The following is a 143,364-nucleotide window of genomic DNA, read 5'->3' on the forward strand; positions in this document are numbered from 1 at the left end:
CTTCCCCGGGTGGTGGCTGCCCTTCGGCCCCCCGACTGAGGACCTTGCCCGCCCAGGTGGGCACTCTTGTGCCAGGGCCCGCTGGGCCTCCTGCCCTGATCCTGCCCGTGGTGCGCTGGCCTGGCTCCGCGAGGAGCTGCCGCTGCCCACCCACGAGCCGCCGGAGCTCCGCGCTCCTAATCAGGAAGATATGTTTCTGGAATAAAAACCACATCAGCATTTTCATTTTCAAGTTCAGACAAGGCTTCCCCCCCTCCCCCCCCCCCCCATTTTCCCTCCTCGCGGGCGGGCGAGGCTAATCCCTTGCTGACAAGGCTTCACGCCCAGCCGGGCGCGGGACTCCTCTCCCGCGGCCTCCTCTCCACATTTCAACAACGCCACAACCCGTAATTACCAACGCAACCAAACACAAAGATCCCCACACCGAGGTGAAGCCTGGCCTTGCCACAAGTCCCGGCAAAGCCAGGTGGAGGGGTGACTGCCCTCCCAGCGGACCCGGGCGGACGCTCCCCTTCCCAGGACATGCTGGCTGGGGGGGGGGGGGCAAGGGGCAAGGGATGCTGGGACTGGACCAAAGCTGAGTGGACTAGAACAGAAAACGGGGAGAGAAGAGAGGAGGGGTGCGGAGGTGACAGACAGCTGTAGCTCGGGGGAACCTCTTACAACCAAGCCCGGGAGTCCGGGAAGAGAGGTTTGCCTTTGCCATGGTGACAGTAAATATTAGCGCTCCCTCCCCCCTCTGCTTCAGAGCATGTTCAAATTAAAAGTCCCTGCTCTGATTACAGAGGAAGGGGAGGGAGGAGGGAGACGGAGGGACGCAGTACACACATTGGTGCTGGGCACCGGGTCAGAGCCCCAAAGCTGAGTCAGAATCGCCCAGGTGAGGAAAAGGTGAGGGGTGGCTGGTGTTGAAAGGGAGAGGCTGGGCGTCTGTGGGTCTCAGAGTCCTCAAACCTGACAGGAGGCTGCTCCAGGCATCGCTGGATGCTTGTCACCGGGCCTTGCCCACAGGGGCTGACAGCTCCACATTGCCCCCCCCCCCAGGCCCCCTGGTGGGGGTAGGGCACACTGCCACGCGGAAGCCATGGTTAAGGTAACTGGGTATGCGGTCCTTCAGCAGTGTTCTGTATGGAGGAGGGAGAGGGAAATGGAAGCAAAGGAGGGATGGGAGGGCGGGAGAGATGGAAGAATGGCACCAGAGATGCAGATGGCCGGGAGGCAGCCACTGCATAAGTTGCCTTGGGGAGGAAGCCACTTAAGGATTGTGGGGAGAGGCTCGCTCACCGGCTGCCAGGCGAGGGGTGTGTGTGTGTGTGTGTGTGTGCATGTGCGCACGCATGTGCCAGTGAAGGGACGAGGTGGAGCGTTTCCTGCTGGTAAGATCAATCACAAGTCCAACGTCAAACTGAATCTTCTATTTGTTTCGTGTCCATTTCAACAGTTCAGCTCTTTCACGAAAATGTCAATCGTAGGGGTTGAGTTGCTCATGCCTGAGCTTCCCCCCTCCCCCATTTCCTCTCAACAACTGCAGGAACTGTAGGGATGTCACACTGTTCACTGCTGTCATCCATGACTTTATGGCTCATTTTCCTGAGCAATCTAGTTGGAGACTTACCAGCTGTATTGCTGCAAAGAACTTCATTCTCTCCATCTTGGTCTGATTGTTTCTGATTTCTGCTTTTGTTGAACCCTTTTTCTTCCTTTTACTTCATTTGCTCCTTTTTATCAAGGGGTTTTATGTACTATTTCCTTAAGCACAGCTGTTTCTCAAAGTGTTCATGTATCACTTTCCTTATTTAGATAAACACTTTTCCAGTGTGCTTTGTTTCTTTGACCTGCATAGGTAAAAAACCTGCTGGCTTTAAAATTTCTGAATACACCTCCCCATTAATTCCATTGTGGACAGAATTTATTTCTGCATGTGAAATTACTTATTCTGTATCATTTCAAGCATAAAAAAGTGTATAGTTCAGAGTGAAGTAAAACAATACATATTCTGGAAGAAAAAATAAACTAAGCACACGGATCTTCAAGATGGCTCCTGGCGGGTCCTCCTTTGTCTCCATGTTTTGTTATGAGAGTGTGCAAGTGCCACCTGGGGCGGTGTCCACCTCTCCACACTCCCAGGACACTGCAAAGCGCAGGCCGGAGGGCGGATGAGGGGTCGCAGGTGTCCAAGTCTGGGAGTTTTAAGATGCGTGAGGCTTGCTGGGAGGGAAGAGCTGTGCCAGTTACCAGTGGGGTGGAGAAAAGGGGTACACCGGTGGAGAAACGAGCCCCTGCTCACAGCCCTAATGGAGAGGGTAGGGCTGGGTATCGAGGGTGCATGTGGTCAAAGTGGTTTATCTGCACGCGTGAAAATACGAGACTTGCTGACCTTTTTAGGAAAAGGGGAGGGGCCTGTAATTCTAGCTGCTCAGGAGGCGGGGTATTGCTGAGATCTGAGGACTGCAGTTCAAAGCCAGTCCAGGCAGGAATGTCAGAGGTTTTCGTCAGAGGTTTTCAATGAACTACCCAAAAGCCAGAAGTAGAGCTATGCTCAAGCAATAGAGTTCTAACCCCGGGGGTGGGGGTGGGAAGCTCAGAATCAGTGCATAGGCCCTGAGTTCAAAGCCCATGACTGGCACTCGTGCACGCGCGTGTGCGCGCACATGCACACACACACACACACACACACGGGGCAGGGGGAGAGGAGTAACCGGGAGTAATAGAGGGTGGGTGTGGTGGCGTACACTGTATGCATGTGCAGAAATGTCACAGTGAACTCCTTCCATTGTACAGCTATGTATGATAGTAAAGTCAGTTCAAAACGCAACGACCCGTGTGGTCTGAGAGTGCTGATGGTGCGCACAGGGTGACGGCCGGTCGTACAGCCACTCTTTGGACGGCTCGAGTGGACACCTCCACCCAGCCTGGCCCGGCCCGGCCTGCTCCTCACGGGCCCAGCGTCACTGCAGGCTCCTGACCCTTCTCAGGTGAGCGGCCGCTCCTCCCCCCCCCCCCCCCCCCCCACCTGCGCTGAGCCAGCTGTCCCGCACGGCCACATGGCCCAAGCGCTTAGACCGTGTGTTGAAAAAGGTGTTTGCAACAGGTCATGAAGAGCAGTGGCGGGCTACTCAGGAGGCTGAGCTCTGAGGATCACAGTTCAAAGCCAGCCTGGGCAGGAAAGTCTGTGACATCTCTGATGAACCACTAAAAAGCTGGAAATAGACTTGTAGTTCAAGTGGTAGAGTACTTGAGCAAAAGAGCAAAAGAGCTCAGAGACAGCACCCAGGTCCTGGGTTCAAGCCCAGGGACTGCCCCCCTCCCCTGCAAAAAGTGGATGCTGCCCACGCGGAGCCGAGCCCGCGCTCTGCTGAGTGCACAGCCATGGATTCTCCCAGGTTCCTGGTCTCCCGCTCCTGCCCTCTGCAGGAGCCCCAGCAGCTGGCTGCCATTTGCTGGTGTCTTCTGAGAGCGAGGCAGCATATTTAAATGGAGGACTTAACGGTGAGACTTAATCGGCCTTCACTCCTGTTTGGTTAAGTTGTTGCTCCGATGCTGAGCTCACCGGTGAGATGGAACTCTAGTTTTCCTCCTTCTGCTCAGCAGGCTGCAGGCCCTGCTGTTCTAGGACACACTCCAGCTCCACAGGTGGGCGAGAGGCACCTGACCCCTCCCAGACCGCCCCCAGGGGAGCCTCCTGGCAGTGGCAAACCATTAGGCAGCTCCCAGAGCTGTTTCTCTTGGCTAGAGCCCATCCACATTGGCTCCCAGCCTGGATGCCCTTCCAGCCCGCACCTACTTGCAAGCTGGGGCTTGGGCTCCTCCAGGAAGCCTTTCCTGAACACCTCCTCCAGGAAGCCTCTCCTGAATACCCTGGGCTCTCTTGGCACTTTGGGCCCTGTTGGCATCTTTACTGATCTGAACTTCAGCAAGGCTAGAATACCATGAGCTGGCTTGCTAGGGCTGACCTAACAAGACAGCACAGTGGTGGCTCCAGGCATGTCTCCCAGTTCTGGGGGATGGACATCTGAGGCCCAGGTGTGGGCAGGCATCTCTCCTGGGCCAGTGGCTGGGTGCCCTCCCGCTCCTCCCTCCCCTGGCCACCCCACCGCCCTGGATCTCAGATTTCCTGGGAGGACCCCAGTCACCTGGGTGAGGAGCATCTAACTGCCAGTCATGGCACCCCGAGGGAGTAGGGGACCCAAACGTACAGCTGGAGGGGTAGAACCCAGTCCTCACCCCATTGGGCTGCCAGCCCCGGTCAAGGGCCCTGGGCTTGAATGAGCAGTCAGTACTGGATCCTCCCTGGTGATGGGGGGGCAGCCACTTCCGCGCCCCTTCCCCCTGCCGCCACACTGGAGCCCCACGCAGGATGTGCTACCCGAAGCTGCTCGCTCGACACTTCGGGATCCTTACAGGATCACACTGCGATGGCCCACCGTGTCTGTGAGCTTGACGGAGTGCCTTTGGCTGTCTGGGCAGGTGTTGGTGAGGAGATGTGCATGGGAACTGGCAGAGTAGCGTGCACCCAATGTGGGTGGCCTTGTGGTGGTTCCCCTGGTTGGGGGGGGGGCTCCTGCCGGCTGCCTGGAGCCTTTTCCACCTCCAGATTACACTGGAGCACCGGCTCCTCCTAGATGGGGGCTCCCTCCCCCCCTCCATCTCCTGGCAGCTCACTCCTTATGGGATCCGCCAGTCGCTGGCAAGGCAAGGTCTTCTGTGGTTAATCAGGGTGAGATTCCCATGGACTTTCCTGCCCCGGCTGGCTTCGAACCCCTCCTGAGTAGCTAGGATTACAGGTGTGAGCCAGTGGTGCCTGTCTTTCTTAAGAACTTAAGTGTTTGTAAGACCTTCAGGGAGAATGGCCGTCTGGAGGGTGCTTCTCTCCTGGCCGCTGGGCACCAGCCCCCTGGCGCACGCACGTCAGTCTCCTGCTCCTGTTCCTGCTCTTTCCTTTCCTCCTCCACCTCTCGGGTTCAGGTCTGCAGCCTCCTACTGCTCAGACGGCTTGGGCACTGCCACCTTTTTCTTCCAAGTGATGATCTTCCTCTAACAAACTTCTCTATGTGCTGCTTTCCTTAGCACTTGATGATGTGCTCTAATTTCCTTTTCTTCCTTTGACCCAAGTTATTAAGATTTCTGTAAGCACGGATCTCCCTAGCTCTTTGATACTGATATGTACCTTAGTTTGACCATGGCCAGAAAACACGTGTATGACTTGACTTTAATCCTCTGATTAGGGGGTGGAGGGGCTGGGAAGGTGGCTCAGGGGTCAAGTGCTGGCCTACCATGCGTGAAGCCTTGGGTTCGATTCCTCAGTACCACATACACACAAAAAGCCAGAAGTGGCGCTGTGGTTCAAGGGGTAGCAGTGATAGCCTTGAGCAAAAGCAGCTCAGGGACAGCGTCCAGGCTGTGAGTTCAGGCCCCGGGACTAGCAAAAGAGAATTATTATTACAAAATTTTGACTTGGGACACAGAGCAATGAGCAATTTTGGTTAAGTGGAAACAGGGCCTGAACACAGGACCTGGTGGGTTTTTACCCTCCCTCCCCCCCTTCGGTCCCATGGATTCTGCCTCCACACACTGGCCTGTCCCTGCTCTGCCCCCGTCTCTGGCTTACGTTCACATGGGAGACCTCCCAGACTGCGCTCCGTCCTTTCACCCCAAGACGCTTCCACACCGGCAGAGCACCCCTGGCCCTCAGCACTGCACAGCGAGCAGGTCCTGGCCACAGCTACAGGCTCAGGCACTTGGAAGGCAGAGGAAGGGCGACTGCAGTCCAAGGCCAGCTGGGGCCACAGTGCAAGACTCCATCTAAACACCAAATGGCTTCGTGTGCCCTCAAGCATGAGGTCCTGAGCTCCAGCCCCAGCACCGACAAGAGCAAAGAGGGAGCTGGTTAAAGATTCAGATACACTGTAGAAGATAAGCCAAAATTCTATTGGTAAAATGGCACACAGTACTTTACCTAAAACCCCAAGTAAGTTGTACAAAAATGCATGAGAGGAAAACAGCCATATTGTAGGCTGACATTTTGCAGATGGAGCTTCTGACTTTGCATGTGCAGGCCGACACAGCTGAAATGATCAGAACCTTGGACAGCACCAAGGCCCGCTGTCCCTCACATGAGTTACCAGGCCTTGCATTTAAGACCTGTTCTAGCTCTACTGTTTCACAGGTAAAGGGCTTCCTTCACAGGGAGGACTACGTGCAAACATTTAGAGCTTTCTTCCTGGCGTCTAGGATGAAAGTCAAAGGACAGTGAAAACCCACATCCCACCTTTCCAAACGACACACTTGGTGGTTCTGTGCGGAGCCAGGAGGCACACAGACAGACCCGCTGCACAGCCCTGGGGCTGTGCAAACCCATGGCTCTCAAGTCTTGCCCATTGTTGAACCAGCACAAAAGAGCCATTCTGCCGACACTGGGATTCATTTCCAAGCACAAGCTTTTCTTCTGCGCCTGCCACAATGAGGCAGGCTAAAGGCTTTGCCAGTTTGCTCTTGGAAACAATACGCTCAACAAAACTCGCTGGGACCATTCTGGCTCTTTACAAATTTTGCAAGGCTGGCCTGCTTTCTTCCCTTCTAAAGGCTGACTGAGGGGCGGTTTAATCCTCTGCAGCATGTAAAACACGGCTCTCGACGCCGCAGGCCCACTGCGGACACAGCGGGCTGTGTGTCCAGGCTCTCGACGCCCTGGGGAACCAGAGGGAGCCACAATGCAGCCATCAGCGTGTTTCCACCGCACGGGCCCCACTTCCCCGCCGGGACACACAGCCACGCCCAGGCCCCTCTCACAAGGACTTACTTGTGTTTGTTATTACACGGCGCACAGCGACATGTCTGACTCCAATGGTGTGCACACATCCATTGAGGGGAAGAAAGAATGCCCACTGCAGACTCCTTCCAAGGAGAAAGGGACCCTGCTGTTTGCTTTTGGGCAGTCCTCGATGGAGAGGACAGGGTTTAACTCTTTGTGCCCCAGAAGGGAACGTCTTCTACGTGCATTTTAATGTAACAATGACTTCTCTACAGACCAAACTTCACAAGGCAGTCACACACAGACTGACCACGGGGGCAGCACCTGGTGTTTCTTTCGCTACAGCCTACCGGAGATGACCCATGCAAAGCCGCTGCCCCACCCCCACAGCTCACCTGATGCTATTCTTGAAGCACTACAAATGGCGACAAAGAAACTCAGAAGCACTGCATTTTGGAGTAATCATTTTTTGTGGGTGTGTACTAGTCCTGGGGCTTGAACTCAGGGCCTGGGCTCTGTCCCTGAGCTTTTGTGCTCAAGGCTAGCACTCTACTGCTTGAGCCACACTCAACTTCCAGCATTTTGTTAATCAACTGGAGATCAGAGTCTCATGGACTTTGCTGCCCAGGCTGGCTTCAAACTGTCATCTTCAGATCTCAGTCCCCCAAGTGGCAAGGTTTACAGCTGTGAGTCACTATTTTTGTAAAATGTTTGGTTGCGGTTTCACTGGTTTTTATTTTGGAAGGTTCAGTGGCATGAACTCTATGGGCATTTTAGTCTAGAACATGGTTGTCCAAGAAGATAGATGTGCTAAGCACTCCGTGCATGATTTATTAATGATCTGAAGGTTGGAGTTGTGTGCCCAGTCCAGTGCCATCTCTGACACAGTAAAACTGCATCTGCAGCTGCAGCAGAGCTGGGAGATGGGGCTGTTCCGCCGACCAAGATTCAAGGGCCCTTCACTGCCTTGCCACCACACCCGGTCCCAGAGAACCCTTCCTCCCTCTGCTGGAAGGCAGGCCCCCGAGCCCTCTCACCCATTCCCAGTCCCTGCTACATTCTAGAGCCGGGCTCAGTGACAACAAAGTGCCTAAGAAGGAGGCTCTCGAATTAATTACCTGGAAATGAGTCTTGTCAATGTTCCGGCAAAGAGAAGGGAGAAAGGGATTGTGAGAATCAATCAAAGTGAGAAAGGGCTTTCACAGTCCCCAGAGTTCAGAAACCTTGCTGAGCAGAGGGGACTCAAAGGAGTGGAGCTCACAGAATCCAGGCAACTGTTCCTGTCTTTGCCAAACAGGGGCTGTGCCCTCAGAGACGTTTATTATTTGCTGCACAGTGAATACAATGATTAGCACAGAAGCACACATCTACGGCAGGCGGGGGAAGCGGGGACACCCTTGCGGAGGAAGGGGAACGCGGGGACTTGTACCTACGACACTCAGTCCCAAATCCGTACTTCTACTTCAAACACGGCACGTTTGCGTACTAGACCATGAAACATCCACAAGCCAGGTTCTGAAACTTCACGTGCCTGGACAGAGAGGCCACTCACTGAGGAGAAAACAGAAACAGAACCACAGATCGCATTACAAATGGGAATCTGTGCACACCATCAGATGCAGGGAAGCAAGCGCAGAGCTCCAGCGGCGTCTGGGCACTGGGGAGCGCGCATCATGCCGGGCATCGGTTCTTTTAACCGTGGAGCACATTAGCTACCTTGTAAAGAGAACATGATTTCCTTCAGGAACTTGGTTTTGGACTACACAAACATTTTGCAACTTTTCCCCCTTTTTGTCCAGCAGGGGTTTGAAATTTTAACTTGCAAGCAAGCGAACAGTAGCATAAATAAAGCCTGCACAGGAAGTCGCCTGCAGTCCTCCACTCGGTGCTGTAACCGTGGTAGCCATGCAGCGGGACGCGTCCTCCTGGACCTGCAGGGCTGGGGAGGACAGCCCTCGGGACACTTACCGGTGGGGGGGCGTCACCAGTAGACTTCAGAATCAGCTTCCCCCCCTGCTTTTCCACTTCAAACCCCATTTTCTTCAGTAGGGACGTGTCGGCGAGGCCCTGGTCCTCCATCTTGGCAATCAGATCCTGGTTGCGGCTGTTGTCTTCGGTGAGGTTTCGGACAGCATACACCACCCACTGCATCAGAACTGAGCCAGGGTGAAGGAACTGACAACGTGCGATTACACAAGACAGAGAGGAGCAGCCGGAGCACCGCCCATCAGTGATTGCGGATGATGCATGCTATGAACACGCACCGGAGTGGAAAGCGCTCTACATACGGTCTCTGGGAGCTCAGGAGCAGAGAGACCAGGGGCCGAGGCTCATGACACGAGGCTGCACTGGGTTAGTTATATCGAGAACCAGGGAAAGACCCCAGAGAGGTGAGATCAGGCTGGGGCAGGAGAGCTTCCTTCTTGACTTAGCCCAGTCCCAGCAGGACCGGCTCCTGCGAGGCCCACACGCATTCCCCTTGTCCAGTGCTACAGACAAAGCCCGCACCTGCCCTGCTTCTAGTACCCTTGCTGCTCTCCCTCCTGCGCACTGAGAGTCCTGTACACCGGCCCCAACCAGCGGGGTGTCTGTCGGGGCAGGTGGGCTGGGCTGTGGAGGACAGCATGGTGTCTGTAGGGGCGGGGCAGGCGGGCTGGGCTGTGGAGGACAGTGGGGTGTCTGTAGGGGTGGGGTGGGCTGTGGAGGACAGCGGGGTGTCTGTAGGGGTGGGGTGGGCTGTGGAGGATAGCGGGGTGTCTGTAGGGGTGGGGCAGGTGGGCTGGGCTGTGGAGGACAGCAGGGTGTCTGTAGGGGTGGGGCGGGCGGGCTGGGCTGTGGAGGACAGCGGGGTGTCTGTAGGGGTGGGGGAGGCGGGCTGGGCTGTGGAGGACAGCGGGGTGTCTGTAGGGGTGAGGTAGGGCAGGCGGGCTGGGCTGTGGAGGACAGCGGGGTGTCTGTAGGGGTGTCTGTAGGGGTGGGGCAGGTGGGCTGGGCTGTGGAGGACAGCAGGGTGTCTGTAGGGGTGTCTGTAGGGGTGGGGCAGGTGGGCTGGGCTGTGGAGGACAGCGGGGTGTCTGTAGGGGTGGGGCTGGGCTGGGCTGTGGAGGACAGCGGGGTGTCTGTAGGGGTGGGGCAGGCGGGCTGGGCTGTGGAGGACAGCGGGGTGTCTGTAGGGGTGGGGTGGGCTGTGGAGGACAGCGGGGTGTCTGTAGGGGTGGGGCTGGGCTGGGCTGTGGAGGACAGCGGGGTGTCTGTAGGGGTGGGGCTGGGCTGGGCTGTGGAGGACAGCGGGGTGTCTGTAGGGGTGTCTGTAGGGGTAGGGCAGGTGGGCTGGGCTGTGGAGGACAGCGGGGTGTCTGTAGGGGTGGGGCAGGCGGGCTGGGCTGTGGAGGACAGCGGGGTGTCTGTAGGGGTGTCTGTAGGGGTGGGGCAGGTGGGCTGGGCTGTGGAGGACAGCGGGGTGTCTGTAGGGGTGGGGCTGGGCTGGGCTGTGGAGGACAGCGCGGTGTCTGGCAGGGCTGGGCTGGGCTGCGGAGGACAGCGCGGTGTCTGGCAGGGCAGGCGGGCTGTGGAGGACAGGCCTACACTGGGGTTCAGGGAAGATGACAGAGAACCCAAGCTGGAATAAACACTTCCCTAAAGACAGAGACCTCCCTGCCACGACCGATACAGGCGAGTCCTTTTCCTCAGAGTTCCCACACTCCGCTCAGTATCCCAACTCCAGAACTGGGCACTTGGCTCCTCCAAAGGTGTCGGACCCCTTGGCCAGTCAGCCTCTGCGCCTGCACTGGAGCGTGGCTGGCTCTGAGGTTCCTACCCTCCCCACTTCCGCCCCCCCCAAAACAATGGCACAGCTCCCACACCTCACCCGAGCAGCCAGAGGTGTCATGGAGCTGCTGGCTCTGCCTCTGCTCTGACTGGTTCACAGAAAATAATAAAAACAGAACTTGCTCCCTACAGGCTGCAGACAGCGAAAGCGGAGGAGCTGCAGGTTCAGCTTTGTTTGGCTGTACTGGGGCTCGAACTCAGGATCTAACGCTTGCTGGCCAAGTTCTCCACCATTTGAGTCTTTCAGTCCATCTCTCAGGCCAGATCTTTTTTTTTTTTTTTTTGTAAACCACAACCCACTAAATGAATGAGAACGTTTTTTGGTAGTATGGGAGTGTGAACTAAGGGCCTCACGCTCACTAGGCTGACGTGAACTAAGGGCCTCACGCTCACTAGGCTGACGTGAACTAAGGGCCTCACGCTCACTAGGCTGATGGGAACTAAGGGCCTCATGCTCACTAGGCTGACGGGACACTCAGGGCCTCATGCTCACTAGGCTGATGGGAACTAAGGGCCTCATGCTCACTAGGCTGACAGGACACTCAGGGCCTCATGCTCACTAGGCTGATGACACTCCAGATCTTGATCTTGGCCTTGAACCAGGATCCTCCCACCACTGCACGCTGTTCCCAGACCGTCATGCCCGGGTCTGCTTCTGATCACTGCGTTACCAGCGGCTGGGCCAGCTCCCAGCACAGGGCTGGGCTCGCGTCTGTGGGCCTGGGGCCTGCACACAGCCTGGCACAGACAAGAGGCCCCGCTGGCACTGCTGAGTGGCCCGCCCGCTGGTCTTGGAGGGTTTCTTGCTGAAACCACCGTGGTGTGGGTGTAGGGTTCCAGAGGCACAGCGCAGGCCTGGCCCCACCTGGGGTGTGGGTCCGTCCTTGGCTGCGCCTGACGGGGCCCAGCCGACCTCTGTCAAGCCTCCCCCTCCTTTATGAGGCTTTTTCTTCCCCGAGGCCGAATCGCTACACCCCATAAAGCCTACGTTCAGGTCTCCCTCGCTCCTCACTCCCTGAACCTCTACTTGGTGCCAGCACAAAAACAAAAACAACTCCCGGTGTCCGACACTTCCAGCACCAGTGCATTTCTGAAAAGCCAAATTATGTGTGGCAGCTGCTTTCGCACCAGGACAACACAATCATCACACGATTCATGTTCTCGCCGTGGAGGAGGGAACGGAAGCTGGTGAGAACCGTCTGGAAGAGACCGCCGCTGAGGCTGGGCTCGGTGGGCGCCTGGTTCTGCACAAGACTCCAGAACCAGAACGACTTCTACTTCCTGAAAGGCCCTGGCTGTCCACACAGAGGTAACCGAAAGCCAACAGACTCCCACAACCCGCGGAGAGCGCCCGGAGCCCACGCCAGCGGCGGTGCCACCGCACTCCCTGGAGGGAGCATCTTCCCGCCCTGCGGCCACGCCCGCCCGCCAGGCCTCGGCCACCAGGCTCGGCAGCACGGCCGGCAGCACGGCCCTTACCCTCTGTCCGCCTGGCAGCACAAGGCATTCTCCGCAGCACGACTGACAACTGGCACCATGCACGCAGTCCTGCGTCTGAACCCCAGCCAGAGCTGCAGCACCTGCTACAGGCTCCCGTCCGGGAGTCCCCTCGCTAACCGTGCTCACCACTCTCCGCGCGCCTGTGTGCTCCTCACGGGCGGGTGGAACCAGCCCACCGCCCAGGGCCAAGCTCAACCCCCGACTGCTGCAACTCTGCACTCTAGCTTCCTACCTGCCCACCTGCCCTCTGTCCTACAGCGTGGGAAATGTGGGAGGGATGTGGAAGGCCAGGGTGCTACCACAAGGGGCGTGAGCCACACCCGCAGGCTGCTCTGCCCCTGTGGTGGACGCACCTGGCCAGGCAGCGGATGGCGGGAGAGGGCAGGCGCCCCCACGGTGCAGCTCCAGCCCGGGTGCGCACGGGAAGGCGGCTGCGGTCCCCAAGGCCCACGCTGCCAGCGGCTGCGGCCCCCTGGCCCACACTGCCGGCGGCTGCGGCCCCCCTGGCCCACGCGGCCGGCGGGGAGCTCTGTTGGCACGTCCTGACGGTTACTGTCAGCTCCCCCCGACGTGCTCAGCAGCTCACACCTCTGAAGCGAGGCGCACACAGGGGACTCGAGCGGCAGGGTGGAGAGGAGGGGCTGTGCACTGGCCAAAGCCCGCCACCGCAGCCTCACCCTCCCACGCCAGCAAGCCCTGGACCCAAGACACACACGCGACAGGCAGGCATCCCGACGTCTCCCCAAATGTATCCAATAGCAGCGGTGCGCCCGCCCGCGCCAGTGCCGTCACTCACGCGTGTGCCTGACACTCACTCACGTTCTCCCCAAGGAGAACCCAACAAGGAGCCCCTCCAGCCCGCGGGCAGACAGGAAGAGTGCCCGTTGCCCTGTGCGAGCACCAACAGCTGGGGTGCGACCCCCCCCCCCCCGGAACAAACACTGCTCAGGGTCCTCTGGCTTGCTCTCATTTCAAACATCGAGACGGGCACACTGTCCAGAGTTTAAGTATAAAATTCAGTTTTTACAGTTGTTAATATACATACATGTGCGCGCGCGCACACACACATGCACACACACACGCATGCGCGCGCGCACACACACACATGCGCGCGCGCACACACACACACACACACACACACACACACACAAAGGTTTTTTGCCTTTACTCGGTGTTCAGGCCCTATTTCTTTCTTTTTACTCTTTATTTGTGGTAAGGAAGTTCCCGCCCAAGACCAATATGGTTCAGATCACTGTGGTGCCCCACGCACTTGGGAATTCCACTGGTGTCTGGAGTCCAGGCTGGCCTCAAACTTGCGATCTTCCTGCCTTAGCTTCCTGAGTGGGAGAGCTTATGTTAACCTTTGAACTGATATGTAAGAACAAACAATTGGTACAAACTTGTGAAGCATGCACCCCGTGGCTCACACTGCATGAGGCTGGATGCGGGCGAACGCCTCCTGGTCTCCCACCCTGAGTGCACCTCCACCTCCATCTCCCCATGGGCACATCACAGGGCTTCTCGCTCCACCCCTCTGGCTCTACCTCCGCCACTCCATACCCAGGCACCCAAGAGCAAAAGCAAAGAGCAAGAAAAGGTACCTTTCCACCAAGTGTGGGTTGAAAAGAGAAGCTCTGGGAAGTGCGGCCCTCCAGACCTGGTGCCGGCTCTGGAGTATGTATGGGCTCCGTGCGGGCTGAGAGGCTGGGCTGCCAGTGCAGACCGAGCACTCTCCAGGGCCACAGGGAGATTAAAGGCACTTCCAGTGATGTGCACACTGCCCTCTTGTTCCCTCTGAAGAGACAGGGAGCAAGAAAGAGCTGGGGAGGAAACTAAACATCTTCAGACGTCTCTAATCCTCCCAGCACTCGAGGAGCTGGACTGTATGCTTAGCTTTGCTCTTGCAGGTTGCCATAGCTACCACAAATAGAAGCCGCCTCAAAAGCCGGCGACCAGCGCAGAGCAGCCCGGGCTCGGGCTGCCCCTCCACAGCCGAGCGCTGGGGGCCACGACCTGGGTCCCGGGGGCTATGGTGGCAGTGAGCACTGTGCTCCACGCAGCAGAGTCAAGCTGGGACAGGGTGCGGGCGGTGGGGCACAGGGTGTGGACAAAGAGGCCCACCAGCCTGTGGCCTTGTGAGTAGCAGTTAGATGACAAGGGTGCAGGACAGAAAAAAACCCAAAGCAACTTCACTAGCCAGCAAAAGAGAGAAGTCCATTTTCAAATACAACCACACTGGGCGGCTCATGCCTGTGATCCCAGCTGCTAGGAAGACAGAAATAGGGAACCATGCTTCAAGGCCAGCCCAGGTGAAAGGTAATGATCATTATGATCAATCATCTGGGTGTAGTGATGCGCACTCGTCAGCCCTACCAGCAGGGCCAGGCTGGTCTGGACCAAACCAAGAACAAATGAAAAATAACTCAAGCAAAAGGGTCCGGGGCATGGCTCAAGGGGCGTGGCAGAAACGCGCAGCCTCCCCAGCAGAAGCCTTCAATTCCAGCCCCGGTAACGCTCCAGAGGAAAATAAAAGTCCCATCAAGTGAGTGAAGTGTCAGTGGAGCCACTGCTGCTGGGGCTCATACGTGGAGTCCCACCTCCTCAGGAGGCTGAGACTGGAGGATCACAGTCCAAAGCAAAGCCACGATATGCCATCTCCCAGTGACCAAACAGACAAGCTGTACTGGAGGCATTACTGAAGTAGTAGAGCACCAACTGTGAGAGAAAGAAGTGAGAAGCCCTGAGTTCAAGCCCTGGTCACGATATGTGCGCGTGCGCGCGTGCACACGCGCACACACACACACACACACACACACGAAACCATCACAAAGTTGAGAGAGCGCTCACCTGGCCTCAGGCACACATTCCCACCTAGTCATCAAGACCAGCAGCAAAGACAGCCCTGGAGAGCACAGGCCCAGGATGCTACCTGAAACAGCGAAGGCTGCTAAGAACAAGAAGCAGGTTCTAACCATTCCACAGCTTCCTCCCCCTCCTTCCGTTCCTTGCGATTCAAGGCCTCACCCCAAGGCGCTCTCATCGAGCCATGCCTCCAGACCTATTTGCTCTGGCTATCTTGAGATCAGGTCTGGAACACTCCTCTCCAACAGTTGGCAACACAGAGGGATGTTAGGCAGATACCACTCTGTCTAGCTTTTAATTGGTTGACATGGGGTCTCATGAATATTTTGTCCAGGGTGGTCTTGAGCTATGAATCCTCCCAATTTCAGCCACTCAAGTAGCTAGGGTAATGGGTGTGAGCCACCATGCCCTGTTGCATATAGTTTTTCGTGTATTTTAGCGGCAGGGTAAGAGCGGTACTCACTGAAGTGTCCACAGGTGCAGTCTCCTGAGCCTGCTTCCCAGCGCAGAGCAGAGCGGCGGGGCGCAGCGTTGGAGAAGCAGAGCCAGCTGCTGTGCCAACCTCTGCCAGCCTCTCCCTGAGCACAGAAGCCACCAATACATACTGCTGAATGAACACATAAATGGGGGCTGGGCACGGTTACGCATGACTGTACCCCCAACTACTAGGGAGAAATGCAAGTCTGAGGCCAGCCCAGATGAAGGCAGTGAGACTCCCAGCTCAAAAACAAAGAACAACAGAATGCAAATAAAGTAAAATACCGCTTCCTTTGTAGGGGCAGCAGGAGGAGGAGAAAAGGGATGAGCACAAAGGCGCAATGCCTATGTGCCTCTGATCCTGTAAAACGGCATTCACCGAGACGAACCCCAGGGAGTGGAACAAAAAAGAAGTGACAGGGGCAGGAGAGAGCAAGGGACGGTCCACGTACGTATGAACACAGCACACTGAGACAAAACCAACGGGAGAGGGCCTGAAGGGGTAACAGGGAAGCTGGACGGATGTATAGGAACGTCACAACGAAACCCCAATTACTATGTGAGAAAACAAATGGGTGGTTCTGAAGACACTGTGGTAGCTCACATGGTAGAGGCTTGCACAGCAAGCGTGACCCTGGGTTCAATCTCCAGCACCACAAAATAGACAAATAAATGAACTACTAAAAGTACTGGGTGGACCAGGCACCAGTGCTCGCGTCTGTCATTCTAGCTACTCAGGAGGTTGAGATCTGAGGATCACAGTTTGAAGCCAGCCTGGGCAGGAAAGTCCATGCGATTCATCTCCAGTAAACTACTCAAAAAAAGCTAGACGTGGTGCTGTGGTTCAAGTGGCAGAGTACTATCCTTGAGCACAAAGAGGCTCAGGGACAGCTCCCAAGCCGAGTTCAAGCCCCAGAACTGGCAAAAAAGATAAAAAATTTAAAAAATTAAAAACATTTAAATGAAAAAATAAAATATATGCAGAGATTTTATGCACTTTTCAGGATACGTGTGTGTATGTCCCATAGGAACAATCCGCACGGAGCCTGCTTCTAGAGTACTTGTTTCAAGGCAGGCTGAGGCTCCCTGCGCAGCTGGGAGGAGGATGGAGACCGAGGGCAGCACCAGGCAGCACCACTGGGTCGTCACAAACCACACAAACATCTGCACAGGCTGATCAACATCAGAGTTCAGAGATTTTAGAGCATGAACAGGAGCCGTTCTAAAGCGTCCAAGAAGCGCTTTACTGAAAACGAGAGACGCCAACTTCCATCAGGCGAAGGGGGAGGACATCCCCATGCCGAGGGCCGCGGGTCACCGGGGCCCGGCGGCCTGCTCGGGCGGCCGGCGCTCAGGGGTGGGAGGGTGCCCTGAGGCCCCGGCGGAGGCGAGGGGAGGCCCTCCCAGACCTCAGCGGGCCCCGCAGGCCGCTGCTCTTCTCCATGACAGCCCTGCTCTGCTCCTCACTGTAACACCACTGCTGCCGCCACGGTCACTGTCCCCTGCGCTCACACTTGCTGTCACCAGCGCTGTCCTGGTCTCCTCTCTGAGTGGGTCGGCACGGTGCAGACGTCTCGTTCAGAACTCAGCCGTGGAGAGCTACAGCCACCCCAGGGCTGCACAGGGCTGGGCAGACTGCAATGCCCACCACAAACCACCATCTGGCCTCCTTCTTCCCGCTCCAAGTTGTTGGTGTGCCAGCATCTCATTTCCCTCAGTGCCATGGACCTCAAGCGTCTCAGGGAACACCACGTGTGGCGTGCCCCGGCTTACAGGCTACAGGCTGTCGTGTGCCCAGAGCATTCAACAAACCAGAGCTCAAGTCACGCGCACGCACCCAGCAACTTACCAAGTAATGGCTAACAGCCAACACTGAAAGCAGGGGAAGAAAACATGAACTGAAAGGGGCGGGGAAGGAAATGATTGCTGGATTTGTAAATTAGAGGTCACACCACGAAAACTGGAGAAGAATGTGTGCGCTTCACATCCACTGGCAGCCAGGCGCTTTGCGGGGCTCTGGTGTGAGGGACGGGGGCGTCCGGGAGGCGGTGCCGAGGCCCTCAGAACGGGACAGCCCCATGCCACGCCTGTGCGACTCCAGACGCTGCGGGCACGCCCACCGGGCATCCCAGGCACCCTCTGCGTGAGGGTGAGGTCCGTTTCTCCCCCATCTCACGGGCCTCCTCCCGAAGCCTGAACATCTGTCCACCTAAGGGAAGTCCCCGCCAGGCAGCAGGGTGGGCAGGGCGGAGGAACCTCACCGCGGCCCTCAGTCTGGACATAGCTGGGCTCCGGGCTTTGACCTTCAGTCCCAGAGGCAGAGCCAAGAGAGAAGAGAACTGCGGCAGGCCGGCCAGCTGGCGGTGAGGTCATGGCCTCATGCGGTGCCAGACAGTGAGCACATGCCTGCCCACCCAGACCCCCCTGCGGCCGCGGGGGCGGCGCGCGCAGGTGCCTCGGGCTCGGCTCCCGGGGCACTGGGGCTAATTCGGAACATCCCCTGTTCTGGAAGCACTTTAGCAACCACTTCAAGGCGGCGCGGCGGGGCGGGCACTGCCTCCCTGTCGTGCTGCAGGTTTCAGGACCACAGACAACCACTTCTAACTCAGCCCACACCAAAGGCAGCGGGCCACAAGTACTTCCATTTGTCACTGGGGCAGCACTCCAAAGGAGACTGCACGCAGCACGCGGAGCAGCGCGCCCATCGGGTGTGCAGCCTGCCAGGGTCCGCCCGGGCCCTCACCCGACTCCTGGAGGGCGCAGGCTTCTCAGGCCAGGCCTCCTGCCCCCGCTGACTGGCTCGGGCACACGCCAGAACAGCATCCTCCTGATCCGTTGACAAGGGTGGCTCCCCACTGCCTGTCAGCTCTGGGCTGGGCGCTGTTCACGAGTACATGCCAGTGATGAAGGGCAGGCGCTGCCGACAGTGCGGACAGTGGTTCAGTGTGCGGACAGTGGTTCAGTGTGTGCTGATAGTGACTCAGTACATGACCATAGGGACGCGGTACATGCAGAGATTCCGCTCAGCATGCCGCTAGTGACTCAGTGTACACCCAGAGTGACTCAGTGAACACCCAGAGTGACTCAGTGAACACCCAGAGTGACTCAGTGTACACCGATAGTGACTCAGTGAACACCCAGAGTGACTCAGTGTATGCTGCTAGTGACTCAGTGTACACCGATAGTGACTCAGTGAACACCCAGAGTGACTCAGTGTATGCCGCTAGTGACTCAGTGTACACCCAGAGTGACTCAGTGAACACCCAGAGTGACTCAGTGAACACAGATAGTGACTCAGTGAACACCCAGAGTGACTCAGTGAATACCCAGAGTGACTCAGTGAACACCCAGTGACTCAGTGAACACCCAGAGTGACTCAGTGAACACCCAGAGTGACTCAGTGAACACCCAGAGTGACTCAGTGAATACCCAGAGTGACTCAGTGAATACCCAGAGTGACTCAGTGAACACCCAGAGTGACTCAGTGTATGCCGCTAGTGACTCAGTGAACACCCAGAGTGACTCAGTGAATACCCACAGCAAATCAGTGTAGGCTGATAGTGCTTCAGTGGAGAGAGTGGCAGCTTCATGTGTTTCAGGACAGAACTTCGGAAAGAACAAGCGGCAACCCTTATAGCCCAGCGAGGCCCCGGGTGGCAGCATGCTGTCTGAGCTTTGCTCCTGGTGACCAGGAACCAGAGGCAAGCAGAGCCTGCGGAAGCACAAGGCCGTCGGCCCCGTGGATTCTTGTTGGAGAAACAGCCTCAGCCGGGTCTCTGTGCCTGGCACACTGCTACTCCCAGGCCACGCAAAGCTTGGCAAGAGGAATTCATTTACATCTCTCTCAGATATGCCAAGCCCAAAATTGCAATTTTCACCGTATTTGAATAAAACAGGAAAACTAATAATAGTAATAGCACAGCCACAGAAATATCCAACCTTTACAAAACCCGTGTGACTATCCTCATCCAACAGATGAGGAAATGACAAAATCAAGACCGAGGAGGCCCAGGCCCTGCAGTGGGAAGCGACGGGCCTGGGGCCCAGAGGCAGACACGGGCTTAGCCCGCCTTCCTTCCCACAGAGCCACAGGGCTTCTCAGCATGTGCCTGGCCTCGGGGAGGGGGAGAGCCCGCTGCAGGTTGGGGAGGGGGAGAGAGGTAGGGGGCGGGGGGGGGGAGGCAGGGCAGTCCTCCTGTCATTCTGGCCGCAGGATTTCAGCTTGGCTAGGCATCAGGGAGGAACAGCAGAATGCACAACTCTTCCAACAGGTCTCTCCTACCAAAGACGCCACAGGACAAATTCACATTGCAGACACCATTGGAGCCACTTGCTGCCAAGTGTCTCTGTCAGCAGCCAACGAACCGTTCAGAATGAAATGAAAATGCAGAAGAGAAAAAGCAATCTCATTGACATTACAGGACATTAGGTTGGCCTAGCACTGATGACAGTTCAGAATTAATAAAGGACGGCCAGGGGTCAGAACCAGTTCTGAGCGCAAAAGGATTAAGACGCCCAGTGTGGGCATTCTGGTGGGTTTCAGAGCAGACGCGGCAGGGAGCTCAAGGCCTGCGCCCTTCTGGGTGCGAGCACCCTCTCTATGTGGCTCATCCTCCGGACCGTGGGCCACCATGGTCTTCCCCTCTCAGCAGCACTGGAAGGCAGCAGTCCCAGGCTGGGAGGGCCGGGGGCTGAGCAGGCCCGGATGCACAGGAGCTAGTGGCTCGTATTAGGGGCCATCGGGACAGGGTTCCATGCAGTCTCCGAGAGCTAGAGGACACAACTCAGAACCCTGCACCTGCCAGGCCTGTGCTCTTTCACGGAGCTAAATCCCAGGCCCAAATTCTGTAACCATTACTTTGACAAAGAAGTCTCTCTGAAAATATTGGAAAGTACTAAAAAGTAGTTTGCTTTTGGGGAGAAATTTGTTCAATTATTTTGAGGTACAAAGAAAGCCTTGAAGGTGTTGCTCACATATTGGAATGCCTCCGCAGAGCTTAACTGTGACTAGTCCTTCACGGAAGAAACAGGAAGACACTGCACCTGAGGCTGGAAACAAAGTCAAGGCTGAAGGGTGTGGAGCACAGCAGGCGCGGTTCAAGTCCAGCTCTGTCATTTTACAAGTCGTGGGATGCCAGGCGCTTCTCTGCCTGGAGGCCGGGGCCCGTCCGGTTTCCGGATGGCAGGGGCTCCTCACAGACAACGACTCCACACCCTTACCATCTCACACCTGCCCAACAGCACAGACTGTGGGGCAGAGCGGTGAGCTTCAAGGGGCACTGCCGGCCTTGCTAACCCCGACAGGGCCATCTGCCTTGACCTTCCCTGCTACACAATAGCAAAAACGCAAGCACAGGGCGACCGTGCTAGAAAACAAAGATTTATCAGAATGCTCCGCAGACTCCCAGCAGGCACCTGGGATTAACGTCTGGGGTAAAGGTGCCACTCAACATCTCTTTCGAAATTAGTATTGTGAATGCAATGGAGCATCCTCCACAGTTTGGGTGGTTTTGGGTTCTTCATTGTTGGGCGGCCACGGCTGCCTGATCCTTTCCCATCTCTTCAACCTTTGAGACTCAAACAGCTGATCTCCATCCTGCCCTCGCCACGCTGGGCCAACACTCTACTCTCCTAAGTGGGAAGAGACCCTTTGCATCTTTTGGTGACTGGATTCTTCCGGTTAGCTTCATGTCCACAACGTTCCTCCATCCCTAAAATGTGGCAGAACCATTCACTTTCTTCATGCTAAGTAACAGTCCATGGCATATATGGGCTGCATCGTCCTTACAAATCCATCTTCTGCAGGACCCTGAGTTGCTTTGTGCTGGGGTACTGGGGATGCTGTCATTACAAACTTGGGCCTCCCACTTGCTCATTTTGCTTATGGCTGGCGTTCTACCAATTGAGCCACAGCTCCACTTCTGACTTTTTGTTGGTTAATTGGAGATGGGAGTCTCATGGTCATTTCTGCCTGAGCTGGGTTCGAACCACAATCCTCAGATCTCAGCTTCCAGAGCAGCTAGGCTTACGGGTATGAGCCACCGGCAGCAGGCTTGCTTCCTGGATTTGTCAGAAGTGGTGCCCCACCGTAGTTAGAGGTGTACACCTCTATGCACCTCTGCATGCACTTCACGGTACTTGCTGGCCATTTCACCGTCTTTGGAGAAATGCCTATCCAAGACTTTATCCACTTGGAAATCAGCTTTTTGCTGTTGGTTTTCAGAAGCTCATGCTATATACTCTGGGTATCAATACCTTTTCACGCAAGTGACTTTCACATACTTCTCCTATTACACGCATTGTCTCTTTCTGTCTGGTGTTGGTGGCTGTCCAAATGAATAAACCATTGATAAATCTAATGGCCTTCCGTCATGTCTTCTTCTTCTTCTGGTTTCTAGTTTTACTAAGGCCTCTGAGCCTCCAATTTTTCTTTTTGGTGCCACTTTTCTTTATCACTAGTGGCTGGCATTCTACCACTTGAGCCAGGCCCCAGTCCTGCTCCTTGCTATTTTGGAGTTCATGTCCCAAGGACTCCTCTGTCTAGACGATCTTAGAAGCCTGATCCTCCAGATCACAGCCTCGAGTAGCTGGGGTCACAGGGACAGGCCACTGGCACTGGCTTTATCCATCTCTTAAAACCAACTGAGCCAGGAGCCTGTGGCTCACGCCTGTAAACATCCTGGCTACTCAGGAGACTAAGATCTGAGAATTGTGGTTTAAGGCCAGTCCGGACAGGAAAAGTCCGTGAGACTTTTACCTCCAATAAACCACCAGAAAACTGGAAGTGGCGCTGTGGCTCAAGTGGTAGAGCACTGGCCTTGAGCTGAAGAGCTGAGGGACAGCGCTCAGGTCCAGAGTTCAAGCTCCACGACCGACAAAAACAAAATTTAAACTGAATTTGTGATCTAACATAACAGTGCATGCTGGAAACACCCAGGAGCACTTGAGAAAGATGCGTGTTGCAACTGCGTAGTGTGTTCTATCTGCAGCTACGGTGGGCTCACTGCCCCATTACCGTTACAGTTGTCTGTGCAGTTACCATCTTCTCCTGCAGCTGTACTCAGGATGCAGAGGGAACTGAAATCGCCAACCACTCCCGTAAAGCTGTCCCTTTCCTCCTTCAGCTTTACCTGTGTTAATGTGTAGACTCCTTTCATCTCCCTGCTGTTTAATCTGGCATTAGTCTGTTTGATCTGGTATAAGTACCTCCGCTTTCTTGGTTACCACTTGCACTAGTAAGCTTTTTCTATTTCATCATTTCCAACCTATTTGTGTGTAAAGCGCTAAAATAAGTTGCTTGTAGATAGAGCACACAACTGAGTCATGTATTTATCATTATATGAATCTCTTTTTTGTGGAGAATTTAACCCACTTATATTTAGAACAATTACTAATAAGGATGAACTTAAGTAATTTCACTAAGCTTTCTATATAACTTTTCAATATAACTTTATTTTTTCCATATCTGGTGTGTTTAGTTATCTTTTGGGTAGTGAAACATTACATTTATTTTATTTCCTTCCATGTATTCTCTTGTTACCATGGGAATGACATCTGACATTCTAAGGTCACATAGCATAATCTGAACATACAACAGTTTAACTTCAGTACTTGGTAGGTGAAACACTATTTCTCTCTAGCTGCTTTCCATCTCCAGAAGCTTGATTACAATGTGTCTATGTTTAAGTATCTCATCTGAGCTATAGCTCAGATAACTCTTTTCACCAAACCCAGGAAGCTTCTAGACATTCTTTGTTTACTCTGCATGTGCATGTCGGTCTCATGGCCACCGTCTCAAAACTATGTGGTCAGCCTTTTTCTTCTCTTCAAACTCAACACTCTCCACGGTTCTGCTCTCCAGCTTTCCAAGCCTTTCCTCTGTGTCTCAAAGCTGCCCTGGAGTCCTAGTGAGCCTCTTTCAGGTTTATCTGTTTATTTTCCATGTCTACTGATATTTCATTTTGTTCACACATCATTTTCTTACTGTTCTTTACAACTTGTTTTTCATTCTGAGTATACTGAAGATATACATCTTAAAGTTTCATTCCAATAGTCCCTGGCAGGAACATTTCAAAAATAATTTTTGGCGATTTATTTTTTCCTTGGAGTAGCTATGTTTTCCTGTTTTATGCATGCCTTCTTCCTGGCTGCTTTCAATTTCGTCTTTCAGAAGCATGGCTACAATGTGTCTGTGTGTAAGCTTCTCATCTGAGCTGGAACTTGGTGACATACCTACTTCTTTTTCGCCAAACCTCAAGTCTCAGGTATTCTTGTTTGGCTGCTGAAAACTGAACATTTGAACCTACTACCACAGCCACTATTGTTTTTGTTTCAGATTGTTGCAGGCTGTCTGTTGCAAGAGCAGTCTGATTGTGTAAGCAGAGTTCTCCTCGTGTCTTTTCTGAGTTGTCTTCCCTGGGGATACAGAGTTCATACAGTTTTCAAAACCCCAAGTTTTTAATGTCCAGATTCCAAATGGGAATAGGAGAAAAAACTACAGGGAACTGCCCACTTAAATCCCTCATTTCAGCCAGGAAGGCACTCACAGCGAGCAGGGAGCGTAAGAGCCCAGGCCTCAGGTCTTCCCGGCACCTGTGATCACAAGCTGAAGCCAAAGGAGCATGGACCCCGACTGTGTGGAGGACAGTCCTTCTAGCTACTCAAACTTACTCCCACAAGCTGCATGTACACTGCTGCAGGAACACACAGCCAGCTGTATTCAGCAGTCGGTGACTGTACATACTGAGATGGACTGAAATTAACCACACTTCCCATCGAAGCCTTCCCTGGAATCTGCCAGCCTTCACGGAACGCCGAGCTCTAGTGAGTGCAGACTGATGAAGAGGTTTAGGGTGGCGGGGTGGAGGGCACTAAGAGCTACATGGGTGTTTGCTCTCTATCTGCAAGTTGGGCAGATAGATATAATGGTTCCACTTGTCTGTCTACGTACTACCGTTCAAGATGAACACAAACAGGTGTTGTGTTTTCATGTGAGGGCAGTGATGACTGGGGCTGGACATGTGTGGAGGCCCCGAGCAGCACCGGCCAGCAGACCGCACATCGGTGTGGCTTCCACTCTGCCTTCCCAATAGGATGGGACTGGCCAATGTTACCAGCTGCCCAATTCCCGGTGCCCGGTCCTTTTCTGTGTCAGAAACCCACCATGAGGAGGTCACTTCCTTCTTGAAAACAGTCTTCTGGCACATCCCACATCGGCTCACAGCAAACACCATTTTCATTTCTCTCAAAAGTTAGCAGTGTTTTACCTTCTCATAGGCTTTTGCTATCTCTCACTGGGAAGTGCAGCTCTCTTTGGATATGAGAGCTCCCCATTCTGTGACATTCTATGAGAAGGTAATACCAGGCCTTCTTCTAAAAGTGAAGGCAAGGTTCTCTAGTAAAGGCAGGCCCATCTCTCACACCCGACAGTGCGGCTTCCTGCTTCTGTCTCCCGGGGCTTTCACACCATCCAGCTGTGCTCGGCTGACCCTGAGGAAAAGGTCTGTCCAACCCCACCCTGGCGCTCCTGGCAGCTCACAAAACCCAACTGCCCCTGTTGGGGAGCAGTGGGCCAATTTCGCCCCAATGGCCAGGGCTCACAAAGCACATCACAGCAGTGCAGTCGCCAGGGCCCAGTCTCCTCTCTACCTCACAGCTTCCCACACCACACGACAGTCAGTGATGCCAAGGGTGAGCACAGCCAAATCAGCCTTACTTTACTTTACATCTTCTGGCCTTTAACTAACATCCAAGAAAGGAACACTGTCACAAAGCCACAAGGACGAGAAAGCCCAACACACCAGAAGCTTCTCTTTCCTTTTGACCTCGCCACATGCCCAGGAAGTGACCTCCAGGAAGAAGAGCAGATCTGCCGACAGGGGTCCAGGCAATCAGAAGACACAAACCTCAGAGACACCCTGGTCACAGTCACAGGGAGGAGAGTGGCGGAGGCAGGGCTTCCTTCCCCAAGCCCACAGCTCTGCCCCGCACACGCTGTCCAATGACCCACGTCCCAGCATCGGGAGACTGTGACGGGGGCGTGTCTCCCTGACCCACAGGAACGGAGGGGCCTGCTCCGCTCGTCCCAGAGGAGAGTGGAACATCCCCAATGGATGGCTGTGTCTTTATTGAATATGCTGGCTCCTGGTACAGAAGGTGATACTTCCTGCTCACAGTGGTCTTGAAATAAAAGTCACGGAGCTACTATTTAACAGTTCCGAATGGCCATGTGCACTAATGGTGTGACCAGATTCCTCAGTTGCTGTTAAATTTGACTGCGGTCCTTTTAGTCAAGCCCTAACAATTAGTTACCTGGCACATGTTTATGCCAAACTTCAGCTATTCAATCTCTCTCAAGTGTCTTACAAAATGCATATTGTGTGTGCAAAGGTATTTAAATAACACAATGTAAAACAGTTACTAATTACTTTCCTAAATACACATCTAAAAGTCACTGCTCTTTTAAATAAAGGAAGCTAAGGGAAAAAGAAAACTGGCAAATAATTAACCTTGCAAATATAGTTGTACCTTAATAGTACCAGGGATGCCAGTCAGACCAAGTCGGCGCCTGGCTGCCCTCCAAGCCGGTGGCTCAGCAGCTCCTCGAGAAGGGCTAAGGTCATGGAACCGCCATGAACGTGTGCTCCCTGCACAGGGACAGGCCCCAGGTAGAGCATCTGGGACGGCTGATGGGCTTCCAGCGACGGGCCCGCAGGCGTCGAGGCAACCCGGCCAGCCACACAGCGGAAAGCCGGCACGCACGCACGCACGCACGCACGCACGCATGCCCACGTACGCCCACCCGCCGGCCCGCACGCCCGTCGGCCCGCCCGCATGCCCACGTACGCCGGCCCGCCGGCCCGCCGGCCCGCCGGCCCGCCGGCCCGCCGGCCCGCCGGCACGCACGCACGCACGCACGCACGCCCCGCTGCAGCTGCTACCTTCGCTCTCATCTCACACACCAGGATACCGACTTGTGAAAACCAAGGTTAAGAACGACCAGACTCTCTTTACTTCTGCGCTGTTATTCATGCATAGGTAAACCAGGAGACGAGCAAGATACGAACGCATTATCTGAGTAAACCATTTGGCATCTAAAAAGTGCTCCGCTCACCTTCCAACTGCGGCGTCCACAGCCGCTCCCAGAGCTCCCGCTGTGCCGTCTCCAGCGAGGGAAGCAAGCTGGAATACGAGGTATCAAGGGCAGCCCGCACCAGGCAGGGTGCTAGACAAGAATGGCTGCTGTATGTAAATTTAAGCCACAAGTGTTAGTTTCAAACCAGTTATACACGGCGACGCTTAAAGACGAAGTGACCACAGAGATAGAAACTTATGGAAACAGTGTCCTCTGAAAGCCGACAGCTGACAAGCCAGAAGGATGTACAGGAAACTGTGTCCATGCCAGTCTCACATGACTTCCTGTGTGGGGGCAGGGCAGCGGAAGTGGCTACTACAGACTAGAGTACATCCCTCTGACACACGACAGAAGTGACAATCGCCCTGACAAATCATGCCCCCAAGCAGGCAACCAGATGCAGCAGAGCCGGGCGACCGCAGGCTTCTCAGAGCCCCGGACAGACCACACACAGGACCGGAAGGGTCATGTGGCAAAGAGGAGGGATGCGCCTACCAGGCCTCATGTGTATGCATCGGACAAGCCAGGCTACAAGCGATACATGCAACAATCCACAATGTGAGGCTGAGAAGCAAGAGGCTGTAACCGCAACTGTAAAGTCTCACTTCAGACAAGCGTACCAGGCTTCAACTCTGGGCCTCAAGTTTGCTAGACTGGTGCACTACGCCGAGCCGCGCCTCCACCCTCCCTCCGGACCACTAGTCATCCCGAGGATAGGGTCTCACTTCCTGCCAGGAGTGCGCCGGAGTCAAGGCCTCTCTACTTTATACTTCTCATCTTGTGCACCCCTGAAATGGAGTCTCTCAGACAGCACATCTGAGGTGGCTGAAACCACAGGTTCCCAATCTCATCCTCCTCCCTGTAACCCTGATGGCAGATTCCTCTGGACAGACAAAGAAGTGAGCACCCACAGAAATGGTCGAGGGAAGAGACAGAACGGACATTGAGTCTCTGGTCCCAGAGCCAAGCAAATGCCCTCATCACTCCACACCATACTTCCTGTGCACAGATTACAGGGAAACACGCATGGGGCAGAACTGAGGCTGCGGGGCACAGCAGATTCCCTCCGCACTAAGCCATATCTGCTCCACACAGCATTATAGGGGGACAGTTTGGCCAGTATGCCTATTACTCTGAATATCTTCCCATGCAAGGGAATTCTGTCACAAATGAGGTCTTTCACTCAAAAGGTGGGGCAGGGGGAGGAAGTGGAGAGAGAGAAGAAAAGAGAAGAGAAATAAAAAATAAAAAACAAAAAAATTAATTAAAAAAAGATAAACCTAAGAAGCATACAAGCCCATTTGGGCTCTCCCAGCCCTGTCTTCACCCAATCCCCCAATAAAAACAACAGATATAAAACCCACATAAAGGCCAACTGATCAAAACACAGATCAAAAAAAGAAAAAAAGAAAAACATTTCAAATAAAGTTCAGCTGTTCCTATTTGGAAACAACAACAACAAAAAAATCCCACTTGCCACAATAAACTGACAAATAAGAAATTGACTCTGTGGCCTCAGAGCTGGAATTTTCCAATGGCATCGACTACCCTGTCATTACCGCGGGCGACCCAAGAGGGAGTGCGGCGCTGAGCAGCTGGGCTGGCTGGACTCGTGTCCCCAACACAGGAGCTCGCAGGGCAGGGCAGGGGCGGGGCAGGGGCGGGGCAGGGGCAGGGCAGGGGGGGGGGGATGCAGGGGAGGGGAGGGCAAGGGCAGGGGCAGGGCAGGCAGGGGGGGGGGCTGAGGGGCAGGGCAGGGGTGGGGCCGAGGGGCAGGGCAGGGGCAGGGCAGGGGTGGGGCCGAGGGGCAGGGGTGGGGCTGAGGGGCAGGGCAGGGGTGGGGCGGGGCCAGGGGTAGGCAGGGGCAGGGGTGGGGCTGAGGGGCAAGGCAGGGGTGGGGCCAAGGGGCAGGGCAGGGGTGGGGCCAAGGGGCAGGGCAGGGGTGGGGCGGGGCCAGGGGTGGGCAGGGGCAGGGCAGGGGTGGGGCTGAGGGGCGGGGCAGAGACAGGGCAGGACAGGGCAGGGGCGGGGCGGGGGGGGGGGGGGCAGGGGGAGGGGCAGGACTCCTCTGAGCTGTCACCTCTCCCTAGAAGCGGAAACCCAGCTGGTCTCTGCAAGCTGCTTCTTTTCCCCACACGGAGATAGTGTGCGACGTTAGCCTGCTCTAACAGGCCACACAGCCCTTCCTGACCCCCAGGAGCTGAGCAAGTGGACATCTTCTGGCCCACCTGGATGACCTGTTTTGTAGAACCTCAAGGCCCATACTGGCCCACGCAGAGAGAGGCTCATCTGGGGAGGGGAGTGGGAATGATACAGAACATCCAATAATATCTGGTGTGTGGCTAGGTGTGATGGTGCAGGCTTGCAATGCCAGCTATCAGGACATAGAAGGAAGATGGGAAGGTCAAGACCAGTTTAAGGCCAGCCCCAGCGGTTAGCCTATCTCAAAAAACAAAACATATGCTTAGCACAGTGGCTCACGCCTGTCATCCTAGTGACTCAGGAGGCTAAGATCTGAGGATCAAGGCTCAAAGCCAGACCAGGCAAAAAGGTCTGTAAGACTCATCTTCAATTACTACCAAAAAAGCGGAGCAGGGGGCTGAGAATGTAGCTTAGTGGTAGAGTGCTTGCCTAGCATGGATGAAGTCCTGGGTTCGATTCCTTCATGCTACATCAACAGAAAAAGCCAGAAGTGGCACTGTGGCTCAAGTGGTAAAGCTCTAGCCTTGAGCACAGAGAGGTTCAGGGACAGAGCCTAGGCCAGGAGTTCAAGTTCCAAGACCAGCAAAAAAAAAACAAAAAAAGTGGAGCTGTGGCTCAACTGGTAGAGTGCCAGTCTTGAGTGAAAAAGCCAAGCAAGAATATAAGGCTCTAGGTTCAATCCCAAGTACTGGCAAAAATAAATAAATAAAATCACACACAACAAAAGGACTTAGGTGTATGACTCAAGTGGTAGAGTGCCTGCCAAGCATGCCTGAGACCCTGTTTCCAATCCCCAACAAAACAAAAACTTAAAATGGAAAACAACAAAAACCACTTTGCTAAAGAGTGGGTTACGCCAAATGAATGAATGGTTCCACTCTGCCTACCATCTCCCACTGTCCACGCGTGCAATGAATGAATGGTTCCACTCTGCCTACCATCTCCCACCATCCACGCATCTCCAGGGCCGCCCCCCACGTGGGCAATCACAGGCCGTACAGGGCCGGGGCAGGGTCGGGACTGAGTCAGCGCTCCCCAGGGAAGGTCGTAGTTAAATGGCAGCTTTCAGCTTCAACTAAACTGGCTGTACCCAGTCCCTAGTTACTCACTACTGTATTAAATCTATTTCATAGCACAGTGATCTGGTGATAAAAGAAAGACTCAAGGAACGGTGGGCAACACCCTCCAAGGAGCGTGGCCAATCAGGTAAAGGGAGATCCAGCGTTCCCACTTCAGCCACAGAGAGCTATAGGACACAGCCCTTGACAATGAGAAACGTGTGCGCCCGGCGCTAGCCAGCCAGAGTGCCCCACGCCCCCGAGCTCCTGCGGGACCGCATACTCCTGTTTCTATAGCAACCCCACATGGAGCATTTTCAGACTCTGAGAACCGCACTCATACGTCAGGCTCGCCTGCCGGCACGCAGCACAGGGCCCACACTCCTCTGCCCGAGTTCCACTGCCACCTTGAAAATGTAGCACACCACACCTGGAAGGTTTTAGGACTGACAGACCAGCACACTATGACTTTGAGAAAATGGCTCCGTTCTTAGAAAGAAGCAAGCAAGGCGACCAGCCCATTACAGACTGCCTCACACCAGCAAAGAGACTTGTCCCCGCAGCCCGGGTGAGCCCAGGAGTGCGTGCTGGGCCTGCAGGCAAGGACACCCCCGTCCGGGCACGACCAGCGTGACCACGGGCTCACAGGCAGGAAGGATACAGGGGTTGCTGTCATCCATGCTACAGCTGTCCAGAATCAGGGGAATGCCGTCCAACTCGTTCACCTGCAGACAGAGAAGACAAACAGCAGGTCAGGACCAGAGGACGCAGAAAACTTCATGTGGTCTGACAGTTCCACACACCACCTGTATCAGTGCAGAAGTACTGAAAAGCAGAAATGGAAACAAAAGTACCTTTATTTTCCTTTCACCTTTCCTCAGAATGGTTGGGGTGATGGGTAGCCCCATCAAGAAGGATAAAGTAGCTCATCTTCCTAACCCTGCCACAAGGATAAGACTCCAAACAAACCTGGGCTCTAAACCTGAAGAATGAAAAACATGACACTAGGGTGGGACTAATAGCAAACTTCCTCCAGACTCAGTGGTGCCCCGTAACGCTAGCTACCTGGGAGGTGGCAGTGTCAACCGGCAAAAAGGCACAGGTAGGAGTCTCCGGTCTGAGGCCAGTTGCAGGAAAACATGTAAGACCCTATTTAAAAATAACGAATGCCAGGTCTGCTGCTCATGCACTGGCTCATGCCTTTAATTCCACCCATGTGGAAAGCTGAGATTAGGAGGGTTTCATTTTGAGGCCAACCTGGCCAAAATGTTAGTGTTCAATACATAAACTGGGCATGAAAGTACATGTCAGTCATTGTAGCTACACGAGGTGTAAACAGGAGGACCACAGTCCAGGCCCAGTCCAGGCCCACCTGGAAAAAAGATGTCAGACCCTATAGAAAACAATAAAGACAAAAAAGGGCGGCAGCAGGGGGGGGAGGGGGGGAGTAAATGGCTCAAGCAGCTCCTGTTATTGTGAGGCTTACTAAAGCTAAAACCCTAGTACCACGGGAGGGAAAGAAGCAAAGGCAAAGAAAGAAAATGTTTTCTACTTATGATCCAAAATCCAGAAACAACAGTTCCAGTTTTAGACTGACTACATTTTTTAATGGCTGATGAAAATTTTAAAAAATACTTGCAAGATATCACTGATTTAAAATATAGTTATTTGCAAAGCACGAGGACAGATGGAAACCAAAACTAGACTAGAGTACAGCTTGGTGCACAGCACAAGCGCAGCAGGCCCCAGGCCCCAGAGAGCGGATTGCTAGAACAGGCCCCGAAGAACGCGAAGGGCAGACGCAGGAAAAACCTTGCCTAACACTACAGAGATAAACGGTGGCTCTGTCACGTATGACATCATGTGATTTGTGGACTTTGGATCCTGGTATGGATTGGGGGATTTTTTTGGTGTCAGGCCTGAGGCTTTTAGCTACTCTGCTCAAGGCTAGCGCTCTACCACTTGAGCCACAGCTCCATCAGCTATTTGGTGGTTAAGTGGAGTTAAGAGTCTCACGAACTTTCCTGCTGTTGTTAAGACAGTCACTGAGTAGCTAGGGTTACAGGTGTAAGTCACACCTGGCTAGATTTGGTTTGTAAAAGACTATAACACATACCAGAAGCTGAGCATTGATGGCCCTGAGATCTGGGGATTGTGATTTGAAGCCAGCCTGGGTAGGAAAGTCCTGAGAGACTTGTATCTCCAACTGACCACCAAAAAACCCAGAGTGGAGATGTGGCTCAAGTGGTAAAGTACCATCCTTGAGCAAATATAGCTAATTGACTGCACCTAGGCCCTGCATTCAAGCCACAGGACCAGTTCTCACACACACACACATACACACACACACACACACACAAACTAAGACCCAAAGCCCAATGAATGCATGGAAGACTTCACGAAATGGTCCGTATCTGCTCCCTGGTGCGGGCTGCATGCTGTGTGCTGCAGAGCCAGCCGCTTGAGGGAGTGCAGGGCGCTCTAGCGGCGCTGTCACTGCCACCTGAACCTTTAGGATAAGGAACACCCCACCCTGCTCCACAACCTGGAAGGGAATGAGGAAGAAGGGCTCAGAAGTTCGCTTGGCGTTTTACTGTATAAGCCTGGGCTCGCTGCACTACACTAGTCCCGTTGCGCTGTCGTTGATGAAGGTGGTCTGGCGGAGCTTGTGGAGCAGGCTCCTGTGGCGTGTGTCCAGGCGGGGAGGGTCAGGCTCTCACTTGGTGGGTACACCCAGAGCAGCCTGGGCTGGGACACCTCTCCTCCAGGACCCGCCGTGTGCCCACCAGCAGGGTGGGTTCACTAAGGCTCCTTCTGGGGGAGGAGAGCGCTCTACACTGGGGTGGGTCAGGCGAGTGGGGAAGGGGGGAGGCGAGGGAGGCCTTGTGGGGGGCACAGGAGCAAGTTTCCCAGCCCGAGCCCTTCGTGCCAATGCTGGCAGCCTAGATGCCATCAGCGCCTGTGTTGGTTTGGCGGAGGCAGGAGGGCTGAAGGGGCTCACAGGTGCGGTCTCTGGGGTGAGGCGGCCGTGAGCTCTAGGGTGATGACCAAGAGGGGCCCGGGGCCCGGCAGGGGAGCAGAGGGCAGAGCTGCCACTGGCCAGCAGGGCACAAGGCCACACGGGCACAGCTTCCACACCCACCGAGCGGGAGCCACAGGGTCTCCTTCAAAGGGGGCTGTAGCTGCCAGGCAGAGACGGCTCAGCACAAGGTACCATGGGAACAGCAGCAGGAACTGGGGTTCCCAGAAGCCCAGGGACCACTCCATTCTGCATGGGGCTCAGCTGCAGATGGCTTCTCAAACATCAGTGTGTGCGTGCGTGCATGTATTTTATTTTCCCCCAGAGCTGAGGGCTTTGTACTTGCCAGGCAAGTGCTCTTCCATTGAGCTAAATCCCCAACCCCAAACACCAGTGTTTTTGTTAAGTGAGAATCAAGGTGTTTCAAGAAATTATTCAATGTAAGAAAAACACCACCTCATTAACTTAAAAAAAAACCACACAGCATCAAAAGATATGCTAAGTGAGTAAATTTTCTATAATGGAAATGAAATTTCCAGAGCAATCAATACGAGAAAGTTAAAAACTTCTTACAAACCATGTCTATCAGCTGGTCACGGTGGCTCATGTCTGTAATCCCAGCTAGCTATTTAGGAGGCTGAGATCTGAGGATTGTAGTCTGAAGCCAACCCAGGCAGGAAAGTCTGTGAGACTCTGATCTCATTAGCCAGCAAAAAAACGGAAGTGGAGGTGTAGCTCAAATGGCAGAGCGCCAGCCTTGAGCAGAAACAGTCAAGCACAAGGCCCTGAGTTCAAGTACCAGCACACACAAAATCATGGTTATCTTGGAGCTGGAATGAGCGAGGGAGAGCTGGTGATGAACATCTCACATAGCCACAAAAGGACACAGGGGCCTTTCTGCAGGAAGCCAGCGCCTGTTCATAACGCAGGCGCCACCACACCCCAGAACAAGCAGCCTCCAGGAGGGCTGGCGGCACAGTCCATTATCACAGAGCTCGTGTTTATTTCTACAGCTACACGTGCACAGCTAATGTCTGGGGCAGGGGAGAACAATTAAGAAATTAACATGTTTTCTTCTGTTAGCACTCCATAAAACAAGGAAGTTGTTTGTTTCTTTTCCTAACATGTTGGGAACTGATTCGAGAACCGTAAGAAATGAGTCACAAGTTGTAGTTCAAGCGGAGGAGCCAAGCTCAGTCAACACTTTCTCTCCATACGTAATGATGCACAGGTGGCAGAAAGACTTCCGAGACGAGCAAACACAGTATAGACGGAGGACACTTTCTGTCCCACGGGTGCCAGTACCATCAGACCCACACAGGCAAGGAGCACAGCCGGCCCCAGCCCCGGGCAACCAGGCGCTTTCAGAAAGATGTGCCAGGCTGGCAGGAAACAATGCCTCAACTATCCAGGCTGAGTTCACACAGAATAAGGATTAAAAAACCAAAAACCCACAACAAATCCTTAAGAAGGGCAGCAGCACACACCAATGCCCACGCGGGCAGAATCTCCTCTGATCAGGCCTGCAGACGGAGTCACAGACGGGCCAGCGGTGCCTCCTCAGACCTGTAATGCCAGCAACTTAGAAGCAGAGATTAGCAGGGTCTTGGTTTGAGGGCAATCCAGGCAAAAACTTAAAACAATTCCATTACAAAAATAAACCAGCATGATGGTATGTGTTTATAATCCCAGCTATATGAGACACACAAAGAATGAGCACCCTGGTCAGAGCTGACACAAACCAAAGGGAGAGCCTACCTAAAAACCAAAGCAAAAAGCGTTGGAGTGTGTCTCGAGTGGTAGAGCTCCTGCCTAGCAAGACCCTAGTTAGCCCTCAAAAAAGGCCCACGTGGGCCTGCAGATGCTTGGTGAGTTTCCACCCAGGGACAGTGCCACCGGGGCACACTGCCAGCCAGTCTAGTCTGCTTCTGGGGACCCTCAGGTGCCATCACCCTCCACACAGAGCATGAGGGCTGGCGCCACCTTGGCACACGTGGGTGAGGGTCACGGGAGGAAGCACGCAGGCTGGACGCAGCACACCAGCATAGCAAAGGGCAGATGTTTGCACATGCTTTCCAGATGGTTAAAGGGTCTGAACACTTAAAAAGCTGGAATCTAGAAGAGACACCAGCAGATGTGGCTTACCCGTGTCCCCGGCTGTCATGAGCTGGAATGTGCCGGATTGCTCATCCCACCCCCCCCCCTGCTGGCTACTGCCTTGTGCACCAGCGCTAAGCCTCCCACAATCCCCGTGGTGTTGTGTGCACCTTTCTTGGAAAGTCCTCAAAACACACAACCCTTTCACTTTTTTTTTTTTTTTTTGGTCCTGGGGCTTAAACTCAGGGTCAGGGTCTGGGTTCTGTCTTTGAGCCTCTCTGTGCTCAAGGCTAGGTGCTCTCCCCTGAGTAACAGCACTACTTTGGGCTTTCTCCAAGTAGTTTACTGGAGATGAAGAGTCTCGTGGACTTTCCTGCCCAGGCTGGCTTTAAACCGTGAACCTCAGATCTCAGCCTCCTGAGCAGCTAGGAGTACAGGAGTGGGCCACTGACTCCTGGCTTCCTGTCACCTTTGACAGCACACATGACGGCAGCATGCGGAAGGTATGCTGCTTGCTTGTGTACACAGAGCAGAGCCTGTCTGGCTCCTGATGTTAGGGAGAGCAGGCAGGCCTCCGCCAGCAAGTCTAAGATCAGCCATTGTACCTGTTCCTGCAGACACTTTCGCGGGGGTGAAGGTGTGCCTGTGCCCTGTCCAGAAGGCTCTATCATGAACAGTGGGTTTGCTTCCAGATGCTTCTCTCCCATGGACACAGAGCCAGGCTTCCCCACAGCTGTCTCACCAGTCGGAAGGCATTGCACCACCGGCCGTGGCGGGCTGAGCAATCACCGTGGACAGCACACATGGCAGGAGTCCTCAGATGAACCTCTGTTGTGTCATGAGGCACAGGACACTGCACTCTGCTTGTTTGTCTTGTGAGGTGTCTCTCTGGATTTGCTAATAGTCATGGTGACTTCATACAGTAAGCTACAAAGTGTTACTCAACTCTATTTTCTAAAAGAAGTTTAACTCGCTCTTTATTAGTATCAAAAGTGGGAATCTCCAGGTATTTAGATATGCTGTTTTCATTTTGAATTAGAAATATTTTCTAATTTCCATATGGTTTCTGGCACTTCATACTGCTTAATCTTTCAAATACTTCAGGAGCTATACAACCAAAGTAAAGATACTTTACTGCTACTGATTTCCCATTTCACTGTAGCCAGAGGACATACTGTGTAATATTTTAAATAACTTCTGAAATGTCCTGTTTTGTCTTTTCCCTTAGCTGGTGCTGAAGGACGCAGTCGGGGGCTCACACCTGCTGCGCAGATGCCCAAGTAAAAGCACCTGGGCTGTGCGCACGTATGAACACGAGCATCACAGTCCAGGCCATCCGGCGTAAATGTGAGATGTTTCAAGTGATAAAGCACCTGCCAACAAGTGTTAAGGTCCTGAATTCAAACCCTGCAAAAGGAAAGAAAATTACAGAGCATTTCAACTTATGAATATAGACCCCCTCCCTCAAAAATTCTGGAAATAACACAAGACTAAATTAAGCATGCTATGGAAAAACATCAAGATCAGACACTTTGCTTAAAAAGACAAGAACAACATACCTCAGAGCAGAGACCAGGCACTAATCCTTACTAAGGCATTCACGAATTCTCTCAACCAGCGGAAAAGCACACAACACAACCAACCATCTACAGGTCACAATGCTTTACATTCTTGGAAAACAAGACAGCTTTTTTTTTTTTTTTTTTGGGGGGGGGGGTCCAGTCATGAGGCCTGAACTCTGGGCCTGGGCGCTGTCCCTCAGCTCTTCAGCTCAAGGCTAGCGCTCTACCACTTGAGCCACAACACCACTTCTGGCTTTTTTCTTTTTGCTTATGTGGTGCTGAGGAATTGAACCCAGGGCCTCATGCATGCAAGGCAAGCGCTCTGCTACTTAACCACCTTCCCAGCCCAACAAGACAACTTTTTAACTGACCTGTATGTCAGAACCTTCTAGTAAATATCTAGTAAACCTCTCTAGTAAATATAGCTACAAATACCAGAGAAAATACAAGAAGACACAGTGCCCTCAGGCATTGCCGCAAACTAATTTGATGGAATACTATAGAAAGGTCTTGGGAACACTCTGTCTCTAAATTAGGTGCTTGAGAAATCAAAGCAGAATGAGAGGCAAAACGTACTTGCAAGACAAGAAGGAAGCCACAGAAGACTGAAAACAATAGAACAATGCGGCTGAATCAGCTGAAGGAGTTTAAGCTGGTTTTCGGGGTGGCACTACCGGCCCTGCACATGGAGGTGTTTCAGCATCTACTGGGGCAGAAACGTGGCTGAGTCTTACCTGACCCAGCACAGAAAGAGGTTTCGTCTAGGCTGGAACTGCTTGTAGAAAGAAGAGCAGAATCCAAAAATTAGTGGGGAGGCGGATCCCAAGTGTCACACTACCACCCGTCGGAGGCTGGGGAGAAGCAGAGCCCGGCGACGCAGACACGAGGCCCTCCCTGGCCCTGTGGCCTTCACACACGCCCAGCACTGGGCTGCATCTGGCAACGATAAACACTAATTGCTGGTTTCTGCAGGGTAAGGGCTGGGTACTGGCTTGCTTCCTGACTCTGGTATGTGAAGCCAGTATTTTGACAATCCTGTGCCCTGTCATGGTTTAGTTTCAACAAGTGAGGACAGAGCAGAGGTCCGGTACTGACTGTTCCTGAAAAGTCACACGCGTTCCAACAGGAGGGAGCCCGGCTGCAGCTGTGTGGAGAGCATGCTGACCTTCCACAGCCATCCAGAGCCCCTCAGGCCAGGAGTGATGGCCCAGGCCTACAACCCTAGCACCCAGAAGGGGGGCACAAAGACTGTGAGCCTAAGGCCATCCTGGGCCACGCGGGGACTTCCCCACACCCTCCAAAACTAAAAGGCTGGGCAGAATGCAGCTTGAGCTTCAATTTCTTTGGACTTTAAAATGAAGTGTAACTCTGGGTTTCAATGCCTTCCTGGGAATTTGATAATGAGATTGAGTGAATACTCAAATATGGAGAGTCTCTTGGGGCATTTTATGATGATGATAAATTTAGGCTTCACACCGGAGGAACTCAGTATGGAATTGATTTTCTGCCTGAAGGTCAAGGTGACTTTGGCGATAATGAGATGTGCATGTTGCTCTGACCCAGTTGGGAACGTGCTGAAGAAAGCGTCCCCTGCCACAGGTGGCTGTGGAGGAGAGAGCAGGCTGCGCTGGAGGCGCAGCTGCAGAGAGCAAGGCACACAACAGTGTCACCAGGCCAGAAGAACCACTCCCACACCACGCTGGAGGGCCCACAGCACGGCACTGCGCACACTCCCATGCCCCTCGCTATTCCTTCCCATGGGGTGGTGGTCAGAGCAGCGAGGAGATGTGGGAAATGCATGGGACACACACCACTCTCATCTTACCTGACCATCACCAGGCTCTGGGGCTTTCAATCACTCATTTCTATAACCCTGAAGTGTTCAGTAACTACTTGCTGGGGAGAGGAGTAACCCACAAAAGTAGGGGATGAAGACAAAATAGCTCTTGCAACGGGCTATTCCCATTCAAGTTCCTGCTAGGCACCTCGCACAACATATGCGTGCACAGATTAAGACAATCTCTGTGAAATAAGCAACAGGATGCCCAACTACAGTGACTCAGACGGCTCTATTTTAGAGAAGGGCCAGAACAACTTTTCTATCAAGTGACTGACACCTGCTCTGGAACCAAGCACTGAGAATGGCCCAGCCAGGAGACACAAGATATGGAGCAGATCCTCATCACAGAGGAAGCCAGAAGCCCAGAAACTGCGGCATAAAGGCCCTGGCGGCAGCACGCGCACCTGCAGGGAGCCACAGGCAACAGCACAGAGGTGCTTAGAGCACACGGACAGAGCCAAATCCTAGAGACAGGTGGCCTCAGGCTGGTCTTTGCACCAGCACCAACAGCCACAGCACAACTTGTTCTTGTGACACAAAGGCCTGAGCTCCGCCCCAGCCTTGCAGGGACCGGAGGGGCAGGACCCAGTGTGTCTACCCTACCTGTGATGCCCAGTCCTGTTAGGGAGCTTGAAAAGTTCCCCATGCCCTTGTTGGGGTAAAGTTCATGGCGTATATAATGGATAGATGGATGAACTTGTGTACACAAGCATGCATGCATTCTTAAAACCATGTAGCGAATCAGATACGTTAAAGCACAGTATAGAGTGAATAAAACCCATAAAGTAAGCTTTTCTACATGTGAAGTGCTCACTGGCGATGTCCTAGGACTGTGTAAAGTCATCTTAGTCCAGCTTTTGTTTTCAACATGCAGCCCAGGCTGGCTAGAAACACAGCCTAAGTTTTACAATTCAAGTTTTAAGAGATGAAGGTTTTTAATAGTCAAAGATCTGGTCAGTTAACGTGTGCCACCGAACACACCTGAAGGACAACTGGGTTGATGGCAGCACTTCTGGCGCAGGTGCCAGTGTGCAAAGGAAGACAGGAGCCGCGGCAGGCCCAGGTGTGCCGGAGACGCACCCCGCCGGCCCTGCTCCCAGCCCCCCAAGGCCAGAAAGAAGCTAGGTGTGCAACAACCAATCCCACAATAGCAGGCAGGCACAGAGAAAAGAACGTAACTTCAGGTAAAGCTCAGGGTTAAAGCTGGAGTACTCTGAAAGCTGCTACCCAACATGAAAGAGCTTTTCAAGATCAAGAAGAGCCAGGCTCTCTGCAGGCTGGAACGTAGAGAAGCATGATTAACGTGGGCACTTCTTAACATCTGCCTCTGGAGTTAGAAAATGTCCTCATAAAATCTTCACTTGGGGGGCTGGGAAGGTGGCTCAGTGGTAGAATGCTTGCCTTGCATGCCTGAGGCCCTGAGTTTGATTCCTCAGCACCACATAAGCAAAAAAAAAAAAAAAAAAAAAGAGTCTCATAAAATCTTCACTTGGCTGATATAATAAATGAAAAGAGCTCATTTTTAAGACGCTAACTACATTTCCAAATGGAAAGCTAAAAAAAAAAAAAAAAAGGAAACACTATTTTTTCTTCACGAAGGAAATAATTGGTAACATGGCAGAAACACAGGAAATACTTGGTGCATACCTATGAAATGTGTGTGTGCTTCCACTCTGACTACAAATCACCCAGAGGCCTGGGGGGAGACGCGGCGGCAGATAGTGTGTGCAGCAACCTGGAATGTAAGCAGCACACCTTCGACTCCCCTGGCCTCTCCCTGCCGCAGGCCCCGAGCTGAGGCAGCCGGCCTGTCACCTGCACAGCCACGCCCTCCACCAGGAGGCCCTCCTCTGACTTTCTTGGGAAATGGGGTGGCCTGCCTGTCACCTGCTCAGCCACGGGACTCAGCAGAGTCACCAAGCCCCCTGACCCAGAGGGTCACCTGAATAAATGGTGAGAACAGAGGCGTGTACAACGTGTGGCTTCTGAAAGTGTCCCAGATGGCAGACGCCTAGGAGGCCGTCTCACCCTGCCTCAGGAAGGGCTTCCCCCCGGCCGAGTGACGGAGGAAAGCGGACGCCTGGCCCCACTTCCCAGCTGTCCCCGCTCGAGACGGTGTCCCGAGGAGCCGGAAGGAAGACTTCTGTTGTGAAGCAGAAGCAAGGAAGAATCTAGAAGAGAATTTCTCTAATGCACCTGAATGCACGTCCCTCAACACTCCACCTGAGACAGCGGCACACACCCGCGCTGTCCACGCTCCTGATAAGATGGCCGCACAGCCAGCAGGGCCCTTGAGAGTCCTAGCCTGCTGGTCTCCAACGCAACACTGTAGTGCCCGGGCACACAGAGGCCGGTCCTGCACACACCTGGCCTTTCCTCCCCACGGCCCCCTCTCATTTGGACTGCACTCTATGCTGTGCGCGTCTGGAACAAGCAACCCTGTCCTTTTGCCCCACTGGCCATCCACAGCGCCTGACAGGGGGTTCAGGCGGATACCCGCTGTCCTCAGGGGCACCCAGGTGACCATTAGGGGACTAGGCCCACAAATCAAGACACATTCCAGAAAGTCTAGGAAATGGAGAGGGGAAGGGAACAAGTACCTTTAAAAAAAACCCTGGAATGCCAGATGGCTAACAGCAAAGGTGTAGGGCTTAGCTGGTTTGCCAACAGGAACCAGCATTCTTAGCTGATGAACAAAGAAGTGAGACGTGTAGTGTTAACTTGTTTCAGGGTCTTCTATCTCAGTGAGTGGTAAAGCCAGGTCCCTTCAGACCCTTTTCAATTCCAGGACCTAACTCAGAAAAGACAGAATGGCTGCAACAGTGTGAAGCATGCTGGACAGTGCCCAGTGTGCGGGGGAGAGAGCACCAAGACAGCTCTGCCCTGCCGCGGGGCGCGCCTCTGCCCCGAGTGGCCCGTCAGCCACCGGCTTCGACAGATCCAAGGAGAGAGCAGCAGGGCCAGACCTCTGGCCTTCATTCAGTCATTCGTGTATTCATGGGCTTCGAGAATCTCGCTTTCAGCACAACATGAATAATGGGCTCTGCACTACTGGGAGGGATCTGTAAAGGGACCACTCTACGTCTCCTCTCTCGTGTCCCCGTCGTGACTGCCGTGACCGACCCAAGCCCCTGCCACCACCGGCAAGCCCCTGCCACAGGCCCCAAACCACACCGTCAACAGACCAGGGGCTGAAACCTCCAACAATGGGGGCCAAAATACTCCTTGTCTATTTATAAGTTGATTATCTCAGGTGTTTTTCAAGGGAAAGCTGACTAATAAGTGTGTGTAACAAAAACATTCTTTACTTGTACTGGAAATGGCCTAAGATAAGACAAACAGGTCTTAGTCATGCAGAATAAAGTCTGATAGCAGATCCCTTCTTGTTTTAATAGGATGGGGGAGGGGACGCACGGAAATTTCCAGGGTTGAGTCAGTTACTATTCTAGAGCTGTTGTCAAGGAACCATAATCCAATCCTGGCTCATCAACTGTAGGTTTCGTTTTTTTGCCAAACTGGGGAAATGATTCCCTTAAACACCTCCCTCCCCCACCCTGAGCCGCTCAGCCAGGACTCCTGCTTCCCCAGACCTCTCAGGGCCCCACGGGACCCTTCCAAGCCCCTCCCGCCGTCCTCACACTGGTCCTCACACCGTTCTGCGCTAAGTTCGCAGGGGTTTGCTGTCAAGCTACCCACGGCGGCCTTTTGTTTTATTCCAGGTCATTATGTTGTTTTAGTCCTGAAATTCCAGTTTCAACATTCTTTGGAGATTCGATTTGTTGGCTGAGATGTCTTTTGTTTGTTTTAGCTGTCCACAGTTGCTCACTAAAGCATTTCGGACGCTTCACAGTCCCTGTGGCCTGGCAGCTCTGGCATGCGTCAGGTGTCTTCGCTCTGGTTCTTGTGTGGGGCTGGTGGGGCCATGGCCTCCCCAGCCCTGACGGGAGCTTCACGTGTCCAGGGCCTGCCTCACCAGCACCGGGCGGGGCACCTCGGCAACGGCCATGCTCAGCCTTGCTGGAGGTCTTCCAGGGGTGGGTGTGCGGCTCAAACACGGCTGCAGTGGGTAACAGTTCTCCTCCTCCTCAGTCCTCTGAGAAAGGCCAGGTCGCCCCCCCCCCACCCCACTCCAGAGCCTATCATCTAGAAGACATTTTCAAGCATACTAGAAATGCTCCCTGTTTTAGTACTTTCAAAAAGTCCCATGAATTCTACTGCTTCTCTGCTGAATCACCAATCCAAGCTCACGTCTGTGCTACGCTGAAGGAGGCAATCTATCCTGGTCCTTTCACAGGAAATTAGAAGCAAAAGGGTAGGAGGCATAGCCGGCAAGGGTGAGCCGAGTTCAATCCCTAGTAATACCTCTGAAGGAATGAGGGGAGAGAGAACAGACAGGAAACAAAGGAGAGAGCAGACTGCCACAGAAAAATGATGGAGATGCCTCTGAGGATCTGGACTCGGCATCTGTGATCACATATCCAAGAGAGCCACTCACCCTAATGGCAAGCCTAGTCTTGCTCCTAGCTGGGGATTTCCTCCTTACAAAATAAAAACCAAGCTGGGTGCTGGTGCCTCACATTTGTAATCCTAGCTGCTCAGGCAGCTGAGATCTGAGGAGCGCGGTTCAAAGCGAGCATGGGAAGACAAATCATCAGAGAAAACTCTTATCTTCAATTAACCAGCAAAGAGCCAGAAGTAAAGGTGTGGCTCAAGTGGTATAGTGTCAGCCATGAGCCAAAAATCCAAGGGTTCAAGTAAGAGGTTCAAGCCCCAATACTGACACAAAAAAGAAAAACAAGGGGACAGCACAGCACCCCCTCCTCTGCCCCATTTCCAGGTGGAATTTTATTGTGTCCAGGAAGCAGCAGCACGCCTTCTGCTCACAGCAAAGGAAGCCATGCCTCCCACAGAATCAACACTGCCTAGAGCATTCTACTTTGGCCATCTGGTCAGAGAGCCAATTTATACATCACAGCCGAAGAGCTGAAGAGGATCTAGAAAACTTGGTCCAATCTTCTTCCTTTACAAATAAAGAAATCAGCAAGCACGTTTCTCTTAAGTCATACTTCTAGGTCCTCCGACACTGTTCAGACCCCTCGCCCCCAGCAGGGGTGAAATACTCACGTCTCAGGGCCTTTGGTACAATGTCTATATTTGCATTCTACAAAGATACAGCTCCATCATTTTACATATTAATTTTCTTTCTTGAAACATACACACTACGTTACAGAGTAGTGACCTAGGCTGGCATTTACAGTCCCAAATACTTGGTCCCCTCGTCATACAAAGAGTAAAAGGGCCTCCAGCGTCTGCTTAGGTCCAATGAGAGCTCTGAGATGTGGAATGAGTGCGGCGTCCCTGAGTGAGCCAAGCTTGATACACTGGACCCCTGAGATTTCTGCTTCTCCCTCTCCCGTCTTCTCACATTACCGTCAGCTGGGGCTGGAGTGACAATGGACACTCAGGTGTCTGCGTGTGAATGCCGCGCGAGCTCTGCCCTCTCTGTCATGCTGACCTCTCCAGGCAACACTCCCCATCCTTCCGCTGCCCATGCTTCCAGGGAGAGCCTTGAACATGAACTTGTAGGGGCCTCAAGGGGCAGGGGAAGCCCTCTTCATTCACCTCTTTCGCACAGTGGGCCCACACTGGGCACCCAGGGTATTCTGTGGACTGCTGCTTCTGTAAGGCACGCTCTAGGTACAGCTCTACATGTACTGACTCGCCTAACCCTCCTGGAAGGTAAGCTGCAGCAGAACACAAGCTCCAGGAGGGCGAGCATTTGTGTTTGTTGTGTGCATGGCTCTATTTCCTGAGCTCCAGGACAGCGTTGGGCACACAGTAAGCAGAGCCACCAAACGCCTCAGTAAGTGCCGTCGACGAGGGAAATGAAGGTTAGGAAACATGGCACACTGAGTCCTACAGGTAGGCAGGCCAGAACTGGGATTCAAACTCCTGATTGTTTTTTTTACATTGCATTAAGTTGGGGGTTGGCAAACTTGCCGGAAAGGGCTGCGAAGTGCGTAATGTCACATTTTCAGGCCATCCTGGCTCTGTCACGACCATAGTGCTGTTATAGTGGGATTGCGGCCCCACAAGGCACCAGAGGAATGGCATGCCTGGAAAGCCAGACCACAGGCCATAGTCCTCCTGGTAGTCCTCGTCTTCCTGCGAGGCCACAGGACCACTGCTAAAGGGAGAGCAGATCCCTGTGAACCCAGAAACTGGCGTTTGCGCTTATAGGCTCTAAAGTAGACCCTGAGTTCTGCTTTGCATCCTGAACTAAGCCGTGATTCCAGCAAGCGGCGAGAGCTGAAGAACACGGGCAGGTGTGCAGGGGTGTGAGCAAGTGCACAGACACAGTTAATCCGAAATCTGTTTTCACAAGAAAATCTGACCTTACATTAAGCACCGTGATCTGGAAACAATGCAAAGACTCCACCTGGAAGACAGGCAGGGCGCAGGATTGGCCATTCCTGTTCTCATAAGGAAAACAGTCGAACCAAAACTAAACACTAACCTGGTTAAACGTGAGGTGAACATAACTGAAAGCATTAATCATCAGACAGGATAATAAAGGAAAATATGCAAGCTCTCTCCCAACTGTTTACCACTTTTATTTTTCTTGGAACAGAAGTACATTTTATGTATTATATGAACCTTTAAAAAACACATACTTGGTAAAATATGTGAGCACATCCTCTCTGTCAGGAGCACTAAAACATGAAATACTCCACCACCATGGAGGGTCTGGAGTTCACAAGGTCCAGACACCCACTCGACTTCAGCCACGGTAACAACTGCATAACATAAACTAAAAAGCATTTGATGCAAGCTGGTTAATCTTGATGCTGACAGATTTCAAATCTTGAAATTTGGTAGAAAAATATGGCAAACTTATCCTTCAGATTGACCCATCTCAGAACAGAAGAAATCACTTAGGAGCAATGTGGTAAAATTCAAAAAGGACAATCTAAATCAACTACTTTTCAAAACATAAAGCATAATTTTCTAGTTTATTTAAAATCAAAACTCATGCATATACAAACAAAATTATTCAAGGTTAAGACTGCCCATTATTCAAATGACAAACGTTATTTGACTCATTAAGTTCAATTACTAGAAATGATGTGCAAAATGATAAATGGTAACAAGGAATCTTTACAGAGACACTCTGTCTCAGAGTCAGCAGCATAAACCCAGCCAGAGCCCGGGGCAGCCCAGCAGGGCCAGGCCTGGCGGCCCCTTCATGCTACGGGGCAGACACGAGCAGTCCTTAATACTTGGACTGCCACGTCACACATTACTGAATGTACTTTGCATCCACTGTCTTTGCTTACAGCACCCTACACATTACTGAATGTACTTTGCATCCACTGTCTTTGCTTACAGCACCCTACAAGACAGCATATGGATTATTTTTCTGTATTTTCTTTACCAATAAAACTGGGGCTCAAACAAAGGAGGAGGCCACAATGCTTGATAAGAAATGTACTCATTATCTTGCCCATCTAATTGTAACCCCTCTGTACAGTATTTTCACAATAAAAAATAAATAAAAATTAAAAAAAAAAACTGGGGCTCAATTACCAGTGCCCCAACTCTGCCAGCTCATGAGCAACTGAGCCAAAAAAGGTTTAGAAGCAGGCCCACAGGGCCTTCCGGTTCTTTCTTCCTTGTTACAGTTTAATTTTCTTAACAAGGTTTGGGGCTCCTGGGCCCGTGAGAACTGTATGAGAGACGTTGCAAGGTTATGGGTAGGAGCAGGTGAAATATACCAATCCCCCTTCATATCATTACCTCCTGTGCTATAAGGAGACTAGTTTCCATGAACAAATCAACAGGTAACTTAAGGAAACATGGTCCACAACAGAATTAGAGGGGAAACTAGCAATAGTCACTGCAGCCTTTATACGCGGGGTGTTTTACCCTCCTGCTGCTGAGAAACAGCAGAGTATCCCACTGTCTATCTTTCATCTTTCAGGACATGCAAACTAAAGTCCAGAAGGCTCATGGGACAAGTCCAAGGTGCTCTCAGTGGGACCATCCCAGAGCAGGCAGCGCACCGCAAGTGGAGAACAGAGCGAGGGGCCCGAGTGGCTGTGGGTCCGTCACCAGCCCCTGTGCTATCTCCCAATCTCCAACCACATTGTGCCTGCTGCGGGGGCTGGTGACGAAACTGACTGCAGTACTGTCATCACTACGTTAAGCTGGCTGAAGACACAGGCAACCAAATCTGTAAGCATGGACGCCACCGCATGCAGTTTTGCTGACCTCTCAGTGACGGTGCTAGGTTGTACTTCTAGTAAGAGTCTGAGAAGTGTTCTCACATGGACCGCACAACCCAAAGCCACCAATAAACCCAACCACATTCACCAACACAATGTGTCAATCAAACTGGAACACCAAATAAATGTTTGAACAGAGTAAGACAGCCAAGTCTGGGCTAAAAATGAGCCTTCGACAAGTACAGTCCCTGCTACAAATCCTCACAAGGTTTGTGTTTTCCAACTTCAGTCTTAATTTCTTACCAAACTGCAGCCATACCTCTCACCAGAGGATCTGCTCAGCAGCTGGGCGCCATGCTGAGGTCCCCACAGGGGACAAGGAGAGCCCCCAGGGTGTGGTCGGCAGCACATGCTTTTGCGTGCACAACGCGCCCCTCCTTTCCTGAGGATGAAAGGGCTGAGGGCCAATGCTCCTCTAAGATGCCCTGGACCCAAACATCCACATCTGGAGTGGAGCTGCAGGGAATTCTGATAAAATACCAGGAGAAATAGGGGAACAGAGGGGGAGGAAGTGAGGGACGTATTAAATGTGGAGAAATGGAGGGAAGGAGAGGAGAGGGAGCGAGGAACGTGTTTTAATGTGGTGTTTCTCCAGCCTCCATGTTGGAAGGAGGAAGATGGCCTCTTGGGGAAGAGACAAGCACGTGAGATTCTGAGCATCTTCCTGACATCTCTCGCTCTCTAGGCCTGACCCGTGCAAAGCAAAGAAGCCCAATTCTAGGAAACCTACAGCATCAAGTTCTCAGGAAGGAAAAATAAAATTTAACTAGTTGTTATAGGGTTGAGGAAATGTTCTGGAATTATGATACTGTTGATGGTTGCGTAACTTTGTAACAGAATAAAATGTGTCGTTTTAAAAAATGAGATGTAGGGCTGGGAAGGTGGCTCAGTGGAAGAGTGCTTGCCTTGCATGCCTGAGGCCCTGGGTTCGATGCCTCAGCACCATATAAGCTAGAAGAAAAAAGCCAGAAGTGGCGCTGTGGCTCAAGTGGTAGAGTGCTAGCCTTGAGCTGAAGAGCTGAGGGACAGCGTCCAGGCCCAGAGTTCAGTCCCCACGACCGGACCCAAAAATAAAAATAATAAAAAAAAAATGAGATGTATTTTCTATTCTGCCTCAAGAAGTGGCCCAAAAGGCAGCGTGAGATGGAAGAAACGGCGGCTTTGCTCAGGCCAGTGTGCTTGTCTATGCAGAAGCCCAGGGATCTACAACCTAAACCTAGAACACAGCGGTGCAGCAAGAGCAGTTACAGCTCCACAGACCAGCAGTGCCCCACAAGGAAACGAGCAGTTTCTAAGAAGTATTCACAGATGCTCCCCCACGGCTGCACACTTGGGTAGAAAGCTAACAAGGCACACACAGGAGCCGACAGTGAAACTTAAGCCCAGTGGAAGCTGTCAGAGAAGGGCTGGGTGAAAGGACTAGGCTCAACAAGGAGAAGCCACCAGTTCCCCCTCACAGCCAGCTTCAGGCCCAACCAAATCCCACAGCTCCAATCCCAGCAGGGCTGCACATGCTCTGCCCATACTTCTGGGCAAACTAGCCTAATGTCCATGTGGCACAAGTCACACAGCCACGAACCTGGAAGGCAAGGCAAAGCACGGGCATGCGTGTGCGTGGCTGGACATGGGCACTCGGTACCCTTCCTCAAGAAGTGCTTTCTGATCCCCAGCTGTCATGGTCACAGCTGGCTGTCAGGAGACAGGCCAGGCTTGCTCAGAGGAGGCCCTCACACAGAACCTGTGTTTTGTGGAGACGCCTAGCTGGGCGCTTTAGGACTGGGCTGTGCCAGAGTCCTTTGCAAGGTTACTAAAATTTTCTCTGAACCTATCCCATGATAAGATATACATTTATAGCGCAACCTACCAATGCACATATGTATTCATGGAGACCTGCCCTAGCCTGCCTCCCTTGCACCACCCATCCAAATGAAACAGAGGTTACGACAGTGTGCGGAGTGCTTGCTCAGGACTCCTATCATGCACAAAAAAATTTTCTTATCCTATGTTGTTTAAAGACATGGCTCAAGTGGTAAAGCACTTGCTTAGCAAGTTCAAGGCCTAGAGCTTAATCCCCAGTAACCCCCTTCCCCACCCCCGCAACACACACACACACACACACACAAAACCTTTTTTTATAACCCATTAACTGATTTCATATCTCATCAATTGGCCCCAACCCAGCAACTTTTAATGTTCTGCCTGGACAGAATGCAAAAAAGGGTTTCAATCCTATTTGCTGCAAAGGGCTTTGAAAAATTACTTTTATGACCTTGTTAAAATGTTAGAGATGGGCCAACGGCTGCTGGTGGCATCCACACAGGACACAGAACCTCAGCCTGCAGGTGCTGAGCAACCTTCATCAGCTCAAGAAACACCATCTCCGTATCTTTACTCACAGTCTACAAATCTAGCGGCAGTGTTTATATCCAGCCAACATATTTATCCCTTGTACTCCATCAGAAAGTTCCTCGTGTTTTTATAACTTCCTGACACTTTGTGAGTTCTTTTCTAATCAGACTCCTCTGGGGTAGAGTAAGGTCATTATCAAACACTCCCGAAGCACTGGTGGCGGCTGCATGGGCCGCTCAGGGAGATGAGGGACTAGAGGTTGTTTCCTGAGTTCCAGTTCAGTCTGGCCTTGGTCCATTATTTTTGCCCACGTCAGATCCTCTGGCTTCAGCCAGACACGCACGCATCGTCACTCTGCTTCCTCTGTGCCTCCGCCAGAGCAAGCTCTACTCTTCTGCCTCAGTGCGCTCCCCCTGAAGAATGGTGCACAGACCCCTCCCCAGCCTGTCTCCACATTCCCTCCACCGGGCATCTGTGGCCTTCTGCTTCTCCTCTTCCTGCACACCAAGGAGGTGCTATAGAAGCACCTGCTATCGCTACAAACAATGAAAACACACCTGTGTGTGCAGGTCAGAGAGGGCAGACAGCCATCCTTCGGATCCCATCGTGACCCCGCGTCCCAGCAAGGCCTCTCACCCTCAGGTCAACAGCAGAGAACCACCTCCTAACCTGCTTCATCTTCTTGGAAGAAGTGAAAATACCACCAAGTTAGAAGTACAATAAATGCTCACATACCCACCCAACATGAGCCAATATGCTGTCAGTCAGATTTCATCTATCCTCCACCTTCCTCTCCAAAGGACTTAAATCAATCATTTTGCCACTTAACTAAAATGTGAGCCATTCCACCAGATAACTCTTCATAAAACTAACAAGATTTGCCCTTGTTTTGCCTAGTCAATCAACTAAAATTCTTCAATGTGACCTAACAGCCGGTCCATGTTCAACCAAAAGCCCTTCGACAGCTGATTGCGCCGATCAGCTCAAAGTCAACATGGACCACGTGGTCAACATGCTTCCTCAGTCTCTTCCTGGTCTCCCCGACACACCCTTCCCGCTCACCACATCACACAGTAAGACAGCCAGAAGCTCTTCTGGATTGACCGGCTGCATTTTGATTAGCATGCCCAAGTCACTCCATTATTTAGCCATCAGATGGATCTGGAGGTTTGGTTAGACTCTGATCATTTCAGTAAGTGAGGCTCTGCTACTTCTTATAGGAACCAGTACATGTAAAATGGATGGCTTCTCAAGAAAAGGGAATTGATGAGTTCTGGTGTTGGGGACACACCTATATGCCACACCTTCTGTGTGGCCACAGTGCCCATAGCAGCCGATTACCCTGCTGCTGGGTTTCAGAAGCCAGGGGTTATGGCTATCTAGAAACACTGCCCCTTTATGAATGGCAAAAGTGAGACGGCGCGTTGCAGCAACCATCCCTTCTTTGTTAACTAGCTAGAATGAAGAAGCGTCCCATCGACTCTTTAACTGCCCTGAAGTTCAATCCAAACTTTAAAGACAGGGTCAATGTTTGATCCATTTGTCAATTTCAGAATATGAAGGGATACTGTACTAATCTTCAGAAATGATTAAACACATTTTCATTCTTAACAATGTCAGAATTGTAGAGATTTCTATGTGCTCAGTATGTTTCTTTCTCCTTCTCGCCCTCACACCAGCCCATCTTTGACTCCTGTGTCCTTGAGACCTAGCAGGCCATGACAACTCCCTCCTCCCTGCATGTCCACAGCACATCTCCTCTTCCCCACTCAGTTAGAAGCAGAGATTTCTACAAGGAACCCAGGCTCTCCCAGGGAGACGTGCTCCAGAATTCAGGGGGAGGCTGCCCTTCACAGGGCACCTCCAGTGCCTGTTTCAACCCACTCCTAAAGTTTCTGCTGTCGCCAACAGCAGCACAGGCAGGGGGCTGAGCCACCGAGAACCAAACCGTATCACTATCCTAACTTGAAAGTACCTCCAGTCAAAACGGACCTAGGCTGGACACCAAGTTCAGTTGTATAGCTCATCGTATGTGAGGCTCTGGGTAGGATTCCTAGCACCACCCTTCACTACCACAATTACCACCACCACCACCATCACAACTAGGACCACTACCACCCCTAGGAACAGCCCCCACCCCCAGAACCACCACTGCAACTAGGACCATCACCAGAATCAACACTACAAATAGGACCACCACCATCACCAGAACCACCACTGCAACTAGGACCACCACCATCACCAGAACCACCACTACATCTAGGACTATCACCACCCCCAGAACCACCACTACAACTAGGACTATCACCACCCCCAGAACCACCACTGCAACTAGGACCATCACCAGAACCACAACCAGCACTACTACAAACACCACCACCAAAAATACTTTTTTCCCTATCTACTAGCCCTAACCCATAGAAGATCAACAGAAGAGCAACACATCGCACCACAGTAAGAGAACACATCAGCACTCTCAACCGTGGGCTAACTGAGCCGCCACTGGCGGGAAGGCAAGCGAGGATTATACTTCATAGTACTAATCTGGGACAGAACCACGATTTATAACCCAAAGCATCGCTTCTAATGAATGCATATTGTTTTCATACCCTTGTGACGCTGAAAAACCTCAGTCAAATCACTGTAAGCTAGAAACCATTTGTAATCTCGGTGGCTCTTTTTTTGTCCCGTAAAAATAGCTCATTAAAGCTATACTGCAAATACATTTAAAAAATCATTTTTAAATTCAGTTGCTATAGACTCCTCCTGTTCTTTCTTTACTCTCCTTCATTTTAGCCTTCCTTCTCCATTCCTTTGACAAAGTCTCTCATTATCTGTCCTGGACTGGCCTCAAACTGACAAGCCTCCCAGCCTCCCAATTGCTAGAATTACAAGTTTGCTCCACCACATCTAGCTTCGCTCTTTGGATTGAACTGGTGCGTTTGTGTTCACTTTTAACCAAGAAAACCATATGCCTAATTTCAAAGTGATACGCGAGAACAGGACATTCAGAGAGCCTAGTTTCTACTGCTGTTGTACTACCTTGGCTCCTCTTCAAGTCACCGTTTTTTAAAACTTAGTTTCTGCCGGTACATTCAGAGAGCCTAGTTTCTACTACTGTTGTACTACCTTGGCTCCTCTTCAAGTCACCGTTTTTTAAAACAGTTTCTGCCGGTACATTCAGAGAGTCTAGTTTCTACTACTGTTGTACTACCTTGGCTCCTCTTAAAGTCACCGTTTTTTAAAACTTAGTTTCTGCTCCAGGAAATGGAAAGGAGGTTTTGTTCTTTGTTGCCATTTTAGTTTTTTGACTTCTTTGTTCATTTCTGTCTCCAGGAGGGTAAGGGAAATAAAAGACATGGAGGGACAAATGTGGCAGTGATACTCACTAGACACTATGTTAAAAATGAACTATACAACTTGTGGATGGGGATGGGAAGGAAGAACTAGAAGAGAGAAAGGGAAGGGGTGATGTTGTCCAAAAAGTAACAGGCTCTTTGCCTGGCTTATGTAACCCCTGTGTACATTCCCTTTATACTAACAATAGCAATTAGTTTCTGGTTTATTTTTCCACAACTTCTTCTTTAAAATATATGTAGAATAAGTATAGGATGTATCTGTGCATTTGCACTTCTCCCTCTGTCTTCTTACACCAAAATAACACTCCCTGGAAGTGTTTCCGTTGTGGCTTTGCACATGAACATGATGTCAAATCCCCCACAGCACACACCGAGGTCCACTTCGCTTATTTTACAGTGCTTTTAGTTCACTGTAGTCCACTCCGCGGTCCCTACGGATCTGAAGAACGTCTGGTTGCTTCTAACCCTTGACATTAAAAACCAGTAGTCCTGAACGGGACTCCGGCAGTCCCAAGGCAACACTGCGGGGCCAGGGGCAAACGCACGGGAGCTCCCTGGACGCCACATACTACAGCCCCGTCCATGTCCTCTGGAGCGGATGAGGAATGTCCCTACTCCGAGGTCCGTCAGCGGGAGCAGCTTCACAAATGCTTGGGCCAGGCCCCGCCTTGCCTCACTCGTTTAAGGGCCCTGCAGTCTGTCTGCAAACTGTCTGTTCACACCTTCTATCCATTTTTTCACAAAACTACCAGACTCCTCATCTGTTTTTTCAGAAACTGCATTACAAATATTAAGATCTCCGGTTATGATTTAACTTGTGGCTCTTCAGCCTCATTTCTCAGTTACCAGTTCACTCACTTGCTCTGTGCCACCTTATTTTTTGAGTTTGTCAGGACTCTCCTCCTCCTCCTCCTCGCAGTCACGACCCCTCCACTCCCAGGGCTCAGAAGACTCCATCCAGTTTTCCAATACTTGAACGGTTTCAGGTGCTTTCATATTTATACTCCTGCTGCTTTGAGGTTCTTTACAACCAAACAAACACTGTAAGGAGTGGCCCCAATTTTATGAAAAGCTAAAGGACATCCATTTGTCCCTATACGTTGCTTTTTTCTGTCATTTGAGATCACACCTTAATTACAGAAGTTTCCAAAGGGACCCGGGATTAAAAAAAAAATTTTATTGTGAAAATGCCATACAGAGGGGTTACAATTACATGAGCAAGGTCATGAGTACATTTCCTATCGAGCATTGTGGCCTCCTCCATTTCCCCTTCCTATCTCCCCCTTCCTCCCCCCCTCCCCCCCCCCCCACCCAGGGACCCTGGATTTTATATGTGGATTCTTCTATTCCTTCCCCATCAACGATCTCTTCTGAGACAATACTGCACTGTTTTCAATGGTGGAAGTTGTACAACATACTAAACATGCTTAAATGTGCCTAGCCACCATTTTCCTTTTTCTGAGCATTTCTGGCTATTCTTGCACAGTGATTCCAAATAAACTTAGTATCAACTTATCTAGCTCTAAAAACAACCAAATATCTTGATAAAGTCATGTCAAACTTCCAATAAAAGTAAGGAAGGCGATGGCTACACACGTGGTTTGAACAAGGACAAGCTGTGTGCAGAATGCTGCCCTGCGTGCCGCCATGACAATGCTAGGCTTTGCCATGGCAAGAACCAGATTTGCAGTCATTTGTATGTGACATGGAGGGTTTAGATGCTCTGCACCAGATGTGAGGTCCAGGGTGGGGGTGGGGACATGGGTGGGTAACGCCAGGTCCAAGTGGAGACAGGAACAAACCCACTACACTGACGAACCCCAGGATGTGAGGTCCAGGGTGGGGGTGGGGACATGGGTGGGTAACGCCAGGTCCAAGTGGAGCCAGGAGCAAACCCACTACACTGACGAACCCCAGGATGTGAGGTCCAGGGTGGGGGTGGGGACATGGGTGGGTAACGCCAGGTCCAAGTGGAGACAGGAGCAAACCCACTACACTGACGAACCCCAGGACAATCCTCTAGAGCTACTTGCTGCAATTAGGACTCAGCCTGGGAGCATTAAAACACTCCCAAAATCTTGGAAGATAAACTACGTGCTGGTGAGTTATTCATCTCTCCCTGGCTTTCAGATCAGACAGGGCTTACTCCTTGCTGCAATGCCACGTATCACTCTGAGGGTCTGCTTTGACCGCAGCTGTGATCAGCTGACGCTGAGCCCCGCACAGTGTGTTCCAGCAGCAGCTGCTGACCAGCAGGGGACCCTGGGCCCAGGCACGGCTTCCACAGTGGCTTGCTTGACACTGCTGCTCTGAAGCACATCTTCATACACACTCCATCAGAATTCCTGAGAGGGGCTTGTATCATCTGCACAGCAGAAAGCTTAAGCTTAAGTTATAAAACAACAGGATTACTGGCAACAATGGTCACCACTGGCTGACTGATACATGAACAGCACATTAAAAACAGAAGCCATTCAAAACAGAAAACCTCATAAAACAAAGCCGACCGTCCCCTCTGTCAGCAGCGCACTCGCAATGTCAGTGCTGGCGTTCTGGCGGCTTAACACGGAGAACAAAGTGTGCACGGAGCGAAGCGCCGGGGAGTGCGCACTAACCTCACAAAGTCGGGAGGGTTCAGGAATGTTGTGCTGGTTCTCGCCTGAGTATCTCATTTTAGTTCTGAGTTAAAGCTCCCAGCTTTATAGCTCCTCTTCACCAAATCAGGCAAGGAGTGATGTCAAAAAAGAGAAAATACTCACCAAGGAAAGTGGGGAGGGTCAACGAAGCTCCAGCAGGATGATACAAAGGATAGGAAAGAGCAAGTCACGTGACGCATTCTGAGGAGAAAGCCAGGCAAACCTGGTGTGCAAAGCCAGTGCGTTTTGAGATGCCTCGCAGTTTGAAGGATATGTAAGGAAGGAAAGGACCCTATAAACATTCTCTAATAAAGATTCCCTTTTTTAATTAGTAGCTTCATTTGGGAGACTTTTTCCCTTCCCTCTCTTTCTGTTATTTTTTCCTATTATTTTTCTTATTTTTTTCGATTATTTTTCCTTTTTAGTTGAGATCTTGCTAAGTAGCCAAGGCTGGCCTCAAACTCAAGAACCTCCTGCCTCGGACTCCCTAGGCTGAGGTTACAGGCATGGCCGCCCATGCCCGACTCCTAAAGATTCTGAGAGAAAGCCTCCCACCAAGTTCTAACAACTGCCCTGGGTCTGTACGGAGCAGCTGAGCACAAGGCCCTGAGAAGCGAGAGGACGCGGTCCAGGCAGCTGGGGGGACTGCAGCTTCAGCCTGGAGAGACCCCGCTCCCAGGGTGCAGTGAGGGTCAGGGTGCGAGTCAGGATCAGATGGCCTAAAAACTGCAGCAGGGCCCTGCAAGAAGTGGGTGTGCACCTCGACCAGGTGCACACAGCACTGCAGGGCTCAAGACAAGGGAAGACACAGGTGCACACGGCACTGCAGGACTCGAGACAAGAGGAGACACAGGTGCACACGGCACTGCAGGACTCGAGACAAGGAGACACAGGTGCACACGGCACTGCAGGACTCAAGACAGGAGGAGACACAGGTGCACACGGCACTGCAGGACTCAAGAGGAGACACAGGTGCACACGGCACTGCAGGACTCAAGAGGAGACACAGGTGCACACGGCACTGCAGGGCTCGAGACGAGAGGAGGCACAGGCTGCCGCCTAGGATACACTGCCTGGCAAAAGTTTGGAATGGAATTCCTAAGTGATTTACTGCAATATTCCCCCAAAACACTCAGCAGCCTGAGATAAGAAGCAAGGAGCCCTGGCAAGTGGGGTTAGGTGACAGCAACACAGGGCCCCACACGGCCATCCCCTGCCTTGCAGAGACTTTGAAGACACACATGCTCTCCGGGCCGGGCTCGGGCTTGTGCTGGCACTGGGTGGACAGTGAGGCAGCCACAGTGGTCCACACCCGTGCTCCGGACTCACAGACAGTTTGTGTAAAACACAGCAGGACAGATGGTGGGGCGTGTTACTGAGACCAAGGAGGCGGGAGGGCAGGCAGAGCAAGGACGCCTCTGCCACGGCGAGAGCTTCATGCCACACCAACGGCCAGCTCTGTGAAGCAGCCAGACCACTGTCCCGAAAGAAAGCGAAGCTTGTCTGGGAAGACAAAGGCGCTTCGGAAACGACACAAGCACAGCAGCACCGGAAGTGAGGCGATTAACTGACCTGGCACCTGTCATTTCAGGCTTGTCACTTTTTGGGTCATTGCTATGCACAAAATATTGCTTATAACCTAGTTTTGTTGCTCATCTCACTTTACCAGAAGGTGAAGTGAAAGCATGTGTCTAAACAGGAAATTCGAAAAACTCAGAAGAATCTGGGAATAAGAAGACTGCTAAAGGCTAACTGAACGCATTCACCTGCTTAGGGCAGGGCCACGCCCATAACACCGCAGACAGATGTGGCTTCATAAAGAGCCAGATCACACTTTGATCCATTAAGTACAAACAGTTCCAACGGATTGAACTTAAATCAGCCTCTTCTGTTTTAGCCAACACTTAAAAGGTTTCTCTCTCATCAAGACCTAATTTTATTTTAAGTTTAATTAAAGGCTGTTTTGTCAAGGAACCAACTTTTGCTATTGCCTGGGTGTGGCTGGAAACAGGGGCAAAGCTGGGGAAGGTGTATTGGAAGAGAGTAAACCCTCCAGTCACTGGATTCAAAGGGGAGGGCGTGTCCTCCAGAGCCCCAGGCTTAGCTCTGTCCCCCCCTGATTTTCTTTAAGTTTTTTTTTTACTATCATTCAGCAACACTATCGCCAGTCCAGTAAAGAAAAGAGGACAGTAAGCATATGCAGTAGTCACAAGAGCATGTGAAGGCTTAGCTGCTGCGACACACCTTCCTAAGCATGTCCACGGTTCTTCCCACACACAGGGGACAGGCGCTGTGCCAAGGCCCGGTGGGGACTGACAGCACAGCAGAGCTGACTTACAAGTCAGAAATTCAAGCTTTAGATTTCAGAGTCACCAACAAAGAAACGGCTGAGGAAGTCCAGGAAAACTAAAGCCACCCTGACAAGCCAAGGAGTGCAGAAGCTCTCCCCAAGAGTGATGGCACTAAAATGCCACAGGCCACCAGGGAAACATCTCCCACGTGCCAACTGGCAACTTGGCCTGGGTGGCTCTTCTCTGACTCATTCTGCCAAGGTAGGGAAATGTAGACTGCAACAAGGAATAACCCACAAGGTTCGAGTTGACAACACAGTGCTGCGGGGCACCAGTGACTCACAACTACAATCCTTGCTACTCAGGAAGCTGAGATCTGAGGATCGAGGTTCAAAGCCAGCACAGGTAGGAACATCTGTGAAAGTAAGACTCTTGTCTCCAATTAACCACCAGAAAACTATAAGTGATGCTGTGGCTCAAGTGGTAGAGCGACTAGCCTTGAGCTGAAGAGCTCAGGGACCGTGCCCAGGCCCAGAGTTCAAGCCTCATGACCAAAAAGAAAAAAAGAAAAAAAAACCCACAGCGCACTGCTTGCTTGTGCCACTAAACAGCTGTGTGGCCCACTGCTAATTCGCTGATCTTCAGGCTCACCGTCTGTACACTGGGGGAAAGAATGATATTCAATGTGATAAGCAAAAGGCATTCAGACTGTGACTAGCACTTAGGAAGCCCTTAGCAGGCAGTATTACTGTTTACTTGTCTGCAGACACTGTCAGCAGCCTTTGTGCCCCTGCCCGACTCTGCCCACCATGCAACCCAGCACACCATGACTACTCAGTTCAAAAACCCAGAGCTCAGTTCAGCCCTTGGCCTAAGGCAGGCAGTGAAGCTGGCTAACCTGAAGGCAGAATGCTGAGGAACAATTGCTCTGACTGGGAAACCCCACCGCCTGCACACACGCCCGGCACCTGGCGCAACCGCACAAAATGGAGTTTGGACACTATCTGTAGAGGGAAATCCTGTGGCTTTCAAGGTCCCAGAGCTGGGACATGGCCCAGGCATACAGTACTGCTCCCAGTGAAGTCTAAGCAAAGGAATGTGGACGTGCCCTGGTGGAATTACACCCAAGCCCGTCTCCCATGGAAGAAAAACGTGATTCAAGGTTCCTGCTCCTCACGCTTTAGTCAGGGCTGCCCTGGCACCCTGCTGTATGGGACACAGAAGCCAGCCCCACAGGGGACGCTCCTGAGGGCACGGGGGTCCTGTACCCTGAGGCAGGGCCATCTCCCAGGGGCATGTGTCTGCCAGGTAAGAGCTACACGGGGAGGCGCTGCTGTCCATGCTCCCAGTGTCTCCTGAGCCCATGCTCCCTGAAGTGGCGTCTACGAACAACGAAGGGAGGAAGCCCCTGTGAACGCTGATGACCATGCGTGCTGTGATGCCGCTCATTCTCAAAGTTGGGGTGGCACCAGCTCCCTTGGGAAGCGTCCCCTGGGCCTCACGGCCACCAGAAGCACGCGTGGACGGGCAGTCTACCCAGTCGGACACTTACGCTGTGTAGACCTTACGCTATGTAGACCTTTTTTTTTTTGGGGGGGGGGGGGTCAGTCGTGGGGCCTGAATGCTGTCCCTCAGCTCTTCAGCTCAAGGCTAGCGCTCTACCACCTGAGCCACAGAGCCACTTCCAGCCTTTTCTGCTTATGTGGTACTGAGGAATCGAACCCAGGTCCTTATGCATGCAAGGCAAGCGCTCTACCATGGAGCCACCTTCCCAGCCCATGTGTGGACCTTTTACTTAAGGCTGTGAATTTCTTCCACGTGAGAACCTCCTTTGCTTCCTTCCCTCTAGCACCTTGCACAAAGTCTGGCACACAGTGCTCTGAAATGTTTCTCTGCCAATGTTTTCAAAGCTACCAGAGATAGGAGATGTGCTGTCTTTAAATAAGAACATTACTTCTAAGTAAAAAATAATGCCTAAATCACACTGAATCTTGGGAATTCTGTAAAGATTTAAATCTCTTCGTTTTGGATATGTATGAATCCTACTGTCATGATTTATAAGTCCATAAAAGCCATACATTTATGGGGCAGGGCAGACAGTAAGCCTGGAATGCAAAACACTGCGCTAGAATTCCTTCTATAAAGATTACTGATGCCTCAGGCTTTTAAAAACGAGATGTCACATGAAGCTGTACATCAGGAGCTCGCCCTAAGATAAAAACATTACATGCTGCCCTGCCCATTCGCCTTTAAATGACAGCCCCTGGCACTGTCTGGAGTGCGCGCGTGCAGGCGCAAGCACAGGGCAGTGCGCCTCAGCAGACACCTGCAGCCTAGAAGCAGCGCCTTCCAGGTAACTGTCAGAGCAGAGCTGGGCCTTCCGCGAACCTGCCAGGGCTGTGGATGAGCGAGCTAACCCCACAGCACCCGCTCCTTAGGAAATGTTCTAGGGACCTGTGGCTCCAATCGAGTCTAAATTGACAGCTCAGGTGCATCGCTAACATGATTTCCACCTCACACCACAAGTGTCACTTCCTAGAAGCAGCACTGGGTTTTCCTGAGTGCCTATGACAAGGCTAGCCTCTCAAGGAAGATGCTGGCAGATGTACATCTGAGGCCCAGAGCTGGGGGCCTTCCTCCCAGGGGAGCTCAGGACAACAAGGGGCTGACCAGCAGGCTGTGAAGACAGCAGGCTGTGAAGGGGGACTGGGCAGCCTCTGGCCGTGGTCCAGGGCCCCACACCGCTGTTCCAGAGACACCTGGCTCTATCAGCCTCTGCTGTACAAACTGTGAAGCATCGCAGCACAAAGGCTTCTCTTTGACAAGTTTCCACAAAAGGAATAAACAGTATAAACAACGGAAGTTCAAAACTTGTCAGTATAATCAGGGCAGGCCCAAGAAACACATCTGTTTGAAGATGGCAGGCAGTGTTCACGTTATTCGTAAGTACAGGTTGAAACCATACAAAATCACTAGCAGAGAAGAACTCAAAGACACCAGTGAACTTGCGCGTTCCAATCACTGTTCCGCAGCCGGAGTGTGTGATGGGGCTAGTCACTGCCACCCCCGTCACTCTCCACTCTCTAAGCGCGTGGCACTGTCGTCACACACACAGACTGAGTAAAACGGCTACAATTACTTGCCCCTCCTCTCTCTTCATCTGTCCTCCTTCCCTCAGTCACAACCACAATTTTGATATTAACAAAAAATAATACAGCCAGTGTAGGTGGCTCACATCTGTAATCCCAGCTACTCAGGAGATTGAGACTGGATCGGTTCAGAGCCAGCTCAGACAGCAAAGTCCATGAGACTCTTACCTCCAATTAACCACCAAAGAAAAGCCAGAAGTGAAGCTGGGCGCCGGAGGCTCACGCCTGTCATCCTAGCTACTCAGGAGGCTGAGATCTGAGGACCCCAGTTCAAAGCCAACCTCGGCAGGAAAGTCCGTGAAACTCTTATCTCCAATAAACCACCAGAAAACTGGAAGTGGCGCTGTAGCTCAAGTGGTAGAGTGCTAACCTTGAGCCGAAGAGCTGAGGACAGCGTCCAGACCCAGAGTTCAAGCCCCACAACAAAGGAAGGAAGGAAAAAAGGGAGGGAGGGAGGAAGGAAGGGAGGGAGGGAAGAAGGAAGGAAGGAAGGAAGGAAGGAAGGAAGGAAGGAAGGAAGGAAGGAAGGAAGGAAGGAAGGAAGGAAGGAAGGAAGGGAGGAAGGAAGGAAGGGAGGGAGGGAGGGACGGGCCACAAATGGATGTGAGGCTCAAATACCTGCCTAGCAAAAGGGAGATCCTAAGCTCAAACCCCAATATGTGTTGGGGAAAGAGGACTAAAATTGCTAGAAATGCTAATTCAAGATTAAAATCAAATCTAATAAAAAGAAGACAAAAAGATCTGGGCATGGGGCACTAGTGGATCACCTTTTATCCTAGCTATGGAGGAGGGTGAGATCTGAGGACTGCAGTTCTAAACTAACCCAGGCAGACATAAGTGTGGCTCAAGTGGTAGGCTGGCCTTGAGTACAAAAGCGCAGGGACAGCACCCAGATCCTCAGTTCAAACCCCAAGACTAGCACCAAAGAAAGGAAGAGGAAAGAAAAGAGATTAAAGAAGAGGACAGCAAAGAGGAGGGGAGGGGAGGAGAGGGGAGGGGAAGAGAGATATAAGACAAAAGGGGCCAATTTCTTTCTTTTGGTACCAGCCCTGGAGCTTGAATTTGTAGCCTAGACTCTGTCCCTGAGCTTCTTTTACCCAAGGCTAGCACTCTACCACTTGAGCCAAAGTTCCACTCTGCTCTTTGGGGGGTAGTTCATTGAAGATAAGAGGCTATTTTCCTGCCCAAAAGGCTGGCTTTGAACCATGCTCCTCAGATCTGTCTCTCAGTCTTTTGAGTAGCTAGGATTAAAGGCATGAGCCACCCGTGCCCAGAGGGACGATTTCTTCTTCCCTCCAGAAGCCCCCAGAGGGAGCTTCTGTAAAGAGGCCAGGGTGCCCAGCTGGTTGGGAGGCTTGGGCGTGCTGCTGTGGCAGGAGCTGTAGGAAACAGAGGTCCTCAGCCAGGGAGGCAGGGGCAGCTGGCACTGCCCCTGTGCACTGGGGCTCATCTGGGGCAGGGGGAGGGGCAAAGGGTGTAGCTGAACATTGCCAGGGCTGGAATTCCAGCAGGCATGGACACGCCCTCTCCCCTCCTTGCCTGAGGCCTGCCAGTAGGATTTTTCCTGTCAACACCCCACCACCCACCACCAGGCTTAGACTGCCTCAGCAGTCCTCCTCCACAGGGGCCCCAGGCTGAGGGTCCCCGCTGCAGGTGCGGACCACAGCACATCTGCTTCAGAGGATGACTGTCCAGCCCACACCCCAGACTTCAAATACAAAGAGCAAGGGGCTCAGCTCTAACCCTCCTCTTCCCTCAACTCAGCATGCTAGAGAGTCAGCTGTAAAGTTTCCTCTTGGATTTTTCCAGTAGGTAAACTCAACACTGTCACTAACACACACCAAGTAAATAGCATGAATCATTCCCAGAAATTAGTCTCACGTTAAACCAATTATTCAAATGTCCAAGGGTAACATGAGCTAAGTGCAGCTTGTGGAGGGATTTGTAACCTAAGATGTGCAATAATACAGGTAATACAAACAGCTCAACCTGAAAAGCACAATCTCCATCTCCCTCTCTCTTTTTCTCTCTCACGCATATGCGTGCACACAAGTGCGTGCACCACAGATAAATTCAGCGAGACTCCCTAACTGCAGTTTCCCTCAATTCTCAGCAGAGGGGCCTGAAATGCTGCCTAAGAGACTCATTGGAAAACTTTAGCCAAACAAAAACTGGAAACAGCTGTTAGGAAGTTCACATAATTCTCTGGCTATTTTCTAGTTCATTTTCCTTAAATGATTAATAAACAATACCTCTGCTTATATCATTATACGTTAGTACACAGTTTTCTTTAGGCTGAACATGGTAGCCCAAGCCCGCAGTTCTAGCAACTTGAAAGGTAGAAATGGAGGATCATGGCTCAAGGCTACCCGAGGAGTTACAAGTCCTTGAGACTTCATCTCAACCAAGGACTGAGCACAATGGCACATGCCTGTGACCCCAACAGGGAAAGTACTGGCTAAAGTGCTGCGTGACTGTCACACCCAATAACACAGCAAAGAATAAGCAGGAAGACCAAAGCTCCAGCTGGTATGGGTATAAGGCAAAATCCCATCTAGAAAATACACCAAAAAGGGACTGGAGATGTGGCTCATCATAAATACCTGCCTTGCAAGTAATAAGGGTTCAATCCTCAGAACACACAAAAAAATTCCTTTAATACAGATGTCTTTATGGAAATCAATAGTCTTTCAAGATTACACTCAACATTAACTACTTAAAAACAGCCACCAGGATAACAAACAGAAACCTATTTTAAATTTATATACGAAGTTCTCCTTTACTCTTAACCTTAAAAAAATACTAGTACTGAATGTTCAGCATGCATCTACAAATACAAACCAACCCTGTGATCCCGCCACAGAAAAGTGAAGGGCCGCAGCTCCAGTGGACGCGCGTGGCCCTACCACCTAGAGGACGGGTCCGACCTTGGACAAGTGTTTAATGCTTGTGCCTACCTGCAAATCAAGATGGTATAATGTTACCAGCTCCAGAAGAGACCATAAGGATAAATTCATTGACACCAGCCCACAGTAAGTAGTTACTACACAATGCTCACTCTGCCTTGTTGATGTTGTAATTGCGAGTCTTCATTTTTGAAGGAAGTTACCTTTACAAGGTCTTGATTGAGTAAAGCTTATTTTTGATTTCTCCGAGCTAAGTGAGTGTTCCAAGGTAAAAAAAGGAATTTTTGTTGTCTTCCACAAAACAAAGATGTGTGGCTACTTCCGAATGAGGCGTACAGAACCCTGGCACGGCCGCAGGGCAAGAGCAGCAGAGCCACGTGGGACGGTGAGCAGAGCGTTCGAGGAACCCCCATGTCTCTTCTCCCCCATCTCTGACTGACTAGGCTGGAAATGCTTTCACACAAACTTGTAGAGGAATGATGAAGCCTCACAGTGATTCTCCTCCAAGGTGTTTTTTTTGCGTCTGTGAGGAGCAAGCCTGGCGGGACACAGAAGATGGCAGTGAGACCAGGCGTTGCTCACTCGGACGGACGGCTCCACTGAGGGCTCACCGCGGCGTGCCAAGCGGCAAGGAAGGAGATGTGCTCCAAGGCTACGCATGCCGGCAAAGGACCGCACGTGACCTCCTTCCCCGTGCACCAGCACACACCATCCCAGAGCACCCGGCTGCTGGGGGAGGGGGAGGAGGCGTGGAGGTGTTGCCAGCTGGAACAGCTTAGCATCTTTAGGAGTGTGGCCTGACCAAGGGCCATCGGGCGCTGGGCCCTGCCGGCATGACCACAGGCAGGGCCCAGCCGTGTCCAAGCGATAAGACGGCGCCACACAGGTGCACACTGGGCAGGTGCGGGACGGCAGAGCATGGCTGACACCATGTGAACACACGCAACAGGCGCTCGGGATTACCATTACCACGAATGCGAATCTACGTCACAACAAACGCGAGGCACGGGAGCCACGGCCACTGCACAGATGGAGCAGCACAGAATTCAGCCCCAGGGAGGCTGGCAGGTGGGAACTGAGAACGACTAGGAAACCAGTCCTGGCACGGCGCAGAGGAGAAGGCGCAGGGCCTGGCACACTCGCGGCCTGGCACACGCAGCCAGGTAAGAAAAGGCTGCCATGGCGGACGCTGCAGCTCCTAGCACTGCCTCACTCTGATAGGGACCAGGGGGCTCAGAGGAGTCACCGCTGCATGGCATCATCACGAGACCCAGAATGAGAAAGCCAGAGCGGGAGACAAGAGAGGCAGGGTGGAGGCCCTGCAGGAGAGGCCCCGGGCAGCTAGGGCTCAGCACGGCTGCGGGGCCTCAGGGCGGGTGGCAAAGAACAAGTCCAGGACTGGTCCCTCACTGACTGCCATATAAAACTCTGTCCATCACTTCAATAAAGCCACGGTGTGTCCAGACGCCTGCAGACGGAACTACCCCAAGTAGGTAATGATAGCTAAACTTGCAGCTGGGGTGGTACTAGCGTAGGTGAACAAATATATAACACTGGCAAGAGTGCAAAGACCTATGGCCCCAGGAGATAAAGAAGGGGGTGGGGGCGGGAAGCAGCAGCAAAACATTCTCTAAGGACAAGCTCACAACCAGCAAGCACAGGCCCTCCACAGAAAAGGAGGTGGGGCAGAACTCCGTATGTCATGAGGAGAAAGATTTTTCTTCCTAAGAAGAAAGGGAGAGGAAGAGTGTAGGAAAGGAGAAGAGAACAAAGGAAACATGCTGCAAGGACTGGGGGAAAGAGCAGAATATCTAGCGAAAGTGACCAGAGGAAAATGAACACAGACCCAAACCACTTCTCAGGAACGTGGTGGCACTGGCAGCCTGCACCTGCCGGAGTCTCAGCCCCAGCACTAGACAGAGCCAAGGCCTGGCAAACATGCCGTGTAGCTGAACGCAGCCTTGCCCATGCTCACCGCAGGCGCCAGGAGGTCTGCACAGGGCAGAGCAACCACTCAGCCCCCGTGGCCGCTCTCCCTTTCACCACAAAGCTCTTCCCGGGGCTCAGAGTCCTCCTCGCTCCCAGGCCTCAGCAGGCCTGCTCCCCGCGCCCCACGCTCCTCACACTCACCGAAATGCTACGCTTTCACATCTCTCTGCCCTGGGAACATGAATTCCTCCAGAGGGCACCATGCCAAACATTTCTGCATTCCCAGCATCTAGAATACCAGCAGGTATAGGGTATATGGTGAATAACGAAAAGCTCTTACCACAATACCAACATTCACACCTCTGCCTTTGCCTCTACTTCAGCGTTTAAGTTAGCAGCAACTTACATTCAAAATAAAACCCACAGCTCCAGACCAAAAGACTCTTCTTCCACTACAATACAATGGGCAGAAAATAAACTGCCGGAGTACAGTAAGCACCAGGCTGCCACGGGAGAGGTGCGTCAGCAGCCACGGCCACACTGGAGCTAACAGGAATGCCGCTTTCATCTGCTTCGTTTTTCAGTCGCTGCTGGGGAGAAACCTAAGCACATTAAAGACGAAAGAGCAAAGCTGTTTTAGATGTGACTGGCAGCTCCATTTTTTTTTTCTTTTTGGAAATGAAGAGGGCTCTCTCATATCTGAAGTAAGAATGCTTTTGTAATTTACCCAAAGAAATCGAAGTCTGCGGAGATACACAGAGATGTCATGATGTCAAAAACAGCTTTCACTACAGAGGCAGCACACCTAGAAACAGGGTGAATGCCAACTCTACTCCCATGAAGGAAGCAGCACACACACTGGAAAATTAATCTTTACATCCCTTGTCTACCTCTAGTTCTCATGGTTCCTCTTAGAAACCCCTATTGGTGAAGCAGCTCCACATAGCTTTTGTTTGGTATGTTATGGCTGAGTTCCTTCTCAGAAGACAACAATTACCCACAGTCCACCCTTTACATAGCTTTTTCTTGTCCTCTGTATTCTGGGTTATCCTTCTTATGCGGTGATTTCTGTAACTTCTCTGGGTGGGTTTCTATTAACCTATCTACTTCTTTACATTGTTGTTAGTATATTTCAAGAAAAAAATCAGTAACAACTTTATTTTCATTTTGTCATCAACATTAAAGGTTTTGATTTTCTTCAGTGGGATTGCAGTTGGTCTCATAAAAATAAACGAGCTAAGAACAAACATCTCAGACTTCATTCAGAAGAAAGCACAGCTCTTAGATCATGCAGCCAGCTTTTCCCTCGTCCTGCTGTGAACTGTTCCTACAGTTAAACACAGATCTGTGTGAAGTCACTCACTGTACAGAAGCTGATGGTGCAGCACAGTAAGCAAAACTGAGCAGCAGTTCAGGAAAGTGGCCCGGAGGCTTCACTGAGCGCTCAGCCATTTCATCCTGGGCAGTGCCTCCTTTCCTGTCTGCTGGAAGGGTAAGCACAAACCTCAAGGAGACTATTTCCAGGAAATACCTGCAGATCGCAACAAAAGTACTGAGCAAGAACTGAAGAATGGGTAAAGAATGCACCCTTCCTGAGAAGGCCCACAAACATGGCCATAAGTTTTACAGGACACGTCTCAGGCCCTCTTTGATAGCTAATGTGGAAGCCAGGAAGGGGAAGGGGCAAAGCTGGGGCTCTAGAGACAGATTTCCCCTCGTATCACTCCAGGGAAGGAACTTTGCCACTCTGTGCTTCATGTGCAGGTCGTGTACCGATACGTATCACTACCATCCATCACTTCCATTAACTGTGGGCTGGTGACATCCAGGTGCAAGCCAGGCACAATGTGTGTGCCTCCAAAGAGCTCACAGCCTGGGGAGGAAGAGAGTGATGGGCAGGCACAGCAAGAAGCAGCACAGAGCACAGGCCTTGGGCCTCAAGACCGGTTAGCATGCAGCAGTCATAGCAACAGACAGTGTACATTGAAGACACCGGTTAGCATGCAGCAGTCATAGCAACAGACAGTGTACACTGCTGTGTTCTGTTTCTATAATTCACACAATTCTTCCTTTTGAGTAACAGTAAGATACAGAAATAGGATTTTTGGACTCAAATACTAGAACATATTCCATGTCTTAAAAAATGAAAGAACAGCTGCAACAAACTAAACCATGACTGGTGTCCTCTAGATGGAATTTTAACTTCAGTTACTGTAAAGAAACGATAAGTTCAGGAAACTCATGGTGACAGCTTGATTTATGAATTGTGACATATTTCTTGAACTGGGATTACATTACAAAGAAGTGGAATTCTATGCAAGCTAGGTCTTGCCGCTAACATTTGCTCTTCAAATCAATAAGCTACACTTCTGAGTGACTTGTAGTTGAGACAGGAGGCAGACAGATCCCAAAGCCCCTCCATGCTCTCAGGCCTGACCTGGAGCAGATTTTGGAACCTAAACAGAAAATACTTCAGCTCTTTACTGGGTAATCGTAAGAGAGAAACTCAATCCAGAGAACATTTATGGTAGAACTGACAGGACAAAAAACTGACTCCCACCCTGAGAGCATTCTCTTACTTGCCTCGATTCACCTCCTCGCAGCCTCTCCTCAAAGACCGGCTGGACAGCTTCCTAGCTCTGTAAATACTCCCAACATGTGTCCACACACTTCTGTCTCCATACCTGGGCTGGGAGGCATTCATTCACAGACTAATGGAAAGGGGAGGGTTGGGTGGGAGGTGATAAGAGACTCTGGGTGGTCTATTAGACACTTTATATACAAGACCACGTTCAATATACCCAACCCTGTAAAGAAGGCTCACCGTCTCCAGTTTTTGCACAAAGCTGAGATTAAAAGAGGTTAAATCACTACCCAAATTTACAGTTACTAGCTGCTCAACTAAGAAGCAAGTCCAGGATTACGTAACTGTAAGGAGTCGTCACGGCGGGCCTGGGCCTGTGGTAATGATGGGAGTCAGTGGCTTAGAATCCGAGGAGTCAGCACAACATGCAGGTACTGACCCCTCCAAAGACACGGACACACTCCTGGACAGGGGGCATGGGGAGAAGAGGGGTTGGGAAGGGACTGCACCTACTACAATGTACTGCAGTGACAGCTTATGATACCGGTTTGCTAGTGGTCAGCTTGGACACATGCATCACACTTAAGACAAGGAAACAACAGGTGTATACTGAAATAAGCACCTAAACCAATAACCCGCAGTATCGTCATGCCTAGAGCCTGCGCTAGGTAGGGCAGGAAGTAGGAAGGCACAGTGGGGAGAAGGGCCTCAGCAGGCCTGTGGCCGGGCGCTGAGGATGCGGCAGAGGCCAAGGATACAAACTGGTCCCACCCTGGCAGCCCAGGCCTTTTGTACAGAAGCTCCAAGAACCAGTCAAGCAGAAGCTTCATTCAATCCACAATCAGCCAACTCGGATACACAAAAATAATCACCTCAATAATTAGGAAGTAGCCTTAGGGCTTTTTTCCTCCCTAGATAAATATGCAGTGTGAAAACATTTTTCAGGAGAAAATCACTAAGAAGGCATTAACAGCTCACCTGCTCTGGGCTCCTCAGGTGTAGATATGACTGGCATTCCTACCCCCGCCTCCCCCCCAGCAACGCACTACAAATAACCACCTCATCAATCTCAGTAAGTGAAATTTATTCTAAAACTTTAGAAAAATTTAGAAAATGGAAAAAACTATATTCAGAACTATACAGACTAAACTTGAGATTTCCATTTTTTTAATTATTTGAGAATATTATATGCTCTTAGAATCTAAAATGCAGATAAACTGGGTTAATCAAATGAAAATAGTAAATGAGAGCCATACTGGGAACCCAGCACGCTGGAAACAGAAGATCCTGAGTTTGAGGCCAGTCTGGGCTATAAAACTAGACCTTATCGCAATAAATAAGTAAATAAAAAATAGCCAGTTATACATATAAAGTATATCAATCATAAGACTTTCAAAAATTATTACAGAATCCAGAATTTAGAGAAATTTCAACCTTCACATGAAAAGTCATTTTGGTTTTAATAGTCTTCACTAGATAACAATAATCATCACCATGGGTGCTAACTACTCAGGAGGCTGAGACCTGAGGATCACAGTTCAAAGCCTGCCCTCGCAAGAAAGTCCATGAGGCCCTTATCTCCAATTAACCACCAAGACAAAAAAAGCCAGAAGTGGAGGTATGGCTCAACTGGTAGAGCAGTAGTCTTGAACAAAAAAAAAAAAGCTCTCCCCACAAATAACAGTAATAATAATAAATATAGTCATTCAACAAAAATTAAGTGCTTTACTGTGTACAAAAGAAATATAAAATAAAACTGGGTGCCAGTGGCTCACGCGTATAATCCTAGCTACTCAGGAGGCTGAGATCTGAGGATCAAGTTCAAAGCCAGCCCGGGCAGGAAAGTCCGTGAGACTCTTTTTTTTTTTTGGGGGGGGGGGGGGGGGTCCGGTCGTGGGGCCTGAACCCTGGGCCTGGGCGCTGTCCCTCAGCTCTTCAGCTCAAGGCTGGTGCTCTACCACTTGAGCCACAGCGCCACTTCCGGCTTTTTTTCTTTGCTTATGTGGTGCTGAGGAATCGACCCAGGGCCTCAGGCATGCAAGGCAAGCGCTCTACACTGAGCCACCTTCCCAGCCCTCCGTGAGACTCTTATCTCCAATAAACCACTAGAAAACCAGAAGTGGCGCTGTAGCTCAAGCGGTAGAGCGCTCGTCTTGAGCTGAAGAGCACAGGGATGGCGCCCAAGCCCAGAGTTCAAGCCCCATGAACAACAACAACACAAAAGAAAAGAAATGTAAACTGTATTTGCAAACACTTTCATGTCTCCTACAGGAGGGGCAGAGGGAGGCCGCCAGCCTCACGCGCTCATGTGTCCACTTGGTGCCCACACATTCCTCAGTGAAGGGACGCTTGTAATTTAAGTTTCTATGTGCAGAAGAGTAAACCCGGGGTCACAGGTGTGAAGGCTGGGCAGGGGACGTGGAAGAGGAGGAGGAAGGGAGGCCTAAACCACACGGCCAGCAAGCCCACAGCAGAATGGACATGAACAAGCACACACCCAACTTAGTGAGTGGAAAGGAAAGCAGAGTAGCCTGATCATCTGCCTGTCCACTTCAAATGATGCACTGGCTCTTTGAAATAAAACGATGTTTGGTGTTTCTTTAAATAAAGCTTTCATTTATAGTAAGGACAATATTGAAGAACAGAGGAATGAGGAAGAAGGAGGTAACCTAGACATTTCTTATTCTAATAAGGAAACCAAAGAATGCTTTCCTCATGTTTACAGATTAATACCCATGTGTCCTACCATAGAGACCACAACAGAATCTCCATCCACATCCACAGAGGCTCACAAGGTAAGCAAATCACTACAGCCTCAGCAGAGCAATGCTAGCTGCGCGGGTGGAATACAAAAGCCGTCAGAGGAGAGTCCGCAGGATCACAGAGCACCTCCCTGCACCACTTGGTAAAGGAGGTCTGGTGACTGCTTACAGTTCCACACACACAACTCATGACATGTACACAGTGTACACAGTGACTTCTGTTTTGTGTCCTACTACACAGACTACTACTTCACAAAGCACCAACGACCGACCACCTGCCTTTCTGTGTGTTTGCTGTCACTGCTGGCCTTGTTTTCAGGCTGGTGTCTACTAACATCTCCAGGAAAATCAACTGACATGCCGAGGCCATTGTTCAGGCACACACAGAAATCCTTCCGTTCTAGAACGTCCATTGGTTCTGTGCTTAGTTTCTGTATCTGCTGAGACTTTTCTTCTTCTCCTTGTGTGGGAGGGTGAGAGGAGGGTCTTACTGTGCAGCCCAGGGTGACAGCAAATGCATCCTTCCTATCTCAGCCTCTCAAGTGATGAAATTACAGACATGTACCTCCATGCCTGGCTTGAAATGTCCTTTGTTCTCATTCACAGGATTTGTATTTTCCTCTACTTCCTTGAGTGTAGTTTTAACTATTGTTTTAAAATCACTGTCAGCATCTGCGTGATCTTACAGTCAGCTTTCTTCAATTACCTATTCTCTTGAGAACAGAACCATGTTCCTGTGTATCAAACTATTTTAGTGTATATCCTACGTTGTGGAAGCTCTGAATCCCATAATACACTGACATGCCCTTTTGGAAGACATATCTTCCAGAAATGTGCCAAAATGACACACACATGGGAAAACACTGGAAAAAAAGGAAAGGTGCCCAATATATATTCCCTATGCCTTTCAGAAAACACAGAGGTGGTCCTTTGGCCACATACATTCGACTCCACAAACATCAAAGGAATGGTACTGTTCAAATAGAAATGCCTTACAAATGTTGCCATGGTAAAACCAAGATTCTACCCAGCATGCTGTTGGCACTGCTGTAAACAAGCAAATTAGGGAAGACATTCTTGCCAAGAGAATCAATGTGTGTACTGAGCACATCAAGCTTCCTGAAACGCATGAAGGAAGATCATCAGAAAAGGAAGGAAGCCAAAGAGAAACGAAGCCAGGTTCAGCTAAGCATCAGCCCACTCCACCCAACAAGCACACTTTGTGAGGACCAACCAAGTCAGAATTCCCTATGAAATCATGACACAGAACATGTGGAACAGCAGAAAGACCACCAAGCTTTTTCAGGTCATTTCCTGAATTGATAGAAGTGGATGTACTTTTCCCCTCTAAATAAATATTTGGAATTAAAAAAAGACAACAACAAAAAGTGTTTAGCTTTGAGAAAGGGGGGGGGGGGGAGCTCAAGGTCAGCCCCCCTGCCCTGAGTTCAAGCCAGAGAACCGGAACAACAACAATAGAAGTATTCCCAGAGGCAGAGCCCCCGTTCCATGGCATAAGGCCTAACAGGCCTTGCCGCCAGCAGAGGGACTTTTCTTCTGTCTCTTGGAAACACCGTGGACTCTCGTTCCTTTATAAACACTTCCAAATTTAAAAAAAAAAAATGCTGATTGGTTTAAGGAGAACTGATAGTGTAGTATCACAAGTATTTGTGTCAATTTCACTTCAGAATCTTCCTGATTGTATCTGAGTATTCACCTTCACAGAGTTCTCTTTCCTCCAGAATTTATAAATTACAAGTCCTACAGTAGCATCCTGGCTATGAACAGAAGAAAAATTACACTATTTTGGGTTTTTTTTTTCCCCAGTTCTTCAGTTTTTCTCACAATGCTGTGAGAAATGAATTCAGAAAAGGCTCTGCCTGATCTGCACAGCACCAGCTAGGCAAGTGAAGAACCAAGGCTGGACCTATGCAAAGACATGAGTCTGGTGCAGTGACATTCCTCAACTAGCCTCCCAGGGCTGCTCCATGCGGGCTCACCAAGCCACAGCAAGCATCTTAGGAGATGAGCACTTTGTACATGGTGACTGGCTTCTCAGAAGCTACAAATGGTTACTGCAAGACCAATCAAGGGCAATGAGAGAAATGGCACAGGATCCCTCCTGCCACACTTTGCTGTTCAAGCAGTCAATCCCGAGGGCCGAAGAGATCAAAGGGATGGAAAATGGATGCCAACCCTTAATGAGGGAGTGGCAAATTCACAATGTAGAAACATACATAAAATGACATGTGTTTCTTTAGACTTCTTGGGAAATATAATCTGCCTCACACTACATATTTAAATAAGAAAACAAATCCTACCCCAAATCAAACTTCAGGAAAACAAGAACACATGATCCAATCTTCCTGCAAGTCTGTCACCACTCAGATTATGAGTACACTTCTTTGCTGTTCAATATGAGAGATTTCTAAAAGCAATCTACAGAGTTTCCAAATACTTAAATACATATCCACACCAACATATATATAAGAAAAGGCTATGATGCTATCACCTATCAAAGTAGGGTGCAGATAGAAGTCAAAGGATTTTTGTTTTTTACAATAATGGTCAATGTAACTAGTGTTACTTCAATGTCTACTACAAAGTTTTCTAGATTTGTTAATTTTTTTTTAGCTGACTGGTTATGATATATTAGTGTTTAAATACATACACAAGCATTCTAAAAAAATGACAATTTACAAGAAGACTGTCTTAAATATTTGCAAAACTATATAAATAAAGAGCTCAATACAAATAAACAACATTGTTTACTTGTGGGGAAAACACAGTATATGGGCTGGGAATCTGGCTTAGTGAGTGGTAGAGTGCTTGCCTAGCATATATGAAGCCCTGGGCTCGATTCCTCAGCACCATATAAACAGAAAAAGCTGGCAGCGGCACTGTATCTCAAGTGGTAGAGTGCACAGAGAGGCTTAGGTACAGTGCCCAAGCCCTGAGTTCAAGCCCCAGGACTTGCAAAAAAAAAAGAAAGAAAAGAAAAAGAAAAAATAGTACATACATTATATATCTCACGTTTTATACATACACACATAGGTGTACATAGAGAGAGAGCTCTTCCCAATCTATTCTCTTTTCAATCTACTGCTGAAGCCCCTCAACTCTTCATTCTAAAAAAAAAATGAATATATTCTAAATTGTAAATGAAGCCACACATGTATGACACATACCTTGTCTTGGTTGTCTCTATTCTTGTAACAGAGATTGCCAATCAGACGAATGAGATGAGACTTAAAACCCTCAGCCATGTTGGAGACATCACCTTCTGCTTTTATGTTACTCAAAGTACTGAAGATGTTCGTGCTGTCTTTTCCAGCTATGTGAATCAGTCGTAAAAGATCTAGAGAAAAAAAGAGTAGGCCTCATTTCCATAAGAAAATCGTGTTTGGTATCTGGCAGTAGTGTCACATAAACAAGTCTAATTTATTTTCATTGTTTATATGAAGTTCAACAGAAGGAAAAGGGCAGAGCTATAATGTGCTTCAGGTTAACCACCTTGAGCTGTTGCCACGACCACATTAAACCCATTTAAGACAAAAATTTTCAAAAAGTCTCAACAGTAAGAGGCAAGGCGGTGCGTACTTATACTTTCATCCAGCCATCCTAAGCTAAACTGGGGGCAAGTGAGGAAAGTGGTGACCCTGTCCAAAAGAATGGCACTCATTACCTGATCTGTGAAATGGCAGCCACTCTCTACAACACTTCAGCAATAACAACAAAATTTTATTTAAAAGGGGGGGGATCTCCAAACTATATTGAAAAAGGAGAGAGAGAGAAAGAGAGGGGGGGGGGCGGGAGGGAGGGAGGGAGGGAGGAAAGAGGGCGGGAGGGAGGGAGGGAGGGAGGGAGGGAGGGAAGAAGTCCACGTTCAGACTTACAAGTCAAAGGCTTCTTAACTAAAACGGCCACATGGCCTGCTTCGCTTACCAATCGCTCGTTCAAGCAAACAGGGGAACACCTGCAGGTAGCCAAGCAGCTCGGTGTTGGCAGTCATCTCACACAGGACATCCAGAAGCCGAACAGCGACCAGGGCCTCCTGAAAACAGACAGGCAACAGGGAATCCTCACTGCTGAGTGGACGAGAAGGTGAACGAGTTAACTGTTACATACAAGAGAATGAAATACTGCTGTCAGTATCAAAGTCAGTGCCTGTAACACACCCAAGTGGAGAAAACCATGAGCATCAAAGCACAGGAAGTGTGTTCCTGGGAATCAATTTCACCAATAGCAAGCATGGGGGCCGGTCCTGGGGCTTGAACTAAGGACCTAGGTGCTATCCTGGAGCTTTTTTTGCTCAAGGCTGGTGTTCTACCATTTGAGCCACAGTTCCATTTCTGGTTTTTTGATGGTTAATTGCAGACAAGAGCCTCATAAAATTTCCTGCCCAAACTGGCTTTGAACCACAGTTCTCACTCAGATTTCAGCTTCCTGAGTAGCTAGGATTACAAGCATGAGCCACTAGTACCCAGCTTCAGAAAAACTCTTATTCAGGCTAAAATACCTTCCAACAGTAGAATAAATGTTCAAAATTATAAGCTATGCACACATAATATTTATGCAAATACTTTCTTTTTAAAGCATTCCTAATATACAAGCTCTTCTTTAAAGATGTAAACATTCCGTGAAATACATTAATTTCTTGTCCACAGGAATCCTGTAAAATACTGTGGTCAGAAGACTTGGCTTCAAGAACTTGAACTATTTCTGGGTAAATACAAGTTTGTGTGTACTATCACTACTAGATAATTTATAACAAATAGATGGTATGACCCAGAAACCACCAACTATCAACTGCAAGCATTGTGTAGTCCATATGAGATTCAAAGATGAACTTCCATAAAGATTTTAAATGTTGTTTTAAGTATGCACTAACAGTGGCACTGTAGCTCAAGTGGTAGAGCGCTCACCTTGAGCTGAAGAGCTGAGGGACAGTGCCCAGGCCCAGAGTTCAAGCCCCACGACCGACAAAAAAAAAAAACAAGTATGCACTATCACCCAGGCATACTAGTAAATGCCTGTAATCTGGAACTTATGAAGGACTATAAATTCAAGGCCAGGCTGGGATACAAACTGAGTCCCTATGTCATAAAACCTAAGTAAAAGAAGAGAGTACACATTATTTGACAAAATGTGGTAGAGACTACAAATTCAGGTCATAAAGATAATGCTCTTCCAGTTAAGAATTATTTTCTTGTGTTAATGCTAAATGCTATTTGCCATATTATAGTTATGACTTCAAGAAAGAAAATATTTTAACATCCCCAAATCTCAAAATAATAGGAAATAGCACCCATTTTAATGCCTTGCATTTCTATTACCTTATTTCATAGCTTTCACTTGCTAACTAAAGAGTGGGGAAGGGGATAAAGCATAGACTAGAAGTTTGTGGGAAGTGCCTTGAAAAAAGCATGTTGAACAAATCCATGAACACTGCAGGCTTGGGCATCCTGCTACAACGAGGTCCACCGCCCAGAGCACTATCTCTACTGAGAATTTCTCTCGAGGAGTCGGGCAGAGCATGAACAGGACGACCTTGGCATGTCTCACAGCCAGCAATCAGAAACAAACTCCACTGGCTCCCAATGGTCGAGGGCGGCACATTCAGATGTTAGAGTAATTATACCTCCAAGGGATCAAAACCAAATCAAGTACTTTCAAAGATATGACTTCAAAATGATGGTTAAGCAAAAGACAGCTCACGGATCACCTTTAGACAATACCACAAAACAAACAATATGAAGACTGATAACCAAGAAAGAACAAACATCAAGCATTTATCCTGCCTTCTTCAACCCAAGTGTACCTTTTATAATCAATTAATTAAGGAAATTTTCTTTTTAGAAAATAATTCCTGCTAATAAATAAAAAGAAGACTGACAAGAAGCAAAATACTAGAGATGGCAGGTATCTGCAACCTCTGCATTCACAAAACTCAGCAAGGACAGCTTCCTATGCTCACAGCCAACTTGGCTACATAATGAAACTGCCTCCTGAAAACAAAAAAGTAGTCAGGGACCCTATCTCACCCGATCCCTGGGCCTAGTGGTCCTCCCAGCTATGCAGGAAGTATAAACAGGATTAACAAGAACTGTGATTCAGAGCATAAGCTTGAAATATTATAAAAATAACTAAAACAAAAAGGGCTAGCAGGGCTGGTTAGGTGGCTCAGTGGTAGAGCGCTTGCCTTGCATGCCTGAGGCCCTGGGTTCGATTCCTCAGCACCACATACGCAAAAAGAAAAAAGCCGGAAGTGGCGCTGTGGCTCAAGTGGTAGAGCGCTAGCATTGAGCTGAAGAGCTGAGGGACAGCGCCCAGGCCCAGAGTTCAGGCCCCACGACCAGACCCAAAAATAAATAAATAAGTAAACAAACAAACAAAAAGGGCTAGGGGTGGCTCAACCCATAGAGGAGAGAGGGGCTGGGATCCATAACTCTGCAAAGTGTCAAAGGCTGGGAACACCACAAAGAGAAACAACATGCAGGCATCAGGTGTGTCCTGATGAGGACACTCCCAACAACCCACGTGGCTAGCTTAAGGCAGTATTTCTCGCCACTGGAGGCAGTGCTCAGGGTCCTGGGCCTGATTCCCCAGCGCTATTCAGATCATGGTAAACTAACGATTCTCACGTACAAGTGTCAGCTGTCTGCTTCCGGGCTGTGCTTACTACAGCAGCCGTGACACAGACACAGGCAGCCGTCACTAGTCACTAGTCACTACCCGAAGTTACAGCCTGTGGGGTGTGCAGGTTCCCACTAGCTCCACCAGCTCAGTGGTTTGTCCCCAGGGGACAAGCCTCCGGGTGTTCTGTGTTTTGTTTTTAAATTGCATCAGAGCAGGGTAAGCTGGGGAAGAACCGGCGGGGCTGCTTGGCCCCGCCTGCGGGTCTCGGTGCTCACAGACCCCCTCCAGGTGACTTCCATTTGTCGAGGTGGCAACTGTGGGAGAGAGTACGCGCAGAGGGCCTGGCCTTGGGCCCTCCACCCTGACCACCAGCAGTCCTATGAGGATCGCGCAGAGGGCCTGGCCTTGGGCCCTCCACCCTGACCACCAGCAGTCCTATGAGGGTCATGCACAGAGGGCCTGGCCTTGGGCCCTCCATCCTGACCAGCAGCAGTCCTATGAGGATGCCGTTCCCAGGGGCAAATGTCAGCACCCTGAAATGGACACTGACACTATTTCAACTGAAAGACGACAGGCAAGTCCAGCCGTAGTCTCTGATGTATAAGTTCCAACACAGAAACCCCACAACACAGAAAACAGGAAACCTGTCTCCTTGAAAAGTAAACAATTTCTTAATAAAGGACTGGGTAAGCTAATATATGCAAATAAAAATACAAAAACAAAGAAACCTGAACAACAGTAGATAAAATTTCAAACAATGAACTCAAAGCATAATAAGAATAAATAAATAAATAATGAAAGAAGACAAATATAGCCCAGCACAGTGGCATGACTAAATCCTACTTAGGAGGCTGAGATCTGAAGATTGTAGTTTGAAGCCAACTGTAGGCAGGAAAGTCCATTAAGACTCCTATCTCCAATAATCTCCTCAAAAGCCAGAAGATCTGTGGCTAAAGTGGTAGAATGCCAACCTTGAGCAAAAAAGCTAAGGGACAGCACCCAGACCTGATTTCAAACCCCAGTACTAGTACACACATACTCACACATACACACAAGAATATACAAGGATAGCCGGGCGCCGGTGGCTCACGCCTGTAATCCTAGCTACTCAGGAGGCTGAGATCTGAGGACCACAGTTCAAAGCCAGCCCGGGCAGGAAAGTCCGTAAGACTCTTATCTCCAATAAAATCACTAGAAAACCAGAAGTGGCACTGTGGCTCAAGCAGTAGAGTGCTCACCTTGAGCTGAAGAGCGCAGGGACAGTGCCCAAGCCCAGAGTTCAAGCCCCACGACCAACCAAAAAAAAAGAATACAAGTATAATACCTGAATAAATTCAAGGAGAACATAAATAAATAGTTTGATGGACCTAAAGGCAATTGAAATAAACAACCAAATGAAGTAAGGATATGCAGGATATGGTGGAGAAATTAAATGAAGATATAGAAATCCTAAAAAGAAAAAAAGAAAATTGAAATCTTGAAAATGAAAAGTTTGAAAATCTAAATTAAAAAAAAACTCAATAGAAAGCTTTACAAATAGAATTCAGATGAAAATAGACTATCAGAAATCAAAAATAAAATAGGGGAATTAGATCACTTGAATAAATGAAAAAAAACAAAAACTATAAACAAAACATGTAACATATGTGGGGACACAATAAAAACCAAACTTACAAGTCATGGATGCAGAAGAGGAAAAGAGATACACACTAAAGGTACAGGAAACACCATCAATAAAATATTAGCAGAAAACTACCAAATCTTGAGAAAGACAGGGTCATCTAGGAAACAGGAGGCTTTTAAAAAACCAAGCAGGTAACATTAGAAAAGAAACACTCCTGCACATAGTAAATTAAAAACACTAAATATTCAGAACAAAGAATACTGGAAGCTGTGAGACTGAAAAAGCCATCAGAAGAACAACAGATTTTTCAACAGAAATTCTAAAACCAAGAAGGCCATGGAATGATATATTCCAAGCCCTGAAAGAAAATAACTGTCGATCTAGATTAATGTATCCAGCAATGGCATTCTTCACAGATGAAAGAGAAATAAAAACCTTCCACTGAATAAACAAAAACTAATGGGAATTCATGACTGCTAAATCAGCAATGCAGAAGGTATTTAAAGGAATCCTACACACAGAAGAGCAAGATAAACACTATTAGGAAAATAGTGTTTTGGACAAGTAAATTAGCAAATGAGGATTAGAAAAGAAGGAAACATCACAAAACCAACAAAATGACAGGAAATACTACACACCACTCAATAATAATAGTGTTAATGGCTTCAACTCTCAATTTAAAAAACAGAATGGCGGGCTGGGTTAAAAAGCAAGACCCCAAGTCAGAGCTCACACCTGTACTCCTAACTAATCAGAGACTGAGATCTGAGGAATACTCTACACTTCTTATACCACACCTCCATCCTAAATTATGGTAAATTTTTTTCACTAGAATAATGTACTGATATTTTAAAACATATTCATTCAGCAAGTACTTGTTAAGTTCCTACGAAATCTACAGGACTATAACCATGGTCCAACTCCTGCCTGCAGGGAGACTACATCCAGGGGGAAAAACTTAAACTGATAATTAGGTGACCTAGAATAAACCCACTAGCAGACTGCTATGTGCTTGTGTACATGGATACATACATATTTACATGTTACCTCGTCTGACGTCTTTAAGCTCTCTAATTTAAGGAGTGTAATACCTTCAGAAGCGGTTCAGACCTCTCAGGGTTGGGGCTGAGCTCCCACAATGAGCTATGTCCTTACCTCATCCTCGGAGTGCTGCTCGGAGGTGAGCTTCAGCACAGTCCGGCACTGGTCCACAAAAGAGCTGGCAATCAGCTCGGCATGATGCAGAAACACAGGGACATCGTCCTTGCTCAGCTGCTCGTCACCTACCAGCTTGGCTATCATGACGTCTAGAAATGTCACCCTGGAAAACACAAAGGAACAAACACAGAACACTTTAAATTGTACAACACTGGAAATACCTAGGGATACAATTTTAAGGGAATATTTAGTTTTAAATCTGTTCACTAATTATAATGCCTGGCTGGGAATACCATTTTATAAATGAAGCTAATCATCATCAATGACCTGTTTTCTAAAATCTTGATTTGTTTAATGTGAGTAAGCTTCTTAGACACAAGAATTGTCTAATGCACTTCTTATATCTTGTCCCTTGCTTGCTTTCATTGTAGTCATTCAACATTTTAGAAATGCTGAGGGTTTAGGTTTTATGAATACACCCACAGTAACAACTCTAAGTGAGATTGTTAAGTGTGGCAGAAAGTACCAGAAGCTGAGTGGAACACGTCAGACACATTATTTGACCTAACCCTCACATGCCTCTTCAGGCCAGACATTATCACGAAGTGCACATTAAAAGCTGTGGAAAGGCTTCATGTCTGGTGTCTCACAACCACTGAGAGGTAAGCCAGACCTGGAACTACCTGCTCTGAGAAAGAAGGAAAGCTCCACTGAATGCTTTCTGTGTGGTGGCCAAACGAGGTCAAAGATAAGCAGCCTGGGACTGTAGCAATTCTCAAAACTCCTCAAACCTTAGCTTTATAGCAACCACTAGAACAAAGTAGAATAGGCAAATAATCCGCTTTCTTGAACAGCACTAAGATTTGATTTCCCTTTTATTATCTTACTCTTTAAACTGAACAGAGTACATGCCAGCCTTACAGTCAGGTTCACGGCTTTCCCCAAGCAGGAGACCATCTGGGAACACTACAAGGGGTTCTCAAGACATCATCGAGATCAAGGAGTGAGGTAGTAACTGATAGGGTGACATCACAACTCCTGCCTGGCTCTGACAATGCACCTGCCTGTTACTCAACAGGCAGAGTAATAGAAGAGAGTGACTTGATCCAGTTAAATCACCACATTCTCCTGCATCACAGGCAAGATCTCAAGGTGGTGGAAATCCCAGTAAATGCCCCCTATAGCTTTTATTACATGGTTAGAAATAAAAAATGAGCCTTACGAAATAAAAATGCAAACTAACAAAGTGGTGCTGTGGCTCAAGTGGTATAGTGCTAACCTTGAACACAAAGTAGCTTAGAGACATGCCCAGACCCTGAGTTCAAGCCCCACGACTGACAAAAAAAAAAGGGCAAACTAACTTGGAATATCACCTGAACACAGACAGCACTTCCACGAATGTTCCTTCCCATTAAGTCAGCTATCTGCCCCCATGCAGATATCTATATTATCCAGACCGTGCTAGGGAGCGTGTCTGAGGAACCCATTATCTAGACCGTGCTAGGGAGCGTGTCTGAGGAACCCATTATCTAGACCGTGGGGCTGTCCCTCACACTGCGACTCTCTCCCTCAACCACTACCATCTTTATACATAAAATAAATCACACACAACAGAGGGCTTTGTTGGTGGTGGTATCTGATTTTGCTTTGTTTTTTATTCTTCTTAGGGGACGAAGGGAGCGCAGAAAGGGCAGGAGGAAGAATGATCAAACGCAATCCTGCCAGACACATATGGAAAGTGAACTGTGTAACTTGGGAGCGGGAAAGTGCGGGAAGGCGAATGACTGAAGAAATGGTAGCCCTCTGCACAACACCTTAGTAATAATAATAAAACGGACTCTTTGGAAAAATAATCACACAGGACAATACAGCTTGCCTCAGGGACTGAAGAAGGAAACTTTCAAGAGCATGTAACCATGCAGCGCATCTGCCAGCCCTCTTGTACGCGGAAAACTTGGGAACAAGGGGTAAAGCAGCATGTGTCTCCCTGCTCCAGCCACCCAAACGCAGATGTCTTGCCGCCTAACAGCGCCCAGTCCTGACAAAGGAGTCACTGGGCTTTACTGTGTAGACATCATGGGAGTCTGCTTACACATCCAGGTGTAGGCCAAGCACTCAGACTCCTCCAAAATAACCATGCAAAAAGCCAAGCTGAAGGTAGAGTTCAAGTGGTAGAATGCCAGCCAAGTAATCAGGTCAAGCAAGCTCAAAGGCCTTGAGTTCACACCCTGGTACAAGCAACGCAACATTAAGGAGACCCCCAACAAGCAAGAAATCGGGTGGTGGCACTATATGGGAAGACAGGCAGGATGAACACACACAACGAGAGGCCCAGGCTAAACTCAAGTGGTAGAGAGCCTGCCTAGGAAGCAAAAGGCCTGAGCTCAAGCCCTAGCATCGCCAATGAATGAATAAACTGACTGTATACCTAGAAGCAATGTGTACTTTTTAAAAGCATTGAGCAGTCAGGTTTGTTCACAACATCACTGTCACAGACCCCTGTGGAGTGGGATGTGCTGACACTGGAATGACTGAGATGTACCCATAGCTATGATGTCACCAGGACTTGTGTAGCTCCACTACAGTCTATGGGACTATGAGCAGCCAGCTGTGAACACAGAACAGGAGTGGTCTCACCATGCTGGTCATTACCTTACTCACTCCTGTGTGCTAGCGGCGTGGACTGAAGTCTTGCTTGTTCTCCCCTTACCCACAGCCCCCGTCAGCACCTGCAGACTCCTCACCACTGCAGCTCAACAGGGCTGTCCGAAGCAGTTATTTCTATCCCCTGCTCAGCAGTTACAACGTCACCTCAAAATTGGAATTCTCATTTTATTTCATGTGAAAAATGGCAATGTGCATGCAATGGATTTTAGGGAAATTCTATGTAAGAAATTTATTTACTTTTGGGCTGGGAATGTGGCTCGGTTGTAGAGTGCTTACCATGCATGCATGAAGCCCTGAGTTTGATTCCTCAATACCATATAAGCAGAAAAAGCCAGAAGTGGCACTGTGGCTCAAGTTGAAGAATGCTAGCCTTGAGCAAAACAAGCCCAGAGATAGTGCAAAAAGAAAGAGAGAGAGAAGGAGAGAGAGAAGAGAGAGAAGGAGAGAGAGAAGAAAGAGAGAGAGGGGAGGGAAGGAGGGAGGGAGGGAGGGAGGGAAAGAAAGAAAGAGAAAGAGAGAAAGAAAGAAAGAAAGAGAGAGAGGAAGGAAGGAAGGAAGGAAGGAAGGAAGGAAGGAAGGAAGGAAGGAAGGAAGGAAGGAAGGAAGGAAGAAAAACAAAGAAGAGAAAGAAAGGAAGGGAGAAAAGAAAGAAAGGAAGGGAGAAAAGAAAGAAGGGAAGGAAGGAAGGAAAAGGAAGAAGGGAAGGAAGGAAGGGAGGGAGGGAGGGAGGGAGGGAGGGAGAGAAAGAGAGGAGGAGGGAGAGAAGGAGGGAAGGAAGGAAATTTACTTTTAAAGTTATACTTAAATTGATGTAGACAATAAGGATTTTTGGTTTTTTGTGTGCCAGTCCTAGGGATTAAACTCAAGAGCCTGGGCACTGTCCTTGAGCTTTTTTGCTCAAGCCTAGCACTCTACCACATGAGCTGCAGCTCTACTTCCAGCTTTCTGGTGGTTAATAGTAAATAAGAGTCTCATGGACTTTCCTGCCCAAGCTGACTTCAAACAGCAATCCTCAGATCTCAGCCTCTGAGGGGCTAGGGTTCCAGGTGTGCCCGGCCAGACCAGCTTTTAAAGCCACATTAATATTACCCTGCAAAGGTGGCTTTGGAGAGGACCAAGAGTGAAGATAAAGGAGAAGGGAGAGAGTGGGTTTTTGAGTATTCTAGAATGAAAATAATATGTCCTATAATTCTAGAAATATCTATAATTCAAATTCAAGGACTGGCTTTTCCAGCAAAATTTGAGAACCACTCCACACATATAATTTGGTGAATAGTATGCCACAGAGACCAAAAATGTTATTAGCCCTCAAGAGCAAGCAAGCTAAGGTTCAGGCAGTGTGCAGTGAAGGAAGGAAGGATGAATAAATGAATGAATCTCCTCATTCCAACTGCGGTAAGTTATAGACAAGAGTCAGGTACTGCAGGGACTACAACAACTTTGGTAGCCAGGGCAAAAACCCCACATGGAGAATGCCCTGAATGAGCCTCTGCCTGCAAGCAGTGTTCGTGAGTAGGGACAACAGCAGGGTTCCGGCTCACATGCGCCAGCCTGATTCCCAGTGCACTGAATCAGAGTACCTGACGGTCAGAGAGGTCACTACTTAAACATGCTCAGAGGTAGACGAATCCTGATGTGTCCCAAGACACCGTACAGTGAATGAATTGAGGCTCCGCCCGAGGGAGCAGTGGACAGAAGGGGATGGTATAAGCCTGTAGTGCTGTTAGCATGCTCTCTCTGGCGGCCAGGCAGCCCAGCCTGGACAGATTTGCAATCATCCTGTGTCTGCCTCTATACTGTTGGGATCTGGGATTAGAGTCTTACATCAACTTCCTGAACCTGTGTGCTAGAGATATTTAACAAGAAAAAAAAGTATTTAACAAATGCCTACCAAGGATTACAGAAAGATAAATACATACTAAGAAAACTATTATAAAAACTGTAGCTATTATCAAAAGAAAAAATATTTAAGTTGTAATCAGTAGAGCTATGATCTAATGAACAAATATTTTTCCTAAGGTGACATTTCTAATAAAATTAAGAAACACATGTAACAGGAATGAAAGTATGCTGCAAATTATTGTGTAAATTTTCCTTAGCATGCAAATTTCTTCAATCCTCTTCAAGAAACTGAATACAAACAAGGTGAAAAGACACAGCTACAACCTCATCAAGCATCCCATGACAAGGCCCAAGAGCAAGGAGCAATGTGCCGGCATTTCCCACTACAGCACTCTAAGGCTGGACAGCTATCCATTCTTGTCCAAAACTACAAACCTAGAGTGTGTAACCCAAATATTCACACCAGTGGCATGAGCAAATGAGCACCTGTCAAAACACAGACCTATAATACATAGTTGTATAAACTGCCATTATAAAATCAAAGCAAGACCATAAAGTTTTGTCTATAGCATTATTTTTTTAATGTCCTTACTCAATAGTGGCACCAACCTGAATTCTCCATTTCTGTGTAAATCACTGCCTGTTGTGGCTGAGCTGTGATGTTAACCAAGCAATGCAAAGCCAGCACCACACAGAAACATGTACTTAGAGGTCACTGCCAGCTGAGAAACCACACTGTTTTTCAGTCCAAGCTGCAGGACACTCCATATGGAATGCTAAGATTCAAGACCACAATGGTTTTGGGGTTACCTTTCTTGATTGGTCAGTTTGTCATACATGGCTTGCACCAATTCTGGGCTTTTCAGGAAGTGGTCTGTAATGATCAAGAACCTAGGGGGAGAGGCAGAGGGAAAAGCATGGTTACTGGAAACAGTAAAATAGACATGCTTTGTATGTACATCTTACACATGAAAACACATCATCTTATTAAACCTATTACTACAATAACCTTAAATGCTTTAGTCTGTTCACTATTTTTCTATTAGCAGCAAAAGGGGAAAAAAAACACTTGAAATGATTTTCTCTAATTTTACACCTGAACAATTTATTGAAGTAATTCAAATTGATTCCATTTTTAAAAGACCTACATCTGCAATGAAAAAGGAAAAAGTCTTCACTACATATAGTAATGTGAAATTTAGCTACAATTTCAGATACCGACAGAAAATTACTACACTCATACTATAAGACAGAAATGAGCGTATCGTACTTTATGTAAGATATGCCAACAATGCAGTGATGAATCCTGCTTGATTTTTCATTCTTTAAACATTCTCAAGTTACCAAGAAAACATCCTCATTGTCAAGCACTGTGCTCACATGAACTTGGAGAGATCAGCTACAGAGACCCCAAGGCAAAGATTATAGGGCATATTTCTTTAAAATAGCATTGTGACAGCTAAAAAGACTGAAGAGTATTATCAATTCTTAATCACAACTACTTCTACTAGAGGGCATCTGAGAAAAAGACTTAGGACCTAAGAAATACAAAGTTTATATTCAAGGTTACAGTAATAAGAGTTGATTCTAAAACATTAAATATACTGAAGACTAATTTAATCACTTGCTAACAATTAAAGCAGAACCTTTCAGTCTGATAACCAAACAAAGCATCTCAACTGCCACAACAGAATGACTGCACTTGAGTGAAAGCAAATTCTAAGCTGGGGATGCAGCACTGGTAGTGTTTGCCTAGTATCAACAAGACCCAGGATTCTCCCAGTACTAACCCCCTTCTCCCAAAAAAAAAAAAAAAAAAAAAAAAAAGCAAAAGCAAACTAGATATTCTGACTACCATCTTTAAAACTTCCTAGTAACACTTAAGATGTAAAATAGTTCTAACAGGGGCTGGGAAGGTGGCTCAGTGGTAGAGCGCTTGCCTTGCATGCATGAGGCCCTGGGTTCCATTCCTCAGCACCACATAAGCAAAAAAGAAAAAGACGGAAGTGGCACTATGGTTCAAGTGGTAGAGCGCTAGCCCTGAGCTGAAGAGCTGAGGGACAGTGCCCAGGCCCAGAGTTCAGGCCCCATGACCAGACCCAAAAAAAAAAAAAAAAATTGTTCTAACAATAATGGCTGATAGTCAAGTTTTGGACCAAGAAATATTCATATCAATTCAGATAGGTCATCAACTGCAAAATTTGAAATTCATTCATTCTAAGCTGGGTTCACAAATAAAACGAATTCTGAAATTCATAATTCAGCTGCTTGGAAATAAAAAATATTTTGCCATAGAATATTCATTCAAAAACAAGAGACTAGGTGAGTGGCTCAGATTATAAAGCATCTGCCTAGCAAGTGCCAGACCACCAAGTTCAAACCCTAAGTACAACCACCACCAAAAAAAAAAAAAAAAAGGAACACTGAAAGTCAAAACAGTTGTGTTGGCATATGCCCATGAAACACCTGAAGAGCTAAAGCAGAGAATTTCAAGTTCAAGGACAGTCTGAGATCCAATCTCAAAAAAACAAAACCCCTCAATATTTAGTACTTTAGCCAAGGGTTAGAACATATATCTTATTTCTAAGAACCTTCCCCAAGCAGTAGAGGAGTCACATCCACACTGATCATAACTACAGAACCATGTGCTGGTACAACTCGTAGATAAACATCCTGAATTATAGCATAATGCACCAAACCAGTGAATTGGGGGCCAAGAATAAGACAACAGGAGATCAAAGAAGCTAAAGGGATAGTTCGAAGAATCTTTGGAAAGGGGGAGTAGACAGAGCACTCATCAGGAGAACAAAAGGAGCTGAGAAAAACACAGCATGGGAAAGACAAAGCCTGCTCTCAGGGAGCCCTGAGCAATGAGGTTCAGCCTCTCTGACCGGCAGGCCTGCACCCACTGAGCAAGCCAGGACTCCCTTCAGTGTGTGCTTCAGGCACTTACCTTCAGCAGAACCATTAACTCTATAAGAACCTATCAAATACCAGATGCTATCTTGCTATGGATCCATCAAGAAACTCACATCTCAACGGGCCATTAAAAGCATTAAGTGCTATGAAATTGGGGTGCAGATGCTGAAAGCAAGAGGAAAGACAATTACGCTCATATTCCTCCTGTCTTAATACTAGATGATAACATGCATATGCATTAGGCAAGAAACATCCCTAGAGCAAAGGGGGTATGAATCTGGAAATTAATCTTTCTCACAGAAAATAAGTCAACAATATAACCTAAATATGAACTGAAAATAATGCTTTATTCAGTTATAATTTCATTTGTAGTGAAATTAGGTATAAGCTCCAAAGAATGCCCAAAATTTGTCCATAAAGGCCAAGACTAACAGAGTCTTCACCTGCCCTACACTCTGAAAATCACCCGTTTTTTATGTGGTGCTATACACAATCTCCTAGTGGTACAGCTTTAGCAAACTAGTTCTCAACTGTATGTTGTGCTGTCCGCACGTGTGCGTGAACACTTGTGTAACAGCAGCACAGCAGTAATACCGCATGCAGAAAACCATCAGGCCACAGCATCGGCAAGCGGTGACCTTCCCTCTCCTATTTTACATCCACACCGATGCATCCATGCTCTTCTAACTTACCAATGTCCATTTACTGCCTGGTTTAGATCAAGTCAAAATAGGAACCTGGGATTTATGTAGGGTAATCTAAGAGCATGAAAACATCTTTCATGCCTACAAAAAAAAAAAAAAAAGCAAACATTTTTAGAAAGACACCACGTGTGCTGCTAGACTTCCTTGCCTACACTTTCGTGTGGCCCTCGTATACCCACACAAAAAGACCCAGAGGTATTAAAATCTTGTATCTGTCCCTAACAGAAAAGAAGAAAATGAAAAAAAAATCTGTAAGTTCTGAGATGATGTAGTTTGGTGCTTTTTGTTAGACATTGCATCATTTCCAGGACAGCAAGGTGGAAGGGGGTCTTCTGCAATGTTCAGCAATGAGCTCAGACTTAACGGTCAAAACAGCCTTTTCTTTGGAGGATTCTGGATGGTCTGGAACCTCACTGTTTATCAGAAGCCACACTTGTCCCCCTCAGGTAAGTGACATGTGTGTGTCGCTTGCCACTTCCACTTAACACTGCACTCTAAGTCCCAGTGAGACACAGAACGGCAATGCCACTGGAGAGGGAAAAACAAATAAAGCTCTACCTATCTGCACATGACAGGACCTTGCATAGAGAAAAATCCTTTTTGAAAAATCCTATTAGAAGAAATTAATGAATTCAGTAAAACTGCAGGGCACAAGATGACTACGCAATGAGCAAACGCCCTTGTGTGCACACACTAGCAATGCTCTTTGAGACCAGCCTGGGCAACACCGTAAGGTGCCAAAATGGTGACAATACGAGTATCTATGAGGAAAGCACTCTCTGCCAGAATACCCCTAATCATCAAATTCCTAACAATACTTACGGCCACTCTGATTCTGGCTGCTTCTGGTGAGCTTCTATGACATTAATTGCAATATTGAGGTTTTCTTCCAGTTCCTTCATTCTTTCAGAATTCAGAGATGTGAACAAAATCATTGAACAGTAGGCAACGATTTTTTTATCTGGGTGATTTAAGCAAGACCTTTCAAGAAAAGAAATGAGACTTTCAGTCCAATTTAGAAGCATGTACAGCATGATTATAAACCATAACCGTAATCCCACTAGCAAACTCAATATATAGATTATTAAGGATTTAATAAAAACTTATACCAGGGCACCGGTGGCTCACACCTGTAATCCTAGCTACTCAGGAGGCTGAGATCTGAGGATCACGGTTCAAAGCCAGACTGGGCAGGGAAGTCTGTGAGACTTTTATCTCCAATAAGCTACCAGAAAACTGGAAGTGGCAAGTGGCGCTGTGGCTCAAGCGATAAGAGTGCTCATCTTGAGCTGAAGAGTGCAGGGACAGCGCCCAAGACCAGAGTTCAAACCCTATGACCGACAAAAAAAAAAAAAAAAAAACATATATATATATAAACTTATAATGCTTTGAAACAGTATTATTTACTGTAATGGCCAATGTACATTATGTAGTAAGTAAACTATGTAACTTGAGGGTAAGGACGCAAGTGGGAAAATGGGGGAAGAACAATGGGAGAGGTAACACCAACCTAGAACTACTGTACTTAGAACCACACATGGAATTTTAACCTCTTTGTGCAACTACCTAGTAATAATAAAGAAAAAAGTAGCAAATACCAGATGGAAACCTTATAAAATGTTGCACTTGATTTAAGACTCAAAAGATAAACATTTAAATAAAGAAGAAAACTGAAATGATCACATTTATAAAGCATTAAGATTGCTTGCTCAGCCTTGTTCAAAAGAAAGGTCAACCAAAAACAAATACTACAGGCATTCCTGGAATGGTCGTGAGGGACAGCAACATCTGAAGAACCGAGTGTGGTGATGAGGAACTCAGCTGAAGTCCAGAGCCTCAGCATAACCCTTACCTTATCTACCAACCTCAACGCTCCCTCAGGAAGCACACTGCTTATCAAATGTCAATTATAACCTGGACTACACACAATTTGGTTTTTGTTCAAATTGGAAATCTGGCGTCTGAGCACCGGTTGCTCACTCTTATAATCCCAACTACTCTGGAGGCTAAGATCTGGAGGATTACAAATCAAAGCCATTATGGGAGGAAAACTCTGTAGAGTGCACACTCAGCAAGTACAAGGTCTGGAGTTCAAACCCCAGCACTACAGGGAGGGGAGGGTTCACTTGCTCTATAGAACAAAGCTGATGCCTGCCTAAATTGGAATCCAACTTAGGCTGTGTCATGTCTCACAAAGGCACAAAGTATAAAATCACACAACCTCTCTCAGTATGTGTTCTGATATAAAAATCAAACCATAATAAAAAGGTCTCAGTCGATCTCACAAGGCTTTTATGAGGACCACATGACATAATGTAAGATTTGTCAGTTCAGAACCTCTCTTTTGCTTTTCTATTCTATTCTATTGCTATTACTATTGGCCTGGATTTAATCTAAAACGGTCTCCGTTCTTACACTACAACTATGGTTCCTGTTTCCTCCACCAAAGCACGGAATCTTCATGAATACCAACATACCTCAGGCTCTCCTACAATCTGGTTATCTTGAACGTGCCTAAGACTCTCCTACAATCTGGTCATCTTATTCAAACCCTGACAGACATGGACTATCCCAAAAGAAAAATTTAATGAAGACATACCAGTCTAGAATATATACTGCCCTGAATTCTATTATAGCACAGGTTAGTTTCTCACACCTCTTAGTTTATATTCAGAATTCTAGCCAGTCTTGTAGAAGCCCAATACTCACATGAAGAGTTCTGGGAAAGCGCGCTCCCAAACGATGCACTGGGACTCTTCATTCCGTGAGGCAATGTTGCCTAAAAACTGTAGGCCACAGCGAAAAGCTATGAATGCACAATAGTAAAAATAAAGAGCATCTGATTAAACACCATAAATAAAAACATCTCTAAAAGAAGCATTTCCTATGTTATTAAACACAAATTTATGGGTTTTTTTCTTTAGAGATCTCTCTCCACAATAATATTAATATGCCTTATCGAGAAAGCCCACAGATGGGCACACACTGTAATCCTAGCTATTCAGGAGGCCGAGATCTGAGGACTGTGGTTCCAAGCCAGCCTAGGCAGAAAAGTCCCTTAGAGACTCGTATCTCCAATTAACCACACAAAATACAGGAAGTGGTGCTGTGGCTTAACGGATAAGAGTGCTAGCCTTGAACAAAAGAGCTCAGGGTAGAGGGGGGCAGGGGAGGGGGGAAGAGCTCAGGGACGGCACCCAGGACCTGAGTGTAAACCCTATGATCAACAAATTAAAAAAACAAAAAACAGCCCACAGAGAAAAATCCAAGCAAAAAGTGCAAGTACGGGTATAGTTTAAGTGGCAGAGTGCCAGCCTTGAGCAGAAAAAGCCAAGTGAGAGCAAAAAGCACTGAGTTTAAGGCCCAGAACACACAAATATACGCACAAGGCTCCAATCTCTAACCCTAACTTCGACTCAAGAGACAGGGATTAGAAGGGTCAAGATTTGAGGCAACTCAGTCAACTCCTGCATCCTGCATTCATCACCATTCCCTAGCCTGGTACTAGTCAGTACCAGTCAGTCCAAGCATTTGTGACACAAATTCCTCACGTGAGCCCTTCCCTGTCCAGCCGGACACGGAGGCACACTCCTGCCATCCCAGCTGGAATTGGGAGGTGGAGGGAGGCAGGAGGACCAGGAGGTCCCTCGCCATCCAAATGACGAGGTGGCTTCCATGGCGTTCACATCCCCTCACTGGCTGCATGGGAGGAAGGGGGAGGAGGGAAGGAAGGAACTCAGTGGGAGCAAGGCATGAGACATGAGGCCCCAGCCTTGGCAGTGGAACAGCAAAGCCAGTCAGAGCAAGGCCGGCAAATGGAACCAGACCAGTTAGATTTAACAGGAAAACGGGAATGTCAGACATAAGTCAAACACAACAGCATCACTAAGGTGACACAGAGGCTGACAGTGACCTTGGAGAGCAAAGCTGATGGTGAGTGAGACCCGGGGCCCGCAGGGCTGCCAGCCAGAGCTGAGGCAGGGACCCAACACAAGACACTCAACTGTAGTTGTGGAGATGGGAGGGCCGGGATGGTAGGGGAAAAACAAAGGAGGAGGCAACAATGCTTGATAAGAATGTACTCATGACCTTGCTCATGGAACTGTAACCCCTCTGAACGGTATTTTCACAATAAAAAAAAAACTTATTAAAAAAAAAAAAAAAGACATTCAACTTGGAACGAGCTGGAACTCCCCACAATTCAATGTGTTACACAGGAGACACTGCCATTGCCTGGGGGCAAGTTCCTAGTCCCCCATCCACCTGCCACCCAGTCTCCCAGCAGCTCCTTGGCTGGCCACGCCTAACTGCCACCAAAGGAGAGATGGGTCCCTAGACCCTGGCCCAGAACGTACAGAAGGTGAGGAGGCAGATCTGGATGTGAAGGCAGCGGAGGCAAGGAGGGAGGTAGGCGTCCAAGGCTTCATACTCCCCTGTGCCTCGGGAGGCACAGAGAAACAAAGCACATTGCCTGGCCACCAAGGGCCGGCAGGGCCCAGCAGAGTTCAATGAGGACAGCGGGCTTCAATACCCACAAGGTGCTCACCCCCCCAATGTACTAGAAGAGAAGCGCTGATATCCACAGAGCAGATTAGGGTAAGACTTAACTTCTAGATCCCGGCAACCCCTGCCCAGCCCCTTCCTGACACCCAGCCCCTTCACTAAAAGGCCAGGACAGCCAGACCACGGACACAGTGCAGCCCATCCTCTACACCACAGTGTGCTTTTAAAGTGATTCACATCAGGACCTGGGCGGGGAAAGAGAGCAGATACCAAAGTCAATGCAGAGAAGCCAGTAATAAAACAAGCCACGTTAACACCAGTGTCCTCTACTCAACAGACTGTGTGTGCTGGTGTGCCAGCTCATCTGATCTCCTAAGAACCAAGCCCCATTATAGAGCAAGCAACCAAGGTGCTAAAGCCTGAATACAGTACAACAGGAGGAGTCCCTCCCCACTCCCTTATCCAGAATAGGAATCCAGGTTAATCAGGGTAGAAGAAAGCTGGTAGTTTAACCCTGTCATCCTAGCTACTCAGGAGGCTGAGATCTGAGGACTGAGGTCTAAAGCCAGCCCAGGCAAAAAAGTTTGTAAGAACCTATATCCAACTAACCAGCAAAATGCCAGACTAGAGGCACAGCTCAAGTGGTTAAAATGTCAGCCATGAGCAAGAAAGCTGAACAAGAGTTAAGGCCCTAAGTCAAGCCCAGTACTGGCACATAAATAAAGAGAAGAGAGCTAGAATTGAAAAGATTTTGTTCACATGAAGAAAGTTGGCCAGCATTTCAGGGACAAACAATCCCTCAAGTCTCTGCTGCTGGCTTGATTAGCCCAAATAGCGGGCTCCCGGAGCTCACCATTACCACCCTGCCACTGACCCTGATGCCGGGGGACCAGGCCCAGAGGGACCCCTGTTCCCACACCTCACTGCAACGGTAGTTACCCAACCAGCTGTTCAAGGAAGAACTGGGAAAAGGAAGCCACTGAAATATACGGAAAGAAAATCATGCAAGAAGAACCCCAAAACTGAATAGCAAGTATCATAATCTAACCAAGAAACTGTACACAAATCTGCAAGCACACATTCATACAGACACCAGAAAAAGCCAAAAAAAAAAAAAAAAGGTCAAGAGTTTCTCAGTTTATACACAGAGTGATAATTATTTCTCACATTTCTGAGGTTTTTGTTTTTAAGTACTCTAGGCTAGAGACAAGGGTCCGCAGTGAAGCTCTCTAGCACGCACAGAGCCCTGAGTTCAAATGCCAGTGCTGCCAAAAAGAAAAATCTGTAATGAACATACATCAAAGGTTTATAACAAAAATAAAACCAAAACCCTATCCTTCTTACAGATAAAGCCACAATTCTTAAAGATATTACAGTTCTACAGAATATTTGGGGGTATTAACACTTCCTTAACATAGAAGAAAAACCAGCAGTGTAAGCTGGTCTGAAAAGCCAACTGAGTCAATAATTTCCTGGGCAAATAAAAACTAGCACTCTGAATCAGAACACAATTATAAAAAGGCTTAGAGATGTCCCAGACACAAAAAAAGAAAACTGAAGACAAGACGACAGGTTACTTTTACCAATCAGCTTATCCACTGGTCTTGATGTAAATACTGAAAACAGGCAACTCCCCACATTGTTTTTACAGATTAGGAAAGATGAAAGACTAAAACCAACAACAATAACTCAATTAAAATAGCTCATGCTTGTGTTTACATAAAAATGATGAGCATAATATATTTGTCACACCACTGCAATTATTCCCTGAAAATAATACTCTAAATATTATTTTGACAATGTAATTATAGTTCTTACCTCAAGAGTAGTAACAAAACACTGGCAGTTACCCCTGTGAAAAATTCTCCCTAAAACAATGTTCTCACAGAGAAAATATCAAAAGATAGCACAAGTCTTTCTTAGAAACCAGAATATTTTTGCAACTTTGCTGGATTAGGTTTGAACTGACATGCAGTGAAAAAAAAAACTTCAAGTTTCTTGTTGAATCCAAAATTTACCACTGTAATTCCAAATAAAAAAAAAGCAGTGACATCACTATTTTGACTTTTTCAAGGTGGCAAGAAATATTTTTAACTTCCCTTCATCTTCTTGCCTTGTAATATCCTTCTAATTCTGCCACTCAAAACAGGAACTTAAAAATAACATCTAAAAAGTTAAACATGACCTCAAATAAAAGATGCTCCAATTTCATGGACTAGAGACTCGATACTGTTAAGCTCACATATTCAATATAATCCTAGTATCTACAATATATAAAGAACTTGTACAAATCAACAATAAAACAACAAAACTGGTCAAAGGACTACAAAAGACAGGAAGATTTACTAAAAGTAGTGAGCATATGAAAAGATGTTTACCCTCAGTGGTCAATGCAAATGAAACCTTGTCACTTCACACCAGAATAACAATAACCCCAAAACAAAAAAGAGCAACAAGACATGGAGAAACCCATCATTACAGAAAACTGCTTGGGACACAGTATAATGGACCTTAAAATGTTAACCACAGTAATCAGGATCCAGCAATTCCACCCCCAGGTATACACTTGACACTCAAACAAATATATCATTCATAGAGACCAAAGATGGACAGCCAAACTCCACAACTGATAGACAAACTAATGAACCATGACATGTCCTTACAAAAGAGTACCATTCAATCAACACAGGAACAATGTTCTGATGCACGCTACAATGTAGATGAATCTTGAAAATATACTAAGTGAAATAAGCCAGACAGAAGTAATTCTACAACTGTGTTGATATAAAATACTCAGAACTGAGGCCAGGTGCTGGTGGCGCACATCGGCAAAGCCTAGCTACATGGGAGACTGAAATCTGGAGGATTAGGATTTGATACCAGCTTGGGAAAAAGTCTGTGAGACTATTATCTCTAAAATAACCAGCCCAAAGCAGAGCTGGGGACACACTCAAGTGGTAAAAGAGAGCTAGCCAAGCAAGCATGAGGCCCTGAGTTCCAACCAGGAAAGGTGTATAACGTCTCTCACCTCGTTCCAGAGCCCCCCACAATAGGTGAAAATTGGCCAAGTAGCAGCGTTAGATAGTCGTCCCTTGCTGTATCACGGTTCAATTACTGCTACTTGGCCGATTTTCACCTATCACGGGAGTCTCTGGAACATAGCTCCCACAACAGGTGAGCAGTCACTATTCACATTTTAACCCACGATACAGTGAAACTCAATATAGCAAGGGATGACCGTAGGCCTCCTCTGTATTCAGGGCACGCATACCACAGTGACTCCAACCACCACACACAAAAGGGAGCAGAGAGGACCTTTTTGTTTTGTTTTGTTTGGTGCTAGTCTTGGGGCTTGATCTAAGGTCCTGGGCACTGTCCGTGAACTTTGGGGGTTTTTTTGCTCAAAATTAATGCTCTACCACTTGCGTCACAGCTCCCCTTGTGGCTTCTGGCAGTTAATTGGAGACAGAATCCCACAGACTGTCCTGCCCAGGCTAGCTTCATCACAGGCTCTGAGCAGGATTACAGGTGTGAGGCATGACCATACTTGGGATTTTCCATACACACAATGAAATGATTTTTAATCCCCCAATTCGGAGTGCCACCATTTCCACTTCATTATAAAATGGCACTACAAAAATACCTTTAAGTAGAAAACATTTTTTAAAAACCATATGGCTAAATCCACACACTAGTTATACACTATCAGTTTCTTGGAACAATTTAACAAACTAGTCCTGCTCAAAAAAAAAAAAAAAACTCAGAACAAACATATTGTATGTACGTAAATTCTTGAAAGACTCCTAAGTCAAATAGAAGATCCAAGAATTTTCACAATTGAATCTGAAATGAAAGCACCAGAAATCGCAGAAGAGAATGAATGAAATCACACCAAGCACACACCATAGCTCTAACCACACTGATTTGGCCTCTCTCATCTGTGCTTCAATTCTGATGCCTTGTAAGACCGCTCTCGCCTCCAATTCTCACCTATCTACCAAGAACAGCCCACTAATATTAATGTAAGTTTGCCTCATGCTATATGGGAAGAAAGGGGATTAAGAACTGTATGTAAGTCAATTTAAGTCTAATCATATATAGTAGTACTAGGTTTTCAACTTGGCCTTGCACTTGCTGGGCAGATGCTCTAATATTGGGCCATGCCTCCAAACCCTTTTCAGCACGTAGGTTATTTTCAAGATAGATTCTCTCTTTTCTTCTTTTTTGAGAGGGAAAAGGGGCCAGTCTTGGGCTTGAACTCTGGGCCTGGTCGCTGTCCCTAAGCCCCTTCTCCTCAAGGCTAGCACTCTACCACTTGAGCCATAGTACCACTTCTGGATTTTTCTGTGATTAATTAGAGATAAGAGTCTCACGCATTTTCCTGCCCAGGCTGCCTTTGAACAGTGATCCTGAGATCTCAGCATCCTGAATAGCTGGGAACGACAGGCGTGCTCTACGGGTGCCTGGCTTCAACCTGCTCATTTTAAGCTCATAGATGGAAAGACAAGTACATGCCACCAGATCCAACTTCTGTTCAGATGGAATCTTGTGAACTTCTCTGATCAGGCTGGCCTTGAACTTTGCTCTTTCCATTCTCAGCCTCCCATGAGGCAGCACGCAGCTATGGTTTGAGGAGGAGTCTCATGAACGTTTTCTTCCCAGGCTGGCCTCAGAACACAATCTCCACTCTCTTAAGACTCCTAAGTAGCCAGGATTCCAGGCATGAGCCACCAGCACCCAGATTCAACTCGTATTTTACATACAAGCTGGACTTCTCACTGAGACAAAAAAAAAAATTTTTAATCTACAACCTAGCATATCTGAAACATAAGCCTAGATATTTACTTGAAGATTTTGTCAAATAACCACAAAAGGTCTGTTTTTAAAATTTCCCTTCAGATAACAATCCTTGAGCAAAGGAGCAGTGCTGCTAGCAGCTCAAAACCAAAGACACTCACAATCCTCTACAACCTTCCAGAGCTTCAGCCACGGAGCTGAGGTGCTCTTAATCCCTACCAACAGCCATTAGCAATCGGAGCTAACATCCCTTTCTGTCACACTAAGTATTTGGACTTACTTAACAGATTTAATAACTGGCTCCCCTCGCTGGAATGTGAGCCCGAGGGCAGAATTTCTGTCTGCTCTGGTCACTGCTGAAATCACACGAGAACCTCAACCAGGGCCTGCCACAACCTAAAAGCACAGCCGGTGAGCACATCTGTCAGCCCGGGCTGCCCCGGGGAGAACCAAAGACAGAGCGGTTCCAATACAGACAGTGCCTTTCTCACACTCTGGGGTCCAAGTCCAAGATCAAGGCAGTGGCAGGGCTGGCTTCTTTGAGACCTGGCTCCTGCCATGAGATGGTCATCTTCTCCCTGCATCCTCCCCTGGTGCATCCTCACCTGGTCCTCGTGTCTGTGGATCTCCTCTTGCTAAGTACCACTCTTTGGAAGCCCTACTCCCACATACACTCTCATTTTGAGTATAGGAGTTTAGGATGAGGCTGTGGTCTGAATGCTCGTGTTCTTCTAGCACAGGGTGGGGACCTCTTCATGCCAAGGGCCACTGGCTGCAGTGGGCTAGGATCATCCCTGCCTGTCCCATCACATAAGGTACTAATGATCTGGAGGACCTTGTATAGCCCACAGGCCAGAAGCCCGCGCCACCCCCACCACCCCCACCGCCAAGTAAAACACTCACGGAGCCAGATCTTGAAATGAGCGACCTAAGCAAGATCAGAAGAAGCTCCTTTGCCCTTCTGCCCTTCACTATGTGAGACACAATACGACCTCCCTGAGGCAGAGTACAAGCTCAGAGGCCAGAACGGAGAGTGACAAACATCTGCTTTATTAACTACCGAGACTAAGTGTGCTGCTAACGCTGCACACAGACACGAAGACAGACTGGTTAAGAGGTTGGAAGGAGACCATTCAGCCTACCAAAGGGAGGAAGTGACTGCAACTTTCCTTTATACCTCCAATTTTTAGTATTTCCTTGTCCAAGTTTCCTGCCTCACAAATACAGAAGGTGTTTCGAGGAATGTATGCCTCTCCAAACACGGGTTTTAAATCCTCTTCAAGGCAGACATCACGTGAGGGGTTCACACTACCTGTCAACAGGGAGTCCTGCTCCACCCGCAGCTCACGGAATAGAAGAATCAGATCCACAGCAACGCTGATCGTATCCAGGTTCCTGTATCAAGTTTTAAAAAGACAAAATTAATCATGTGCTCTTTCCTAAAACTGCCTTTTACATGGAAATTGAAATACATGGTGCTGAGACTACTGGCAATAGTTTCTGCGGTGGGCACACCAACAACCCCCAGACAGCCACATCCTGATCCCCCAAATCCGTTATCCTATGGGGCAACGGGGACTTTATAATATAAACAGACAAGAGCAAACGAAGGATCTCAACACTAGGGGCAATATAAAGATCTTTACAAGAGGGACATGAGCGAGTGAGAGCAAGAGGAAGGAGGCGGGGTCAAGGAGCACGGAGCACACCAGGGCTGTGGGCAGTGCCACAAGGGAACTGGCTCCCTGAGGGCCTCCAGCAGGGACACAGCCCCACCAACACCCCAGCGCTCCAGAACCCTGAGGGAACAGATAGATACCTGCCTGTCACAGCGCCACAAAGGAAAGGACACGGGTTTGGGAAGTAGAAGGCCAGTGCTGCTATCGCACCTAAAACCACGTCAGATGTAGAGGAAGAATTGCAAAAATAAATAAATAAAAGCCTTTGAAACAGTTTCTTAGCTTTTTAATTATCATTTCTTTCTAGTGGTCTTTTTTTTTTTTTTTGGTCCAGCCGTGGGGCGTGAACTCTGGGCCTGGGTGCTGTCCCTCAGCTCTTCAGTTCAAGGCTAGCACTCTACCACTTGAGTCACAGCACCACTTCCGACTTTTTTCTTTTTGCTTATGTGGTGCTGAGGAATCAACCCAGGGCCTCATGCATGCAAGGCAAGCGCTCTACCACTGAGCCACCTTCCCAGCCCTCTAGTGGTCTTTTTAGGAGTATAGAAACATTTCTTCTTTGATAATGTTGAATTTGTAAATTTCAGGTGACGTGTGAAACCTTTTTAAGATTTTTCTCAGTTTCTGACAAGTTTTGAAAAGCTATTAGCCAGGATCATGGTATTATAAGATACAACGTTTTTCCTTTAAAAATTTAAGTGCATGTGTAGAGGTAAGAAGCTGTGTACTTTTACAATTTAAAAAAATACTTCCAAAGGAAAAAACAATCAAGGTGTTAGAGGCTTTGGGTTTGGGCAATGGGCAGAAGCAAGAGGAAGTCTGAGAAGCATGACAGAAAAGCCCTTGATGCCTGGAAGAGACGGTTCCTGGGCAGAAGCAGGGCACACAAGCTCTGCAGCTGTGGGTAGGAAGGAAATGAGAACCTGTGAGGACAGACTGGAAGAGGGTGAGCCTTGCCACACAACGGCTCCGCTGCCCTGGACAGCATCCTTTTGCGGGTGCAAAGGAAAGAAAAGGGGGGTGCCTAATGCCACCCCCTGGACTGGCACTTCGGCCTGCCGCCGCCTGCACTGGCACTTCAGCCTGCCACGCTCTGCACTGGCACTTCGGCCTGCCGCGCTCTGCACTGGCACTTCGGCCTGCCGCGCTCTGCCCTGGCACTTCGGCCTGCCGCGCTCTGCCAGTGCACACTCACTTTCCGGTTTCATGGGGTCCACACAAAGAAGCACTTGGTCCCAGGATGGGTCACATTCAGAGCCTCATGGGGCCAGTGATTCAGATGACTAGATTTCAAGCGGTTTAGAGGGAAGGCATTCTGAACACAAGGGGATGCTGTAATGGGGGACCTTGGACAGGGCAAACGCATTCTTAATGTGTGACAGGTGTGAGTGGTTAAAAGTCAAAGAGTGAGTGGCAGACAAAAGAGCCTAATCCTGGATCTGTGAAAGGCTTCCTTACATGGCAATAGCTGTGCTATTATCAGAATCTGAATGTAGTCTGTGCCTTAGGCTGCTGGCAGAGCTCCTGTGAGTGGTAAGACCTCATGACTCCTGACCAACCCCTGGATGTCATCTGAGTTTATTAACTCAAGCACAGCTTTAGAATGGTGGATGTGTGCCAGAGGTTGTAACATTGTAGTAAAAAGTTGACTTCAGACCAACCTCCTTTCATGGGAGGGGAAAGGGATCAATTACCAGTGGCCAATGGTTTAATTAATCAACCTTATCTAATGAAACCTCCACAGAAATCCCTAAACAATGAGACTGGGTGAGGAAGACAGACCCAGTAAAGGCGTGGAACATGCCCTACTCCACTCCCTGTCCCACGCATCTCTACCACGTTGTATGTTCTCGAATGTCCTTTATAGCAAACTCGTAGCAAGTGAGTACACTCTTTGAGTTCTGAGACTCCTTCCATTCTACAGTCATCACATGGAAATATGGGAAGTCTTCTGGACTGAGCCTTGACGTTCCAGCATGTGACACTGCTAACTCCTATAGATACTGTCAGAACAGAGGGAGCTGTAGGACACCCAGTCAGTGTCAGAAGATGTGTTAGATGTGATTAAGCAAGTGGTTCTGGGACAAGGACATTGTCCTGGGTGATCCACACTGCCTGATGCAATAAAGGTCACAGTAACGCAATGGAGGGACACAGTAGGGTCAGCATCAGAAAGAGAGGCTGCTAGATATCACATGGTTGCTGTGAATTCTGCAGGAGGAGCCGTGAGCCAAGGAAAACAGAAGGCCTGAAGAAGCAGGAGAAGACAAAGGACGGAATTCTCCCCAAACCACCAGAAGGAACTGCCCCTAACTACGGTTTGACTTTGGGCTGGTAAGACTGATTTTGAACTCAGGACATCCACAGCTGTAAGATAAAACTACCACAGGCTGGGAAGGTGGCCCAGTGGGAGAATGCTTACCACAGAAAAAGTTGGAAGTGGTGCTGTGGCTCAAGTGGTAGAGTTCTAGCCTTGAGCACAGAGAGACTCAGGGATAGTGCCCAGGCCCTGAGTTCAAGGAAAGGAAAAAAAAAAAAAACTACCTGATGCTTTAAGCCTAAGTTTATGGTAATTTGTAGTAATTACACAGCAACAGAAAACAAACTCTCCCTGACTTCTTCACTTCCCACAAGATCCAGAATTATGCCTCGGCACTCACTCCTAAAGGCAAGGATCCTACAAGGCCGCTGTGATGGGGGGAACTTTGAGATGGGCGATAAGCACACACGTGCAGAAGCTGTGAGTGCAGCAGGGGCCTGCAGCAGTGCTCACGCCTGCAATCTCAGCTGAGCAGAACACAGACATCAGGAAGACCACAGGTTAATCTCAGCTGACCAGAACACAGAGATCTCCAGGAAGACCACAGGTTAAAGCCAGCGCAGGCAAAAAGTTGATAAAATCCCATATCAACAGAAAAGGACATCTATGAACCCAGCTATGCAATAGGCTAAAAATAGGAAGACAGTCAAAAAAATAACCTCAACAAAAAAAGCTAGTGGCCGGTCTTAAATGGCAGGCTCTGTCTAGCAAACATGAGGCCCTGAGTTCAAACCTCAGTAGCATCACCAAAGAACAAAAAAACAAAAACACAATCCCAGAAAATGAGGGGCAGAAAAACATCTCTAAAAGTTCGTGTGTGCCGGTCATAAGCAGCGTGCAGTAGGTGAAACACCACATACCATGCTCACTTCGATGCAGAGAGGCAGCTGAGACTTTGCCACAGGTCTGCCTTGACAGCACCTAGAATAACAGCCGGCCTGAGGAGAAGCTGACACTTTGCCCCCGCTCCACCCAGGGAGCAGGCACTGGGCATGCTCAATGGCTGGCACTCTATCATTTCATCTACACCTGCCAAGCTTTTTGCTGATTATTTGGCAGAGAAGAATATCATGGACTTTTCTGCCCAGATGGCCTTTAACCATGATCCTCCAGATCTCAGCCTCTAAATCACTAGGATTACATGAGCCACGAGAGCTGTGCCCCAGCCTCTGGGCATTTGACTATGCAATCTCACCTACCAACCCCCGCCCCCCACCAATACCCCATAGGGAAGAGCTATTCACCCTGTGTAAAAAAGAGAAAACTGACACTGAGAACCCTTGTATCTGAGACTTAGAATCTGCGTCCAGGTTGCATGACTACCTAAGGACAGAAGAGCCACAGGAAGACCTCATCAGTCTGGGGCTGGAAAAAACATTCAGGACCCTCAATGATCCGATGACTTGACTTTAAGACAAGTTACCAAGCCCCCTGAGTCAATTTCTTCACTGGTAAAAATGGAAAACCAGTAGCACACTGTCTTCAGTTTGTTCTCAGGATTAAAACAAGACACTGTAAGTCAAGCACAGCCCCCATCGAGTGCCAGACTTGCACCCTCCACCACTGAGGCCAACCAGCAGGGAGACAGCATGGCTGGCCAGTCTGCCCTCTGCCCCAAGCTCCCTGTCCCTCCCCACCACGTCAGACAAAAGAGACTAGCCGTCCAGCCAGATTCTCCGACATAACCCATTATCTTTAAAAATATGACCTGTGACTAGCAAGATCACCATTGTTTCATTCACTTTCTGCGAACAGGTGGCAGGTTTGATTTAGCATTGATGTTATACTACTGTAGCTTTTTTCTTCCTTTCCTTTGATCTCAAAAATCCCATTAATCATATTAAAGCCTCAGGTACAGACGGTCTCAAGCAGCCCGGGCAGTCCCTCAGGTGGCCTCTGGACGGCCCACCTCAGCCGTCACAGAGTGACAGGGAGGCCTGGGGCGCAGCCAGCACGCAGGCTGAGGAAAGCAAGGTGAGCGTCCTGCCTGCCGCCTGCTCTTCATTCCACCTGAGACAGTTTCATCAGCAGGCTCGCGGGGATAAATGAAGAGGGATACACTCCAGGTCGTTTATTTGTATGTATGAGAACAGAATAATGAAACCTGTTGAAATTGTTTTAAGACGGAAGAGGAGGAATACATCCCACACTATTTCCAACAGAATCCAATTCTTCAAAACACCTCATAAAACAGATAAAAAACAATGGCCTCCACCGTCAACACCCATTCCGCGGGGCGCCGTGTGCGTGTCTCAGCACCCCTGAAGTGCCCGTGTATAGCATTTCTCCCAGAGGTAGAAACCCAACAACTCCTGACAAAAGCAAGAGGGAGGGGACAGGGAGAGAGAGGAGGGGGAGGGAGGGGGGAGGGAGGGAAGGGAGGAAGGACTACCTGATGGAATTCTGGTTCAGAGAGCACTCAATGCAAGCGTTCCGGAGGCATCTGAAGCACTCAGTTATTAACTGCAGACTGGAAGCCAGGTGCTCCACCTGGGATGAGTCCCTGCAGGCCAGTTCAACGGTCTGAGATGATTTCCTCAAGATATCCAGGACTCTCTGGAAGATGGTTCTGGGAGCTGTTTCTCTGGAAGAGGATAAAGCTGTTATAAGCCACAAAAACAGACTGTAATTGCTAAGTGTCCTATTCAGAAAATGCCCTTACCTGCTTCTTTGGGGAGGTGGCTCCTTAATTACAACACAGACACATGAGCTGCGCAGACTGCATGCCTACTGCGTGCCAGGCACCTCTCACAACCCATTCATCCGCCTCTTAACCTTCAGACTCCCCTGAGGCCAGCAATACCCTCCCAAGGGTCAGCAAATGAGCGAGGCAGGCAGCAGGCAGGCAATAGCTGGCGTCCTCGGCCACTGAGGGCAAAGCCACACTTCTAGCTGAAGCACCCAGACCACCTGCTCCCAGACGTGCCTAAGTGCCACAAGGCCAGCACACCTGCACCCAACTTCTAGGTACTCCACTACACCTGAAAACGGGGAGGGGAGAGGCATGTCAGCTCTCCGCTGAGAACACGTAAGTTCTCAGGGCATTCCGCCTGCATGCCTCTCGTGCCAGGAGTGTGCCTACACTGCTCCTCATCCAGAGATCAAGCAGCGATTCAACTTCCTCATTCTGCCAATAACCTAAAGAAACAGCAATGTGTTCTAACACTGAAAGAAAATCGCCATGTTGGACAACGTAAAAGGCTCATAGACCACATCTTGTTCTAAGAGTCTCAGGATTCTACATTTCATCCTTGATGAAGCTGGATCTCAGAAGCCCCAAACTGGCAGTGAACTGCTTGATAACATAGAAGAGCCTCTACCCAGGGCCTCTTCCTTTCCAGAGCCAAGGACACCTCCCTCCAAAAGCAACACAGGTCACAAATGCACCTTATTTTCATCTCTGTCTGGGCCTTCGATAAGATGGGCCAGTCACTCCCTATCTCAAATGTTAATAAGAAAGATTGTTTTATTTCTGCCTTAACCAAAGTCACAAAAAAGTCACAATGACTTTAAAAGGCTTAGCTACTTCAGCCACAAAAGTCAGAAAGTACTCCAGAGAACAATTAAAATTCAACTGTTAGACATTCCTATTAGATAGGAATGCATACCCTAGAGACAACGTATAAATGAAATGTTACACTACCAAAAAAAAAAAAAATCCTTTGAATTACACCAAAGGTAGAATTTCGTTTCCTTCAAGTTTCAACACATCTATAGGTTTAATCTTGGCAAGTCTTGTTCAAGTAAAATTAAAGAAAACTGCCTTTGATTATATGTCACAGGTTAGCGAGGCCTAATGTACTGTCCAAACCCACAATTTACAGTTAACTCATCAAGTGGGATGCCTCCCACAAAAAGGAAGTGGACGGCTAGTCCCTGCGAGGAGGCATCTAAGACCCATGCGTGTTAGAGGGGTTCTAATGCCTTCCGTTTCATTAGCAATGGCACAGGTGGCTTAATCACTGTTGCCGAGAAAAACTAAGTGAAACACACACAAGTTCAGAGATTAAAATAACAACTGCTGATTTGTTACTTAAAGCCACACTGCCTTGCTCACTAATTCATTTGGACCGATCAAAACCAGAAAAGAAAAACTTTTGTCTCCTGCCACAAACAGTGGAGGGAAATTCTGAAATCCTCCTTTTCAGACTTCGTGCTCCAGCTTCGTAGTCTATTCCCCTCCCCGTGGCATCCAGGACCGGATCAGTCAATCTACTCTACAGGGGCACATAGTTTCTTCAAAGAGCCTTACAGTGAGCATTTCAGGCTCTGACATCCAGAAAGCCTCTGCCCAACTTCTCAACCCTGCCTTTTATCACAAACATGGCCACAGGGGACAGACAGACGAACATGATGTGACTGAGTTCTAGTAAAATGTATTGTGGACACCACAACTTAAACTTCTTACATTTTTCATGAGACGGAGCGCAGAATGCAGAGGAAAGTTCCAGGATGGGAGGTCAGGTGTCACTGGAAGCCAGGGGTCAACCTGGTGCAGGAGCAGAGAGTAACGCAGGCCAGAAGTGAGAAAGGGCCACGCTGCAAAGGTTCCATGAACCACTGAAGGACGCTGAAAACCACAAGGGATTCTGCACAGAGTGTGCGGCCCCACAACCGATCACAGGGCCAGAGAGTGGGTGAGGACAACGCATGGAGTTGGTTGCAAGCTGAGGAGGGGAGAACAGATCCTGTCTGGAGCCTTCTGCACGCCAGGCCAGCACGCCACCACTGAGCCAGACTCTACACATCAAAGGCGATGGCAATACTCTGGCATTATCAACAAATGGGAGAAGCGTATATGCTGTTCGCAAAAAGAGAAATGGAGATTTATGAGACCATTTGAAAGACCAAAAGATCAAACATCTGGCCTGAGATTGGTTTGAAGTTATCTATTAAAAATACAAGAGAAAGCTGGGTGCCAGTGGCTCCCACATGTAATTCTAGCTACTCAAGAGCTGAGATCCACTGGATTGCACTTGAAGGTAGCCCACACAGACAGATCCACCCGTGAGGCTCTTACCTCCCATTCACCAGCAAAAAGCTGTAAGCAGAAGCATGGCTCAAGTAGTAAAGCACAAGCGATAAGCAAAAAAGCCAAGTGAGAACTTAAGGACCTGAGTTCAAGCTCCAGTACCAGCACCAAGTAAGGAAGAAAAAAGAAGGAAGTGTGGCATAGGCAAGTCAACAGACAGTTCTAGAGTTTGTGGAGAAAAGTCTAGATGGAGAAACATGTTATCAGCACCAAATGGAAGGAAGGAAGAGTAAATGAGGTCACTGTGTAGGTAAACACAGAGAAAAAGGAGCAGTTTGAGAAGTGCTGGGGTCTGAGCCACCACAGGGCTCAGGAGAACAGAGGGAGAGATCTTCTGAGGAAGGAAAAATTATACCTATATAAACAGGAGAAAAATCCAACAGAAAGGAGCAAACTGGTGACTTACAGGAGAGGATGGACAAGCGTGGACCCAGGGGCTTGGACACCGGTGCAGACCATGCAGCAGCCAGCTCTGGACAGACGGCTCACCCTCTCAACAGAGGGGCCGACAGAGCCCAAGTGCAGATCCAAAGAGTCCTAGAGACCGGCCTCCAGGCTAGTTTCCAGTATGATCAGTACACCACTCCATAAGCGTCTGAGGCATTTCATTAAGGAGGGGGTGAGAGGTTCATTGTTTAATGTTTGAGTCATTCTATTTGTGACAGGAGTAACAGGGTTTGGACACATAACCCAGATTAGCTTCTAGCTCCCAATCTTCCTGCTTCAGCCTCCTAGGAGGTACATATGTGTCACTGTAGCCAGCTTATCCTCTGATCATTTCTATTTTCTCAGTAAAACAGAAAAAACTATGAGTAAGGAGGACGGAGAGGCAATATAAGCAGGAGATTGCAGATAAGGAGAATAATGGATAAGAAGCCTGCAGGTCATCTCTGAAGTAAGATCAGGCCTGGCATGGTGGCATACACTTATAATCTCTCAGCACTCAGACGGCTGAGAGAGAAGGACAAGTTCCAGATCAGCCTGAGCTACACAGCGAGACCCTGTTCTCAAAAAAAAAAAAAAAGAGTCAAAGACTGAGGTTAAGCAGTACTCTAAGTAGAAAGAGAACATCCTTCCTGTAGAGATCAAGAGAGACGACTAAGTTGACAATAGAGTCTTCTGCCGAGGTACCATGGAAGGACTGCACAAAAAGCTGTATGGGAAGGAGAGCCCAGGGAAGCAGTAAACCTAGCAATTTTCCACAGAAGGTGAGTTTCTAACAAAGTGTTTATTGGGATTTCATTCTGAATGGCACTGAGGCCACAGGTCAACCTAAGAACTGAGGAGGAGGACGGAACTGACAGGCAAGATGCATAGGTGAAGATGAGGAAAAACCCTAAGACAATGTGTAGAGTATCTGAAAAACTGACCAGACAGAACAATCCCAGAACTAATGAGTAATCAGAGCATGACGCACAATGTAAGTAACCAGCTGGGGGCATTTTGTGGTGGGGGAGGAGGACAGGACAACTCCCGAGCCTCAAGTGTCAGCTTTGGCTGCTCTCAGCCCCCCTGGGGCACAGGAAGCGCCTTCCTGTGGATCCAGGGAGCCATCCACAGAAGCTTCCTGGCCAGGGCTCAGGGACAGGAGGCGGCTCAGCCAGGAAAGAGGTTCAATGAACCGCCCAAGACTGGCTCTTGAGTTCCAGGGAGCTACAGACACCAGAAAAGGAGAGAAAAAGAAAAGACAGGAAAGCTTTTCCTGCCTGTATTCAAACAGAATAATGAAACCCATTAAAAAATGATAAGGTAGAAGAAGGAAGAGTAACAGCAGGGGTGAATTTAATCACAGTGCATTATATACAGTATGGAATATCACAATAAAATCTCTTTATACCATTAATATTTGCTAATTTGAAAAATGACAAAAACAAAGAGCGGGTTTCCAAAGCTTGAGGCTCCCCCGGGGTGAGCCCTGCCCCCACAGGACTGAGGGGAGAAGGAGCAGGCCAGCCAGGAGTTCATGGTGCCTGCTAAGCTGGGGAAAGTGAATAAAAGCTCACTAACACCAACAACAAGAAGAGCTGACTTCTTTGTCATGAGGGGTCCTGCAACTTACCACTAAAGTCTATAAGCGGTATTTAGTGGCTTCAGACACCGCTTTATGTTCTCCATGTGAACGTCGTGATCACAACACCAAAGGCCCTTCTCCCTGCCAGGCCAGATTCCTGGTTCTGTCCAGGTGAAGGCCGCGCCGCAGCACAGGGGCATGACGCGGGAGGGGTGCACCTCACTCACTCAGAGGGGCATGACGCGGGAGGGGTGCACCTCACTCACTCAGAGGGGGATGACGCGGGAGGGGTGCACCTCACTCACTCAGAGGGGCATGACGCGGGAGAGATGCACCTCACTCACTCAGAGGGGGATGACGCGGGAGGGGTGCACCTCACTCACTCAGAGGGGGCGTGACGCGGGAGGGGTGCACCTCACTCACTCAGAGGGGCATGACGCGGGAGGGGTGCACCTCACTCACTCAGAGGGGGCGTGACGCGGGAGGGGTGCACCTCACTCACTCAGAGGGGGCGTGACGCAGGAGAGATGCACCTCACTCACTCAGAGGGGGATGACGCGGGAGGGGTGCACCTCACTCACTCAGAGGGGGCGTGACGCAGGAGAGATGCACCTCACTCACTCAGAGGGGGATGACGCGGGAGGGGTGCACCTCACTCACTCAGAGGGGGATGACGCGGGAGGGGTGCACCTCACTCACTCAGAGGGGGATGACGCGGGAGAGATGCACCTCACTCACTCAGAGGGGCATGACGCGGGAGGGGTGCACCTCACTCACTCAGAGGGGCATGACGCGGGAGAGATGCACCTCACTCACTCAGAGGGGCATGACGCGGGAGAGATGCACCTCACTCACTCAGAGGGGCATGACGCGGGAGGGGTGCACCTCACTCACTCAGAGGGGCATGACGCGGGAGAGATGCACCTCACTCAGAGGGGCATGACGCAGAGGGGTGCACCTCACTCACTCAGAGGGGCATGACGCAGAGGGGTGCACCTCACCCACTCAGAGGGGGATGACGCGGGAGAGATGCACCTCACTCAGAGGGGCATGACGCAGAGGGGTGCACCTCACTCACTCAGAGGGGCATGACGCAGAGGGGTGCACCTCACCCAGACAACCACCTTCTTTTCACCACGCCTGCCCAGGCTGTGGCCGCGACAGCTGGCTCAGCCTCACCAGTCCAGGCTCCTCTGCTTTTCTGTGTCTTACTCACAGTGCAGCAACCAAGCCCTTGGGCTGAGGAACCACAACAAAAGACCGGAAGAATGGAAGACAGAACCTCTCCTCTTGGGGTTCTGGGAGGCTGAACCCTACCTTATTTATTTTGATCTGCTGGCTTAAACCCTTTCCTGTCTACTTTGTCCACTTAAGATAATTGAATGAGAGGTGGCTCACGCTGACCATTCCGCACTTTGAAGCTGAGTCAGAATACCTTACTTACCAAATAGCTCCCTGTGGTCTTCCAGCTCATGGCATAGGTAAAAAGAAAGGAAGTTACCATCACACTCAACAAAGTTCTTTTTATAGTGGGACTTAATTGAGGTCCTCTCTCAACAAAGCTGAACTGAATCATGCCTGAGTCAATACACCACATGGTGTGCTTAGCTAAGCTGATGAATCCTGTGGGTTTTTGTTTTGGGGGTTGTTTTGTTCTTCTGGTGTAGTCAATGACTATTGCTGGCCACAGGCTCAGTAATGCTTGTGGAAACACATGTGTGTGTGTGCATGTACATTTTGTGTATCCAGATGAGGGCTTTTTTTTTTACTTCTGTGGTATGTCGGCCTCAAAAACACTAAACCTATTCACTTCTTTTATGAAGGTCGGTAAGCATGTATTTATGCAATCAATTAAGAATCTCAAGTCACCAAGCGCCAGCAGCTCACGCCTGTCATCCTAGCTACTCAGGAGGCTGAAATCTATGGGTCACAGTGCAAGGCCAGATCAGGAAGCAAAGTCCATGAGCCTCTTATCCTCAAATAAGCACCCAAAAATAAGCCAGAAGTGGAGCTGTGGCCCAATGGGTAGAACACTAGCCTTAAGCAAAAAATACTCAGGAATAGCACCCAGGCACTGTAGATCAAGACACTGAGGTCAAGCCTCCAGACTAGCGTGCATGCACACGCACGCACGCACGTATGCACACACACACCCACACCAAAAAAAAGAATCACAAGTCATTTTCTATCCCTTGAAACCATAGACATCTGTTATATTTAAGATGTCCTGTCCTTACCTAACTTGTCTTTCCTCAATCTTCTCATCTTATGTCTAATGGCTCAAGAGAGTAAGTCAATACTACCAAATGTTCATTATGTGCTTTAAAAAAAAAAAAAAGTAGGTACTAAGGCTACAGTAGCAAAGGAGAACCTGCCCTCACATAATTTTCACTCTGGCAGCTGCCAGTCAAGAAGTGCTTGAAATAAAAGTCTCATAGACTTTACTGCCTGGGCAATCCTCAGATCTCAACTTCCTGAGAAGCTAGGTTTATAGGAGTGAGCTACCACACCCAGTGTATGAGGAAATGCTTTAAAAACCTACATTCAAATGAGCTGAAAAATCAAGAAGAAATTGATACATTTATAAATGCAGTTGACCTACAAAAATGGAACTAACAAGAAATAAGTCACTTAAAACTATAGCACAAACAGTGAGACTGAAGTAGTAATAGAGTCTGCCACCAAGGAAACACCCAGGACCAGATGGCGCCTCTGTCAAATCCTACCAGACCTCAACTAACTAACACCAGTACTCCTCACACATTTCCATGAAACAGAAAGGGAAGAAATTATACCAAACTCATTCTATGAAGCAAAAGTAACCAAACTCATTCCAAAACCAGTCGATTTCATTGATAAACACTGATGCAAAAATCTCAGGAAAATCCTTGTAAACCAAATTCAACAATACATTTTATAGCTCACATACCATCATCAGGAATGTGAAGATGGCTCAACATATATAAATGTAATAGACAAGATCAAGAACGAAAATCACATGATCATCATAATCAGTGCAGAAAAAGCCTTTGGTTAGTTAAATAGAGCACTCTGATTTTTAATATAAAAAAAAAAGCACTCAAGAAACTAGGAATAGAAGGGATATACATGAACTTAATAAAATCTGTATGACAAACCTATACAGCCAACATCATATTAAAGTCAGGAACAAGCAAGGCTGTCCAACATTCTTACTCTTATTCAATATACTAGCTTTCTTAACCAGAACAATAAGGAAGGAAAAAGAAATAAAAGGGATTCAATGAGAGAAGAAATAACATCAATGGATTTTGGCATATGTGTTATATAGTTCTTTATTTCTTGTTGTGGTAAATACAACATAAAACTGGCCACTTTGGTTTGATTTTCATCTACAAAATAGTTATTATCACTACTACCTATTTCTAAAACTTGATTCGCTGATAAGAAACTCTCTTAAGACTGGCACCAGTGGCTTGTGCCTCTTATACTGGTTACTAAGAAGGCTGAGATCTGAAGAAGGCAGTTCAAAGCTAGCCTGGTCTAGGAAGTCTGTAAGAGTCTTATTTCCAACTAATCACACACACACACACACACACACACACACACACAAAGTTGGCAGTAGTAGAGTACCAGCCTTGAGGAGGGAAAAAAAAAAAAAAAAGCTAAGCCAGGTGCTGGTTGCTCATGCCTATACAATACTACCTGCTCAGGAAGCTGAGATCTAAAGATCCTGGTTCAATGCCAGCCCAGGAAAGTCCATAAGACTCTTATCTCCAATTAACCACAGTAAATAGAAGTGGTGCTGGGGCTCAAAGTGGTAGAACATTAGCCTTGAACAAAAGAGCTCAGGGGCAGTGCCCAGGCCCTGAGCTCAAGCCCAACGACCTACGGGGCGGGGGGCAGGGGGGGCAGAGCAAAGGGACAATACCCAGGCCCTGAGTTCAAGCCTCACTACAAGGGATAAAGCACTTTTCTAACCCTCTCTTAAACATTCCTTTCTGGCCCAAACCTGTTGGCCTGTAGCCTCTGGCTGTCTTTAGGAATCTGCCTACTATAGGTACTTTGTATCAGTTGCATTACAAAATATTTGTCTTTTTTCATTTCCTTGGTGTATATACTAGAGTGAATTTCTTGGTCCTAACAGAGTTTTAGCTTTTCAATGAGCCACCAGTTCTCCAGAGTGGCCACACCATTTTATATGTCTACCACCAGCCTGTCCTCTCCTATGTCTTGGGTACGAAACGCTATCATGGTTTTAACTGCATTTCCTTCATGTGTAACCACTTGAATATTTAACCATAAACTTACTGGCATTTACATATCTTTGTAAAGGACACTTTTGCCAAATTTTTAATGGATATTCCAATTATTGAGTTGTAGGGTTTTTTTCTGCCCTAGTTTTGTTTTGGCAGTGTTGGAGGGGCTGAACATAAAAGCCTCAGCTTGCTACGCAGGTGTTCTACAACGTGAACCACACCTCCAGCCCCTTTTCATACTGGGTACGCCTGGGCCAACTGGGCTCTGTTCTTTCTACTTGTGCACATATATTATTAAGGATAAAACCTAGCCACTGTACTGCTCCCATAGCTAGAATAATAGCTACATTCAATGACCAGCCATGGGTTAAGATGATTACTTATTTTTGCCAGGGCTGCCAATTCCCTTCCTCCCAAGCAACTAGAATTACAGGCTTCAGCCACCACAACCAGGTGAACTATAGCTTTGAGGAAGACTATCTTATACATTCTGACACAAGACTTTTGTTAGACATTTATGTTGCAAACACTTTGAGGTTGTGGTTTGCCTTTTCTCCTAAAGGAATGTCTTGGTAGAATATTTTCAATTTGGATACAGTCAAATGATGAAGTTAGTATTTTATTTTCATGGTGAGTGCTATTTGTAGTGCGGACAGGAAATGTCTGGCTACGTGCAAACTCGCAAAGATAAGTCACTTAATGTTTTCTTCTAAACATTGTCTATGTTTACATCTATAATCCATGTTGCAGTATTTTTATGAATGCTCTCAAATTTGGCTCAACCTTCACTTACTTAGTTTTGGTCTGGAGGCATGGCTCAAGTGGGAGAATGCCAGCCAAATAAATAAGGCAAGCAAAAGCACAAAGCCCTGAGTTCAGACCACAGTAGCACCACATAAAAAAGAAAAAAGAAAGAAATTTAGTTAGTCCACCACCATTTGTTGAAAGAAATAGTTTTTAGGTTGATTTTTGTTTTGAAAAGGCTTCAAATGGCCAACATACGATATTCTGTATTCAGTAAAAAAAAAGACAGGACCACATGACTGAATACAAAAAAAAAAAAACACAAGACTTAGCAGGCACTTTCCTTAAAACAACTGTAATTAATATGCTCAATAGAGATAACAATAAAAATTTCAACAGTGAACAGAAATCCATTTAGGAAAGAATTAAATGGAAATACATTAACTCAAAAACATAGTACCTGAACCTAAGAACACAATGATGATAGCAAATTAGAGGCTCAGAGAACTAGAAAGCAAGCTGGAAAATTTTTACACAAGTTTAAAGAGAAAAATAATAAAAAGTACAGAAAAGCGACCATAGAGGATGCAGTAAAAGGCTTAATGTGTGTAACTGGAGTACCAGAAGCAAGAGAGAAAACTGAGAGCAATGACATGTGTTAGCTGTCAATTCCCTAAGACAAATTCAAACACCTAAACAGGAAAATGACAAAAAAAAAAAAAAAAAAAAAACTCAAAAACCTCTACCCTCAGTCTGGAAAGAGAGAAAGCTATGCTAATCAAGTATGAAGTATGTCAGTATATATTACGTACTTTTTTTTTTTTTGTCGGTCATGGGGCTTGAACTCTGGGCCTGGGCACTGTCCCTCAGCTCTTCAGCTCAAGGCGAGCGCTCTACCACTTGAGCCACAGCGCCACTTCCATAAAGCCTTAGGATAAAGGGGTTCGTAAGTGTGACATTTTCTACCACACATTAACTTTTAGCAAGTTAGTGACTAACAGGCTGTTCAAGAAGCTGGCTACAGAATACCAAGCCTAAAGCATTTAGATTGCATTAATGGTTACCGCCAAGTGTCAGCAGGTTGAAGCAGTAACATTCCTGTCCTCACCCCGTGGCTCGGGGGTCTCCCCAGAGCAGCAGCTGTGTCCCCACAAGTGAGCGTCCTCCTGCAGTGGTCCCAGAGAAAGCTGTAATCCCTCTGACGATCTGGCCTGGGAAGCACTCAGTCTCATCTGCCCTGATTTTCTGCTTCAGAAACAAATCACTGCCTTCAGCCACACTACCTCCTCCTGAAGGACAGAGACCTGTGAACATATTTAAAAACACCTAAAACGGGGGTGTGAGAATTTTCTTTTTGTCAGTTGTGGGGCTTGAACTCAGAGCCTGAGTGCTGTCCCTGAGCCTCTCTGTGTTCAAGGCCAAGGCTCTACCACTTGAGCTACCCCACCATTTCTGGTTTTTGAGTGGTTAACTGTAGATAAGAGTCTCACAGAGACTTTTCTGCCATAGCTGGCTTCAAACCAAGATCCTCAGCTCTCAGATCTGGAGTAGCTAGGATTACAGGCGTGAGCCACCGGGATCCAGCAATTTTTTTTTTTAATAAGATCAGATCCCTCTCTGTAAACCTCAAAATTAGGATAAGCTATTATCTTTCTGAAAGCTTCAATTGTTTTCAATAAGGAAAATTAAACACAATTAGGTTCAGTTACTTAATATCAGGTCATACATAAAACATCATCTACTTAGCATAAATCGATGCTACGCCTTCTAGATCCTCACAGTTCTTACAAGGAGCTAGTACTGCACCATTTTCATTTTGGTGGTGCTGGGATGGCAGATGTGCGACTCTATACCTAGCTTTTGACTGCAATGGAGCATTGCCAACTTCTTCCCCAAACCAGCCTCAAACCATCATCCCTCCTAATCTCCACCTCCCAAGTATCTGAGAATACAGGCATGAGCCACCACACTTGGCTATTATTCTGTTTTCAAGATAAGAAACAGTTAAGTCCATGGAGCTAAACCAAGACTCATAGAAGGACTACACAACTTACGCAATTCCAAGGTTATTGCTCTTTCCATCCAGTGATGCAGCTTACCACAACAGACAGAATCTAACACTTCAGGGTCACAGTAAGACTCCACTAATCTTTTGTTCCACCAAGAAAACAATCTTACTACTGCTTTCTGCCTTTCCTCTCATTTTTGTTGTCTATTTCCTACTTGCTTCTCTGAGGGTTCATTTTGCTTCTTTCTGGACCACATCACCCATGTTTCACTCTGCAAACGTCCTCTCTGCAAACCAGGAAACATCCCCTGCCCCTCCCACCCTGCACTGTTCTTGGCGGTAGCCCTCTCATCGGGAGGCAGCGGCTGCTGTAATCTTGACCTTTCCCAGCTCGCCTCAGGCATCCGGTGCCAAGATCAGCCCTGGACAGAAATCCATTCTAACTTGTCCCTTCGGTGATTTCCTCACATACTTGATAAGAGGGATCGTGTCACACTCACTTCCTCACCCTCAATCCTCAGCCTTGAACCTGTTTGTCCTCAGGTAGTTGTCCAGGGATGTTTTCCTTTAACATGTCCATTTATCTAAACAATGCGTTGGTCAGGCCCCTCTCCTCTGATCTCCCCTCAGCAGACTAGTCTCATCAGATTTCAGGTTGCATTTTATCTATGGCCACTGAGTAATCACGACCACCCTCAAGCTCCTGCCCTCTGTCTGATCATCTACCCCCACCCCCCAGTCAAGAATGTTTCAGAATGTTAAACCGCTAAACTGTTCAAACAGGTTGTACCCTGGAATCTCACTCTGCGTGTACATACATACATACTTCAGTTTAATCATGTATGTGTATACATATGTACATATATTATGTGTTTACAAAGAAACCGTTTTATAGTGGTGTTTAATACATGGTTGGTCCCTAAGGTGTGGTTCCCACAGGGTAGAGATCTGCCTAAGCATTAAGTCAATCAACAGATGTCTTTGTATAACAATGCATCAATTAATACGCTGCCCAAAACCCAAGGAGCAGGGCCTGGAGGCCTCAGCTGCAGGCAGCAGCGCTCTCCCCCTCTACCCTGAGCAGAGGCCGGGCGAGTGATGCAGTCTGGGTTAGAAAAGGGGCCCTAGGTGACCATCTTGACCAACCCAAGAGCAGCAGTTCCAGTCCTTCAAGTTCCTGGCCCTTTGCCGTCCCCCAGCTCAATCCCAGGACTGGGTGTTAGCTCAGCTCCCTAGGGCAGAACAAAGACTTCCAGCTCCCACTTCATCAACTAGAACAATGAGGGGGGGGGGGGGGAATGTGTTGAGTGAGATCACAAATGCTTAATGCTAAGACTTAAGATGCATTCTTTCACGTAGTCCAACATTATTCCATCGGACATTAGAAGGAACTGAGAACCAGAGAACACAATAGCAAGCACGCAGTGGGTGGGGGTAATGAGGACAAGCACGCAGTGGGTGGGGGTAATGAGGACATCACTCTGTATTTCCATATGCTTTATTTCATGCATCCGCACTTAGTCCGGCCAGAGGGTCTGTCCAACATCATTCCACCAACCATTAGAAGGAACTGAGATCTAGGAGAAAAGAACAATAGCAAACAAGCGCTGGGCGCGGCGGGGCGGGGCCTCGCGTCGGGCCTGGGCGTCCTGCGCTCGGCGCCGCAGCGCACACGGAGCTTCCCGGGCTGGCGCCGGCGGCCGGTCCGGGAGCGGCCCGGCGCGCGGCCCTCGGGGCTGCGGGCCCCGTCTGCGGGCCTGGGAGGCGGCGGCGGCCGGCCGAGCCGCAGGCCTCTCCCGCAAAGCCCCGCGCGGGCCGGGCGGGCGGGCGGCGGCCCTGCCGCGGTGCGGTGCGGTGCGGTGCGGTGCGGTGCGGTGCGGTGCGGTGCGGTGCGGTGCGGTGCGGGCCGCGTCCCACACCCCCCCCCCGGCTCCCACCCCCCCCCCCCGGCTCCCACCCCCCTCCGGCCGGGCCGCGTCCCACCCCCCCCCCGGCTCCCACACCCCCCCCCCCCGGCTCCCACCCCCCCCCGGCTCCCACACCCCCCCCCCCGGCTCCCACACCCCCCCCCCCGGCCGGGCCGCGTCCCACCCCCCCCGGCTCCCACACCCCCCCCGGCCGGGCCGCGCACGAGCCGGCGCCCAGCCGAGGACGGCCGGGCCGGGCCGGGCGGGGACGCGGCCTCCGCACCCCGCCGCCGCCGCCGCGCCGCCCCGCCCCGCCCCGCCGCCATTACCGATTCCGCTGCTCCTTGAAGAGAGCCGTGAGCGCGCGCAGCGCCTCCAGGTCCTGGATGGGCGCCTGCACCAGGACGCCCGACATCCGCGCGGGCAGAGGCCTGGGCGCCGCCATCTTGCCGCTCGCAGCTCGGCCGCGCGGGGCGAGGACGCGGAGCGGGCGGGGACGAGGCGCGGGGAGCGCGGGCACGGAGGCCGAGGCCGAGGAGGAGGAGGAGGCGGAGGAGGCCGAGGAGGAGGAGGAGGCGGAGGAGGCCGAGGAGGAGGAGGCCGAGGAGGAGGAGGAGGCCGCGCCCGCCCGCGCCGCCCCGCAGGAAGACGCCGCCGCAGCGCAGCGCCCGCTCCCTCGGGCGGACGACGACGCGGCTCGCGGGGGAGGGGGCGCCGCCGGAAGTCCCGCCTGAGGGGAGGGGGCGCCGCCGGAAGTCCCGCGCGGGGACGGGGCTGGGGGTCGTCTGGAGGCGGGGGGTACGGGTGCCCCCGGGGAGCACGGTGGAGCGAGGGGTGCCCCGTGGTGGGCCGCATAGAAGGTGCTGAGGACAGGACCCAGCGGAGGGGGGTCCGCGCCCAGGCTTCTCCAGGGGAGGGGTGGGGGCCTGGGGCGGGGGCTTCTCCAGGGGAGGGGTGGGGGCCTGGGGCGGGGGCTTCTCCAGGGGAGGGGTGGGGGCCTGGGGTAGGGGCTTCTCCAGGGGAGGCGTGGGGGCCTGGGGCGGGGGCTTCTCCAGGGGAGGGGTGGGGGTGCCCTGGGGCGGGGCTTCTCCAGGGGAGGGGTGGGGGTGCCCTGGGGCGGGGCTTCTCCAGGGGAGGGGTGGGGGCCTGGGGCGGGGCTTCTCCAGGGGAGGGGTGGGGGTGCCCTGGGGCGGGGCTTCTCCAGGGGAGGGGTGGGGGCCTGGGGCGGGGCTTCTCCAGGGGAGGGGTGGGGGCCTGGGGCGGGGCTTCTCCAGGGGAGGCGTGGGGGCCTGGGGTAGGGGCTTCTCCAGGGGAGGCGTGGGGGCCTGGGGCCGGGGCTTCTCCAGGGGAGGCGTGGGGGCCTGGGGTAGGGGCTTTCCCAAGGGAGGCGAATGAGAGGAAATGGAGTTCAGGACAGAGGACCTGGGACAGGGGCTTCCCCCCAGGGGATGGCAACTGAGATGGCGTTCCCTCACTGGAGAGGATGCTGGACAGATGAGGCCCAGGGGAAGGGACTTGGAAGAGGGTCTCCGTGCCCCCCTCCCCATCCCCAGGGAATGCTGGGAAAGCCAAAGCCTCTCTACACAGAGATGCTGGTTGAGGGGCCTAGAAGGAGAGAGGCCTGGCTTAGGCCCCTCTCATAAAGCTGGAGACTCGGATTCTGTCTTGGGGGGGTCATAGGTTCCTGTATAGGCGCATGCACACACCCGTGTTGCACGCGCACACACACACACAACCTTGTACACCAATCTATCACCAGCTAGTAAGTCTGAGGCTAGGAACACTCAGGTCACATTGCTTACTAATAGTCTGGGCACCCAGCACAGGGTGAGACTATACTCTTCTGGCTCATTGAGATTTAAGATGCAATTAGGAGTCGATGCTAAATTCTACAACAGCAGTGTCTCAAATTGTGTTTTTCAGACTGAGGGTGATACAGTACCCGAGTGTCTTTTTTTTCTTGCCTTGTCAGTTGTGGGGCTTGAACTCAGGGCCTAGGCACTGACCCTAAGCACTTTTGCTCAAGGCTAGCTTGCATTCTACCACTTGGAGCCACAGTGTCGCTTCCCACCTTCTAGTGGTTAATTGGAGACAAGAGTCTCATGGACTTTCCTGCTTGGGCTGCCCATCCTCCAATACCACTCTCCAGAATAGCTAGGATTACAAGTGTGAGCCACCAGCGCCTGGCCCCACCTGGGTGTTTTCCTAAGAGAGATGGGGATGCTTTACAGGACAAGGTTTCTCTGGCTGCTGTCAGTAACCCACATATTTTTCTTTCCACCACCCTTAATTAAGTTCTATTATGTATACATTTAGCAAGAATTACTGCCAAACCCTATGCTAGGTGCTGGAGATAGATCTTGTAAGACATGCTTCCAACTCTGAAAAGGGCCAAATTATTGAGAGAGCAGAAAACCTAATTGTGCAAATTGCTGTGGGGGCCATTTAAAATATGTAAACACACAAACCCTCTGCATTACAAGTGAAGTGCAGGAGTGTGTTTATAATGTGGCACTTTTAACATTCTTTGCTAAATAAAATGTAGATACAATAAACACCGCCAGAGCATACGGAGGAGCGCATGCAAGCTGCTTCATAAAGTCCTTCAGCCTGTCCTACCTCTCTGGCTCCCTGTTTGTTCCTCCCACAGATGGACAGATGGTTACTAAGAGCCATTTTCCAGTGTTCCAGAAAATTCAACACACTGAATAACCCTTTGGCTGGCTGGGCAAAACCTGCCGATTTTTTTCCTCAAAGATCAGGGTCTAATAAAGTTCACTTTTCATGCACGGAAATCATGATCATTCGTTTTTTATCCTGTACTATAAAACAAAATGACTCTGAGTCTCTCAGGAAATATTCCCCGTGGCGTTCAGATTTCTTGACTTGGATTATTGCAGTGTTGCTCCTTATTGCAAGGTGCTTCCCTACGTTCTAGAACTTTTAGAAATATGTCAGCATTTCATTCAACTCGAAACCTTCTAATGTACTCAAGTAGAAAGAACAGGAAGATCTTGGTTCAAGGCCAGCCTAGGCACCAAGTGAGCAAGACCTCATCTCAACCATTTAAGGTGTGTGTGATGGTACGTGGCTGTGAACCCAGATACACGGAAAGACTAGGCAAGAGCAATCTCATTTTAGGTAGGCCCAGGCAAGAATATATGACACCCTACCTGAAAAATAAGGATTCAAGAGGCTCACAAGTCCAAGGCCCTGAGTTCAAGCTCCAGTACAGGTGAGAGTTAAGGGGAAGAAGGAAGTCAATTACAGTGTCTCAAGCCTGTGATCCTAGCAAGGTGGAGTTGTGGTTGGAGGCCACTTGGACATAAAAGTTTGTGAAATTCTATCTCCACCCATGGCCAGGCAGAATGACACACTGTCATTCCCACAGCCCAGGTAGGCAGAAATCAAGACCCACATACACACACACCTCTAAAATAACTGGTGCAAAAAAATGTAGACTGGTGTTGGGGTGTGGCCCAAGTGGTAGAGCACCTGAGAGCCAAGTTCAATCCCCAGTACCACCAAAAATGTAAGAAGGGAGAGAGCCATCAATGGAAGGAACTAAAAGTTGTCTGGGTCAGAGCCATCGAAGGAAATGAGATGGCTCGGCACTGGATGGCACTTTGTCAACCTCACTGGCCTGAGGGACCCTGGTTACTATGTCTCAGTGCTATGTAACCTTTGTGTAAAATATATGAGTGTGCCACCATGGCGATGAGCAAGACTTGACCTCCATGCAATGTGTGACAAATTTGTGTCTTCAGCCACTGAATAAGGAAGGGGAAAGAACACTATTGACTGCGAGGGAGGGAGGGAGGGATAAAGAGAAGGAAAAGGGGAAACCCGTGGAGAGAATGATGAGGTGTGAGGTAAACACCGGCCGGACCAAAGGCACAGGGTGTAGCAGGAAGAGGGGGCAGAGGGGCAGAGTGGATCCCTGTGAGGGGAGAAGGGCAGGCACCCGGGGGCGGGGCATCCGCTGCTCTTGCTCCCTCTCGGAAGTCACCGTCGCCCCTCTGCCCACATTTCTCTCCCTGGACGGTTTACGAGAGTCCTGGCTGCTCCGGGAGACCTGCGTATCCCCACAGAAGAGCAGTCTACGGCTTCCTGTCTTCTGGCTTTGGCTTTCTGTCGTCAGCCTTGCGGTGCAGATGTGTTCGCGCAACTGCCTTCTGCACTTTGTTGAAATATTAAAAAAAAAAAACAACACAGGGGCCGGCGGCTGCAGCTTGTGAAGTGCTCCAGCTGCCGTGGACGTTGGTGAACTGGTGGTGAACTGGTGGTGAACTGGATGTGAACTGGTTGGTGAACTGGTTAGTGTACTGGTTGGTGAACTGGTGGTGAACCGATGGTGAACTGGTTGGTGAACTGGTGGTAAACTGGTTAGTGAACTGGTTGGTGAACCGGTGGTGAACTGGTTAGTGAACTGGTTGGTGAACCGGTGGTGAACTGGTTGGTGAACCGGTGGTAAACTGGTTAGTGAACTGGTTGGTGAACTGATGGTGAACTGGTTGGTGAACTGGTTGGTGAACTGGATGTGAACTGGTTGGTGAACTGGATGTGAACTGGTTGGTGAACTGGTGGTGAACTGGTGGTGAACTGGTTGGTGAACTGGTGGTGAACTGGTGGTGAACTGGTAGTAAACTGGTGGTGAACTGGAGGTGAACTGGTTGGTGAACTGGTGGTGAAGTGATGGTAAATGGGGTAAACTGGTGATGAACTGGTGGTGAACTGGTGAACTGGTTAGCGAACTTGTGGGGAACTGGTGGTGAACTGATGGTAAACTGGTTGATAAACTGGTGGTGAACTGGTTAGTGAACTGGTGGTGAACTGGTGGTGAACTGGAGGTGAACTGGTTGGTGAACTGGTGGTGGGACGAGCCACGGTCAGCCTCACAGCCCCCAAAGCTACCATGACCCCGGGAGGGCAGGGTTCCGTGGCTGGGGTGGAACATGAGGCTTCGATGTGTACACCAGTGACTCAGAGAAGTGAGGGCAGTGGAGGAGGAGGCGGGGCAGTGGAGGAGGTGGGTAGTGGAGGAGGAGGTGGGTAGTGGAGGAGGAGGTGGGTAGTGGAGGAGGAGGTGGGTAGTGGAGGAGGTGGGGTAGTGGAGGAGGTGGGTAGTGGAGGAGGTGGGTAGTGGAGGAGGAGGTAGGTAGTGGAGGAGGTGGGTAGTGGAGGAGGTGGGTAGTGGAGGAGGAGGTGGGTAGTGGAGGAGGAGGTGCGTAGTGGAGGAGGAGGTGGGTAGTGGAGGAGGAGGTGGGTAGTGGAGGAGGAGGTGGGTAGTGGAGGAGGTGGGTAGTGGAGGAGGAGGTGGGGGGGCAGTGGAGGAGGAGGTGGGGTAGTGGAGGAGGAGGTGGGGTAGTGGAGGAGGAGGTGGGTAGTGGAGGAGGTGGGTAGTGGAGGAGGAGGTGGGTAGTGGAGGAGGTGGGGTAGTGGAGGAGGAGGTGGGTAGTGGAGGAGGAGGTGGGTAGTGGAGGAGGTGGGGTAGTGGAGGAGGAGGTGGGTAGTGGAGGAGGTGGGGTAGTGGAGGAGGAGGTGGGTAGTGGAGGAGGAGGTGGGTAGTGGAGGAGGTGGGTAGTGGAGGAGGAGGTGGGTAGTGGAGGAGGTGGGTAGTGGAGGAGGAGGTGGGGTAGTGGAGGAGGTGGGTAGTGGAGGAGGAGGTGGGTAGTGGAGGAGGAGGTGGGTAGTGGAGGAGGAGGTGGGGTAGTGGAGGAGGTGGGTAGTGGAGGAGGAGGTGGGGTAGTGGAGGAGGAGGTGGGTAGTGGAGGAGGAGGTGGGTAGTGGAGGAGGTGGGTAGTGGAGGAGGAGGTGGGTAGTGGAGGAGGAGGTGGGTAGTGGAGGAGGAGGTGGGTAGTGGAGGAGGTGGGTAGTGGAGGAGGAGGTGGGTAGTGGAGGAGGAGGTGGGTAGTGGAGGAGGTGGGTAGTGGAGGAGGAGGTGGGTAGTGGAGGAGGAGGTGGGTAGTGGAGGAGGAGGTGGGTAGTGGAGGAGGTGGGTAGTGGAGGAGGAGGAGCTGGGGTAGTGGAGGAGGAGGTGGGGTAGTGGAGGAGGAGGTGGGTAGTGGAGGAGGTGGGGTAGTGGAGGAGGAGGTGGGTAGTGGAGGAGGAGGTGGGTAGTGGAGGAGGTGGGGTAGTGGAGGAGGAGGTGGGTAGTGGAGGAGGTAGGTAGTGGAGGAGGAGGTGGTTAGTGGAGGAGGAGGTGGGTAGTGGAGGAGGTGGGTAGTGGAGGAGGAGGAGGTGGGGTAGTGGAGGAGGAGGTGGGTAGTGGAGGAGGAGGTGGGTAGTGGAGGAGGAGGTGGGTAGTGGAGGAGGAGGTGGGGTAGTGGAGGAGGAGGTGGGTAGTGGAGGAGGTGGGTAGTGGAGGAGGTGGGGGTAGTGGAGGAGGAGGTGGGTAGTGGAGGAGGAGGTGGGTAGTGGAGGAGGAGGTGGGGTAGTGGAGGAGGAGGTTGGGTAGTGGAGGAGGAGGTGGGTAGTGGAGGAGGAGGTGGGGTAGTGGAGGAGGAGGTGGGTAGTGGAGGAGGAGGTGGGTAGTGGAGGAGGAGGAGCTGGGGTAGTGGAGGAGGAGGTGGGTAGTGGAGGAGGTGGGTAGTGGAGGAGGAGGTGGGTAGTGGAGGAGGAGGTGGGTAGTGGAGGAGGAGGTGGGGTAGTGGAGGAGGTGGGTAGTGGAGGAGGTGGGGGTAGTGGAGGAGGAGGTGGGTAGTGGAGGAGGTGGGTAGTGGAGGAGGAGGTGGGTAGTGGAGGAGGAGGTGGGGTAGTGGAGGAGGTGGGTAGTGGAGGAGGTGGGTAGTGGAGGAGGTGGGTAGTGGAGGAGGAGGTGGGGTAGTGGAGGAGGTGGGTAGTGGAGGAGGAGGTGGGTAGTGGAGGAGGAGGTGGGGTAGTGGAGGAGGAGGTGGGTAGTGGAGGAGGTGGGTAGTGGAGGAGGTGGGGGTAGTGGAGGAGGAGGTGGGTAGTGGAGGAGGAGGTGGGTAGTGGAGGAGGAGGTGGGGTAGTGGAGGAGGAGGTTGGGTAGTGGAGGAGGAGGTGGGGTAGTGGAGGAGGAGGTGGGTAGTGGAGGAGGAGGTGGGTAGTGGAGGAGGAGGAGCTGGGGTAGTGGAGGAGGAGGTGGGGTAGTGGAGGAGGAGGTGGGTAGTGGAGGAGGAGGTGGGTAGTGGAGGAGGAGGTGGGGTAGTGGAGGAGGTGGGTAGTGGAGGAGGTGGGGGTAGTGGAGGAGGAGGTGGGTAGTGGAGGAGGTGGGTAGTGGAGGAGGAGGTGGGTAGTGGAGGAGGAGGTGGGGTAGTGGAGGAGGAGGTGGGTAGTGGAGGAGGTGGGTAGTGGAGGAGGTGGGGTAGTGGAGGAGGTGGGGGTAGTGGAGGAGGAGGTGGGTAGTGGAGGAGGAGGTGGGTAGTGGAGGAGGAGGTGGGGTAGTGGAGGAGGAGGTGGGTAGTGGAGGAGGTGGGTAGTGGAGGAGGTGGGGGTAGTGGAGGAGGAGGTGGGTAGTGGAGGAGGAGGTGGGTAGTGGAGGAGGTGGGTAGTGGAGGAGGAGGTGGGTAGTGGAGGAGGAGGTGGGTAGTGGAGGAGGTGGGGTAGTGGAGGAGGAGGTGGGTAGTGGAGGAGGAGGTGGGTAGTGGAGGAGGTGGGTAGTGGAGGAGGAGGAGGTGGGGTAGTGGAGGAGGAGGTGGGGTAGTGGAGGAGGAGGTGGGTAGTGGAGGAGGAGGTGGGTAGTGGAGGAGGAGGTGGGGTAGTGGAGGAGGAGGTGGGTAGTGGAGGAGGTGGGGTAGTGGAGGAGGTGGGTAGTGGAGGAGGAGGTGGGTAGTGGAGGAGGAGGTGGGTAGTGGAGGAGGTGGGGTAGTGGAGGAGGAGGTGGGTAGTGGAGGAGGAGGTGGGTAGTGGAGGAGGAGGTGGGTAGTGGAGGAGGTGGGTAGTGGAGGAGGAGGTGGGTAGTGGAGGAGGTGGGTAGTGGAGGAGGTGGGTAGTGGAGGAGGTGGGGGTAGTGGAGGAGGAGGTGGGGTAGTGGAGGAGGAGGTGGGTAGTGGAGGAGGTGGGTAGTGGAGGAGGAGGTGGGGTAGTGGAGGAGGAGGTGGGGGTAGTGGAGGAGGTGGGTAGTGGAGGAGGTGGGTAGTGGAGGAGGAGGTGGGTAGTGGAGGAGGTGGGGGTAGTGGAGGAAGAGGTGGGTAGTGGAGGAGGAGGTGGGTAGTGGAGGAGGAGGTGGGTAGTGGAGGAGGTAGGTAGTGGAGGAGGAGGTGGTTAGTGGAGGAGGAGGTGGGTAGTGGAGGAGGTGGGTAGTGGAGGAGGAGGAGGGGGTAGTGGAGGAGGAGTGGGGTAGTGGAGGAGGAGGTGGGTAGTGGAGGAGGAGGTGGGTAGTGGAGGAGGAGGTGGGGTAGTGGAGGAGGAGGTGGGTAGTGGAGGAGGTGGGTAGTGGAGGAGGAGGTGGGTAGTGGAGGAGGTGGGTAGTGGAGGAGGAGGAGGTGGGGTAGTGGAGGAGGAGGTGGGTAGTGGAGGAGGAGGTGGGTAGTGGAGGAGGTGGGTAGTGGAGGAGGAGGTGGGTAGTGGAGGAGGAGGTGGGTAGTGGAGGAGGTGGGTAGTGGAGGAGGAGGTGGGGTAGTGGAGGAGGAGGTGGGTAGTGGAGGAGGAGGTGGGGTAGTGGAGGAGGTGGGTAGTGGAGGAGGAGGTGGGTAGTGGAGGAGGAGGTGGGTAGTGGAGGAGGAGGTGGGGTAGTGGAGGAGGAGGTGGGTAGTGGAGGAGGTGGGTAGTGGAGGAGGAGGTGGGGTAGTGGAGGAGGAGGTGGGGTAGTGGAGGAGGTGGTAGTGGAGGAGGGTGGGTAGTGGAGGAGGAGGTGGGTAGTGGAGGAGGAAGTGGGGTAGTGGAGGAGGAGGTGGGTAGTGGAGGAGGAGGTGGGTAGTGGAGGAGGGTGGGTAGTGGAGGAGGAGGTGGGTAGTGGAGGAGGTGGGTAGTGGAGGAGGAGGTGGGTAGTGGAGGAGGGTGGGTAGTGGAGGAGGTGGGTAGTGGAGGAGGAGGTGGGTAGTGGAGGAGGAGGTGGGTAGTGGAGGAGGTGGGGTAGTGGAGGAGGTGGGTAGTGGAGGAGGAGTTGGGTAGTGGAGGAGGTGGGGTAGTGGAGGAGGTGGGTAGTGGAGGAGGAGGTGGGTAGTGGAGGAGGTGGGTAGTGGAGGAGGTGGGTAGTGGAGAAGGTGGGTAGTGGAGGAGGTGGGTAGTGGAGGAGGAGGTGGGTAGTGGAGGAGGTGGGTAGTGGAGGAGGAGGTGGGTAGTGGAGGAGGTGGGTAGTGGAGGAGGAGGTGGGTAGTGGAGGAGGTGGGTAGTGGAGGAGGTGGGTAGTGGAGGAGGTGGGGTAGTGGAGGAGGAGGTGGGTAGTGGAGGAGGAGGTGGGTAGTGGAGGAGGAGGTGGGTAGTGGAGGAGGTGGGGTAGTGGAGGAGGAGGTGGGTAGTGGAGGAGGTGGGTAGTGGAGGAGGTGGGTAGTGGAGAAGGTGGGTAGTGGAGGAGGTGGGTAGTGGAGGAGGAGGTGGGTAGTGGAGGAGGTGGGTAGTGGAGGAGGAGGTGGGTAGTGGAGGAGGTGGGTAGTGGAGGAGGTGGGTAGTGGAGAAGCTGGGTAGTGGAGGAGGTGGGTAGTGGAGGAGGAGGTGGGTAGTGGAGGAGGTGGGTAGTGGAGGAGGAGGTGGGTAGTGGAGGAGGTGGGTAGTGGAGGAGGAGGTGGGTAGTGGAGGAGGTGGGTAGTGGAGGAGGTGGGTAGTGGAGGAGGTGGGGTAGTGGAGGAGGAGGTGGGTAGTGGAGGAGGAGGTGGGTAGTGGAGGAGGAGGTGGGTAGTGGAGGAGGAGGTGGGTAGTGGAGGAGGAGGTGGGTAGTGGAGGAGGAGGTGGGTAGTGGAGGAGGTGGGTAGTGGAGGAGGAGGTGGGTAGTGGAGGAGGAGGTGGGGTAGTGGAGGAGGAGGTGGGTAGTGGAGGAGGTGGGTAGTGGAGGAGGTGGGTAGTGGAGGAGGTGGGTAGTGGAGGAGGAGTTGGGTAGTGGAGGAGGTGGGGTAGTGGAGGAGGTGGGTAGTGGAGGAGGAGGTGGGTAGTGGAGGAGGTGGGTAGTGGAGGAGGTGGGTAGTGGAGGAGGTGGGTAGTGGAGGAGGTGGGTAGTGGAGGAGGAGGTGGGTAGTGGAGGAGGTGGGTAGTGGAGGAGGAGGTGGGTAGTGGAGGAGGTGGGTAGTGGAGGAGGAGGTGGGTAGTGGAGGAGGAGGTGGGTAGTGGAGGAGGAGGTGGGTAGTGGAGGAGGTGGGTAGTGGAGGAGGAGGTGGGTAGTGGAGGAGGAGGTGGGGTAGTGGAGGAGGAGGTGGGTAGTGGAGGAGGTGGGTAGTGGAGGAGGTGGGTAGTGGAGGAGGTGGGTAGTGGAGGAGGTGGGGTAGTGGAGGAGGTGGGTAGTGGAGGAGGAGGTGGGTAGTGGAGGAGGTGGGTAGTGGAGGAGGAGGTGGGTAGTGGAGGAGGTGGGTAGTGGAGGAGGAGGTGGGTAGTGGAGGAGGAGGTGGGTAGTGGAGGAGGTGGGGTAGTGGAGGAGGAGGTGGGTAGTGGAGGAGGAGGTGGGTAGTGGAGGAGGAGGTGGGTAGTGGAGGAGGTGGGTAGTGGAGGACGTGGGTAGTGGAGGAGGAGGTGGGTAGTGGAGGAGGAGGTGGGGTAGTGGAGGAGGAGGTGGGTAGTGGAGGAGGTGGGTAGTGGAGGAGGTGGGTAGTGGAGGAGGTGGGTAGTGGAGGAGGTGGGGTAGTGGAGGAGGTGGGTAGTGGAGGAGGAGGTGGGTAGTGGAGGAGGTGGGTAGTGGAGGAGGAGGTGGGTAGTGGAGGAGGAGGTGGGTAGTGGAGGAGGTGGGTAGTGGAGGAGGAGGTGGGTAGTGGAGGAGGTGGGGTAGTGGAGGAGGAGGTGGGTAATGGAGGAGGAGGTGGGTAGTGGAGGAGGAGGTGGGTAGTGGAGGAGGTGGGTAGTGGAGGAGGAGGTGGGTAGTGGAGGAGGAGGTGGGTAGTGGAGGAGGTGGGTAGTGGAGGAGGTGGGTAGTGGAGGAGGTGGGTAGTGGAGGAGGAGGTGGGTAGTGGAGGAGGTGGGTAGTGGAGGAGGTGGGTAGTGGAGGAGGAGGTGGGTAGTGGAGGAGGAGGTGGGTAGTGGAGGAGGTGGGTAGTGGAGGAGGAGGTGGGTAGTGGAGGAGGTGGGTAGTGGAGGAGGAGGTGGGTAGTGGAGGAGGTTGGTAGTGGAGGAGGAGGTGGGTAGTGGAGGAGGAGGTGGGTAGTGGAGGAGGAGGTAGGTAGTGGAGGAGGTGGGGTAGTGGAGGAGGAGGTGGGTAGTGGAGGAGGAGGTGGGTAGTGGAGGAGGTGGGTAGTGGAGGAGGAGGTGGGGTAGTGGAGGAGGTGGGTAGTGGAGGAGGAGGTGGGGGCAGTGGAGGAGGAGGGGGGGCAGTGGAGGAGGGTTGGTAGTGGAGGGGGGGCAGTGGAGGAGGTGGGGGCAGTGGAGGAGGAGGTTGGTAGTGGAGGGGGGGGCAGTGGAGGAGGGGGGGCAGTGGGGAGGAGGGGGCAGTGGAGGAGAGGAAGCAGGGTGGTAGATGCGGTGGAGGAAGGGCTCTGGTAGATGGGTAGACAGGCAGATGTTGGTGGGAGAGTGGGGAGGGAAAGAGGGATGGGGGTGGGGGGGAGGGGGGAGGGAATACAGACCTGGGCAGCAGAAGTGCAGGTAAACCCCGCATCACTATAAGGCCTGTTTCTTCGTTTCCAGGTCCAAACTCCCTGGATCAGCCGAACACTAGCAAATAGAAAACAACAGGCCAGGAGCAGCTGTGCCCCGGGGACCCAGGCCACGCCGCAGCCTGTGGAGCCGTCTTGGAACCAAGGAGGCTGTCTTGCAGAAAAACACCTATCCTACCCCAAGAATTAATTCTTTGAACTAGCTCTCTTAGCCTGGCACCGGTGGCTCATGCCTGGCATTGCCCAGCTACTCAGGAAGCTGACATCTGAGGATCATAGTCCACAGCAAGCCCAGGCAGGAAAGTCCATGAGACTCTTATCTCCAACTAACCACCAAAAGGTCAGAAATGGAGCTGTGGCCCAAGTGGTAAAGCACCAGCCTTGAGCAAAAACACTCAAGGGACACTGCCCAGGCCCTGAGTTCAAGCCCCCATTCTCCCTCCCTCTCTCTCTCTCTCTCTCTCTCTCTCTCTCTCTCTCTCTCTCTCACACACACACACACACACACACACACACACACACACACACACACACACACACACATAGAGCATCCATCGCTAAGCAGGGCCTACCATTTGAGCTCTGCCTCCAGCCAGACAGTTTATTTTTAAGAGAGTAAGGATCTGAGTGGGCTGCATTCTCCACAGAAACACTAGAAACCAAAATAGTGCAATACTATGCAACGTGCTAAAAATACCAATAGCTGTCAAGGACTGGTGCCAAAGGAAATACAGAGGAGTCTGACTGAGAGAAGACACTCCGAGTGGAAGAGGCCGCTGGGGGCGGAAGGAAGAGCCCCCAGCTCCATCGCTGAGCATCCAGCGTGTAAAACAATCACAGGGCAACGGCGACGGCGGCCGGCTGCTCCACAGCACCACGTGCCACCTGGGGGCCATTCTCCTGTCGTCCCAGCCAGTGCTCTGGGCCTCTTAGAAGGCCACGTCGGAGACCAGGCATGGGAGCACACACCTGTAATCCCGGCTACTGAGGAGGAATCCCAGTCTACGGCCAGTCTCAAAATCAAAAAGGCTGGGGTGGGGGGCAGCTTCCCCAGTACTGCCACAGAGACACACAAGACCACCACTGCGGCCAGGCCTGGTGTGCCAGGGTCCCTCGGCCTTGCATGTCCCAGCAGCCGCATCTACAGGAGCTGAGCGTGGAGCTCCTCTCCCAGAACTCATGGCGTCCGCTCTAGACCCCCAGCTACAAATCTGGCAGGAAACTACAGGAGAGAGGCATACAAATGCCACTCTGGCCGATCACCAGTAGTTCACGCCTGTCATCCTAGCTACCCAGGAGGCTGAGATCTGAAGATCATGGTTCAAAACCACCCTGGGCAGGAAAGTCCATGAGATTCTTATCTCCAATAAATCACTCAGAAAACCAGAAGTGGCGCTGTGGCTCAAGTGATAGAGCGCTCACCTTGAGCTGAAGAGCTGAAGGACAGCGCTCAGACCTAGTGTTCAAGCCCCATGTCCAACCAAAAAATAATAATAATAATAGCCACTCTGGTGGTGGGTGAGACCTGAGCCGCCCAAGGTGCTTTCTGGATCAACATGACAAGTTTCCACTTGGGAGCAAGTTAGAAAAAAAATATACTAGATATCAGGGTGGTGGGTCATGCCTGTAATCCTTACTACTCAGGAAGCAGCTATCTGGAGAATAAAAGTTCAAAGCCAGACTGGGAGGGAAAAATACACAAGACTCCCATCTCAACCAATAAAAAGCTGAGCGCAGCGCGGGGCACGCGGGGCTCACATCTGTAGGGCTGCCTGCTCAGCAGGCTGAGGCTGAGGCTCAGAGTCTTACAGCCAGCCCAGGAAAGGAGCATCCTTAAGACTCTTACCACCAATTAACTGGAAAAAGCCAGAAGTAGGACCGTGGCTCAAGTGGTAGAACACTAGCCTGTAGCACAAAAGCTGAGGGACAGAGTCTAGGCTCTGAGTTCAAGCCCTAGGACCTGACACACCATTAAGAAAGAAATTAAGAGCAGTGGCTCCTACCGGTCATCCCAGCTACAGAGGAATCATAAATGGGAGGATCCAAGCCCAGGTTAGCCTTGAGAAACACTGAAAAATACCAAAAGGGATGGGGGCATGACTCAAGCGGTAAAAGATCTGTCTAGCAAATGTGAGGTCCTGAGTTCGAATCCCAGCAGTACCTCTCAGTAAAGTCATAAAATGACACAACGCAAGAGAGCAACCTAGCAAAGGCTGCGTCAGCCACCAGAGGCGCGCAGGCTCTGCGGGGGTTGGGGGGTCCTCCCGCCTGCAGGGGGAGCGATGCACCATGGGTAGGGTCACAGGCTCTGCGGGCAGGTGTGTGCGTGGGTGAGCGTGGCAGCAAGGGAAGGGGCGCGTGCACAAACCCTGCATTCTCTGTGCCCTAGGGGACAGGAAAGTAAATGGGTGAAAATAGGAACAGTAAAGACAGTAAGCAAACCCAAGCAGCAAAGAGCCAGGGGGGGAGCTGTGTGTGGCTCAAGTGATAGAGCCAGCCTGGCAGAGACAGCTAAGGAACAGCATCCGGCCCTGAGTTTAAGCCCTAGTACCAGCACCCCCCAAAAAAGGAAGACAGAAATTTCCAGATTTCTAATATGATGAATAAAAGAGGTGAATCCGGGCACTGCTGGCTCATGCTTGCAGCCCTCACTATACAAGGGGCTGATATCAAGAAGATCATAGTTCAAAAGCAGCCTGGAGGTCATCCCCAAAGTAACTAGCAAAAAGCAGGGTTGGGGGTGTGACTCCAGTGGCAACGTGCCAGTCCAGCAGGGAAAGAAAATAAAAAAGGTTCATAATCAAGCCCAGCCGCTTGCTGAGCCGGCATCACACAAACCTTCACGTCTAAGCTGGCCTCAGAACACAACCCGCAGCCTCTGCTTCCCAGTTCCTGGGATGACAGGCTTGTGTTGGTCTCGGTCTCTTTCTCTCCCTCCCTCTCTCTGGGCTAAGGTGTGTACTGGGGGAGTTACTTGAGCCACACCCGAGCCCTTCTACCTTCACTTAATCGCAGACGGGGCATTGTGCATTTTTGCCCGCCTGGACTGAGACCCCCTACCTCTGCTTCTCCTGAAGATGGATTCAGCCATGTGCCATCATGAACGTTTTGTTGCTTGAGATGGGGTCTTGTTAACTTTTTTCCCAGGCTGACCTTAAACTATGATACTCTGATTCTTGCCTTTCAAGGAACTAGGATGACAGGCTTGAGCCGCCATGTTTCCCCCAAATCATTAACCTTATAAATATACACACATATGTCTATCCCAGTACAGGGGTGGTTTGAACCCAGGGCCTGGGCACTATCCCTTAGCCCTTATGCTCAAAGATGGAGTTTCACACCACTTGAACCACAACTCCACTTCTGACTTTTTGCTGGCTAATTGAAGAGTCTCACAGACTTTTCTACCCAGGCTGGCTTTGAACTGCGATCCTCAGAATTCAGCCTCCTGAGTAGCCAGGATTATAGACAGGAGCCCAGTGCCAGGCTCAGCCTGTGATTATCCAAGGCAGTCGTTCATGTCTTCGTTTATTGTCTGTCAGCCTCTGGTGCGGAGTCCTGTCCGAGCTTTGTGGTGGGAGGTGGAGTCTTGCCCGTCTGATTCGTGTGACCTTGGTCCGGTGCCAGCTGGGATGTCGGGGTCCACCGGCACCTCTGTCTGGCCGTGGACCCTCGGGCAGGTCCCTCGGTCTCTCCGGGTCTCAGGCTCCTGATCTGCAGAATGAGAAGGAAGGAGAGGTGGTGTGTCTCAGGAGCACGGCGCAGGTGCGGGGCCTGGCCCCTCTGTGACCCGGAAGGCAAAGCCATCTGCCGGGAGGGAAGGTGGCTGGGCAGGCAGGCGGCTGACTGTCCTCCGTGGCTGTGGGCACCAGCATCCTGGCGTGGGCTTTCTCCCCTGGGTGCGGAGGCTGGGCAGGGTGGAGACAGGTGCTGTTAAACCCTGCCGTGGGCTTTCCGGATGAGCAGGACGGAAGGACAGGGCCACGCCGTTGAGGGCGCTGGCAGAAGAATCGCTGGGATGATGCCGGTGGTCAGGGGCCCCGGGTGGCGGCCAGGGGAGCTGGGGCCCCGGGCAGGGAGCCGGGATCAGCACGAGGTCAGGGGATGGAGGCGGGAGAGGACTGGCAGCTTCGGAAGCTGTGGTCAGCGAGGGGAGCAGTTGGAACTGTCCAGCGATGACGGGGCCGGGGTGTGGGCAGCCACAGGCCAGCAGGGGTGAAGGTCGCTGGGGGGGGCCGGGGGGGGGGGCGTGGGAAGGGCCCCGTGGGGCCACAGCGCCCCCTGGAGGCCTGGGGCAGAGGCTCCCATAGCTGGCAGGTGCCCCCAGCACCTCAGTCCCTGTGTCCCATGTTTCCCTCCCAGCTGCGTCTCTGCTTTATTTCCAGTCCCACCCTTTCTAGCCCCCCACCATCGCCCTCCCACAGCCCACTTCTTACCGTCCTCACCCTCCTCCTCCTTGCAGGCTGCCCCCACCATCTGGCCTGCCACATTCCCAGACACCATTTTGTCTATTTCCTTCCTTCCTCTCTCCCTCTCTCTCTCCCTCTCCCTTTCCTCCTCGCTCTCCCTTCTCCCCTTCTCCCTCCCTCCCACCTTTACTCTCTTTCTCCCTCTCTCTCCTCTCCCTCTGCGGAGAGCTCCACCTCTGACCCCCTCCAGCCCATGTCCATACATTTCTAAGCGAAGGGCCTCTCTTACCAATTTCAGGGAAGAGTTCGGACAGGGCACACCTTGGCCTCAGTGAGCCCAGGAAAGCAATCCTAAGGGGGTGTGTAAATATCAGCCAAAATTAGCCATGAGCGTTCTGGGGACACAGCCGGTCCGGCACACCCCTGGGGTTGCGTTCCATGACCTCCTGAAACCAGAGAATCCTAGAATGAACTAACTAATTAATTAATTTTGGCCGGTCCTGGGGCTTGAACTCAGCCTGGGACATGGGCTCCTCTTGCTCAAGGCTACCACACTACCAGCTGTTTTTGTGTGATTAATTGGAGCTAAGAGTCTCATGGACTTTCTTACCTGGCTGGCTTTGAACCTTCATCATCAGACCTCAGCCTCCACAGTAACCACCAGCACCAGGCTCCCAGAATCTATGTATACTATGTCTTCTCTTACCTATGCTTACATGTCCATGAAGTTTAATTTAGACATTAGTCACAGTAATTAAAGAGCAACAATAAACAATTAAAAGTGTGTGTGTGTCCATGTGCCGATACTTCAGGCTTGAACTAAGGGCCTCACACTTTTGCTTAGCTTTTTCCACTCAAAGCTGACACTCTACCGCTTGAGCCATAGCTCTCCTTCCGGTTTTCTGGTGGTTTATTGGAGGTAAGAATCTCACAGAGTTTCCTGCCCAGGCTGGCTTTGAACCGCGATCCTTGGATCCCAGCTTTCTGAGGAGCTAGGATGACAGGCGTGAGCCGCCAGCACCCGGCCATACTGACTTCCTCCAAGAGATGCAAACATGGACTCCTGCAGTCTGTACTAAAGGGGCAACTCCTGCCTCACCCGGAGCCTCTGGGTGAGGGTCTGGCACTGAGTGGAGCCCCCCATTCCACTGGTGTCCACGCACCTGCGTCCAAACCCTGCCCCAAACACTGCCCAGGTATGGGCCTCAGGTGTGCGGTGTAACCGTGCATCTGAGAGGTGGAGTGACAAGGATCAGGGAAAGGGAGGAGGAAGCTCAGGGAACTGTATCTGGCACTCAGCGCTCAATGCATCTGCTAGCCGGGCACCAGTGACTCACACCTGTAACCCCAGCTGCTCAGGAGGCTGAGATCTGAAGCTCTCAGAAAAGTCCATGGAACTCTTTTTTTGGTCCGTCATGGGGCTTGAACTGTGGGGCCTGAGTGCTGTTCAGCATGGGGCTAATGTTCTACCACTTGAGCCACAGCCAGCACCACTTCCGGTTTCCTGGTTGTTACTTGGAGATAAGAGTCTCCCGGCTTTTCCTGCCCAGGCTGGCTTTGAACCATGATCCTCAGATCTCAGCCTCCTGAGTAGCTAGGACGACAGGCGTGAGCCACCAGTGCCCGGCCTCCGTGGAACTCTTACTACAATTAATCTCCAAAAGACTGAGGTAGAACTGTGACCCAAGTGGTAGATGCACCAGCCTGGAGCGGAAAAACTAAGAGACAGCACCCGGACCCTTAGTTCAAGCCCCAGCGCATGTGCACGCCCCTCCCCATTGGTATCCCTGCTTTGCTTTCATGCCAGTACCTAAAAATGCCAGACACCCAGCAAGTGCACACCATCTGTGTCTCCACCCCCTTAGAATGGTCACGTGACCCAGCAGCCTAGGCTGGACACCCCCAGAGTGGAGACGTGGTCACGCAGCTCATCTCTTTCAGTTGTGTTTGCAGCTCCTACAATACCGCTGGAAGAAGACGTTAAGTAATTGATGGTTTGGGCTTTTGCTTTTTCAACCTGAGATTCTCAAGAAGGAAATGTTTGTACATGACCTGAGATATCAGGAAGTGGGACCAGGAGGGAGACATGATTGGAGCGAGTCTCATCACTTAAGGGGGCACAGGAATCCTGGCCGCCCGACGGCCCAGAGGCTCTTTGCTCCTCACAGGTGCGCTCGCTGTCTCCAAGTGCCGCCACACGCCTTGCGCTGCAGCTGGGAGCCCATTCTCCTCTCCCCTGGTGCGCCCGTCAAGGCTGAGGTGCGGTGCGAGCTGACCCTCGCCCAGCCCCCACCGGCTCCCCATCCCGTCCCCTCCACCCAGGCTAAACGTCTGTTTCGGGACACATACCTCCTGCTGTCTTCACTCTCCTGACTAGAGCAAAGGTGGGTTTTAGTGCCCTTCCTTGTCTCATTGATCAATGTTTAATTTTCACCTTCAAAGACACCAACCCCGGACGCTATGCCGTAACCTTGAGCGCGGGGAATGAAAGATGGCGGCCGTTACCTCACCGGCCAGGCAGGTGTCCTTGATTTGCTGTATCTCGAGAAGCCAGAGCAGCCAGCAGGGTGCCGGACCCAGGGCCAGGATGCGCCTTTCTGGGGTGGGGCCAGGCAGAGGCCCTGAGGGGTGAGCACCGGGCTCTTCTCTGCGGGCGTTCGGCACCCTTCTGCATGAGCGTGGTCCTAGGACACTGCAGGCCTCGGCGCCCCCCGGTGGGGAAGGAAGGCGGAGGATGCTGAGATACTGGTCCTGGAGGCCCGGGGCCGGCTGTGGCCCAAGGCAAGCAGCCATTCAAAACTGCAGGGCGCCACCTGGTGGCCATGATGGGGAAACGCTTCCCAGGGAGCGACAGGTGGGCTAAGCACCTGAGCCAGGGGCTCCGTGCTCAGCTCGCTTCTCTGCCCTCCTGGGAGGGGCACCAGGGCTCTGGCCAGGGCTTGTTTGCCAGCTGGGGGTCCCTGTTGTCTGTCCAGAAGCAAGGATAGGAGGTTCAGAGATTCTCACCCTGCCCCACCCCCACGCCCCTTGCTATTAGGTTAAATCCTCCCCAGCCGCCCAGTGCTCAGCTCTGCGGGGCTGGCCGTGCACCTCCACAGCCCCCTGTGGAAAGTCGAGGCCTGATCCCACCTGGGGTTCCGGCCCAGGCTAAACACAACCACGCGGGGGACCTTCTAGAAAGTTCTCACTACTCCCTATCTACACTGAGTTCTCTATAATACTTCCCCACGTATTTGGCTGACACCATTCGCGTAACCGGCTTTCCGTGGGTGCTTGCAAAGAGCTTTGGGGTTCCTTGCCATTGTCGTTTTCAGCGAGGTACACCCAGCTTCCTTCATTCCTTAGACCCAGGATTTTACCCCTGGGGGTCACGAGGCAATGTCTGGAGATCTTGAGGCCGGCCTCTGTGGAGGCAGGAGGAAGTTCCTGAGACCCCCACACACGCGAGAGTCCTCTGGTCCCAGCGGCAGCCCCGCCTGGCAGCTCGGAGTCTTCTTGGCTGGTCTGTGCAACGCGGTGCAGCGCCCCGACCCCCCCCCCCCCCGCCCCAGCCCCGCCTGGCAGCTCGGAGTCTTCTTGGCTGGTCTGTGCAACGCGGTGCAGCGCCCCGACCCCCCCCCCCCCCCGCCCCAGCCCCGCCTGGCAGCTCGGAGTCTTCTTGGCTGGTCTGTGCAACGCGGTGCAGCGCCCCGACCCCCCCCCCCCCAGCTTCGTGCGGCCCGTGTCGGTGGCAGGTGCTGCGTAGCTGTCCCGGCCCTCCGCAGCTGTGTGGCCAGGGTGTGCTCCACGGTGCTGAAGGAAGCACTCAGCAGCAGCTCCAACGCGCACAGCTAAACCAAAGACACACATGACCTTGAAAAACGGGTTGCTTCACACACCAACTAGGTAAAATGAGCAATTTATTAGATACATTTGTTTTGAAATGATTGTTATGCATCACGTGTGTGTGTGTGTGTGTGTGTGTGTGTGTGTGCGTGTGCACACGCCACTACTAGGGCTTGAACTCAGGGCCTTTTCTTGCTCAAGGCTGGCGCTCCATACTTGAGCCACAGCTCCATTTCTGGCTTTTGGGTAGTTTATTGGAGGTAAAAGTCTCACAGACTTTCCTTCCTGAGCTGGCTACGAACCGCAATCCTCAGATCTCAGCCTCCTGAGTAACTAGGGTTACAGGTGTGAGCCACTGGTGCCAGGCCTATTTATATAATTTTTAAAAATTCATTTGAACAAAGAAACGGCAAAGCCCTGCCAAACCCCTCCAGAGCAGACAACAAGGAAAACGCTGAAGCCCGGCTGCACTCCCCTAATTATGTCTTGGGAGGGAAGCTTTGTCCTGGTTGGGGTCATTTTTCACGTGCTCAGGTTGCCCCTTTGAGGGCTTTTAAGGAAGTGTTGTGATATGGAGACATTCTTGAAGACTCGCCCTGAGCAATCATCTTAGAGATCAAATCCCTTCCTGCTGCTTGAACGGTCCTCAGTACTGCCACTCATCTGGGGTTGGCAACTTGAACCAGGAGTCTAAGAGAGTCAGGGAGGCTGTGCCTGCTCCGTGCGCGGAAGGCGTGGTCTTGTCTCCAGAATCTGCTTTATTCTGTGCTTGTAAATGCCAGACTATTGTAGAACAATAAAGTGTGTGTGTGTGTGTGTGTGTGTGTGTGTGTGTGTGAGAGAGAGAGAGACAGACAGACAGACAGACAGACAGACAGATAGAAACAGAGAGTTCTGGTACTGGGGCTTGAACTCATGGCTTTGTGCTCTTCCTTAGCTCTTTTTGCTCAAGGCTGCTGCTCTACCCTTTGAGCCACAGCTCCACTTTCAGTTTCTAGTGGTTAACTGGAGATGAACAACTCTCAGATTTATCTGCCTTGGGCTGGCTTTGAACCTTGATCCTCAGACCTCAGCCTCCTGAGTAGATAGGATGACAGGTGTGGGCCACCGGCACCAGCATTAATGCTAGTTATTGTTGGTTTTTTTTTTAAACTAGAAGTGCTAGGAAATACAATTTTCTTCCCCCTCCTCGCTCCCTTCTTCCCTCCTCCCTTCCTTGGAGTGTGGGCTGGGGATTTGAACTCAGGGCCTTGCGCCTGCTCAGCACACCTCTGCCATGGGACGTGGGTACCATCACACCTGAGACCTTCTCCTCCAGACATGAAACGCAGAAGTAAATCGTGGGCCAGCCAGCCTCGTGGTACCATACATTTTAAAGTGTTTGACTACTTAAAGTATCATTGGCACATCATAAACAGAGGCCAAGGGCCACGCGGCTCCTGCTCTGGGCGCTCTGTTGATTTTAATGAGCTGAGGAGGGGCGTCGTGGTCGGGCCGGGCCGCCGCGCTCCGGGCGGAGTGCTCATTCCTGGGAGAGGAGTGTCTGGCAAATAGGAATCTATCATAAATCACATTTGTTCGGAGAATGACAGAGCTCAGAAGCCCTTGCCTCGGGTAGCCCAGCCAGCGTGTCAGCGATCAGCCCCGCGAAGGGGAGGAGGGAGGCTGCGGCCCAGGCCGAGCCCAGGGGCCTGCGAAGGAGCTGCCCCACGCTGGCTCTGTGGAGAACTGGGGGGCGGGGGGCGCAGGCCCCGGGGCAGGACGCTCGCACCATCTCCTCAGTGGCGGCCTGTCCCTCAGCCCCACAGCCCCACAGGGCCTGTCTCAGACCCCCCCAGGCACGCGTGGAATCACAGGGATCCCTTCCAGGAGAGTTGTGGCAGCTCAGAATCCTAACCTGGCCACGTGCCAATGGCTCTCGCCTGGAATCCCAGCTCCTCGAGACAGCTGAGGGCTGAGGAACGTGGTTCAAAGCCAGCCCAGGCAGGCGGGGCTGTGAAACGTCTACCTCCAATCAACCGCCAAAAAGCCAGAAGTGGAGCTGTGGCCCAGCAGGGGGAACACCGCTCGAGTGAAGGAGTTCAGGGACAATGCACACATCCAGCTTCAAGCTCCAGTACAGAGAGACAGACAGACAGACAGACAGACACACACACACACACACACACACACACACACACTGAGTATCACGACTTGGAGCCTCCTTTTCTGTTTTCCTTTTTTCTTCCATCGTACTAGGGATTTGCTCCATTGTCCAGCTTCCACCAGCTGAGCCACACCTCCAGCTCAGCTTCTTGCTGTAGCCATCACACCCCTGGGCTGAATGGGTTCCCATCAGGACTCTGGAAAATTCTCCCCTAAAACCAGAGGCTAAACCGAGAAGCATCTCGCCGACAGGGCCGCGGCTGCCTTCCGGGGGGGGGGGGGGGCGGGGGGCAGGCGTGGTGTTGAGCTGGAGCCCGGATTCAGTCATCCCGAGCTCTCGAACCCGGTACCCAGGACAGACGCTGACGGCCGGGGACCGCATGAGGGAGGGGACTCCTTCAGCAGAGCCGCGTGGAAGCGGCCCCCGAGGCCGTGGCTCCAGTGGCCGGGTCTCTTCACTTCCTCCTCCTGCGGTCTCCCCGGAGCCCCCCCAGCCCTCACTCCCCTGGGAGCCAGGGAGCCCCCCCAGCCCTCACTCCCCTGGGAGCCAGGGAGCCCCCCCAGCCCTCACTCCCCTGGGAGCCAGGGAGCCCCCCCAGCCCTCACTCCCCTGGGAGCCAAGGAGCCCCCCAGCCCTCACTCCCCTGGGAGCCAGGGAGCCCCCCCCCCAGCCCTCACTCCCCTGGGAGCCAGGGAGCCCCCCCAGCCCTCACTCCCCTGGGAGCCCACCAGGGACCCGGCATCATGCCATCCACACCCACGCCGGCAGGGTGGGTGAACGCGGGCCTCTGGACCCCACCCGTCCCCCGCAGCCTGAGCCCCTGTGGGCGGCGGTGCTGGGGTTTGGTGTGGGCACCTCATATGCCAAATGCCCACCTGTCCTTGGGCCCCTTTGGGGACCCCCAAGCTATACGCCCCTGCCGTTGAAGGGGCAGTGAGGGGTGTCCTGGTGGGGGGCTGCCACTCGGGGCTCCCCCAAAGCCCTCCAGACCCGGCCCCACTGAGCTGCTGCCAGCTTGGGCCCCAGTTCAGCCTCCTGACCAGGCCCCCCTGGGGTCTGCGGGGCCCCGACCTCCCCCCAGCTCCCCGGGCGGGGCCGAGGACAGGGCCGGTCCTTGGTGGCAGCTGGTGATGCGCCCCTCGGCAGGCAGGGGGGCTGGAGACTCTGGACAGGCCAGAAGATGGGTTCGTTGCCCCTGTGCCACAGCCCTGAGGCCCTGGGGACCCTCACTGTGTGACGTCACCAACCCCCCATGCCGCGGAGCTCCCAGCAGCCCCTCCGAGGGCCCAGAGAGGTGGCGCGGCTGACGCGGGCCGCCCGGGGGGGGGGGGGCAGCGCCCGGGCCAGCGGGGGGGGGGCAGCGCCCGGGCCAGCGGGGGGGGGCAGCGCCCGGGCCAGCGGGGGGGGGGGGCAGCGCCCCGGGCCAGCGGGGGGGGCGCAGTGCCCCGGGCCAGCAGGGGGGGGCAGCGCCCGGGCCAGCGGGGGGGGGGGCAGCGCCCGGGTCAGTGGAGGGGGGCAGCGCCCCAGGCAGCGCCCCGGGCCAGCGGGGGGGGGGGCAGCGCCCGGGCCAGCGGGGGGGGGGGGCAGCGCCCCGGGCCAGCGGGGGGGGCAGCGCCCCGGGCCAGCAGGGGGGGGCAGCGCCCCGGGCCAGCGGGGGAGCAGCACCCGGGCCAGCGGGGGGGGGGGCAGCGCCCGGGCCAGCGGGGGGGGGGGCGCAGTGCCCCGGGCCAGTGGGGGGGGCAGCGCCCGGGCCAGCAGGGGGGGGCAGCACCCCGGGCCAGCGGGGGGAGCAGCGCCCGGGCCAGCTCTCTGTGCTCGCTGCGGATGGCACCCGGCCTTCCTGGGCAGTCTGGACACACCCTTGTCACCTTGCTGGGACAGCTCCGCTCTGAGGTGACCAGAGGGGACAGCGCCCGCCGGCCTGGGCGGGAGGACGTGGGAGCCGCTGTGCTCAGCGTCACCTTCAGTGTTCCGCAGCCTCGCCCTGTGCGGTGTGCCCCTCCCAGGACGAGGGGTGCAGGGGTCACGCCGGCCAACGGCCCTCACGGCCAGCCCGGCACCCCAACAGTGCCGGCCCCTGGCGGCCCCCACGACATGCCACACCGACTGACCGTCGGATGAAAGAGCCAGGCATGGCGGGGAGCGGCCGCTGCGGGCCGACAGCTACTCAGCGCTGTTTGCCCACCGAAAAGGGGCTTTGTGGCTAAGTCAACCTCTCCCTAATGGGTTTTCTATTCTCCAACAAAAACCCCGCAGAGTCAATGAAAAAAAGACACAAAATAAACCCTGCCCCCCAGCGCCTCCTCACCAGCCCCCCGCGCTCTTTGATCCATTCAGATCCGAGAGGGTCCCCTTCTTCATCTCCGGAGAACCAGGTGAAGAGGGAGGAATGAGGCCGAGAGTGGCCGCGCGAGTGTTTGTTTTGCGACAAGAGAGAGCTCTCAGGGCTTGGGAGGAAGGAGGAACCTGCAGGCCTCTCCAGATGCCACCAGTAATAACACGGATGAATTAATGATTTACGCGGGTCGCTTGGGAGGAAGGAGGAACCTGCAGGCCTCTCCAGATGCCATCAGTAATAACACGGATGAATTAATGATTTACGCGGGTCGCTCCGCTCTGCAGACGCGCACGCGGTTTCCCTGGCAACCCTGACATCAGCCCGCACTTACGCGGACCGTCAAGGAGCTCTCAAGGAAAAGCACACAGGCTCTGGCTGCTTTTCGTTTTCCTCCAGTGTTTGCCTGTGCGAGAATGATAAATGGATTCATTCTAAGGAGCCTGTGTCTGTTTTCCCTGCCGCCCCTCACCTGGAGCCTCTCCCCTATCAACATCCAACCTACCCCCCACGCCACACCCCTTTAGTCCAAGCTAAATAATGCTGTTTTTACCCATGTGTGGCCTTTATGTGCATGCGACCATGCACGCACGCACACCGTCCACTTCTTACTGACAACAAAGATGTGGATTTATTCTCTTAGTTGACATCAAAACCTGTATCCATCTCAGAGTAAGACCACACTGTACACCTAGTAAGTGCTCAGCATGTGGTGGTTGGTTAAACATGGAAACTTTTTGATGTGTGGAGTTTCAAAAGCCTGAGCACTGGTGACATATACCTGTGACCACTACCTCAGGAGATGCGAGGATCACAGTTTGAAGCCAGCCTGGGCAAGAAAGTCCATGAGTCTCTTAACTCCGATTAGCCAGTACATGGTTGGAAGTGGGGGTGTGGCTGGAGGGCTGGTGTTGCGTGAAAAGGGTCAGGGGCAGCGCCCTCGCCCGAGCTCAAGCCCAGGACACTCACACGCAGACACGCTTTCTCATTGCATCGGGAAAATCTTCCCATTTCACTGTCTTTCCCCTCACGGGTTTGAGCACAAGGGCGCTCAGCCCCAGGCACCTGCGGGGAGGACCTGCCGTGTGTCCCCCGGCCTGGTGGGCTAAGTTACCCAGATGGCAATGACCAGGGTATGTGACACTGATGGCAATGACCAGGGTGTGTGACACCGGCCAGAGAGAGGGGAGGGGTTCGTCAGCATTGCAGAAGACGTCTCCAGGAGACAGCAGTCCTGGCCAGTGTCCAGGCCAAAGAGAAAGGTTTGAGAGCGGATTTCCAGCTTCGGGCAGTGCTGTGGCCTCGGACACTGGATGGTGGAGCATCCCCGCCGCGCTGCCCTGGCCCCGGGCCCCCGTGCGGGCTGCCAGTGCGCTGCTATCAGCAGATTGAGTCACACCATGAAGAAAGGAAACACAAAGCGCCAAATAACTTGCTTAGTTCAAGGTGTCTTTCAGCTAACCAGGAATCCGAAGGGCTGGCTGGAGCCTTAGCTCTGTCGGAGCGGAGGCTGAGCGGGTCTATACCAGGTCATGGAAAACATCAACGTTGCCAGACACGGGTGGCTCAGGCCTGTAATCCTAC

At 50.8% G+C, this 143,364-nt stretch overlaps 1 protein-coding gene across 2 annotated transcripts; it reads right to left on the reverse strand.

Moving 5' to 3' along the window:
* Positions 1 to 8,028: 8,028 nt before the first annotated feature.
* Positions 8,029 to 117,898, reverse strand: Atxn10 (ataxin 10). Of its 2 annotated transcripts, XM_042667360.1 has the most exons (13): positions 117,702 to 117,898; positions 103,825 to 104,016; positions 98,746 to 98,828; positions 90,843 to 90,939; positions 88,956 to 89,114; positions 85,321 to 85,401; positions 81,713 to 81,719; positions 79,999 to 80,157; positions 74,526 to 74,634; positions 73,769 to 73,938; positions 30,474 to 30,537; positions 8,720 to 8,907; positions 8,029 to 8,302 (listed from the first exon to the last, which is right to left on the reverse strand). In XM_042667360.1, the coding sequence occupies exons 1-13, from the start codon at positions 117,815 to 117,817 to the stop codon at positions 8,300 to 8,302; spliced, it is 1,428 nt and encodes a 475-aa protein (XP_042523294.1). In that variant the 5' UTR covers positions 117,818 to 117,898; the 3' UTR covers positions 8,029 to 8,299. The 2 variants fall into 2 exon arrangements, with proteins under 2 accessions (XP_042523294.1, XP_042523293.1); XM_042667359.1 differs by lacking the exon at positions 81,713 to 81,719 and having other exon boundaries at positions 79,999 to 80,164.
* Positions 117,899 to 143,364: the final 25,466 nt, after the last annotated feature.

Source organism: Dipodomys spectabilis, unplaced genomic scaffold, assembly GCF_019054845.1.
Source record: "Dipodomys spectabilis isolate Male_0828 unplaced genomic scaffold, ASM1905484v1 ptg000392l, whole genome shotgun sequence".
Classification (NCBI taxonomy): domain Eukaryota; kingdom Metazoa; phylum Chordata; class Mammalia; order Rodentia; family Heteromyidae; genus Dipodomys; species Dipodomys spectabilis.

Bases quoted from the DNA above. Each gene is read 5' to 3' on its own strand.
- Atxn10 (XM_042667359.1), bottom strand. From the start codon at position 117,817: ATGGCGGCGCCCAGGCCTCTGCCCGCGCGGATGTCGGGCGTCCTGGTG. The intron at 89,115-90,842 runs GTGAGTATTGGG...TTTTCTTGAAAG, and splicing joins GCTTTCCCAGAACTCTTCAT to GTCTTGCTTAAATCACCCAG. The intron at 80,165-85,320 runs GTAACCCCAAAA...TGTGTTTTCCAG, and splicing joins AAACTGACCAATCAAGAAAG to GGTGACATTTCTAGACGTCA.